The sequence below is a fragment of the Loxodonta africana genome, unplaced genomic scaffold (assembly GCF_030014295.1).
Source record: "Loxodonta africana isolate mLoxAfr1 unplaced genomic scaffold, mLoxAfr1.hap2 scaffold_41, whole genome shotgun sequence".
NCBI lineage: Eukaryota > Metazoa > Chordata > Mammalia > Proboscidea > Elephantidae > Loxodonta > Loxodonta africana.
The window spans coordinates 2,092,200-2,236,378 of NW_026975124.1; the positions used below are offsets into that span (position 1 = coordinate 2,092,200).

Genomic DNA, 144,179 nt, shown 5'->3' on the forward strand with positions numbered 1-144,179 from the left:
TGCCAACATAGTCTCAAGTGTCCACCTGATCCAAGAAGCTCACTCCTCACCAGCATTCCTCTCCAACCCATTGTCCAGTCCAATCCCTGTCTGAAGAGTTGGCTTTGGGAATGGTTCCTCTCCTGGGCCAACAGAATGTCTGGGGACCACGATCAGGGGGGTCCTTCCAGTCTCAGTCAGACCATTAAGTCTGGTTTTATGAGAATTTGGTGTCTGCATCCCACTGCTCTCCTGTTCCCTCAGGTGTTCTCTGTTGTGCTCCCTGTCAGGGCAGTCATCGGTTGTAGCCAGGCACTATCTAGTTCTTCTGGTCTCAGGATGATGTAGTATCTGGTTCATGTGGCCCTTTCTGTCTCTTGAGCTCGTAATTGCCTTGTGTCCTTAGTGTTCTTCATTCTCCTTTGATCCAGGTGGGTTGAGACCAATTGATGCATCTTAGATGGCTGCTTGCTAGCGTTTAAGACCCCAGATGCCACTCTTCAAAGTGGGAACCTGCACCACCTTTTTTCTCTCAAGAGATAAAAGGAAAGGGAAGCAAGCAGAGAGTTGGGGACTTTGTACCACCAAGAAAGCAGCACCAGGAGCAGAGTGTGTCCTTTGGATACTGGGTCCCTGTGCCTGAGAAGCTCTTTGACCAGGGGAGGATATGAGGACAAGGACCTTCCTCCAGAGCCGAGAGAGAAAGCCTTCCCCTTGACCTGACGCCCTGAACCTACTAGACTGCGAGAAAATAAATTTCTCTTTGTTAAAGCCATCCACTTGTGGTATTTCTGTTATGGCAGCACTAGATGACTAAGAATTGGCATGAAAAAATACTATTGTATTTGAGAGCCCTTTATATTATTACAAGAAATTTCACCATTACATTTTTGTCAATGAAAGAAAATGTACAACTGTTAGATTTAGAGAATAATTGCATTGTTAAAATAAGATTCCAAGGATCCTGATTTAATAAGGAAGAAAGGCTTTTCTGACAATAGGGTGGAAAACAGAAGGATATTGCTGCCTTTCACACCATCTACTGGTGCAAAATTTCTTGTTAGTGGTGATGATCATGAATTGAAAGAGAATATAATTAGAAAAACATTATCAGGAATTTTATGGTCATTTCAATTATAAAGTCTAATACAAAAAAATTATGTTGTCATTGAATCACACATATAAACATTGTTAAATTGGCAAATGTTTCGTTATATATATATTTTTTATTAACTTTTATTGAGCTTCAAGTGAACGTTTACAAATCAAGTCAAACTGTCACATATAAGTTTATATACACCTTACTCCGTACTCCCACTTCCTCTCCCCCTAATGAGTCAGCCCTTCCAGTCTCTCCTTTCGTGACAATTTTGACAGTTTCTGACCCTCTCTACCCTCCTATCTCCTCTCCAGACAGGAGATGCCAACACAGTCTCAAGTGTCCACCTGGTACAAATAGCTCACTCTTCATCAGCATCTCTCTCCTACCCACTGTCCAGTCCCTTTCATGTCTGATGAGTTGTCTTCGGGAATGGTTCCTGTCCTGGGGCAACAGAAGGTTTGGGGACCATGACTGCCGGGATTCCTCTAGTCTCAGTCAGACCATTGACTATGGTCTTTTTGTGAGAATTTGGGGTCTCCATCCCACTGATCTCCTGCTCCCTCAGGGTTTTTCTGTTGTGCTCCCTGTCAGGGCAGTCATCGGTTGTGGCCGGGCACCAACTAGTTCTTCTGGTCTCAGGATAATGCAGGTCTCTGGTTCATGTGGCCCTTTCTGTCTCTTGGGCTCTTAGTTGTCGTGTGACCTTGGTGTTCTTCATTCTCCTTTGATCCAGGTGGGTTGAGACCAATTGATGCATCTTAGATGGCCGCTTGTTAGCATTTAAGACCCCAGATGCCACATTTCAAAGTGGGATGCAGAATGTTTTCATAATAGAATTATTTTGCGAATTGACTTAGAAGTCCCCTTAAACCATGGTTCCCAAACCCCCGTGCTTGCTCCGCTGACCTTTGAAGCATTCAGTTTATCCAGGTAACTTCTTTGCTTTTGGTCCAGTCCAGTTGAGCTGACCTTCCATGTATTGAGTATTGTCCTTCCCTTCACATAAAGCAGCTCTTATCTACTAATTAATCAGTAAAAAACCCTCTCCCGCCCTCCCTCTCTCCACCCCTCGTAACCACAAAAGTATGTGTTCTTCTCAGTTTATACTATTTCTCAAGATCTTATAATAGTGGTCTTATACAACATTTGTCCTTTTGCCTCTGACTAATTTCACTCAGCATAATGCCTTCCAGGTTCCTCTATGTTATGAAATGTTTCACAGATTCTTCACTGTTCTTTATGGATGCATAGTATTCCATTGTGTGAATATACCACAATTTATTTATCCATTTATCCGTTGATGGACACCTTGGTTGCTTCCAACTTTTTGCTATTGTAAACAGAGCTGCAATAAACATGGGTGTGCATATATCTGTTTGTGTAAAGGCTCTTATTTCTCTAGGGTATATTCCGAGGAGTGAGATTTCTGGGTTGTATGGTAGTTCTTTTTCTGTTTAAGTGAAGGCCATATAGATTTCCAAAGTGGTTGTACCATTTTACATTCCCACCAGCAGTGTATAAGAGTTCCAATCTCTCCGCAGCCTCTACAACATTTATCATTTTGTGTTTTTTGGATTAATGCCAGCCTTGTTGGAGTGAGATGGAATCTCATCGTAGTTTTAATTTGCATTTCTCTAATGGCTAATGATCGAGAGTGTTTTCTCATGTATCTGTTAGCTGCCTGAATATCTTCTTTAGTGAAGTGTGTGTTCATATCCTTTGCCCACTTCTTGATTGGGTTGTTTGTCTTTTTGTGGTTGAGTTTTGACAGAATCATGTAGGTTTTAGAGATCAGGCGCTGGTCGGAGATGTCATAGCTGAAAATTCTTTCCCAGTCTGTAGGTGGTCTTTTTACTCGTTTGGTGAAGTCTTTAGATGAGCATAGGTGTTTGATTTTTAGGAGCTCCCAGTTATCTGGTTTCTCTTCGTCATTTTTGGTAATGTTTTGTATTCTGTTTATGCCTTGTATTAGGGCTCCTAAGGTTGTCCCTATTTTTTCTTCCATGATCTTTATCATTTTAGTCTTTATGTTTAGGTCTTTGATCCACTTGGAGTTAGCTTTTGTGCATGGTGTGAGGTATGGGTGCTGTTTCATTTTTTTTGCAAATGGATATCCAGTTATGCCAGCACCATTTGTTAAAAAGACTATCTTTTCCCTAATTAACTGACACCGAGCCTTTGTCAAATATCAGCTGCTCATATGTGGATGGGTTTATATCTGGGTTCTCAATTCTGTTCCATTGGTCTATGTGCCTGTTGTTGTACCAGTACCAGGCTGTTTTGACTACTGTGGCTGTATAATAGGTTCTGAAATCAGGTAGAGTGAGGCCTCCCACTTTCTTCTTCTTTTTCAGGAATGCTTTGCTTATCCGAGGCTTCTTTCCCTTCCATATGAAGTTGATGATTTGTTTGTCTATCACATTAAAAAATGTCATTGGAATTTGGATTGGAAGTGCATTGTATGTATAGATGGCTTTTGGTAGAATAGACATTTTTACTATGTTGTCTTCCTATCCATGAACAAGGTATATTTTTCCACTTATGTAGGTCCCTTTTAGTTTCTTGCACTAGTACTTTATATGTTTCTTTGTATAGGTCTTTTACATCTTTGGTAAGATTTATTCCTAAGTATTTTATCTTCTTGGGGGCTACTGTGAATGGTATTGATTTGGTTATTTCCTCTCCGATGTTCTTTTTGTTGATGTAGAGGAATCCAAGTGATTTTTGTATGTTTGTCTTGTAACCTGAGACTCTGCCAAACTCTTCTATTAGTTTCAGTAGTTTTCTGGAGGATTCCTTAGGGTTTTCTGTGTATAAGATCATGGCATCTGCAAATAGAGATAATTTTACTTTCTCCTTGCCAATCCGGATGCCCTTTATTTCTTTTTCTACCCTAATTGCTCTGGCTAGGACCTCTAGCACAATGTTGAATAAGAGCGGTGATAAAGGGCATCCTTGTCTGGTTCCTGTTCTCAAGGGAAATGCTTTCAGGCTCTCTCCATTTCGAGTGATGTTGGCTGTTGGTTTTGTATAGATGCCCTTTATTATGTTGAAGAATTTTCCTTCAATTCCTATTTTGGTGAGAGTTTTTATCATAAATGAGTGTTGGACTTTGTCAAATGCCTTCTCTGCATCAATTGATAAGATCATGTGGTTTCTGTCTTTTGTTTTATTTATATGGTGGATTACATGAATGTTTTTTCTAATGTTAAACCAGCCCTGCATACCTGGTATAAATCCCACTTGGTCATGGTAGATTAATTTTTTTGATATGTTGTTGGATTCTATGGGCTAGAATTTTATTGAGGATTTTTGCATCTATGTTCATGAGGGATATAGGTCTGTAATTTTCTTTTTTGTGATGTCTTTACCTGGTTTTGGTATCAGGGAGATGGTGGCTTCATAGAATGAGTTAGGTAGTATTCCATCATTTTCTCTGCTTTGAAATACCTTTAGTAGTAGTGGTGTTAACTCTTCTCTGAAAGTATGGTAGAACTCTGCAGCAAAGCCATCTGGGTCAGGGCTTTTTTTTGTTGGGAGTTTTTTGATTACCGTTTCAGTCTCTTTTTTTGTTATGGGTCTATTTAGTTGTTCTACTTCTGATTGTGTTAGTTTAGGTAGGTAGTGTTTTTCAAGGAATTCATCCATTTCTTCTAGGTTTGCGAATTTGTTAGAGTACAATTTTTCATAATAATCTGATATGATTCTTTTAATTTCAGTTGGATCTGTTGTGATGTGGCCCATCTCATTTCTTTTTCAGGTTATTTGTTTCCTTTCCTATATTTCTTTAGTCAGTCTGGCCAATGGTTTATCAATTTTGTTAATTTTTTAAAGAACAAGCTTTTGGCTTTGTTAATTCTTTCGATTGTTTTTCTGTTCTCTAATTCATTTAGTTCAGCTGTAATTTTTATTATTCGTTTTCTTCTGGTGCCTGATGGATTCTTTTGTTGCTCACTTTCTATTTGTTCAAGTTGTAGGGACAGTTCTCTGATTTTCGCTTTTTTCTTCTTTTTGTATGTGTGCATTTATCGATATAAATTGACCTCTGAGCACTGCTTTTGCTGTGTCCCAGAGGTTTTGATAGGAAGTATTTTCATTCTTGTTGCATTCTATGAATTTCCTTATTCCCTCCTTGATGTCTTCTATAAGCCAGTCTTTTTTCAGGAGGGTATTGTTCAGTTTCCAAGTATTTGATTGCTTTTCCCTAATTTTTCTGTTATTGATTTCCACTTTTATGGACTTGTGGTCTGAGAAGATGCCGTAATATTTCAATGTTTTGGATTCTGCAAAGGTTTGTTTTATGACCTAATATGTGGTCTATTCTAGAGAATGTTCCATGTGTGCTAGAAAAAAAAGTATATTTTGCAGCAGTTGGGTGGAGAGTTCTGTATAAGTCAATGAGGTCAAGTTGGTTGATTGTTGTAATTAGGTCTTCTGTGTCTCTATTGAGCTTCTTACTGGATGTCCTGTCCTTTTCCGAAAGTGGTGTGTTGAAGTCTCCTACTATATTTGTGGACGTGTCCACCTCACTTTTCAGTTGAGTTAAAATTTGATTTATGTATTTTGCAGCCCTGTCATAGGGTGCATAAATTATATGGTTATATCTTCCTGATCAATTGTCCCTTTAATCATTATGTAGTGTCCTTCTTTATCTTTTGTGGTGGATTTAACTTTAAAGTCTATTTTGTCAGAAATTAATATTGCTACTCCTCTTCTTTTTTGCTTATTGTTTGCTTGATATATTTTTTTTCCATTCTTTGAGTTTTAGTTTGTTTGTGCCTCTAAGTCTAAGGTGTGTCTCTTGTAGGCAGCATATAGACGGATCATGTTTCTTTATCCAGTCTGAGACTCTCTGTCTCTTTATTGGTGCATTTAGTCTATTTACATTCAGCGTAATTGTAGATAAGTAAGTGTTTAGTGTTGTCATTTTGATGCCTTTTTATGTGTGTTGTTGACAATTTTATTTTTCCACTTACTTTTTTGTGCTGAGACGTTTTTCTTTGTAAATTGTGTGTTCCTCATTTTCATAGTATTTGACTTTATGTTTGCTGCGTCATTACTTTTTTCTTGGTTTTTATTTTGAGTTATGGAGTTGTTATACCTCTTTGTGGTTGCCTTAATATTTACCCCTATTTTTCTAAGTAAAAACCTAACTTGTATTGTTCTATATCGCCTTGTTTTCCTCTCCATATGGCAATTCTATGCCACCTGTATTTAGTCCCTCTTTTTGATTATTGTGATCTTTTACATATTGACTTCAATGATTCCGTGTTTTGAGCATTTTTTTTAATTAATCTTAATTTGTTTTTGTGATTTCCCTATTGAGTTGATATCAGGATGTTCTGTTCTGTGACCTTGTGTTGTGTTGGTATCTGATATTATTGGTTTTCTGACCAATTTCCTTTAGTATTTCTTGTAGCTTTCATTTGGTTTTTGCAAATTCTCTAAGCTTGTGTTTATCTGTAAATACCTTAATTTCGCCTTCATATTTCAGAGAGAGTTTTGCTGGATATATGATCCTTGGCTGGCAGTTTTTCTCCTTCAGTGCTCTGTATATGTCATCCCATTCCCTTCTTGCCTGCATGGTTTCTGCTGAGTAGTCTGAACTTATTCTTCTTCATTCTCCCTTGTAGGAGACCTTTCTTTTCCCCCTGGCTGCTTTTAAAATTTTCTCTTTATCTTTGGTTTTGGCAAGTTTGATGATAATATGTCTTGGTGTTTTTCTTTTTGGATCAATCTTAAATGGGGTTCAATGAGCATCTTGGATAGATATCCTTTCATCTTTCATGATGTCAGGGAAGTTTTCTGTCAGCAGATCTTCAACTATTTTCTCTGTGTTTTCTGTCCTTCCTCCCTGTTCTGGGACTCCAATCACATGCAAGTTATCCTTCTTGATAGAGTCCCACATGATTCTTAGGGTTTCTTCATTTTTTTTAATTCTTTTATCCGATTTTTTTCCAGCTATGTTGGTGTTAATTCCCTGGTCCTCCAGATTTCCCACTCTGCATTCTAATTGCTCAAGTCTGCTCCTCTGACTTCCTATTGCGTTGTCTAATTCTGTAATTTTATTGTTAATCTTTTGGATTTCTGCATGCTGTCTCTCTATGGATTCTTGCAGCTTATTAATTTTTCCACTATGTTCTTGAATAATCTTTTTGAGTTCTTCAACTGTTTTATCAGTGTGTTCCTTGGCTTTTTCTGCGTTTTGCCTTATTTCATTTCTGAGGTCATCCCTGATGTCTTCAAGCATTCTGTAAATTAGTTTTTTATATTCTGTATCTGATAATTCCAGGAGTGTATCTTCATTTGGGAAAGTTTTTGATTGTTTTGTTTTGGGGGGGTGTAGAAGCTGTCATGGTCTGTGTCTTTATGTGGTTTGATATTGACTGCTGTCTCCGAGCCATCACTAAGATATTGTAGTGATTTATGCTATATTTGCTCATTGAGTCTTGTTTTGTTTTCTTTCTATATATGTGGATGGGCTACTAGATTGTGCTGTCTTGATTATTGTAGCCCTTGACTTACTTATGATCTATTACGAGCTGTTTTGGGCTGTTACCAGATATATAAGTCTGAGTCCATTCACTATTCTTGAGTAGAATCTGATTTTGGGTCATCAAGTGTGTAATGCACCCTAACTCCTATCCAGCTTGAGAAGTAGTGGTGATAGTTGTGTGCACCAGATTCTATTAGCAGCTGGGGTTCACTCTTCAGGGGGGGCAGGATGCTGACAGGCTTCCCCCAAGTGTCAGTGAGGTAGGTGTGTCTCTATTCCTAAAGCACCTTGGTGGGAGGGCTCAGCAGCTGTACCTTAGGCCCCCAATGCAAGTACCTCTACAGATTGGTAAGTGTCACCCTCCTTAGACCCCTAAGGCAGGAGGCTAGGTGGTCGGGGGAGAGCTCCAGCCCTCAGTTCCCTGTTGTGGGTCATTTAGGGCTCCGTTGAATACGCAAAGATATCAGACCTGGAAAACTTGTTTTTCCAGTAAATCCACTAAAAGAAAAAATGCAATCAGATCCCTATCAGAAATGTCTTTGCATTATAATAGCCACCTTGTTCCCTGTAGGGATGAAAGCCTGAGATATGGATCACATATGCTTGGCTGGAGCTGGTTCTGTGTTTTTAGTTCAATTAGGGAAGAATTATTGGTCCCTGGGTTTTTTGTGATTGCTTCTCTCAGGCCGGAAGAATGGGTTAGGAAAAGACCGAAAAAAAAAAAAAAGGGAAAAGAAAAGCTGCAGAGCAGTTCTCCCTCTGGCTCAGGAAATTCCAATGTTAATGAAGCCGCCCGGGAAGGGGAGGGGAGGTTTCAGAAAAACAGGAGTAGCACCCCGGAATATAGACAAAGTTACTTATCTTGCTTGGGTTGACTATTTTATCTGAGATTCCAGAGAGGCGTGTCGCCTATGCGTGCTGGCTGGGTTGAGATTGCCCCCAAGGGTCAGGCCCGCAGAAGCTGCAGTAAGATCCTCAGCTGCCAGTCCAAAGCCCAGCGTCAAGGTTCCCCAGCTGGGACACTGCACTCCCAGCTCCAAAACCCAGTCGCTGCCTCCCGGGGACTTCTCCTCCCAGCAGCCGCTTTGCCGCACTGCCCGCGATGACCGGCTGGGCCCCCTCCCGAGGTCAGTTCAGGGGGGTAGGGCTGCGTGCTGTGTTTGCGCCGTGACAGGATACCGTGCTCAGCTCCCCTGTGCCCAGTCCAAAGCCCGGCACCTAGGTTCCCTGGCTGGGACGCTGCACTCCTGGCTCCAAAACCAGTCGCTGCCTCCCGGGGACTTCTCCTCCTGCCAGCCGCGTCACCGCGCCCCCCGCATGGACCGGCTGGGCCCCCTCCTGGGATCAGTTCAGGGGGGTAGGGCTGCGCCCCGTGTTTGCACCTTCACAGGATGTCCTGCTCAGCTCCCCTGCGCCCAGTCCTAAGCCCAGAGCCAAGGTTACCTGACTGGGACGCTGGCTCCAGGCTCTGAAAACAGTCTCTGCTTCCCCATAGTTGTTCGTTCTCCATCTCTGTCACTCAGGTCAACCCTTTAAATCTGTGTTTGTTGTCCAGGGTTCTTAGATTGACATGTATGTGATCGATTCACTTGTTTTTCCGAGTCTTTGTTGCAAGAGGGATCCGAGGTAGCGTCTACCTAGTCAGCCATCTTGGCCCCCCGCTCTGTTTTGAGCATTTTTTCAATCTTGATTTATTTTTGTGATTTCCCTGTCTTGGTTAACATCTGATTGCTCTGCCCATTGTTCTAGTCTCGGGTTGATATCTGATATTATTGCATTTCTAACCAAAGGACTCCCTTTATTATTTCTTGTAGTTTTGGTTTGGTTTTCATGAATTTCCTAAACTTCTTTTTATCTGGAAATTCACAATTTCACCTTCATATTTGAGAGACATTTTTGCTGGATATATGAGTCTTGGCTGGCAGTTTTTTTCCTTCAATTTTTTTAATATAAGTCATCCTATTGCCTTCTTGCCCACATGGTTTCTGCCAAGTGGTCCAAGCTTATTCTTATTGACTCTGCTTTTCATTTATCCCTAGCTGCTCTTAAAATTCTCTTTTTATGTTTGATTTTGGCGAGTTTGATTACAATATGTCTTGGTGACTTTCTTTTAACATCTACCGTCCGTGGAGGTCAATGAGCATCTGGAATAGATATCTTCTCATCTTTCATGATATCAGGGAAATTTTCTGCCAACAATCCTTCCACAATTCTTTCTACATTTTCTGTAATCGTTCCCTGTTCTGGAACTCCAATCACTTGTAGGTTATTTCTCTTGATAGAGTCTCACATGATTCTTAAAGTTTCTTCATTTTTTTTTAAATTCTTTTATCTGATTTTTCTTCGAATATATTGGTGCCAAGTTCTTTGTCTTCAACTTCACAAATTCTGTCTTCCACTTGCTCAATTCTTCTTCTCTGACTTTCTATTGTGTTGTCTAATTCTGTACTTTTATTGTTGTTAATCTTCTGAATTTCTGATTGCTGTCTGTCTATGGATTTTTCCAGCTTATTAAATTTTTCATTACGTTCCTGAATGACCTTTTTAATTTCTTCAACTGCTTTATCTGTGTGTTCCTTGGCTTGTTCTGCATATTACCTGATTTCTTGAAGGGTTTTGTATATTAATCTTTTGAATTCTGCCTCCAGTAATTCCAGGAAGGCACGTTCATCTAGAAGATCCCTTGATTCTTTGTTTTGAGAGCTTGTTGAGGTGATCGCGGTCTGTTTCTTTATGTGGCTTCAAATTGACTGTTGTCTCTGAAACTTCTGTAAGTTATTGTATGAATTTATTTTATGTTTGCTTACCATATCGTAGCTTCTTGCTTAGTTTTCTTTTGATATGCCCAAGTGGGTTGCTTGGCTGAGCTAACTTGATTATTTTCACCTTTGGAGATCTGACTTCCTGTCCCTAGATAGCTAGAGCTCTTATCAGGGATAGCAGGGGTTAGTGTCTGAACAAACAGGGGGCTGTGAATCATCCCCTTAGTGTCTCTGAGGAAAGCCTGTCCCTGTTCCCTAGAGCATACAGATGGGTGGATTCTGCAGACAGGCCATGGGCACCCAATGCTTTTGTTTTTAAGGACAGGGAGGTAGCACTTATCTTTGGACCCCTGTCACAGGTGGCTGGGTGACCTGAGTGGAGCTGCCAGTCCTTAGGCCTCTGATGTGGGTAGATGAAGACCCTGTTTAATAAGCAAATTGGTGTCAAACATCAAACACCCCCCTCCACCGCACAGCTGAAATAGCTGTAGTCTGTCAACAAGGGCCTATTCTCCTGAAATAGGCCCACACAGGTCCACATAGAGGGGAAAGGTACTCAAAGTCCATGGGCCATCTGTGCTTGGACAGGAGCCGCTTTTGTCCTGAGCTCCTCAGTTAGTGAAGCTGGCAAATTATCCTTTCCCCCAACTGAGAATTTATTCCTTCTCCAGGGCATGGAGGATGGGTCTAGGAGCTCAATAGGGCCTATCTCAGGGCCAGGGTAGTCAACAGCCGCTGAAGCCAACTTTGGGTCAGGGAGGGCAATAAAATATATGTAAGTACTTAGCTTTTGCTGAGAGCGACATTCTTCTCTGGTTCAGGAGGTGTGAGTAGTCTGTGTGGCTGGCTGCTTCTCCCTGAGAAAACTGAGGTCGAAAGCTAGTATCAACCTGCTGCAGCCGCTCCCAGGAATGGTGCTTAAGTGCTCCCGGTGCTTCAGATCTGGTAACTCAGCTCCGCTCCTGAACCACCTCTTCCTCCCCCTGCTCCTCAGTTCATTTTCTAAACTTGCCTTTGATGTTCAGAGTTCCTAGCTTGTCATAAATATAATCATTTCACTTGTTTTTTTGGTCTTTGTTGTAAGAGGGCTCACCAGAAGCTTCTGTCTATTCCGTCATGTTGGCCCCACATCCTCTCAGTAGGGAATTCTTACTGTACTTCTTCCAAGAAGATTTGTTTCTCCTTCTGGCAGTCCATGGTATATTAAATATTCTTCACCAAAACCATAATTCAAAGGCATCAATTGTTTTTTGGACTTCCTTATTCATTGTCCAGCTTTAGCATGCACATGGATTAGGCACACCTTAGTCCTAAAAGTGACGTTTTTGCTTTTTAACACTTTAAGGAGGTCTTTTGCAGCAGATTTGCTTAAAGTAATGCGTCATTTGATTTCTTGAATACTGCTTCCATGGACTTTGATTGTGGCTCCAATTAAAATGAAATCCTGGACAACTATAATATTTTCTCCATCTATCGTGATGTTGCTTATTGGTCCAGTTTGAGGATTTCTGTTTTCTTTATGTTGAGGTGTAATCCATATTGATGGCTGTGGCCTTTGATGTTCATCACTAAGTGCTTCAAGTCCTCTTCACTTTCAGAAAGTAAGGTCTTATCATCTGCATATCACAGGTCGTTAATATGTCTTCCTCTAACCCTGATACCAAGTTTTTTCACATAGTCTGGCTTTCAGATTACTTCGTCAGCAAACAGACTGAATCAGTATGGTGAAAGGATACAAACCAGATGCACACCTTCCCTTACTTTAAACCATGCAGTATCCACTTTTCTTTTGAAACAACTATCTCTTGATCTATGTCCAGGTTTTCACAAGCACAATTAAGTGTTCTAAATTCCCATTCTTTGCTATGCTATCCATCATTGGTTATGATCCACACAGTCGAATGTCTTTGCATAGTCAATAAAACACAAGTAAACATCTTTCTGGTATTCAGTGCTTTCAGTCAGATTCCATCTTACATCAGAAATAATATCCCTCATCCCATGTCCTTTTCTGAATCCTGCTTGAAATTCTGACAGTTCTGTGTTGATACACTGCTGCAGCCACTTTTGAATAATCTTCAGGAAAATTTTGCTTACGTGTGATATTAATGATATTGTTAAAAAAATTCCACATTTGGTTAGATCAACTTTCTTAGGAATGGGCATAAATAGGGATCTCTTCCAGTCTATTGGCCAGGTAGCTGTCTTTGAAATTTCTTGGCATAGAAGTGAGCACTTCCAGAGTTGCATCTGTTTGCAAAAACATCTCAACTGATACTCTGTCAAATTCCTGATACCTTGTTTTTTGCCATTCCTTTCAACGTAGCATGGACTTCTTCCTTCAGTACCATTGATTCTTGATCATATGCTACCTCCTGAAATGCTGATCATCAGCCAATTATTTTTGATGTAATGACTCTGTGTATTCGTTCCATCTTCTTTTGATGTTTCCTGAGTTGCTCTATATGATGTCCACAGAATCCTTCAATATTGCAACTCACAGCTTGAATGTTTTCTTCAGTTCTTTCAGCTTGAAAAATACTGAGCGTGTTCTTCCCTTTTGGCTTTCTAACTCCACGTCTTTGCACATTTCTTTATAATATTTTACTTTGTCTTTTCAAGCTGCCCTTTGAAATCCTCTGCTCAGCTCTTTTACTTCTCAATTTCTTCTATTGGCTTTAGCTACTGGAAGTTCAAGAGCAAGTTTCAAAGTCTCTTTTTGACATCTGTTTTGGTCTCTTCTTTCTTTCCTGACTATATGATACGTATAAACCAAAACCCATTACTATCAAGTTGATTCTGACTCATAGTGATCCTATAAGACAGTGTAGAACTGCCCCATAGGGTTTCCAAGGAGCACCTGGTGGATTCAAACTGCTGACATTTTGATTAGCAGCCATAGCTTTTAACCTTTACACCACCAGGTTTCCTATAATACATATAACGAAACAAAAAACCAAACACAGTGCCGTCGAGTCGATTCCGACTCATAGTGACCCTGTAGAACTGCCCCTATCGAGTTTTCAAGGAGCGCCTGGCTGATTCAAACTGCTGACCCTTTGGTTAGCAGCTGTAGCACTTAACCACTACACCACCAGAGTTTCCTCAATACATATAGAACTCCTCAAATCAACATAACAGTATAAAAATGAGCAAAATATATGTCCAGTAGAAGATAAGAAGGCACTAATATATTCATGGAAAGTTATCTAATTTTGCTAAAATTTAAATTAAAATGGCAGTCGGAATTCATCATTTTTCCAAATGTTTTAGCAGATATCAGAAGATTTGAAAATACTTAGTGATGGCAACGGTCGAAGGGAAAGAAACCGTTCTCAATGATCATTGGAAATATGGATTGTCAGGCTTTGTGGTGATATATTTTGGAGTTGTTTTCAATATTTATATTTGTGCTAGGTACAATCCAAGTTAGGAATTTGTAAAATGGGAATAAATGATTTTACATACTTTTCTTTGTTACATTTTAAAAGAGCACTCTTTGAAGCAAAATAAAAAAAAATGGAAAGAATTCCAATGACTGTAAATACCCATCAATCAGGCATTAGAACATGTCTGGTTTGAAAAAGTGAGGAAAACTTGTATTTCTAACCTAGAAAAATATCTATCAAATATAGCTAGGCAAGAGTGCATTAATTTTCATTTGTATTTTCAACACTTTTTTATTTCATTAATACAAAAGTAGGGAATTTTTACTTCTACTTAATTCATTCTGAATAAAATAAATATTTTAAATATTTTTTACAATCAGAAATAAAAATAACATTTAAAAATTTTAAGAGTTTTTAACCATAATGTAAATCAATGTAAATTTTCCATCACATTAATGTCCATATCTGCATAGTTAGGAACCATCGATTTTCTATTTCTTTATTTTATCTATTTTCAGACTGAAAGCAACTATAGACTTTTCCACAAATTGAAATAAAAATTTTTATTTATCGTGAGTAATCTACTCTTCTTGAATCTCTTTTTATTTTACAATATTTTACAAAAAGAAGCACACATATGTATGAACAGTTTGGTGGTAAAACAGGCAGGTACAACCTAAGATAAAGTTAAAAAAACAATAAACAAAACAAAACAAATTTTTTTCCAGCATGTCTGTCTGTGTCACTATATTATTTTCACGAGTATAGTTTTTCCAGGTCATATGTGCAATATTCTTATGTTAAAAGTAGGAATGAGGGCACATAGTTGGAAAATAGTCACAATTCATTCCGTTACACTAGATATTGTGGCCCTGTGATTATATGGACTGCTCTCTAAATCAATACAAAGTGCTATACAAAGTTTTCCCTAATTAGTTCCTTGTTTCCTCCACTTAGGGCAGAAGGAAGTCATCAACCGAGAATGCTAGGTTTTGTTCTGTGATGATTTGCCATACAAATATAAACAACATATCCAGCAACAGTCTGCTGTAATTGACTGCTCAGTGATGTGTACCACGTGTAGACCTGATCTCCCACTCTGGTGAATACACCTCTTGGTTTGTGAATTACAGAAATTTTAAGTACTTTTTTTATTGTGTATGTGCAAAACTTTGGGACAAATAAAAATATTTTATTTTCTGTTTTTCATTTCTACTTACATCCAAGTATTTCTTACACCCGAATGAATGAACTTTAAAAAAAAATTCTATTTATTTTGTTTTTGTTGAGAATATATACAAAAAATCATAAATGAATTCAACAGTTTCTACATATACAATTCAGTGACACTGATTAGATTCTTTAGTTTGCCAAATCCATTCTCGTCCTCCTTTTTTAGCTAATGCTCCCTCATTAATATAATCTCACTGCCGCCTAAGGTTCCTATCTAATCTTTTGAGATGCTTTTGTCAGTTCGATTCCATATAGAACATTATTAAAATAGGATAATGCTCAAGGCAGATCTTTTATACTATGTAAGCTAAACTATTTTTCAGTTTTAAGAAGACTTCATGGGCTATTTTGGTTTAAGATTTAAAGATTATCTCAGAGTAATAGTTTCAGGTGTTCATCCACACTCCGTGTTTCTAGAAAGTCAACAGTCCATGAAAAGCTGAAATTCTGTTTTGCATTTTCACCTTTTGATCAGAAATTGTCTGTGGGATCTTTCTTTTTTTTTTTAATTGTCTTTAAGTGAAAGTTTACAGTTCAAGTTAATTTTTCATAAAAAAAAAATTTTATACACACATTGTTATGTGACCCTAGTTGCTCTCCCTATAATGTGACAGCACACTCCTCCTTTCCACCCCAGGTTTCCCATGTCCATTCAACCAGATCCTGTCCCTTTTTGCCTTCTCATCTCACCTCTGGACAAGAGCTGCCCATTTAGTCTCATGTATCTACTTGAGCTAAGAAGTACTTTCTTCACGAGTATCGTTTTATGTCTTATACTCCAGTCTAACCTTTGTCTGAAGAGTTGGCTTCAGGACGGGGTTCAGTTCTGGGCTAACAGAGATTATTGGGCCATGCCTTCTAGGGTCCCTCCAGTCTCAGTCAGACCATTAAGTCTGGTCTTTTTACTAGAATTTGAGTTCTGAGCCCCAATTTTCTCCTGCACTCTCATGGACTCTTGTGTTCCCCTTTAGGGTGGTCATTGGTGGTAGCTAGGCACCATCTTGTTCTTCTGATCTCAGGCTGATGGAGTCTCTGGTTTATGTGGTCCTTTCTGTCTCTTGGGCTAATATTTTCCTTGTGTCTTTGGTGTTCTTCCCTCGCCTTTGCTTCAGGTGGGTTGGGACAAATTCATGTATCTTAGATGGCCACTTGATAACTCTTAAGACCCCAGACGCTAGTCACCAAAGTGGGATGTATAATATGTTCTTAATACACTTTGTTATGCCAGTTGACCTAGATTTCCCCTGAAACCATGGTCCCCAGACCGCCGCCCCTGCTACTCTGTCCCTCAAAGTGTTTGGTTGTATTCAGGAAACTCCTTAGCTTTTGTTTAGTCCAGATGTCCTGACATCGCCTGTATCGTATGTTGTTCTTCCCTTCACCTAAGATAATTCTTATCTAATACCTAGTTAGTGTGTTTAAACCTTGTCTTGAGTTCTTATAGTAATGGTTTCATACGATATTTGTCCTTTTGTGATTGACTAATTTCACTCAGCATAATGCCTTCCAGATTCATCCATGTTATGAGATGTTTCACAGATTCATCATTGTTCTTTATCATTGTGTAGTATTCCATTGTGTGAATTTACCATAATTTGTTTATCCATTCGTCTGTTGATGGGCACCTAGGCTGTTTCCATCTTTTTGCTATTGTGATCAGTGCTGCAATGAACATGGGTGTGCATGTGTCTATTCAAGTGAGGGCTCTTATTTCTCTAGGATATATTCCAAGGAGTGGGGTTGCTCGATCATATGATAGTTCTATATCTAGCTTTAAGGAAGTGCCAAATCGATTTCCAAAGTAGTTGTACCATTTTACATTCCCACCAGCAGTGTATAAGTGTTCCAGTCTCTCCACAACCTCTCCAACATTTATTATATTGTGTTTTTTGAATTAATGCTAGCCTTCTTGGGGTGAAATGCTGTCTCATTGTAGTTTTGATTTGCATGTCTCTAATGGCTAAAGATCGTGAGCATTTTCTGTTTATCTGTTAGCCGTCTGAATGTCTTCTTTGGTGAAGTGCTTGTTCATATCCTTTGCCCATTTTTTAATTGGGTTATTTGTCTTTTAGTTGTTGAGGTTTTTCAATATCTTGTAGATTCTAGAGGTTAGACACTGATGGGATTTGTCATAGCCAAAACCTTTTTCACAGTCTCCAGGTTGTCTTTTTATTCTTTTGATGAAGACTTTTGATGAACATATATGTTTGATTTTTAGGAGCTCCAATTATCTAGTTTGTCTTCTGGTTTTTATGCATTGTTAGTAAAGTTTTTTATTCAGTTTATGCCATATATTAGTTCCTCTATAGTTGTTCCTACTTTTTCTTCCATGATCTTTATCATTTTAGATTTTATATTTAGGTCTCTGATCTATTTTGAGTTCATTTTTGTGCATAGCGCGAGTTATGGGCCTTGTTTCAATTTTTTTGCAAATGGATATCCAGTTAGCCAGCACAATTTGTTAAAGAGACTGTCTTTTCCCCAATTAATGGACTTTGGGCCTTTGTCAAATATCAGCTGCTCCTAGGTGGATGAATTTATGTCTGGATTCTCAATTCTGTTCCCTTGGTCATTGTATTTCTTGTTGTACCAGTATCAGGCTGTTTTGACCACTGTGGAAGTATCATAAGTTCTAAAATCAGGTGTTGGGAGGCCTCCCACTTTGTTCTTTCCTTCAGTAATGCTTTACTTATACAGTGTCTTTTCTCTTTCCATATGAAGTTGGTGATTTCCTTGTTCATATCATGAAAAAATGCCATTGGAATTTGGATCGAGGATGCATTGTACCTGTAGATAGCTTTGGATAGAACTGACATTTTTACAAAGTTGAGTCTTCTTATCCATGAGAAAGGTATGTTTTTCCGCTTATGTATGTCTCTTTTGGTTTCTTACAGTAGTGTCTTGTAGATTTCTTTGTATAGGTCTTTTAAGTCTGCTTAGATTTATTGCTAAGTATTTTATCTTCTTGTGGGCTATCGTAAATGATATTGATTTGGTGACTTCATTTTGGAAGCTCTCTCTGTTGGCGTAGAGGAAGCCAACTAATTTTTGTATGTTTACCTTGTATTCTGATACTTTGCTGAAATGTTCTATCAGTTCCAGTAGTTTTCTTGTGGGTTCTTTGGGTTTTCCTGTGTATAAGTTCATATCATCTCTAATAGAGAGATTTTACTTCTTCCTTACCAGTTTTGACTCCCTTTATTTCTTTTTCTAGCCTAATGGCTCTGGCTAGGACCTTCAGCATGATGTTGAGTATGAGTGGTGATAAAGGGCATCCTTGTCTGGTTCCTGTTCTCAAGGGGAATGCTTCAGACTCTCTCCATTTAGGATGATGTTGGCTGTTGACTTTATATAAATGCCCTTTATTATGCTGAGGAATTTCCCTTCCATTGCTATTTTACTGAGAGTTTTTATCATGAATGCATGTCGAACTTTGTCAAATACCTTTTCGGCATCAATTAATAATATCGTGTGGTTCTTGTCTTTTGTTCTATTTATGTGATGGATTTCGTTGATTGTTTTTCTAATGTTAAACCATCCCTGCATACCTGATATGAATCCCATTTGGTCATGGTAATTTTTTGATGTGTTTTTGAATTCCATTGGCCAGAATTTTCTTAAAGATTTTTGCATCTATGTTCATGAAGGATATTGACCTGTAATTTTCTTTTTGTGGTGTCTTTACTGGTTTTGGTACCAGGGTTTTGCTGGCTTCATAGAACGATTTTGGGAGTATCCCATTGTTTTAGGTTAAAGGCCACCAGCCTCACATTAATCCCCTTTAAAGCCAGGGCCAAGATGGCAGAGTAATCAAACACTTCCTGTGGTCCCTCCTAAAATAAAGAACCAAAAAAATAAGTTAATCAATTATATATGACAATCTAGGAGCTGCCAGACCTGACCTGGTGAGAACTGGCATCTGCAGGCTGGGTAGGCTGGTGTGCATCGTGAGGCAAGCAATGGTGCTCAGGACACCTTTTCCACACTTGGAGTGACCAAGTGACAGAGGGTCCACTCAACCCTCCAAAACCAGAGAAAAGAGGCACTCAATTGGCAAACCTGCCACACAGATTTAAAAAAAAAAAAAAAAAAAAAACTATGGGAAGAATGTACCTCCCATTTATTTTCCCCTTCTCGCTATACACCTGGTCCAGGCTGGCTTTCGCAATTGCCATGTCCCCTGGGCCAGAAGTAGAACCCATCATGTTCCCTGGGCCAGAAGTAGAACCCATCATGTGCCTTGAACCATTCTCCTAGCTTTGAAGAGGGAACAAATTAACAAAGAAGAAAAAATAATCTGCAAGCTCCCCTAAGCCAGGAACACAGGGCATTCACAGCTTCTTTGCCTAGGCACAGGCATAAGGGGTCTACAGGCTTTGAATACCTTTCACCCCTGAATAAACCTGTGTGGGCCCATTTCAGCAGTGTAAGCCCTCATTAACACAGTAAACGAAACCAAAACCAAACCCAGTGCTGTCGAGTCGATTCCAACTCATAGCAACCCTATAGGACAGAGTAGAACTGCCCCGTGGAGTTTCCAAGGAGCTCCTGGTGGATTTGAACTGCCGACCTCTTGGTTAGCAGCCATAGCACTTAACCACTATGCCACCAGTAGGGTATATACCTGAAGGCTAATTTCAACAGTACCAGCTATAAGGTGGAGTGGCGGGTTCATGACATTTGACACTGCTCTGTCCATTAAGCAGGGTCCTCACCTACCCACATCAGAGGCCTGAGGACTGGTTGCTGCACCCATTCCACTAAGCCACAAGCAACAGGGGCCCAAGAATAGGTGGTGCCTTCCAGTCCTTACAGCAAACAACATTTGGTGCCATAGTACAGCTGCAAAATCCACCCATCTATCCCTCTAGGGAACTTTCCTCTCAGATACTTAAGGGCAGCCATCAGCCCCCTACATTGCTCATCGCATGACCTTCTACTGCAGCCAGAGACCTGTGCCTACTCCAATCACCCTGCCTGTCTAGGGCTGTAGGTGAGAGCCTGCACTACACACTTGGTGATTAATTACCTGGACATCTGAGCTTCACCCATACAAGAAAAGTAAATGGACTCCTGGGCTCACATACCCAGTAACAGCTCTAACTGCCTGGTGACAGGACATGAGAGCTTCAAAGGCACCAATAATCAAACCAGCAAACACAAGAATCCTATTTGTGCATATCAAAACAAAAAACAAAACAAGAAGCTGGAACACGGTAAGCAAACATAAATAAATATAATAACTTGATGGCTTGGAGACAACAGTCAATATCAAATCACATAAAGCAGCAGACCATGATGGCTTCAGCAAGTGCACAAAACAAACAAGAAATCTGGAGGAAGATGATTTCTTCAGACATAGAATTCAAAGGATTAATACACAGAGCTCTTCAACAGATCAGGGAGGAGATCAGGCAAAATGCAGAACAAGCCAAGGAACACACAGATAAATCAATAGAGGAACTTAAGGAGGTTATTCAACAGCATAATTACTAATTTAACAGGCTGCAAGAAGCCATAGAGAGACAGCAAACAGAAATTTAAAAGATTAACAATAAAATTTCAGAACTAAACAACTCAATAGAAAGTCATAGGAGTGGAACTGAGGAAACGGAAGTCAGATTAGTGAGATTAAAGATAAAGCACTTGATACCAACATACTTGAGGAAAAATCAGATAAAAGAATTACAAAAAATGAAGAAACCCTAAGAACTACATGGAACTCTATCAAGAGGAATAACCAACGACTAACTGCAGTACCAGAAGAAGGGTGGGAACAAAAAATACAGGGAGAATTGTCAAATATTTGTTGACTTAAAACTTCCTTGATATCGTGAAAGATGAGAAAATATTTATCCAAAGAGCTTATGTAACCCCACACAAGATAGAGCCCAAAAGAAAGTCACCAAGACATATTATAATCAAACTTGCCCAAAACAAAGATAAACTGAGAATTTTAAGAGGGTCTAGGGATAAACAAAAAGTCACTTGCAAAGGAGAGTCAATAAGACTAAGCTCAGACTACTCAGCAGAAACCATGCAGACAAGAAAGCAATGGGATGACATATATAAAGCCTTGAAGGGAAAAAAAAAAATCCAGCCAAGAATTGTATATCCAGAAAAACTGTTTCTCAGCTATGATGGTAAAATTAGGGCATTTGTAGATAAACAGAAGTTTAGGGAATTTGTAAAAATCAAACCAAAATTAAAAGAAATACAATGGGGAGTCCTCCTGTTAGAAAATCAATAATGTCAGATAACAACTGAAGACTAGAATATAGGAAAGAACAACCACATATCAACACATATAGGGAAATCACAAATAAATCAAAGCTGAATATAGGAAAACAGAGACATCATTAAGTAAAAGATGACAACATTAAAACAAAACGAGGGACTAAATAATGTAGTCATAGATCTTTTGTATGGAGAGGAAGTCAAGGCAATATAAAGAAATAAAAGATTGGTTTAAAATTAGAAAAATAGGAGTAAATATTAAGATAACCACAAAGGAATATAACAATCCTACATATCAAGATTAAAAAAAATCTTATCAAAATAAAAAAAGGGCAGGACCAAGACAGCAGAATGGTTAGAGGCTTCCTGTGCTTCCTCTTACAACAAAGACCCAAAAAAACAAGTGAATCGATTATATATGACAATCTAGGAGCCATGAACATCAAATGCAAAGTTGAGAAATTGGACTAGGTGGCAGGGGGAAGGAGAGATGGTTAAAAAGCAGTGAGGAGTTGCCAGACATGAATTGGCAGGAACTGGCAGCCCACAGGTAGGATCCCCTGATGCCAGCTCAGTGAGGAAGGCAGTGGCATTTGGGACATGCTTTACTCATCAGACCAAGTGGTGGAGAGTTCACTCACACCTCCAGAATCAGTGAAAAGCGGTGCTCAATCAGCAAAAGATAAGTAGATGCGTCTAGCCTACTGTGCAGATAAAACAAACAAACAAAAAAACCTTTGGGAAAAATTTTCTCCCACTTACCTGTCCCCTTCCCACTCTGCACTGGGTCCAAGCCAGCTTCAGAGATTGCCACATCCCCTGGGCTGGAAGTAGGACCTATCATACACTCTGATCCATTTCCAGGCATTGGAGAGAAAACAATTTAACAAACAGGGAAAAAAATAATTTTCTGGCTCTCCTAACACAGGAAATCAGGGTAGAAACAGCTACTTTGCCTAGGCACAGGCATAAGGTTCCACAGACTTTGACTACCTTTCACCCCTCCATAGACCTGTGTGGGCCCATTTCAACAACATAGGCCCTCTTTAGCACGATATAACAGGGTATATACCTGAAGTCTAACTTCAACTGTTTTAGCTATAGGGTGGAGAGGCAGGTTCATGACATTTGTCACCGCTCTTCCCATTAAGCTGGGTCCTCAACTACCAACTTCAAGGGCCTGGGGACTGGTTTCTCCACCCACTCCACCAAGCCACCCATGACAGGGATTCAAGAATAAGTGGTGACTCCCAGTCCTTACAGACTACAGCATTAGGTGCTGATAGTAAAGCTGCAAAACCCAACCACCTATGTGCTCTGCAGAACGGGAACATGCTTTCATCACAAACACTCAGAGGCAGCTATGACCACCTGCCTTGCTCAGCGTGTGACCCCCTACTGCATCCAGATACCTGTGCCTACATGAATCACCCTTTCCCATCTAGTACTGTAGGTGAGAACCTGCACCAACACTTGGTGACTGACCATCTGAACACCTGACCTGTAACCATACAAGAAAAGTAAATGGATTCCTGGGCTCACATACTTTGTAAGAGCTCTAACCACCTGGTGACAGGATGTTAGAGCTTCAAAAGGACCAATAATCAAGCTACCTTACATGAGGAGCCTATCTGACCATAACAAAACAAAAAAGAATCTAGGACAAAATAAGCAAACATAAAATAAATACATACAATAAGTTATTGATGACTCAGAGACAACAGTCAATATCAAATCACATAAAGAGGCAGATCATGATGGCCTCAGCAAGCTCCCAAATCAAAGAATCAAGAAACCTTCCTGATCAAGATAACTCCTTGTAATTACCAGAGGTAGAATACAAAAGGTTAATATACAGAACTCTTCAAGATATCAGGGAGGAGATCAGGCAAAATGCAGAACAAGCCACGAAGCACAAGACAAACAATACAGTAACTTAAGAAGATTAGAGAAGAGCATAATGACAAATTTAATAGGCTGCAAGAATCCGTACAGAGAGAGCAAACAGAAATCCAGAAGATTGAAATTAAAATTTCAGAATTAGACAACTCATTAGAAAGTCATAGAAGCAGAACTGAGGCAATGGAAGTTAGAATTAGTGAGACTGAAGATAAAGCACTTGACACCAACTTACTTGAGAAAAATCAGACAAAAAAATAAAAAAAAGAAGAAACCCTAAGAATTGTGTGGGACTGTAACAAAAGGAATAACCTACCAATAACTGGTGTACCAGAATGGGGGGAGGGGAGGGGAGGGATAACAGGAAATACAGAGAGAATTGTTGAAGACTTGTTGCCAGAAAACTTCTCTGATATCATGAAAGATGAGAAGATATCTGTCCAAGATGCTCATCCAACCCCACACAAGGTAGATCCCAAAAGAAAGTCACCAAGAATATTATAATCAAACTTGCCAAAGCCAAAGATAAAGAGAGAATTTTAAGAGCAGCTAGGGATAAACAAAAAGTCACCTACAAAGGAGAGTCAATAAGACTCAGCTCGAACTACTTGGCAGAAACCATGCAGGCAAGAAGACAACGGGATGACATATACAGAGCCTTGAAGGAAAAAAAAAATGCCATCCAAGAATTATATATACAGCAAAACTGTTTCTCATATATGGTGGTGAAATTAGGACATTTCCAAATAAACAAAAGTTTAGGGAATTTGTAAAAACTGAACCAAAATTACAAGGAATACTAAAGGGAGTCCTGTGGTTAGAAAATCAGTAACATCAGACAACAACCAAAGACTAGAACACAGGACAGCAACCAGATATCAATGCAGATAAGGAAATCACAAAAATAAATCAAATCTAAAACACTCAAAATAGGGAAACAGGAACATCATTAGGTAAAAGGTAACATTAAAACCAAAAAAAAAGAAGAGAATAAAAATGTAGTCCTAGATCTTTCATACGGAGAAGAATTCCAGGCAATATGAAGAAATAAAAGGTTAAACTTAGAAAAATAGGGGTAAATATTAAGGTAACCACAAAGGAAACTAACAATCCTAAACATCAGAATAAAAAAAAACAAGTAAAAGAGACTCAGCAAATACAAATCAACAAGAATGAAAAAGAGGAAAAGAAAATATATAAAGAAAAAGGACTCATCACCACAGAAAATTAAGTAGAAAAAAGAAACTGTCAACAACATGCACGCAAAAAAAGACACCAACATGACAGCACTAAACTCATACCTATCAATGATTATCCTTAATGTAAATGGACTAAATGCACCAATAAAGAGACAGAGAGTGGCAGAATGGATTTAAAAAAAACCCAAAATCCATCTATATGCTGTCTACAAGAGACACACCTTAGACTTAAAGAAACAAACAAGCTAAATATCAAAAGATGGAAAAAATATATATACCAAGGAAACAACAATCAAAAAAGAGCAGGAGCGACAATTTTTAATTTCTGACAAAATAGACTTTAAAGTAAAATCCACAACAAAGCTTACAGAAGGACTCTATATAATGATTAAAAGGTCAATACACCAGGAGGACATAACCATAATAAATATTTACACACCCAAGTACAGGGCTCCAAAATACATAAAACAACTACGGTCACATAACAATGTGTGTATAAGTTTCTGTATGAGAAACTGACTTGAACTGTAAGCTTTCAGTTAAAGCACAATAAAAAATACTCACACCTATCAAAAATTATGCTGAATATAAATGGACTAAATGCATCAATAAAGAGACAGAAAGTGGTAGAATGGATTAAAAAAAAAACACAATCCATCTATATGCTGCCTACAAGAGACACACCTTAGGATTAAAGACACAAACTAAAACTCAAAGGAAGAAAAAAATACATACATATATGTATCAAGCAAACAACAATCAAAAAAGAGCAGGAATGGAGATATTAATCTCTGACAAAATAGACTTTAAAGTAAAATCACCACAAAGGATAAGAAAGGACACTATATAATGATTAAAGGGTCAATACACCAGGAGAACATAACCACAGTAAATATTTATGCACCCTATGATAGGGCTCCAAAATATATAAAGGAAACTCTAACACATTGAAAAGAGAAATAGAGAGCTCCACAGTAATAGTAGGAGACTTCAACACACCACTGTCGATGAAGGACGGAACATTCAGACAGAAGCTCAATAAAGACATGAAAGATTTAAATGCCACAATCAACCAACTTAATCTCATAGACATATACAGAACGCTCCACACAATAGCAGCCAAGTATACTTTCTTCTCCAATGCACATGGAACATTCTCCAGAATAGACCACATATTAGGTCATATAAGCTGTAACAGAATACAAAACATTAAAATATTACAAAGCAACTTTCTGACCATAAAGCCATAAAAGTAGAAATCGATAACAGAAAAAGCAAGGAAAAAAAAAAATCAAACACATGGAAACTGAACAACACCTTGCTCAAAAATACCAGTTTATAGAAGAAATAGTGTGGAAAAAGAAATGCGCAGAATCCAATGAGAATGAAAACACATCTTACCAGAACAATTGGGACACAACAAAAACAGTGCCCCGATGTCCATTTATAGCAATAAATGCACACATCCAAAAAGAAAAGTCCAAAATCAAAGAATTAACTCAAGAACTCTAGCAAATAGAAAGAGAGCAGTAAAAGAAGCCCTCAGTCACAAGAAAGTAAATGATAAAAATTGGAGCAGAATTAAATGAAATAGAGAATAGAAAAACAATAGAAAGAGTTAACAAAACTAAAAGCTGGTTCTTTGAAACGATCAACAAAATTGATAAACCAATGACCAAATTGACAAAAAAACTCACGAGGAACTGTATAACCAGTAAAAGAAATGAGATGGGCTATATCACAACAGACCCAACTGAAATTAAAAGAATCATAACAGAATACTATGAAAAATTGTACTTCAACAATTTTGAAAACCTAGAGGAAATGGAGAAATTTCTAGAAACATACTACCTACTAAACTAACAGAAACAGAGGTAGAACAACTAAATAAACCTATAACAAAAGAAGAGGTTGAAAAGGTAATTAAAAACTCCCAAGAAAAAAAAAAGCCCTCTCCCTGACAGTTTCACTAGAAAATTCTACCAAACTGTCTGAGAAGTAACACCACTACTACTAAAGATATTTCAGAGCATACAACAGAATGAAATACTCCAAAACTCACCCAGCATAACCCTGATAATGATACCAGGTAAAGACATCACAAAAAATTAAATTACAGACCAATATCTCTCATGAACTTAGACACAAAATCCTCTACAAAATTCTGGCCAATAGAGTTCAACAACATATCAAAAAAGAATAATTCATAATGACCAAGTGGGATTCATACCAGTTATGCAGGGATGGTTTAACATTAGAAAAACAATCAATGTAATCTATCACATAAATAAAACTAAAGACAAGAACAGTGTGACCTTTAGTAAGATGCAGAAAAGGCATTTGACAAAGTCTAACACCCATTCATGATAAGACCTCTCAGCAATATGGAAACAGAAGTGAAATTCTTCCCCATAATAAAGGGCATTTATATAAAGTCAACAGCCACCATCACCTTAAATGGAGAGAGCCTGAAAGCATTCCCCTTGAGAATGGGACCCAAACAGGATGCCCTTTATCACCACTCTTATTCAACATTGTGCTGGAGGCCCTAGCAATTAGGCTAGAAAAAGAAATAAAGGGCATCCACATTGGTAAGAAAGAGATAAAAGTGTCTGCATTTCAGATGATGTGCTCTTATACACAGAAAACCCCCAAAGAATCCACCAGAAAACTACTGGAACTAATAGAAGATTTCAGCAAAGTATCAATACAAGATAAACATACAAAAATCAGTTGGATTCCTAAACTCCAACAAAGAGAACTTCAAAGAGGAAATCACCAAATCAGTTGTCATTTACAATAGTCTCCGAGAAGATAAAATACTTAGGAATATATCTAACCACAGATGTAAAACACCTATACAAAGAAAACTACAAGACACTATTGCAAGATATCAAAAGAAGACATTCTGACAGCTAACAGATACATGAGGAAATGATCATGATCATTAGCTATTAGAGAAATGCAAATCAAAACTACAATGAGATACCATCTCACCACAACAAGGCTAGCATTAATCCAGAAAACACACACACAAAAAAACAAATGTTGGAGAGGTTTCTGAGAGACTGAGATACTTATACACCGCTGGTGGGAATGTAAAATTGTACAACTACTTTGGAAATCAATTGGGCACTTCCTTAAAAAGCTAGAAATTGAACTATCATATGATACAGCCATCCCACTCCTTGGAATATATCCTAGAGAAATAAGAGCTCTCACATGAATAGATATATGCACACCTATATGTACTGCGAAAACGCTGGTGCCATAGGAAACCCTGGTGGCATAGTGGCTAAGTGCTATGGCTCCTAACCAAAAGGTCGGCAGTTTGAACCCACCAGGTGCTCCTTGGAAACTCTACGGGGCAGTTCTACTCTGTGCTATAGGGTCGCTATGAGTCGGAATAGACTCAACGGCAGTGGTGGGTATATGCATTGCACGGCGAAAAGATTGAAGTTGTCAAGGGCTTCATTTTACTTGGATTCACAAGCAACACCCATGGAAGCAGCAGTCAAGAAATCAAAAGACACATTGCATTGGACAAATCTGCTGCAAAGAACCTCTTTAAAGTGTTGAAGAGCAAAGGTGTCACTTTGAAGACTAAAGGTGTGCCTGGCCCAAGCCATGATATTTTCAATGGCATCATATGCATGTGAAAGCTGGACAATGAATAAGGAAGACTGAATAAGAGTTGACGCCTTTGAATTGTGGTGTTGGTGAAGAATATTGAATATACCATGGACTGCCAGAAGAACTAACCAATCTGTCTTGAAAGAAGTACAAACAAAATGCTCCTTAGAAGTAAGGATGGCGAGACTCCGTCTTACACACTTTGGACATGTTGTCAGGGGGGATCAGTCTCTAGAGAAGGACATCATGCTTGGTAAAATACAGGGTCAGCAGAAAAGAAGAAGACCCTCAACGAGATGGGTTGACACAGTGGCTGCAACAATGGGCTCAAGCGTGACAATGATTGTAAGGATGGCGCAGGACCGGGCAGTGTTTTGTTCTGTTGTACGTAATAAGGATGCTATGAGTCGGAACCGACTCAAGTGCACCTAACAACAACAGCAACAACATGTTCATTGCAGCACTGTTCACAATAGCAAGAAGATGGAAACAACCTAGGTGCCCATCAACAGTCAAATGCATAAACAAATTATAGAATATAATACAATGTGTGTATAAATTTTTGTATGAGAAACTAACTTGAACTGTAACTTCCACTTAAAGCACACACACACACACACACACACACACACACACACACAAATGTCTAATTTACACTGCAAGTTCTGGCCTCATTACATCTACCCATTTCATACTACTCACCAATTTACTCCTTGAACTTTTGTGACTATGCTGGGTGTGTTCCCATCTCAGGGAATTCTCACTCATTCTTTGCTTTTCCAAGAACACTCATCCCCAGATATCTACTTGAATCTTTTCCTTGGATCCTTTTAGTTTTTGACAAATGTCTCATTCTTTGTTCTTCTTTCTCTGTTTTCCCTATTCCAGTTTTCCACTTAGTTTTTCTTCACAGCAATTAATACTTTTTGGTATACTGTCAAATTTACACAAAGAAATGTAAATTCATGACAGCAGAGATTTATGTCAGCTTTATCTTGTTTCATCCCATTTCACCAGTGCCTATGACAGTGTCACATACACAGTTAAAGCATTAAAACCTTCGTTTAATGAATGAATAAATAAGTGGATGTATGCACTTTCCTCTACATTATAGTTTGTTCGTCACATATATTTTCCTGATACTATGTATTATATGGTAAATTATATTTCATGTTCATTTTATTTCAGAATAAAGTGTTGAAAATATTTGTTATGACATAGGAGCATTGTGTTGACAGGGATTAATTCTGTTGCTTTAGAAGACAAATAAAGCTGATAATTCCAAACATTCTCTAGCTTCACACTGCAAATACATCCAGTTCCAATAACCGTGCTTTAACTATTTCTCAAAAGAGGGGAAATCAAGACATTCTTCCATTTATTTATTTTGTAAACATTTATTGGAGCTTATACAGTAGGCTAGTCAAGGCTTGCTGTTGAGTCTCAAACTATAAAAGGTTCCTAAAGTCATATTTTCTATACAAATATCCATTATCCCAGCAGTCTTCTCATGGCCCTTATGACCTCCTTGTTCCTAAGATTGTAGATAAATGGGTTCAGAAGAGTTGTGATAATGCTGTAAAATATTGCCACCACCTTTTCCTCCTTAGGGTAATGCAAGGAGTGTGGTCTTGTATAGGTGGAGAGAGCAGGCCCATAGGAAGCCAAAAGGGCCAAAAATGATAGTATCAGAATGATAAGACTGCTAAATAGGACAGTATACTCATACTGGGAGGTGTCCTGGTGCACCAAAGATATTAGAGATGGAACTTCACAGAAAAAGTGGTTAATGAGCCAAGATCTACATAACGGAAGTTGAAATACATGCAATGTATGTGTTTAAGAATTCCTAAAACTACTGGCCTACATACACATGACCATGAACAAACAGATCATCTTGCTCATAAGAACAGGATAATGTAGGGGATGACAGATGGCTATGTTTCGATCATAAGGCATAAAACCAAGAAGAGCTTCAGTTCCACTGAGAGTCAAAACTACAAAGGTTTGAATCTCACAACCTAAAAAAGTAATGGATTTACTATTTGACAGAAAATTTGCTGCCATCTTGGGTACCGTGGTGGAGATGTACATCAAGCCAATGAAGGAGAGCTGGCTGAAGAGGAAGGACATGGGAGCGTGGAGTCAGGTGTCCAGTCGGATGAGGTGGATCAGTATGATGTTCCCTATCAAAGTCACTGAGAAGAGGCCTGCAATGGCAACAAAGAGGACAGTGTTCATTTGGCCATATGGGAAAATACCAAGAAGTATAAACTCTGCTCCTAAATTTTGATTTTCTGTCTTCATGGCTTACATCAAAATAAAGCAGACAATATCTAAAAATTCCATGTAATAACAGTGACTATCCTTCCAGAGAAAATAAAATGATTACTAAATATGGTAGAATTTGCTTGTGTTACCTTAGGAGGCTATTTCTTTCCCTATTTTTATACACAGACTCTGTGTCTGTTGAGCAATGGCCATTTTGGAAATAAAAAAAAAGGTTTATTTATTTCTTCATTTTTTACTGGTTACAGAATAAATTTTTTTTTATGGGAATAAAACATTTAGATGATTTGTCAAAGTAAGCTATTTCTCCCCTAGTAAACATCTTCGAGATGATAGGCTGGAGATATGTTCATTGTTACAAAAAAAGAATCTTTCACTCAATTCATTTATATAAATAATTTAGCATGGCAGTGATGGCCAAATGTGGTATAATATTCTTACAATTTCGGTTTTGAAATTATATTGGATATAAATTATCATAAAAGTTATATTAACATTTGTATGTCAGGAATATTATAGCTCTTAAAATGAATTGGTGGTTATTTTTATAATACCTGTAAGTGTAGATGGGAATACATAACCCAGGCAAAAACAAAAAATATGCCAGACCTTACGGAGAGCTGGAGAATGAATCATTAAAACGTATGTTAACAATTATTAATCTAAGTTTAACTTAAGGAGCAAGTCAAGAAGGGCATTTTGAATTTGATTTGGTCCTTTTATATTAATAGGGGAAATTTACATTTCAACTATACTTGGAAAAAAAGGCAGTTAGTAAAAGTTTATCACTTGCTCCTCAATCAAGATATGGAATCAAAAGACTACTGAACGCCTTGTTAAAATTTGAAAATTTTAGATAATTCTTAATACAAAAATATTGCAGAACAAATTTGAAGAATTGAAAATATTTTCAATAACAGGTAGCCAACTTTAATATAAAATGTGACAAATAAGAAAATTAACTGACAGTAACAACTGTTTATTATATGCATGCAAATACTAACACAATTCTGGAATATATGATCCAACGATCTATCATAAATTTACATTTATTGTTAACCTGAATATCCTCGGTGCAAGATGCAGTCACTGAAGCTAAGCCTCACATCAGCAAACCAAAACCTAACAAAGTGTACATTCTGTCAATGCCTGACCTTCCCAGAAGCCAAAATGTCATCTAACCAATTAGGACTTGCCTGTTGAGCTTAACCTGGTTCAAAATGTTCCATTAATCCCATCCCCATCACCAGAACTGTTAAAAAATAAAATTTCTACAAGATTAAATTTGTATATGAATTTTAAGCTGTATTTGCTCTTCATTAACTGGAAAGGTCTTGTCTGAAACTGCCTATTCAAGTGCTGCAAATAAGGTTTATGAGTTCATATGTGAGTTTAATCTAGGAAAAAAATTATTTTTTACACTATCTATAGTCAGCCAAGTTGGTATAAACTAAGGCACATTTGACTGTAAATAATCTATATCTCTAAGTTATATAAGAAAGATAATATACACATTTTACATATTCCAAAAAGTATTTGATGCTATCGAACATGCATTCTTCCTTATAGGCCTTACTCAAAAAACAAAACAGCAAACACAATGATATAAAATAAAGATGGATGCTTGTTTAACTCAAAAAAAATTTATTCTAACATCATTATTATTTTGTTTACAACGTTCTCACCTATAAATAGGATATAACAAATAAAATAACAATAACACAAAAAAGAAAAAGTAGTTTATCTATGGGAAAGCTTTATTGCTTTTGCAATTCTGATAAAAAAAAATATTTAACTCACTAAATGTATTAAAAAAATTGATTCTATAAATTATAATTTACAAAATTAGTGACATTCCAATACATTAGGATAATATTTTAATATTCTTAATATTTTTCACTTTACTAATAATAATATTGTTGTTGTTAGGAGCCTTTGAGTCAATTTTGACTCATAACGACCCTATGTACAACAGAACAAAACACTGCTTGGTCCTGTGCCATCCTTACAACCATTGCTAAGTTTGAGCCCATTGTTAAAGCCAATGAGTCAGTCCATCTTGTTGAGGGTCATCCTCCTCTTTGCTGACCCTCTACTAATAACAGTATTCCATGATAATAAAATATTATTTAAATATGATTATACTAAAAACTGGCTTATGCTTTAAAAATATCAAATACAACCACCAAGAGAGCATGTAACTAAAAGGACAAAATAAATATCATTACAAACTCCTTCTTTGTAAAACAATTCAAGCAAATGCAATCTAAATTTCAAAGTTATATATTTCAGATCATGCTGCATTTTTTAAATAAAATCCTGAAAGAAAACGATCAAGTTAAAAATAAAAATAATAAAAATATGTTGATAAGAGAACAAAGAGGAGGAAATACAACATATAAGATTTTATAGACATAAAAGTAATAAAAGAGTGTGATAATTGGGCAACATAGAGAAATAAGACATTAAGAATATGATAGCTGTAGAAGTTATAAGGAACTTTGATGACAGCGTAGAGATTAAAGTGTTGGGCTGCTAACCAAAATGTTGGAGGTGGCTCGAACTCACCTACAGCTCTACAGGAGAAAGATGTAGCATTCTGCTCCTGTAAAGACTCACAACGTTGGAAATCCTATTGGGCAGTTCTACCCTGTCCTGTAGGGTCACTGTCAGTTTTGATTGACTCCATGGCAGTGGGTTAATAGAAGTTACAAAATATAATAAATTATTATATGATGATACATCATCAATGAAGTATATACACTACCCATTGCTATCAAGTTAATTTCAATTCATACTGACCCCCTGAGGACTGAGTAGAACTGCCCCAGAGGCTTTCCAATGCTGTAATCTGTATGAAAGGGGCCCTGGTTTGCAGTCATTAAGCATTTTGGTGCTACCAGAAAGTTTGGTGGCTCAAACCTACAGAGCACTTCATAGGAGAATGTTGTGGCAGTTTGCTCCCTTAAAGATTTATAGGCTTAAAACCCTATGGGGCAGTTCTACTCTGTCCTACATTTACACTATGATTTGGAATCTACTCAATGGCAGTGGGTTAATCTTTATAGAAGCAGACTGCCACATCTTTCTCCCTGGAAGCACGTGATAGGTTCCAACTCCCCACCTTTGGGTTAGCAATCCGGCATTTAACCACTGTGCAATGAGGCCTTCTTCAATAAAATACACAGGGAAGTCTGGTCTTTTTTTGTGAATTTGATCATTTGTTCTACATTTTCTCCCACTCTATCACTACCCTCTATTGCAATCCCAGTCAGAACAGAACTCTGCAGACTATGGCCCTGGACACACTTCTAACTAAGAAAAGAAGCCACTCCAGAAGTTCACCTTTTAGCCAAAGATTAGACAGGCCTATAAAACAAACAGTAACACATGTAACGAATGCGCTTCTTCATTCAATCAAGTAAATGACACCAAATGGGCTTCACCTGCCCCAAAACAAAGAGGAGAAGCCAGGGACAGACAGGAAAACTAGAAGAATGGAACCTGAGAAAGTGGGGTGAAAAGGGAAAGGGGGGAGTGCTGACACAATGCTGGATTGCAACCAATGCCACAAAACAATTTGTGTATACATTTTTGAATGAGAAACTACATATATATATATAAAAAAGAAAAATGTTTTTTAAAATGGGAACATTAGCAACAATTCTCAAACTATTGAAATACTCATTTCATCTTGTGTGGATCATTTACATTTTATAATTTTGATAACAAAAAATCTAATGCAACAAATTATAAATCTGAACAGGAACCTGAAGGAAATTCTTAGAGCAAGTTAAGAAAAAAATTTAATATCACAAATAAAAAATAATTTGCCAAACAGTAATAATAATGATAAAAAGAGTTTACTAAAAGGGAAAATGTACAAATAGGTGATGTATCCAAAATGAAAGAGAAGAGAGGTGGGGCCAAGGTGGAATAGCCAGATGCTTCTGGAGATCCCTCTCAGAACAAAGACCCAAAAATCAAGTGAAATGATTATATTTATGACAAGCTAGGAGCACTGAACATCAAAGGTGAAGTTAGAAAATTGACTAAGTGGCAGGGGGAGAGTGAGACTTTCAGAAGTGGAGAGGAGTTGCCACTCCTGAATCACTGGGATCCCTTAGGCACCATTCCCAGAAGCGGATGTGATGGGCTGGTGGTAGCATTGGGCTGCAGTTTCCTCAGGAAGAAACAGTCAGCAGCACAGCCTACTCACAACCTCCGGAGCCAGAGAAGAACGGTGATCAAGGCAAAAGCTAAGTAGTTGCCTATGTTTTACCTGGCCCCTGCCCCCAAGCTGGCTTCAGTAGCTGTAGATTTCTCTGGGTCTAAGATAGGCCCATTTGAGTGCCCTGAGCCATGCTCCTGGATTTGGAGAAGGAATAATTCACAACAGGGGGAAAAGATAATTTGCCAGCTCCACTAACACAGGGAGTTCAGAACAGAAGTGGCTCCTGTCCAGGCATAAAAGGTGCGCAGACATTTCACTTCTGCACGGACCCATGTGGGCCTGCTTCAGGAGAATAGGCCCTTGTTGACAGACTACAATTGTTTCTGCCGTGTGGCGGAGAAGTGGGTGTTTGATGTTTGACATAGCTTTGCCTATTAAACAGGATCCTTGCCTACTCACATCAGGGGCCTAAGGACTGGTGGCTCCTCCCAGGTCACCCAGCCACCCGTGACAGGGGTCCAAGGGCCTCCCAGTAATTACTAGCAAAACCATTGGGTGCTCATGGTCTGTCTGCAGAACCCACCCACCTGCATGCTCTAGGGAACAAGGGTGAGTTTTCCTCAGAGACACTCGGGGGATGTTTTTCAGCCCTCTGCTCATTCAGAGCGTGGCCTCCTGCTGCAATCAGATACCAGTACCTGCACCAAACACCCCTGCCCCTCTAAGACTGTAGTGCAGAGCTTGTACCACACACTTGATGACCAGCTACCTGGACACCTGAGCTGAATCCACACAGGAAAAGTGAATGAACTCATGAGCTCATATACCTGATAACAGCTCTAGCCATCTGGTAACAGGATGTCAGAGCCCCAAAGGCAAAAATAGTCAACCTAGTTCACTCAAGCAACCCACATGGGCATATTAAAAAAAAGTGAGAAACTAGGATACAGTAAGAAAACATAAAATAAACTAATACAATAACTTATAGATGGCTCGGAGACAACAGTCAATATCAAACCACATAAAGAATCAGGCCATGATTGCTAGAACAAACTCTCAAAACAGAGAATCAAAGGATCTTCTGGATGAAGGTGCCTTCCTGGAATTACCAGATGCAGAATTAAAAAGATTAGTATACAGAACTCTTCAAGACATAAGGAAGGAGATCAGGCAATACGCAGAACAAGCCAAGAAGCACACACATAAAACAGTTGAAGAAATTAAAAAGGTTCTTCAAGAACATAATGAAAAATTTAATAAGCAGCAAGAATCCATAGAGAGACACCAATCAGAAACACAGAAGATTAACAAAAAAATTACAGAATTAGACAACTCAATAGAAAGTCAGAGGAGCAGAATGGAGCAAGTGGAAGGCAGAATTGGGGACCTAGAAGGTAAAGCACTTGGCATCAATACATTTCAAGAAAAATAAGATAACAAATTTTTTTAAAAATGAATAAGCCTTAAGAATCATGTGTGATTCTATCAATAACCTGTGAGTAATCAGAGTACCAGAACAGAGAGGGATAACTGAAAAACGAGAGAGAACTGTTGAAGATTTGTAGGCAGAAAACTTCCCTGATATCATGAAAGATGAGAAGGTGTTAATCCAAGATACTCACAGAACTCCACATAAAGTAGATTATAAAAGAAATTCACCAAAACATATTATAATCAAACTTGCCAAAACCAAAGATAAAGAGAGAATTATAAGAGCAGCTAGGGATAGATGAAAACCACCTACAAAGGAGACAAAGGAGAGTCAATAAGAATAAGCTCAGACAACTCAGCAGAAACCATGCAGGCAAGAAGGAAATGGGATGACTTATACATACAACTGAAGGAAAAAAACTGCCAGCCAAGAAACATATATCCATCAAAAGTGTCCCTCAAAAATGAAGGTGAAATTAGGACATTTCCAGATAAACAGAAGTTTAGGGATTTCATAAAAACCAAACTAAAACTACAAGAAATGCTAAAGGGGGTTCTTTGGTTAGAAAATCAATAGTATCAGGTATCAACCCAAGACTAGAACATGTTAACCTAGACAGGAAAATCACATGAATAAATCAAGATTTAAAAAAAGGCTCAAAACAGGGAAATAGTGATTTCATTATGGAAAAAAGACCACATTAAAATAATAAAGAGGGACTAAGAAATTTAATCATACATCTCTCATATGGAGAGGAAGGGAAGGCGATGTAAAGAAATAAAAGTTAGGTTTAAATTTAGAAAAATAGGGGTAAATATTAAGGTAACCACAAAGGAGACTAACCTACTTATCAAAGTAAAATACAAGAAAAAAAAATAGAAACTCAGGAGGAAAAAAAAAAATTCAATAACAACAAATAAGTGGAAAAGACAACATATAAACTACTCAGCACAAAAAATTAAGTGGGAAAAAGAAACCGTCAACAACACACAAAAGAAGACATCAAAATGATAGCACTATATTCATACCTATCCATAATTACGCTGAATGTTAATGGAATAAATGCACCAATAAAGAGACAGGGAGTGGCAGAATGGATTAAAAAAACACGATCCATCTATATGCTGCCTACAAGAGACACACTTTAGGCTTAGAGACACAAACCAACTAAGACTCAAAGGACGGAAAAAAATATATCAAGCAAATAATCAAAAAAGAGGAGTGGTGGCAATATTAATTGCAGACAAAATAAACTTTAAAGTTAAATCCACCATAAACAATAAGGTAGGACACTGTATATTGATTAAAGGGACAATATACCAAGAGGATATAACCATAGTAAATATTTATGCACCCAATTACAGGTCTGCAAGATACATGAAAAACTCTAACAGCGTTGAAAAGTTAGATAGACAGCTCCACAATTATAGTAGGAGAACTCAACACTCCACCTTCAGTGTAGGACAGGACATCTAGAAAGAAGCTCGATAAAGACATGGAAGATCTAAATGCCAAAATCAACCAACTCGACCTTATAGACATATACAGAACACTCCACTCAACAGCACCCAAGTATACCTTCTTTTCTAGCGCACATGGAACATTCTCTAGAATAGACCACATATTAGGTCATAAAGCAAGCCTTAGCAGAATGCAAAATAGCAAAACATTACAAAGCATCTTCTCTGACCATAAGGCCATAAAAGTAGAAACCAACAACAGAAAAAGCAGAGAAAATAAATCACACACCTGGAAACTGAACAATACACTGTTCAAAAAAGACTGGGTTCTAGAAGACATCAAGGATGGAAAAAAGAAATTCATAGAATCCAATGAGAATGAAAACACTTCCTATCAAAACCTTTGAGACACGGCGAAAGCAGTGGTCAGAAGTCAATTTATACCAATAAATGCACGCATACAAAAAGAAGAAAGGGTCAAAATCAAAGAATTACCACTACAACTTAAACAAATAGAAATAGAGCAACAAAAGTAACGCTCAGGCACCAGAAGAAAGCAAATAATAAAAATTAGAGCAGAATTTAATGAAATAGAAAACAGAAAAACAATTCAAAGACTTAACAAGACCAAAAGTTGGTTCTTTGAAAAAATTAACAAAATTGATAAACCACTGGCCAAACTGCCAAAAGAAAAACAGGAGAGGAAGCAAATAACCAGAATAAGAAATGAGATGGGCAATATTAGGACAGACCCAACTGAAATTAAAAGAATCATATCAGATTACTATGAAAAATTGTACCCTAACAAATTTGAAAACCTAGAAGAAATGGGTGAATTCCTAGAAACACAATACCTACCTAAACTAACACAAACAGAGGTAGAACAACTAAATAAACCCGTAACAAAAGAAGAGATTGAAAAGGTAATGGAAAACTCCCAACAAAAATAAGCCCTGGCCCGGACGGCTTTACCTCAGAGTTCTGCCAAACTTTCAGAGAAGAATTAATACCACTACTACTAAAGATATTTCAGAGCACAGAAAAGGACAAAATACTCCCAAACTCATTTTATGAAGCCAGCATATGCCTGATACCAAAACTGGGTAAAGACTCTACAAAAAAGAAAATTACAGACCTATATCCCTTATGAGCTTACATGCAAAAATCCTCAACAAAATTCTAGCCAATAGAATTCAACAACATATCAAAAAAAAAATTCAGGAGGCAGAGCCAAGATGGTGGAATAGACAGACGATTCTGGCGAGCCCTATTTACAACAAAGACCAAAAAACCCAAGTAAAACGAGTATAATTATGACAAGGTAGGAGCCCTGATATCAAAGACAAGCTTATAAAATGACCTTGAGGGGCAGGGGGAGGAAGAGACGGTTCAGTAGCGTAGAGGAGTTACCAGACCTGAATTGCAGCCACACCTCAGGCACCGTTCCTGGGAGCAGCGGAGGCTGGATAGTACTAGTGTTTGGCTGCAGTTTCCTCAGGGAGAAGCAGTCAGCCACATAGCATACTCATACCTCTGGAATCAGAGAAGAATGGTGCTCTCAGCAAAAGCTAAGCCCTTGCGTTTATTTTACCGCGCCCCACTGCTCCCGAGTCGGCTTCAGTAGCTGATTTCCCTGGGCCTGAAATAGGCCCTTTTGTGTGCCTAGAGCCTTCCTCCCAGCCTTGGAGAAGGAATAGGTTTGCAATTGGGGGGAAGACAATTTGCCAGCTCCACTAACCAGGGGAGCTCAGGACAGAAGCAGCTCCTGTCCAGGCATTAACCGTCCAAGGACTTTGAGTACCATTCCCCTATGCATGAACCTGTGTGGGGCTAATTCAGGAGAATAAGCCCTTATTGGCAGACTCCAACCCCTTCAGCTGTGCTGTGGAGACATGGGTATTTGATGTTTGACATTGCTTTGCCTATTAAACAGGGTCGTTACTTACCCACATCAGGGGCCTAAGGCCTGGTAGCTCCACTCAGGTCACCCAGCCACCCACAACAGGGGTCCAAGGATAACTGGTACCTCCCAGTCCTTACAACCAAAAACTTTGGGTCTCCATGGTCCATCTGCAGAACCCACTCACATGTACACACTAGGGAACAGGAAACTGCTTTTCTCAGAGGCACGTGGGGGACAAGTCTCAGCCCTGGCCTTATTCAGAGTGGGACTCTCTGCTGCAACCAGATACCGGTACATACACCAATCACCCCTGCCCCTCTAAGACTGTACAATAGAGCCTGAACCACACAATTGATGATCAGCTACCTGGACATCTGAGCTGAATTCAAACTAGAAAACTGAATGGACTCCTAGACTGATATACCTAATAACAGCTCTAGCCGTCTGGGGACAGGATGTCAGAGCTCCAAAGGTGAAAATAATCAAGCTTGCTCACTCAAACAACCTATTTGGGCATATCAAAACAAAACAAATCAAGAAGCTATGACAAAGTAAGTAAACATACAATAAACTAATACAATAACTTATAGATGGCTCAGAGACAACAGTCAATATGAAGTAAAGAAACAGAGCATGATCGTCTCCACAAGTTCTCAAAACAAATATTCCAGGGATCTTCCAGATGAAAGTGCATTCGTGGAATTACCAGAGGCAGAGTACAAAAGATTAATACACAGAACCTTCAAGACATCAGGAAAGAAATGAGGCAATATAGAACAAGCCAAGGAACACACAGATAAAACAACAGAAGAAATAAAAAAGATTATTCAGGAACACAATGAAAAATTTAATAAGCTAGAAAGGTCCAAAGACAGAGAGCAATCAGAAATTCAGAAGATTAACAATAAAATTACAGAAATAGACAATGCAATAGAAAGTCAGAGGAGCAGAATTGAGCAAGTGGAAGCCAGAATTTCTGAACTTGAAGATAAAGCACTTGGCACTAATATATTTGAAGAAAAAACAGTTAAAAAAATTTTAAAACACAAAGACCTTAAGAATCACGTGGGACTCTACCAAAAGAAATAACATAAGAGTGATTGGAGTACCAGAATACGGAGGGATAAAAGAAAATACAGCCAGAATTGTTGAAGATGTGTTCGCAGAAAACTTCCCTGAAATTGTGAAAGATGAGAAGATATCTATCCAAGATATTCACAGAACTCCAAGTAAGGTAGATTTTAAAAGAAAGTCACCAAGAAATATTATATTCAAACTTGCCAAAACCAAAGATAAAGAATTTTAAGAGCAGCTAACAAAAAACAAAAAGTCACTTAAAAAGGAGAGCCAATAAGAATAAGCTCGGACTACTCAGCACAAAACCATGCAGGCAAGAAGGCAATGGGATGACTTATATAAAAAATTGAAGGAAAAAAATTGCCAACCAAGATCATGTATCTGGCAAAACTGTCTCTCAAATATGAAGGTGAAATTAGGACATTTCCAGATTAACAGAAATTTAGGGAATATGTAAAAAAACAAACTAAAACTACAAGAAATACTAAAGGTAGTTCTTTGGTTAGAAAATCAATAACATCAGATATCAACCCAAGACTAGAACACTGGGCAGAGCAATCAGAAGTCAACCCAGGCAGGGAAATCAAAAAAATAAATCAAGATTAAAAAAAAATGCTCAGAACAGGGTAACAGCGATGTTAATATGTAAAAGAAGACAATATCAGAACAATAAAGCCAACCCAGTGCCCTCCAGTCGATTCGGACTCATAGCGACCCTATAGGACAGAGTAGAACTGCCCCATAGAGTTTCCAAGGACAGGAACTAAGAAATGTAGTTATAGATCCTCCATATGTAGATGAAGACAAGGCGATACAAAGAAAAAAAAAACCTTGGTTTAAATTTAGAAAAACAGGGGTAAATAATAAGGGAACCGCAAAGGAGACAAACTTTCCTACATATCAAAGTAAAATACAGGGAAAAAATAGAGACTCAGTAGAAACAAAATCAATAACAACAAATATGAAGAAATGACAACGTATAAAGATAATCTACTCAGCATGTAAAATTAAGTATGAAAAAGAAACTGTCAACAACACACAAAAAAAGACATCAAAATGATAGCACTAAATTCATACCTATCCATAATTCTCTGAATGTAAAAGGACTAAATGCACCAATAAAGAGGCAGATAGTGGCAGAATGGATTAAAAAACATGATCCGTCTATATGCTGCCTACAAGAGACATACCTTAGACTTAGCGACATAAACAAACTAAACCTCAAAGGATAGAAAAAATATATCAAGCAAAAAACAATCAAAAAAGAGCAGAGGTAGCAATATTAATTTCTGTCAAAATAGATTTTAAAATTGAACCCGTCATACAGGATAAGGAGGGACACTATATAATAATTAAAGGGACAATACACCAAGAAGATATAACCATATTAAATATTTATGCACCCAATGACAGGGTTGCAAGATATTTATAACAAACTAACAGCATTGAAAAGTGAGATGGGCAGCTCCATAACAATAGTAGGAGACTTCAACACACACCTTTCAGTGAAGGACTGAATGTCAAGAAAGAAGCGCAATAAAGACATGGAAGATCTAAATGGCACGATCTGACCTCATAGACATATAAAGAGCACTCCATCAAACAGCAGCCAAGTATACTTTCTTTTCCAACACACATGGAACATTCTGTAGAATAGAAAGCAAGCCTTAGCAGAATCCAAAACAACGAAATATTACAAAGTATCTTCTCTGACCATAAGGCCATAAAAGTAAAAATCAATAACAGAAAAAGCAGGGAAAAGAAATCAAACACTTGAAAACTGAAAAATACCCTGCTCCAAAAGACTAGATTATAGAAGACATTAAGGATGGAATAAAGAAATTCATAGAATCCAATGAGAATAAAAACACTTCCTATCAGAACTTTTGGGACACAAAGAATGTGGTGATCAGAGGTCAATTTATATCAATAAATGCACACATATGAAAAGAAGAAAGGGCCAAAATCAAAGAATTATCCCTACAACTTGAACAACTAGAAAGAGCAACAAAAGAAACCCTCAGGCACCAGAAGAAAACAAAAAATAAAAATTAGAGCAGAACTGAATGAAATTGAAAACAGAAAAAACTATTCAAAGAATTAACCAGACCAAAAGCTAGTTCTTTGAAAAAATCCACAAAATTGAAAAACTATTGGCCAAACTGAAAAAAAGAAAAACAGAAGAGGAAGGAAATAACACAAATATGAAATGACATGGGCAATATTACAACAGACCCAACTAAAATTAAAAGAATCATACCAGATTACTGTGAAAAATTGTCCTCTAACAAATTTTAAAACCTAGAAGAAATGGATGAATTCCTAGAAACACACTACCTATCTAAACTAACAAAACAGAGGTAGAACAACTAAGTAGACCCATAAGAAGAGATTGAAAAGGTAATCAAAAAACTCCCAAGAAAAAAAAGCCCTAGCCCAATGGCTTCACTGAAGAGTTCTACTACACTTTCAGAGAAGAGTTAACACCACTACTACTAAACGTATTTCAGAGCATGGAAAAGGATAGAATATCCTGAAACTCATTCTATGAAGCCAGCATATCCTTGATGGCAAAACCATGTAAAGATCCCACAAAAAAAGAAAATTACAGGCCTATATCCCTCATGAACTTAGATGCAAAAATCCTCAACAAAATTCTAGACAATAGAATTCAACAACATATCAAAAAATTAATTCCCCATGACCAAGTGGTATTCATAGCAGGTATGCAGGGATGGTTCAACATTAGAAAAACAATTAACATGATCCATCATATGAATAAAACAAAAGACAAGAATCACATGATTTTATCAATTGATGCAGAAAAGGCATTTGACAAAATTCAACACCCATTCATGATAAAAACTCTCAGCAAAATAGGAATAGAAGGAAAATTCCTCAACATAATAAAGGATATTTACATAGAACATCATCCTAAATGGAGAGAGCCTGAGAGCATTCCCCTTGAGATTGGGAACCAGACAAGGATGCCCTTTATCACCACTCTTATTCAACAATGTGCTGGAGGTCCTAGCCAGAGCAATTAGGCTAAATAAAGAAATAAAGGGCATCATAAGGTTGACAAGGAAGAAGTAAAATTACCTCTATTTGCAGACATGATCTTATACACAGAAAACCCTACGGAATCCTTAAGAAAACTACTGAAACTAATAGAAGAGTTCAGCAGAGTATCAGGATACAAGATAAACGTACAAAATCAGTTAGAATCCTCTATACTGACAAAAAGAACATGGAAGGGGAAATCACCAAATCAATACCATTTACAGTAGCCCCCAAGAAGGTAAAATACTTAGGAATAAAAATTACCAAAGATGTAAAAAGACATACAAAGAAAACTACAAAACACTTCTGCAAGAAACCAAAAGAGACCTACATAAGTGGAAAAATGTATGTTGCTCTTGGATAGGAAGACTTCACATGATAAAAATATCTATTCTGCAAAAAGCGGTCTATAGATTTCATGCAATTCTGATCCAAATTCCAATGACATTCTTTAATGAGATGGAGAAACAAATCACCGACTTCATACGGAAGGGAAGAAGTCCCAGGATAAGTAAAGCATTACAGAAAAAGAAGAACAAAATGAGAGGCCTCGCTCTATCTGATTTTAGAACCTATTATACTGCCACAATAGTCAAAACAGCCTGGTACTGGTACAACAACAGGTACAGAGACCAGTGGAACAGAATTGAGAATCCAGACATAAATCCATTCACATATGAGCAGCTGATATTTGACAAATGCCCAAAATTGGTTAAATGGTGGAAAAGGCAGTCTCATTAACAAATGGTGCTGGCATAACTGGATATCCATCTTCAAAAAAATGAAACAAGACCCATACCTCACACCATGCACAAAAACGATCTCAAAATCGATCAAAGACCTAAACATAAAATCTAAAATGATAAAGATCATGGAAGAAAAAATAGGGAGAATGCTAGGAGGCCTAATACATGGTATAAACTGTATACAAAGCATTACTAACAATGCAGAGGAAAAACTAGATAAATGGAAGCTCCTAAAAATCAAACACCTATGGTCATCCAAAGACTTTACCAAAAGAGTAGAAAGATTACCTAAAGACTGTGAAAAAGTTTTTAGCTATGACTTTTCCGATCAGCATCTGATCTCTAAAATCTACATGATACTTCAAAAACTCAACTACAAGAAGAAAAATAACCCAATTAAAAGATGGGCAAAGGATATAAACACTTTACTAACAGATACATACTTACAGGTGGCTAACAGATACACAAGGAAATGCTCATGATCGTTAGCCATTAGAGAAATGCAAATTGAAACTACAGTGAGATTCCATCTCACTCCAACAAGGCTGGCATTAATCCAAAAAACACAAAATAATAAATGTTGGAAAGGTTGTGAAGAGACTGGAACATTATACACTGTTAGTGGGAATGTAAAATGGTACAACCACTTGGGAAATCGATTTGGCACTTCCTTAAAAAGCTGGAAATAGAACTGCCATAAAAAAAAAAAAAATCCGGCAATTCCACTCCTTGAAATATATTCTACAGATATGAGCCTTTACACTAACAGATATATGCATGCCTATGTTCATTGCATAGTATATTTTCTGACCATAAAGCCATAAAAGTAGAAATCGATAACTGAAAAAGCATGGAAAAAAATCAAACACATGGAAACAACAATACATTGCTCAAAAACTACTGGGTTATAAATGTAATTAAGAATGGAATAAAGAAATTCATAGAATGAAATGAGAATGAAAACACTTCCTATCAGAACTTTCGAGACACAGCAAAAGCAGTGCTCAGAGGCCAATTTATAGCAATAAATGCACACATCCAAAAAGAAGAAAGGGCCAAAATTAAAGAATTATCCCTACAATTCAAAGAAATAGAGAGCAGTAGAAGGAGCCCTCAGGCACCAGAAGACAATGAAAAAGCTTAATATCACCAGTCAGAACAAGGCCAAGGGCCAACCACAGAACAGATAATCAATTGCTCCTATGTAAGTTCAAGTTGAAATTGAAGAAAATTAGAATAAGTCCATGAGAGCCAAAGTAAGACCTTGAGTACATCCCACCTGAATTTAGAGACCTAAGATTTGATGCACTAAACACTAATGACCTAAGACCAGACGAGTTATGGAATGACATCAAGGACATTACACATGATGAAAGCAAGAGGTCATTAAAAAGAAAGAAAAGACCAAAATGGATGTCAGCAGAGCCTCTGAAAATTGCTTTTGAAAGTGGAATAGCTAAAGACAATAGAAGAAATGATGAAATAAAAGAGCTGAACAGAAGGTTTCAAAGGGCAGCTCAAGAAGACAAAGTATTAAAATGACATGTACAAAGATCTGGTGATAGAAACCAAAAGGGAAGAACACACTCAGCATGTCTCAAGCTGAAAGAACTGAAGAAAAAATTCAAGCCTCGAGTTGCAATATTGAAGGATTCTACAGGGAAAATATTAAACAATGCAGGAAGCATCAAAAGAAGATGGAAGGAATACAAAGTCACCATACCAGAAAGAATTAGTCCATGGTCAACCATTTCAGCAAGTAGCATATGATCAGGAACCCATTGTGCAGACGTAACATGGTCAAGCTGTACTGAAAAAAAAAAAAAGTACTGAAGGCATGGGCAAAAAACAAGACTTCAGGAATTGATAAAATACCGATTAAGATGTTTGGACAAATGGATGAAAAGCTGGAAGTGACCACTCTTCAATGCAAAGAAATATGGAAGACAGCTACCTGGTCAAATGACTGGAAGAGATCCATATTTATGCCTATTTGCTAGAAAGGTGATCCAGCAGGATGAGAAAATTATTGTGCAATTTCCTTATTATCTCATGGATGTAATATTTTGCTGAAGATAATTCAAAAGCAGCTGCAGCAGTATATTGACAGGGAACTGCCAGAAATTCAAGCCAGATTCAGAAGAGGGCTTGGAACCAGTGATATCATGGCTGGTGTCAGATGGATCCTGGCTGAAAGCAGAGAATATCATAAACGTGTGTACCTGTGCTTTATTGACTATGCAAAGGCATTTGACTGTGTGGATCATAACAAATTATGGATAACATTGCAAAGAATGTTTTGCATTCTGTTAAGGCTAGCTTTATGACCTAACATGTGGTCCACTCTGGAGAATGTTCCACGTGCATTGGAAAAGAAAGTATACTTGGCTGCTGTTGGGTGGAGTGTTCTGTATATGTCTGTGTGGTTGATTAATTGTGACATTTGGATCTTCTGTATCTTTATTCATCTTCTTTCTGGACTTTCTATCCTTCACCGAAAGTGGTGTGTTGAAGTCTCCTACCACTATGGTGGAGCTATTTCTCTTTTCGATGCCATTAGAGTTTGTTGCTTATTGGTCCAGTTGTGAGGATCTTTGTTTCCTTTATGGTGAGAAGTAGTCCATACTGAAGGCTGTGGTCTTTGATCTTCATCAGTAAGGTCTACAAGTCCTCTTCAAGTTCAACAAACAAGGTTGTGTCATCTGCATGTCGCAGGTTGTTAATGAGTCTTCCCCCAATCCTGATGCTCCATTCTTCTTAATATCGTCCACCTTCTCAGGTAATTTGCTCAGCATAGAAATTGAATAAGTGTGGTGAAAGGATACAACCTTGATACACATCTTTCTTGATTTTAAAACACTCAGTATCCCTTTGTTCTGTTCGAATGACTGCCTCTTGATCTATGTACAAGTTCCTCATGGGCGCAATTAAGTATTCTATTATTGTGGAGCTGTCTCTTTGTTCAACGCTGTTAGAATTTGTTTTATGTATTTTGGAGCCCTGTTGTTGGGTGCATAAATATTTATTATGGTTACATCCTCCTGGTATATTGACCATTTAATCATTATATAGTGTCTTTCCTTGTCCTTTGTCATGAATTTTACTTCAAAGTCTATTTTTCAGAAATTAATATGGCCACCTATGCTCTTTTTTGATTGTTGTTTGCTTGGTTTTCTTTTTTTTTTTGTCCATCCTTTAGTTTGTGTCTTTCAGACTAAGGTGTGTCTCTTAAGGCAGAATATAGACTGATCATGTTTTTTCAATCCATTCTGCCACTGTCTCTTTTTTGGTGCCTTTAGTCCATCTACTTTCAGTGTAATTATTGACAGGTAATGATAGTGCTGTCATTTTGATGCTTTTGTGTGTGTTTATGTATGTTGTTGATAGTTTCTTTTTTCCACATAATTTTCTGTGCTGAGTTGTTTTTCTTTATATATTGTCTTTTCCTCTTTTTCATTGTTGTTGCTATTGTATTTGCTGAGTCTTTATGCTTTTCTTGTTATTTATTTTGATGTGTAGGATTGCTAGTTTCCTTATGGTACCTTAATATTTACCCCTATTTTTCTAAGTGTAAACCAATCTTTTATTTCTTTGTATTGCCTTCACTTCTTCTCCATATTGAGAGATCTTTGAATACATTTTTTAGTCCCTATTTTTGTTTTAATGTTGTCATCTTTTACATTATGGTGTCTCTGTTTCTCTGTTTTGAGCGTTTTAACTTTGATTTATTTTTGAGATTTCCCTATCTGGGTTGATATCTGGTTGCCCTGTCCTGTGTTCTAGCCTTGGGATGTTATCTGATGTTATTGATTTTCTACCAGGAGGCCTCCCTTTGGTATTTCTTGTAATTTTGGTTTGGTTTCTGCAAATTCCCTAAAATTCTGTTTATCTGGAAATGTCCTAATTTCACCTTCATATTTGAGAGACACTATTGTTGGATATATAATTCTTGGCTGGCATTTTTTTTTTCCTTTCAGGCTTTCAATATGTCATCCCATTGTCTTCTTGCCTGCATGGTTTCTGCAGAGTAGTTAGTCTTATTGACTCTCCTTTGTAGGTGACTTTTTATTTATCCATAGCTGTTCTTAAAATTCTCTTTTTATCTTTGGTTTTGGCAAGTTTGATTGTAATTTGCCTTGGTGATTTTCTTTTGGTATCTACCTTGTGTGAGGTTTGATGAACATCTTGGGTAGATATCTTCTCATCTTTCACAATATCAAGGAAGTTTTCTGCCAACAAATCTTCAACAATTCTCTCTGTTATTATCTTTTATCCCTTCCTGTTCTGGTACTCCAATCACTTGTAGGTTATTTCTCTTGATAGAGTCCCACATGATTCTTGGGGTTTCTTCATTTTTAAAAATTCTTTTGTCTGATTTTTCTTCAAATATATTGGTGCCAAGTGCTTTATCTTCGGTCTCACCAGTTCTGCCTCCCACTGGCTCAATTTTGCTCCTCTGGCTTTCTATTGTCTACTTCTGTAATTTTATTGTTAAGCTTCAGAATTTCTGATTGCTGTCTCCTTATGGAGTCCTGCAGCTCATTGAATTTTTCATTATGTTCTTGAATAACCTTTTTAATTTCTTCAACTGCTTTATCTGTGTGTTCCTTGGCTTGTTTTGTGTATTGCCTGATCTCCTTCCTAATCTTTTCCTGATGTCTTGAAGAGTTCTGTATATTAATATTTTGTATTCCACATCTGGCAATTCCAGGAAGCCACCTTCAACCAGAAGATCCCCTGATTCATTGTTTTGAGAGCTTGTTGAAGTGATCATGGTCTGCTTCTTTATGTGATTTGATATTGACTGTTGTCTCTGAGACATTTATGTTATTGCATTAGATTATTTTATGTTTGCTTACTGTATCTTAGCTTCTAGCTTTTTGTTTTGATATGCCCAGATAGATTGCTTGAGTAAGCTAGATCGATTATTTTTGCCTTTGAAGCTTTAACGTCCTGTCACCAGGTGGCTAGAGCTGTTATCAGGTAAATCAGCCTAGGAGTCCATTCACTTTTCTTGTATGGATTCAGTTCAGGTGTCCAGGTAGTTGGTCATAAAATGTGTGGTATGGGCTCTGTCCTACAGTCTCAGGGGGCAGGGGCTACTGGTGTAGGTACCGGTACCTGGTTGCAGCAGGGGGTCACACTCTGAACAAGTCAGGGGGCTGACAACTGTCCCCGAGTGTCTGTGAAGAAAGTGCATCTCTGCTCCCTAGAGTGTACAGGTGGGCAGGTTCTGCAGACAGACCATGAGCACCAAATGCTTTTGGTTGTAAGGACTGGGAGGTACCAGTTATCCTTGGACCCCTGTCACCGGTGCCTGGGTGACCTGAGTGGAGCCATGAGTCCTTAGGCCCCTGATGTGGGTAGTTGAGGACCCTGTTTAATATGCAAAGCGGTGTCAAACATCAGACACCCACCTCTTTACCGCACAGCTGAAACAGTTGCAGTCTGCCAACAAGGGTCTGTTCTCCTGAAATAGACCCACACAGGTCCATGCATGGGGGAAAGGTATTCAAAGTACACAGACTATTTATATCTAGACAGGAGCCACTTCTGTCCTAAGCTTCCCAGGTTAGTGGAACTGGCAGATTATCTTTTTCCTCAGTTGTGAATTTATTCCTTCTCCAAGGCTGGGAGAATGGCTCATAACACTCAGCAGAGCCTATCTCAGGCCCAGGGATATCAGCAGCCACTGAAGCTGGCTTGGGGACTGCGAGCAGGATTAAATATTTGCAAATACATAGCTTTTGCTGAGAGCACTCACACCTCTGGTTCTGGAGGTGTGAGTAAACTGTGTAGCTGGCTGTTTCTCCCTGAGGAAACTGTGGCTGAAGGCTACCATCCAGCCAAACGCAGCCGCTCCCAGGAGTGGTGCCTGAGGGATCCTGGGGTTTCAGATCCAGCAACTCCTCTCCACTTCTGAACTGTCGTCTGCCTGCCACTCAGTCTGTTTTCTAACTTTGCCTTTGATGTTCAGGGCTCTTAGCTTGTCATAAATATAATTGTTTCACTTGTTTTTTCAGGTCTTTGTTGTAAGAGGGATCACTGGAAGCATCTGACTACTCTGCCATCTTGGCCCTGCTCAGTTATTCCTCTTGATAGAGTCCCACATGATTTTTAGGGATTCATTTTTTTTTAATTCTGTTATCTGATTTTTTCTCTAATATGTTGGTGTCAAGTGCTTTATATTCAGTCTCACTAATTATGACTTTCACTGACTCAGTTCCTCTCCTCTGTCTATTGAGTCATCTAATTCTGAAATTTTATTTTTAATATACTGGATTTCTGTTTTCTGTCTCTGTATGGATTCTTGCAGCCTATTAAATTTGTCATTATGCTCTTGTCTAATCTTCTTAAGATCCTCTAATGCTTTGACTATGTGCTGCTTGACTTGTTCTGCATTATGCCTGATCTCCTTACTGGTCTGTTGAAGAGTTTTTGTATATTAACCTTATTTATTAATTTATATTTATTGTGCTTTATGTGAAAGTTTACAAATCAAGTCAGTCTCTCATACAAGAACTTACACGCACCTTGCTATGTAATCCTAGCAGCTCCCTCCTCCTAATGAGACAGGGTACACCTCCTCTCACCCTGTATTCCTCATGCCCATTCAACCAACTCCTGTCTCCTTCTGCCTTCTCATCTTGCCTCCATACAGCAGCTGCCCACATAGTCTCGTGCGTCTACTTGAGCCAGGAAGCTCACTCCTAAATAGTATCATTTTGTGTCTTATACTCCTGCCCAATCCCTGCCTGAAAGGTTGCCTTCCAGAATGGTTCCAGTCTTGTGCTAACAGAGGGTCAGGGCCCATGACCTTTGGGGTCCCTCTAGTCTCATTCAGACAATTCTAAGCTTTTTTTTTTTTTTCACAAGAATTTGAGATCTGCATTCCACTGTACTCCTGCTCCCTCTGGAAGTCTCTGTTTTGTTCACTGTCAGGGTACTCGTTGGTGGTAGCCAGGCACCATCTAGTTCTTCTGGTCACAGGCTGTGATATAGTCTCTGGTTTAAGTGGCCCTTTCCATCTCTTGGTCTCGTATTTACCTAGTGTCTTTGGTGTTCTTCATTCTTCCTTGTTCCGGGTAGGTTGAGACCAATCGATGCATCTTAGATGGCCGCTTGCTAGGTTTAAGACCAGTCAACAAAGTGGGATGCAGAACGTCTTCTTAATACATTTTGTTATGCCATTTGACCTAGATGTTGCCTGAAACTATGGTTCCCAGACCCCTGTCCCTGCTACTCTGGCCTTTGAAGAGTTTGTTTGTATTCAGGAAACTTCTTTGCTTTGGTTTAGTCCAGTTGTGCTTACTTGCCCTGTATTGTGTGTTGTCTTTCACTTCACCTAAAATAGCTCTCATTTACTATCTAATTAGTGAATACCCATCTCCATCCCTCCCCACCCTCTTTCGCATCAAAGAATATTTTCTTCTGTGTTTAAACTTTTTCTTGAGTTCTTATCCTAGTGGCCACATACAATATTTGTTGTTTTGTAACAGACTAATTTCACTCAGCATAATGCCTCCCAGATTCCTTCATGTTATGAGATGTTTCATGGATTCATCATTGTTCTTTATCCTTGTATGTTATTCCATTATGTGAATATACCATAATTTATTTATCCATCCATCTGTTGATGGGTACCTTGGTTGCTTCCATCTTTTTGCTATTGTAAACAGAGCTGCAATAAACATGGGTGTGCATATATCTGTTCATGTGAAGGTTCTTATTCCTCTAGGATATATTCCAAGGAGTAGGATTGCTATGGTACCTCTATTTTTAGCTTTTTATGTAAGCACCAAATTGATTTCCAAAGTGATTATACCACTTTACATTCAGGCCAGCAGTACATAAGTGTTCCAGTCTCTCTACAACCACGCCAACATTTATTATTTTGTGTTTTTTGGATTAATGATGGCCTTATTGGGGTGAGGTGGTATCACATTGTAGTTTTGATTTGCTGTTTTTTTTTTTTTTTTTTTAATGGCTCATGATCGTGAACATTTCCTCATGTATCTGTTAGCCACCCGAAAGTCTCCTTTGGTGAAGTGTCTGTTCATATCCTTTGCCCATCTTTTAATTGGGTTATTTGTCTTTGTGTTCCTGAGTTTTTACAGTATCATGTAGATTTTAGAGATCAGACACTGATCAGGTTTTAAATGGCCAAAATTTTTTCCCAGTCTGTCCATAATTTTTTTTACTCTTTTTGTGAAGTCTTTGGATGAGCAAAAGTGTTTGATTTTTAGGAGCTTCCAGCTATCTATTTTCTCTTCTGGTGTCTTCATTGTTAGTAATCTTTTATATACTGTTTATGCCATGTATTAGGGCTCCTAGTTTTGCCACTAGTTTTTCTTCCATGATCTTTATCATTTTAGATTTTATATTTAGGTCTTTGATCCATTTTCAGTTAGTTTTGAGCATGGTATGAGGTATGGGTCTTGTTTCATTTTTGTTCAGATGGATAACCAGTTATGCCAGTATCATTTGTTAAAGAGACTGTCTTTTCCCCATTAATGAACCATGGGGCTTTGTCAAGTATTAGCTGCTCATATGTGGATGAATTTATATCAGAATTCTCAGTTCTGTTCCTTGGTCTCTGTATCTGTTTTTGTACCAATACCAAGCTATTTTGCTTACTGTGGCGGTATAATAGGTATAAAATCAGGTAGTGTGTGGCCTCCCACTTTGTTCTCCTTTTTCAGTAATGCTTTACTTATTTGGGGCCTCTTTCCCTTCCATATGAAGTTGGTGATTTGTTTCTCCAGCTCATTTAAAAATGTCCTGGGGAGGGGAGGGGGCCAAGATGGTGGACTAGGTAGATGCTACCTCGGATCCCTCTTGCAACAAAGACTCGGAAAAACAAGTGACTCGATCACATACATAACAATCTACTAACCCTGAACAACAAACACAGATTTAGAGACAGAGAATGAACAAATACGGGGAAGCAGCAACTGTTTTCAGAGCCTGGAGCCAGCGTCCCAGTCAGGTAACCTTGGCACCGGGCTTAGGTCTGGGCCCAGGGGAGCTGAACTCAAAAATCTTGTGACGGCGCATACAAGGGGCGCAGCCCTACCCCCCTGAACTGACCCGGGAGGGGGCCCAGCCGGTCTGCGGGGGTGGCGTGGCGACGCGGCCGGTGGAAGAAGTCCCTGGGAGGCAGTGACTGGTTTTGGAGCTGGGAGTGCAGTGTCCCAGCTGGGGAAACTTGGAGCCGGGCTTTTGAATGGGCTATCATGGCACAAGCACGGGGCGCAGCCCTACTCCCCTAAATTAACCCCGAGAGGGGGCCCAGCTGGTCCCTGGAGGCGGCGCGGTGACGCGGCTGGCGGGACAAGAAGTTCCTGGGAGGCAGCGATTGATTTTGGAGCCGGGAGAGCAGCGTCCCAGCAGGAGAACCTTGATGCTGGGCTTTGGACTGGCAGCAGAGGATCTGACTGGGGCTTCAGCGGGACAGACCCCCAGGGGCAATCTCCACACAACTAGCACACATAGGCGACACGCTCCTCAGGAATCTCAGATAAAATAGTCATTCCAAGCAAGACAAGCAACTTTGGCTACATTCCGAGGTGCTAATCTCCTATTTCTCTGAACCCTCCCCCGACCTTCCCAGGCAGCTTCATTAACATTGGAATTTCCTGAGCCAGAGGGAGAACGGCTCCAGCTCCGCGGTGGCTTTGCTTCCCTCCCCCCCTTTTTTTTTGGTCTTTTGCTAACCCATTCTTCTGGCCTGAGAGAAGGAACCACAAAAAACCCAGGGACCAAAAATCCATCCCTAATTGGACTAAAATCACAGAACCAGCTACAGCCAAGCATATATGATCCAAATCTCGGACTTGCATCCTTACAGGGAACAAGGTGGCGGTTATAATCCAAAGGCACTTCTGATAGGGATCTGACTGCATTTTTTTTTAGCGGATTTCGGGAAAAACAATTTTCCCAGATCTGATATCTCTGCTTACTCAACAGAGCCCTAACTGACCCACAACAGGAAACTGAGGGTTGAAGCTCCCCCCAGACCACCTAACCTCTTGCCCTAGGGGTCTAAGGAGGGTGACACCTACCAATCAGTAGAGGTACTTGCATTGGGGGCCTAAGGTACAACTGCGGTGCTCTCCCACCAAGGTGCTATAGGAATAGAGACACACCTAACTCACTGACACATGGGGAAAGCCTGTCAGCATCCTGCCCCCCTTGGACGGTGAACCCCAGCTGCTAATAGAATCTGGTGCACACAACTATCACCACTACTTCTCGAGGTGGATAGGCGTTAGAGTGCATCACACACTTGATGACCCAAAATCAGATTCTACGCAAGAATAGTGAATAGACTCAGGCATGTATACCTGGCAACAGCCCAAACCAACTGGTAATAGGTCATAAGTAAGTCAAGGGCTACAACAAAAAAGACAGTACAATCCAGTAGCCCATCCACGTATATTGAAAGAAAACAAAACAAGATAACACTTAGTGAGCAATTATAGAATAAACCACTATATCTCAGTGATGGCTCGGAGACAGAAGTTGATATCAAACCACATAAAGAAGCAGATTCTACAACCCCCCAAACAAAAGAATCAAAATCTTTCCCAAATGAAGATAAAATCCTGGAATTATGAAATACAGAAGATAAAAAACTAATTTACAGAATGCTTCAAGACATCACAAATGAAATAAGACAAACTGCAGAAAAAGCCAAGGAACACACTGGTAAAACAGTTGAAGAACTCAAAAAGATTATTCAAGAACATAGTGGAAAAATTAGTAAGTTGCAAGAATCCATAGAGAGACAGCATGTAGAAATCCAAAAGATTAACAATAAAATTACAGAATTAGACAATGCAATAGGAAGTCAGAGGAGCAGACTCGAGCAATTAGAATGCAGACTAGGAAATCTGGAGGACCAGGGAATTCACACCAACATAGCTGAAAAAAAATCAGATAAAAGAATTAAAAAAATGAAGAAACCCTAAGAATCATGTGGGACTCTATCAAGAAGGATAACTTGCATGTGACTGGAGTCCCAGAACAGGCAGGAAGGACAGAAAACACAGAGAAAATAGTTGAAGATCTGCTGACAGGAAACTTCCCTGACATCATGAAAGACGAAAGGATATCTATCCAAGATGCTCATCGAACCCCATTTAAGATTAATCCAAAAAGAAAAACACCAAGACAAATTATCATCAAACTTGCCAAAACCAAAGATAAACAGAAAATTTTAAAAGCAGACAGGGAGAAAAGAAAGGTCTCCTTCAAGGGAGAATCAATAAGAATAAGTTCAGACTACTCAGAAGAAACCATGCAGGCAAGAAGGCAATGGGATGACATATACAGAGCACTGAAGGAGAAAAACTGCCAGCCAAGCATCATAAATACAGCAAAACTCTCTCTGAAATATGAAGGCAAATTTAAAATATTTACAGATAAACACAAGCTTAGCGATTTTGCAAAAACCAAACCAAAGCTACAAGAAATGCTAAAGGATATTGTTTGGTCAGAAAACCAATAATATCAGATACTGGCACAACACAAGGTCACAAAACAGAACATCCTGATATCAACTCAAATAGGGAAATCACAAAAACAAATTAAGATTGATTTAAAAAAAAAAGCTCATAACAGGGAAGCACTGAAGTCAATTTGTAAAAGATCACAATAATCAAAAAGAGGGACTAAATACAGGTGGCATAGAATTGCCATATGGAGAGTGACACAAGGTGATATAGAACAACACAAGTTAGGTTTTTACTTAGAAAAATAGGGGTAAATATTAAGGTAACCACAAAGAGGTATAACAACTCCATAACTCGAGATAAAAGCCAAGAAAAACGTAACGACTCAACAAACAAAGTCAAACACTACGAAAATGAGGATGTCACAATTTACTAAGAAAAACATCTCAGCACAAAAAAGCAAGTGGAAAAATGAAATTGTCAACAACACACATAAAAAGGCATCAAAATGACAACACTAAACACTTATTTATCTATAATTATGCTGAATGTAAATGGACTAAATGCACCAATAAAGAGACAGAGAGTCTCGGACTGGATAAAGAAACACGATCCATCTATAGGCTGCCTAAAAGAGACACACCTTAGACTTAGAGACACAATCAAACTAAAACTCAAAGGATGGAAAAAAATCTATCAAGGAAACAACAAGCAAAAAAGAAGAAGAGTAGCAATATTAATTTCTGACAAAATAGACTTTAGACTTAAATCCACCACAAAGGATAAAAAAGGACACTACATAATGATAAAAGGGACAATTGATCAGGAAGATATAACCATATTAAATATTTATGCACCCAATGACAGGGCTGCAAGACACATGAGTCAAATTTTAACAGAACTGAAAAGCGAGATAGACACCTCCACGATTAGAGTAGGAGACTTCAACACACCACTCTTGGAGACGAACAGGACATCCAGTAAGAAGCTCAATAGAGACACGGAAGACCTAATTACAACAATCAACCAACTTGACCTCATTGACTTATACAGAACTCTCCACCCAACTGCTGCAAAATATACTTTTTTTTCTAGCGCACATGCAACATTCTCTAGAATAGACCACATATTAGGTCATAAAACAAACCTTTGCAGAATCCAAAACATCGAAATATTACAAAGCATTTTCTCAGACCACAAGGCAATAAAACTAGAAATCAATAACAGAAAAACTAGGGAAAAGAAATCAAATACTTGGAAACTGAACAATACCCCCCTGAAAAAAGACTGGGTTATAGAAGACATTAAGGAGGGAATAAGGAAATTCATAGAATGCAATGAGAATGAGAATACTTCCTATGAAAACTTCCGGGACACAGCAAAAGCAGTGCTCAGAGGTCAATTTATATTGATAAATGCACACATACAAAAAGAAGAAAGAGCCAAAATCAGAGAACAGTCCCTACAACTTGAACAAATAGAAAGTGAGCAACAAAAGAATCCATCAGGCACCAGAAGAAAACAAGTAATAAAAATCAGAGCTGAACTAAATGAATTAGAGAACAGAAAAACAATTGAAAGAATTAACAAAGCCAAAAGCTGGTTCTTTGAAAAAATTAACAAAATTGATAAACCATTGGCTAGACTGACTAAAGAAATACAGGAAAGGAAACAAACAACCCGAATAAGAAACGAGAAGGGCCACATCACAACAGACACAACTGAAATTAAAAGAATCATATCAGATTATTATGAAAAATTGTACTCTAACAAATTTGCAAACCTAGAAGAAATGGATGAATTCCTGGAAAAACACTACCTACCTAAACTAACACATTCAGAAGTAGAACAACTAAATAGACCCATAACAAAAAAAGAGATTGAAACGGTAATCAAAAAACTCCCAAGAAAAAAAAGCCCTGACCCGGACGGCTTCATTGCAGAGTTCTACCAAACTTTCAGAGAAGAGTTAACACCACTACTACTAAAGGTATTTCAAAGCATAGAAAATGACGGAATACTACCCAACTCATTCTATGAAGCCACCATCTCCCTGATACCCAAAGCAGGTAAAGACATTACAAAAAAAAGAAAATTACAGACCTATATCCCTCATGAACATAGATGCAAAAATCCTCAACAAAATTCTAGCCAATAGAATTCAACAACATATCAAAAAAAATAATTCACCACGATCAAGTGGGATTTATACCAGGTATTTTTTTTATGCAAGGCTGGTTTAATATCAGAAAAACCATTAATGTAATCCACCACATAAATAAAACAAAAGACAAAAACCACATGATCTTATCAATTGAGGCAGAAAAGGCATTTGACAAAGTCCAACACCCATTTATGATAAAAACTCTCACCAAAATAGGAATTGAAGGAAAATTCCACAACATAACAAAGGGCATCTATGCAAAGCCAACAGCCAACATCATTCTAAATGGAGGGAGCCTGAAAGCATTTCCCTTGAGAACGGGAACCAGACAAGGATGCCCTTTATCACTGCTCTTTTTCAACATTGTGCTAGAGGTCCTAGCCAGAGCAATTAGGCTAGACAAAGAAATAAAAGGCATCCGGATTGGCAAGGAGGAAGTAAAATTATCTCTATTTGCAGATGACATGATCTTATACACAGAAAACCCTAAGGAATCCTCCAGAAAACTACTGAAACTAATAGAAGAGTTTGGCAGAGTCTCAGGTTATAAGATAAATATCGAAAAATCACTTGGATTCCTCTACATCAACAAAAAGAACATCGAAGAGGAAAAAACAAAATCAATACCATTCACAGTAGCCCCCAAGAAGAGAAAATACTTAGGAATAAATCTTACCAAGGATGTAAAAGACCTATACAAAGAAAACTACAAAGCTCTACTACAAGAAATTCAAAAGGACGTACTTAAGTGGAAAAACATACCTTGCTCATGGATAAGAAGAGTTAACATAGTAAAAATGTCTGTTCTACCAAAAGCCATCTATACATACAATGCACTTCCGATCCAAATTCCAATGTCATTTTTTAAGGTGATAAACAAATCACCAACTTCATATGGAAGGGAAAGAAGCCTCGGATAAGCAAAGCATTACTGAAAAAGAAGAAAGTGGGAGGCCTCACTCTACCTGATTTCAGAACCTATTATACAGCCACAGTAGTCAAAACAGCCTGGTATCGGTACAACAACAGGCACATAGACCAGTGGAACAGAATTGAGAACCCAGATATAAATCCATCCACATATGAGCAGCTGATATTTGACAAAGGCCCAGTGTCAGTTAATTGGGGAAAAGATAGTCTTTTTAACAAATGGTGCTGGCATAACTGGATATCCATTTGCAAAAAAATGAAACAGGACCCATACCTCACACCATGCACAAAAACTAACTCCAAGTGGATCAAAGACTAAAATAATAAAGATCACGGAAGAAAAAATAGGGACAACCTTAGGAGCCCTAATACAAGGCATAAACAGAATATAAAACATTACTAAAAATGACAAAGAGAAACCAGATAACTGGGAGCTCCTAAAAATCAAACACCTATGCTCATCTAAAGACTTCACCAAAAGAGGAAAAAGACCACCTACAGACTGGGAAAGAATTTTCAGCTATGACATCTCCAACCAGCGCCTGATCTCTAAAATCTATATGATTCTGTCAAAACTCAACCACAAAAAGACAAACAACCCAATCAAGAAGTGGGCAAAGGATAGGAACACACACTTCACTAAAGAAGATATTCAGGCAGCTAACAGATACATGAGAAAATGCTCTCGATCATTAGCCATTAGAGAAATGCAAATTAAAACAACGATGAGATTCCATCTCACTCCAACAAGGCTGGCATTAATCCAAAAAACACAAAATGATAAATGTTGGAGAGACTGCGGAGAGATTGGAACTCTTATACACTGCTGGTGGGAATGTAAAATGGTACAACCACTTTGGAAATCTATCTGGCATTATCTTCAACAGTTAGAAATAGAACTACCATACAACCCAGAAATCCCACTCCTCGGAATATAGCCTAGAGAAACAAGAGCCTTCACACAAACAGATATATGCACACCCATGTTTATTGCAGCTCTGTTTACAAAAGCAAAAAGCTGGAAGCAACCAAGGTGTCCATCAACGGATGAATGGGTAAATAAATTGTGGTATATTCACACAATGGAATACTACGCATCGATAAAGAACAGTGACGAATCTGTGAAACATTTCATAACATGGAGGAACCTGGAAGGCATTATGCTGAGCGAAATTAGTCAGAGGGAAAAGGACAAATATTGTATAAGTCCACTATTATAAGATCTTGAGAAATAGTATAAACTGAGAAGAACACATACTTTTGTGATTACGAGGAGGGGAGGGAGGGAGGGAGGGAGGGAGAGGGTTTTTTACGGATTAATTAGTAGATAAGAACTGCTTTAGGTGAAGGAAAGGACAACACTCAATACATGGAAGATCAGCTTATTTGGCCTGAACCAAAAGCAAAGAAGTTTCCCGGATAAACCGAATGCTTCAAAGGTCAGCGGAACAAGGGCGGGGGTTTGGGAACCATGGTTTAAGGGGACTTCTAAGTCAATTGGCAAAAGAATTCTATTATGAAAACATTCTGCATCCCACTTTGACGTGTGGCGTCTGGGGTCTTAAATGCTAACAAGCGACCATCTAAGATGCATCAATTGGTCTCAACCCACCTGGATCAAAGGAGAATGAAGAACACCAAGGTCACACGACAACTAAGAGCCCAAGAGACAGAAAGGGCCACATGAACCAGAGTCCTACATCATCCTGAGACCAGAAGAACTAGTTGGTGCCCGGCCACAATCGATGACTGCCCTGACAGGGAGCACAACAGAGAACCCCTGAGGGAGCAGGAGATCAGTGGGATGCAGACCCCAAATTCTCATAAAAAGACCATACTTAATGGTCTGACTGAGACTAGAGGAATCCCGGCGGCCATGGTCCCCCAACCTTCTGTTGGCACAGGACAGGAACCATCCCCGAAGACAACTCATCAGACATGAAAGGGACTGGTCAGTGGGGGGAGAGAGATGCTGATGAAGAGTGAGCTAATTAAATCAGGTGGACACTTGAGAGTGTGTTGGCAACTCTTGTCCGGAGGGGGGATGGGAGGATAGAGAGAGAGGGAAGCTGGCAAAATTGTCACGAAACGAGAGACTGAGAGGGCTGACTTAATAGGGGGAGACCAAGTGGGAGAAGGCAGTAAGATGTATGTAAACTTACATGTGACAGACTGATTGGATTTGTAAATGTTCACTTGAAGCTTAATAAAAGTTAAAAAAAATAATGTCCTTGGAATTTGGATCGGAATTGCATTGTATATATAGATGGGTTTTGGTAGAATAGACATTTTTACTATGTTAAGTCTTCCTATCCATGAGCAAGGTATGTTTTTGCACTTAAGTACGTCCCTTTTAGTTTCTTGCACTAGTACTTTGTATGTTTCTTTGTGTAGGTCTTTTACATCTTTGGTAAGATTTATTCCTAAGTATTTTATCTTTTGGGAGGCTACTGAGAATGATATTGATTTGGTGATTTCCTCTTTGATATTCCTTTTGTTGATGTAGAGGAATCCAAGTGATTTTTGTATGTTTATCTTGCAACCTAAGATTCTGCCAAACTCTTCTATTGGTTTCAGTAGTTTTCTGGAGGATTCCTTAGGGTTTTCTGTGTATAAGATCATGTCATATGCAAATAGAGATAATTTTACTTCCTCCTTGCCAATCCGGATGCCCATTATTTCTTTGTCTAGCCTAATTGCTCTGGCTAGGACCTCTAGCACAATGTTGAAAAAGAGCAGTGATAAAGGGCATCCTTGTTTGGTTCCCGTTCTCAAGGGAAATGCTTTCAGGCTCTCTCCATTTAGAATGATGTTGGCTGTTGGCTTTGTATAAATGCCCTTTATTATATTGAAGAATTTTCCTTCAATTCCTATTTTGCTGAGAGTTTTTGTCATGAATGGGTGTTGGACTTTGTCAACTGCCTTTTCTGCATCTATTGATAAGATCATGTGGTTTTTGTCTTTTGTTTTATTTATATGGTGGATTACATGAATGGTTTTTCTAATTTTGAACCAACCTTGCATACCCGGTATAAATCCCACTTGGTCGTGGTGGATTATTTTTTTGATATGTTGTTGAATTCTATTGGCTAGAATTTTTGTTGAGGATTTTTGCATCTATGTTCATGAGGGATATAGGTCTGTAATTTTCTTTTTTTGTGGTGTCTAACCTGGTTTTGGTATCAGGGATATGCTGGCTTCATAGAATGAGTTAGGTAGTATTCCAAGATTTTCTATGCTTTGAAATACCTTTAGTAGTGGTGGTGTTAACTCTTCTCTGAAAGTTTGGTAGAACTCTGCAGTGAAGCCGTCCGGGCCAGGGCTTTTTTTTTCTTTGGGAGTTTTTTGATTACCTTTTCAATCTCTTTTTTGTTATGGGTCTATTTAATTGTTCTACTTCTGATTTTGTGTTAGTTTAGGTAGGTAGTGTTTTTCTAGGAATTCATCCATTTCTTCTAGGTTTTCAAATTTGTTAGAGTACAATTTTTTGTAATACTCTGATACGATTCTTTTAATTTCAGTTGGGTCTGTTGTGATATGGCCTATCTCATTTCTTCTGGTTATTTGTTTCCTTTCCTGTATTTTTTTAGTCAGTCTGGCCAATGGTTTATCAATTTTGTTAATTTTTTCAAAGAACCAGCCTTTGGCATTTTTAATTCTTTCAATTGTTTTTCTGTTCTCTAATTCATTTAGTTCAGCTCTAATTTTTATTATTTGTTTTCTTCTGGTGCCTGATGGGTTCTTTTGTTGCTCACTTTCTATTTGTTCAAGTTGTAGGGACAGTTCTCTGATTTTGGCTCTTTCTTCTTTTTGTATGTGTGCATTTATCGATATAAATTGACCTCTGAGCACTGCTTTTGCTGTGTCCCAGAGGTTTTGATAGGAAGTATTTTCATTCTCGTTGCATTCTATGAATTTCTTTTTTCCCTCCTTAATGTCTTCTATAACCCAGTGTTTTTTGAGCAGGGTATTGTTCAGTTTCCAAGTATTTGATTTCTTTTCCCTGATTTTTCTGTTATAGATTTCCACTTTTATGGCCTTGTGGTCTGAGAAGATGCTCTGTAATATTTCGATGTTTTGGATTCTGCAAAGGTTTGTTTAATGACCTAATATGTGATCTATTCTACAGAATGTTCCATGTGCACTAGAAAAAAAAGTGTACTTTGAAGCTGTTGGGTGGAGTGTTCCGTATAAGTCTATGAGGTCATCTTCATTGATTGTAGCAATTAGGTCTTCCGTGTCTCTATTAAGCATCTCACTGGAAGTCCTATCCTTCTCCGAAAGAGGTGTGTTGAAGTCTTCTACTATAATTGTGGAGATGTCTATCTCACTTTTCAGTTCTGTTAAAGTTTGTTTTATGTATCTTGCAGCCCTGTCATTGGGTGCATAAATATTTAATATGGTTATATCTTCCTGGTCAATTGTCCCTTTAATCATTATGTAGTGTCCTTCTTTATCCTTTGTGGTGCATTTAACTTTAGAGTGTATTTTGTCAGAAATTAACATTGCCACTTCTGCTCTTTTTTGATTGTTGTTTGATATATTTTTTTCCATCCTGTGAGTTTTAGTTTGTGTCTCTAAGTCTAAGGTGTGTCTCTTAGGCAGCATATAGATGGATCGTGTTTCTTTATCCAGTCTGAGACTCTCTGTCTCTTTATGGGTGCATTTAGTCCATTTCCATTCAGAGTAATTATAGATAAGTATGAGTTTAGTGTTGTCGTTTTGATGCCTTTTTGTGTGTGTTGTTGACAATTTCATTTTTCCCCTTACTTTTTTGTGCTGAAACATTTTTCTTTGTAAATTGTGTGTTCCTCATTTTCATAGTAGTTGACTTTATGTTTGCTGAGTCTTTATGTTTTTCTTGGTTTTTATTTTGAATTATGGAATTGTTAGTACTCTTTGTAGGTATGTGATATTATTGATTTTCTGACCAAACAATTTCCTTTAGTAATTCTTGCAGCTTCGGTTTGGTTTTTGCAAATTCTCTAAGCTTGTATTTATCTGTAAATGTCTTAATTTTGCCTTCATATTTCAGAGAGAGTTTTGCTGGATATATGATCCTTGGCTGGCAGTTTTTCTCCTTCAGTGCTCTCTATATGTCATCTCATTGCTTTCTTGCCTGCATGGTTTCTGCTGAGTAGTCTGAACTTATTCTTATTGATTCTGCTTTGTAGGAGACTTTTCTTTTATATCTGGCTGCTTTTAAATTTTCTCTTTATCTTTAGTTTTGGCAAGTTTGATGATAATATGCCTTGGTGATTTTCTTTTTGGATCAATCTTATATGGGATTCGATGAGCATCTGGATAGATATACTTTCATCTTTCATGATGCCAGGGAAGTTTTCTGCCAACAGATCTTTAACTATTCTCTCTGTATTTTCTGTTATCCCTCCCTGTTCTGGAATTCCCATTATACACAAGTTTTTCTTCTTTATAGAGTCCTACATGATTCTTAGGTTTTCTTCATTTTTTAAATTCTCTTATCTGATTTTTCTTCAACTATATTGGTGTCAATTCCCTTATTGTCAAGCTCCCCCACTCTGTATTCCAATTGCTCGATTCTGCTCTGCTGACTTCCTATCGAGTTGTCTAATTCTGTAATTTTACAGTTAATCTTTTGGATTTCTGAATGCTGTCTCTCTATGGACTCTTGCAGCTTATTAATTTTTCCACTATGTTCTTGAATAATCTTTTTGAGTTCTTCAACTGCTTTATCAGTGTGTTCCTTGGCTTTTTCTGTAGATTGACTTATTTCATTTTTGATGTCACCCCTGATGTCTTGAAGCATTCTGTAAATTAGTTTTTTATATTCTGCATCTGGCAATTCCAGGATTCTATCTTCATTTGGGAAAGATTTTGATTCTTTAGTTTGGGGAGTTGTAGAAGCAATCGTGGTCTGCTTCTTTATGTGGTTTGATATTGACTGCTGTCTCCAAGCCATCTATAAGATATTGTAATGATTTATTTAATATTTACTCACCGAGTCTTATCTTGTTGTGTTTTCTTTCAATATATGTAGATGGGCTACTAGATTGTGCTGTCTTGATTATTGTAGCCTTTGAATCACTTATGTCCTATTACCAGGTGGTTTGGGCTGTTACCAGATATATAAGCTTAAGAGTCCATTCACTCTTCTTGAGTAGAATCTGATTTTCGGTCACCAAGTGTGTGGTGTAGACTGTCACCTATTCACTTAGAGGAGTAGTGGTGATAGTTGTGTGCACCAGATTCTAGTAGCAGCAGGGGTTCACACTCCAGGCGGGGCAGGATGCTGACAGGCTTCCCCCAAGTGCCAGTGAGGTAAGTGTGTCTCTATTCCTAAGCACTTTGGTGGGTGGGCTCTGCAGCTGTACCTTAGGCACTCAATGCATGTACCTCTACAGATTGGCCAGTTTCGGTATCCTCAAACCCCTTTGGCAGGTGTTTAGGTGGTTTGGGTGGAGCTTCAGCCCTCAGTTACCCTTTGTTGGTCAGTGAGGGCTCTTTTTAATAGGTAGAGATATCAGACTTGGGAAACTTGTCTTTCCAGTAATCTGCTAAAACAATTATAGTCAGATCCCTATCAGAATTGCCTTTGCATTATAATAGCTACTTTGTTCCCGGTAGGGATGAAAGCCCAAGACTGTGGATCTCATATGCTTGGCTGGAGCTGGTTCTGTATTTTTAGTCCAATTTGGGGAAGTCATGGAAGGATTTTTGTTCCCTTGGTTTTTATTAGCTGCTTCTCTCAGGCCAGGAAAATGGGTTAGGGAAAAAAAAACCCACAGAGCACTTCACTCCCTGGCCCAGGAAATTCCAATGTTAATGAAGCCAAGTGGGGCAGGGAGGGGAGGGATCAGATAGATAGGAGAGAGTAACACCCAGCAATATAGACAAAGTTATTTATCTTGCTTGGTGATGACTGTTTTATCTGAGATTCCCAAGGGGCGTGTAGACTGTGTGTGCTGGCTACTTTAAGGAATGTATAGAACATCAAATGAAATAAAATGATTTAAAAGACATTTATTTTCCACATTGATTACTTCCAAATTTATACCTGTAACCAAATAACTTCCAGAAATAGATGACTTTATGTCCAATTTCTATCTTCAACTTTCAGGTAATTTTTTTTCTTTTTCTTTTTTTAACATTTTGCCCTGTGTTTCATACATTAATGATGTTGTATTTTTTTTTATTGTCATTAAAAAATTTTTCAGCACTTGATGTTATCTATAAGTTTCAAAAGAATTTCTAATCTGCTTTCATTTAACTGGCATCTACATCTACACAGTTAACAATTTTTAAAAATAAATATTTACTTGAAAGATGAATTATATAAAGTTCAAAAAAAGATTTATAAGGGGCGGGGCCAAGATTGCAGGGTAGTCAGAGGCTTACTGTGGTCCCTCTTACAACAAAGACCAAAAAAAACAAGTGAATTGATTATATATGACAATTCAGGAGCCCTGAACATTAAAGGCAAAGTTGAGGAATCAGACTGAGCAGCAAGGGGAGGGAGAGATGGTTTAGAAGCAGTGAGGAGTTGCCAGAACTTACCCAGCAGGAACTGGCACCCTGCAGGCCAGATCCCCTGTCATGAGAGAAGTGAGACAAGCAGTGGCATTTCGGGCATGTTTTCCACATTGGAAGAGGCAGAGAAGTGGAAAGTCCACTCACACTTCCAGAATCAGTGAAAAGCTGTGCTCTTGGCAAAAGATAAGTACATTCCTCCAATCTGCCCCATGGACAAAAACACAGCTTGGGGGGGGGAAGCTCTATCTTTCCATGCTGCCTTCCCACTCTGCACCAGGTCCCAAGCCAGCTTCAGTGATAGCCACTTTCCCTGGGGTGGAAGTAGGACCTGTAGTGTGTTCTGAGCCACTCTCCCAGCCTTGGAGAAAGAATAAATTAACAAACAAGGAAAAGATCATCTGCCACCTCCACTAAGCTGGGAACTCAGGGCAGGCACAGCTCCTTTGCCTAAGCACAGGAATAAGGGGTCCACAGATATTTTAATGCCTTTCACCCCCACGTAGACCTGTGTGGACTCTTTTCAACAGTGTACACCCTCATTTGCACAGTACAACAGGGTGTGTACCTAAAATCTAACTTCATCTGTTTGAGCTATATGGTGTAGAGGCAGGTTTGTGATGTTTGACACCACTCTACGTGTTAAGCAGGGTCCCCACCTACCCACATCAGGGGCCTGGGGAATGGTGGCTCCACCCATGCCACCTAGCCACCCAAGACAAGGGTCCAAGGGTAAGTGGCGTCTCCCAGTCCTTACAGCCAACAGCATTGAATGTCCATAGTCTAGTTGCAAAACCCACCCACCTACATGCTATAGGGAACAGGGACATGATTTTCTCACAGACACTCAGGGTCACTTGTCAGCCCCCTGCCTTGCTCAGCATGTAACCCTTACTGCAACAAGATACCTGTGCCTACACCAATCTCCTCTGCTTGTCTAAGACTGTAGGTAAGAGCCTGCACCACATACTTGGTGACTGACTATCTGGACACATGAGCTGAATCTATACAGGAAAAGTAAAGGGACTCCTGGCCTCATATACCTAATAACAGCTCCAACCACCTGATAACAGAACATTAGAGCTTCACAAGCACTGATAATCAAATTAGATCACTCAGACAGCCTATTTGGGCATATCAGAACAAAACAAGAAGCTAGGACACAGTAAGCAGACATAAAATAAATACAATAACTTATTGCTGGCTCAGCAACAAGTCATATCAAATCACATAAAGACAAACAAATGATGGTTTCAACAAGCTCCCAAAACAAAGATCAAGAAATCTTCCAGATGAAGATAATTTCCCGGAATTACCGAGGTAGGACACAAAAAATTAATATACTGGAGGTGGGACCAAGATGGCAGAGTAGTGAGATGTTTCTGGTGTTCTCTTTTACAACAAAGACCTGAAAAAACAAGTGAATCAATTACATATATGACAAGCTAGGAGCCCTGAACATAAAAGGCAAAGTTAAGAAATCAGACTGAGCTACAGACAAGGAAGTCATGGTTCAGAAGCAGTGAGGAGTTGCTGGACCTGACTCGACAGGCACTGGTGCCCCTCAGGCCTAATCCCCTTGCATGACCATGGCAGGGCTGGTGGTAGCATTTGGGACACGTTTTTCACAGGGAGAGAGAGCAAGTGGCACAGAGTCTACTCATGCCTCCAGAATCAGCAAAGAACAGAGCTCTTGCCAAGAGATAAGTACTTGCAAATAATTTACCATGTGGACCAAAAAGTACCCTTTTGAAAGAACTATCTCCCATATATCTGATCTCTTCTCCCTCTTCCCCATCCCCTGAGCTGGCTTCAGTGGCAGTCGATTTCCCTGGGCCTGAGATGTGTCCTCCGGTATGCCTTGAGCCATTCTCCTGGCCTTGGAGAAGGAAGAAACTAAGAAATGGGGAAAAAATAACCTGCTAACTCCTCTAAGCTGGGAACTCAGGACAGAAGCAGCTCTTGTTCAGGCACAAGTGGCCCATAGATTTTGAATGCCTTTCACCCCTGCATGGACCTATGTGGGCCCATTTCAGCACCTTAGGCCCTTGTTGGGACAATGCAACAGTGTATGTGCCTGATGTCTGACTTCAAGTTTTAGCTCTGTGGAGGAGAGTTAGGTTTTTTATACTGGACACAGCTGTGCCTATTAAGCAGGGTCCTAACCTACCCAAACCAGGGGCCTGAGGATTGGTGTCTCCACCAATGCAACATAACCGTCCAGGACAAGGGTTCCATGGTAAGTGGTGCCTCCCAGTCTTTACAACCAAAAACACTGGGTGTCTATCATCTGGCTGCAGAGCCCACCCACTTGTGCACTCTAGGGAACAGGGATGCACTTTCCTTAAGACACACGGGGGATGGTTGTCAGCTCCCTGCCTTCCTCAAAGTGTGAACCCCTACTGCAACCAGATACCTATGCCTACACCAATCACCCCTGCTCCTTTAAGACTGTAGGTGAGAGCCTACACCACACACTTGGTGACCGACTACATGAGCTGAATCCATACAAGAAAAGGGAATGGAATCTTAGGCTCATGTACCTGGTAACAGCTCTAGCCATCTGGTGACAGGACACTAGAGCTTAAAGGGTGCCAATAATCAAGCTAGTTTACTCGAGCAGCCTATTTAGGTGTATCAAAACAAAACAAAGCAAGAAACGAGGACACGGTAAGAAAACATAAAATAATACAATAACATAGATGGCTCGGAGATGAGTCAATAAAATAAAGAAGCAGGCCATGATCACATCAAAAGTTCCCAAAACAAAGATTTAAGGAATCTTCCAGATGAAGATGTATTCCTGGAATTATCTGAGGTAGAACACAAAAGATTAATATACAGAACACTTAAAGAAATCAGGAAGGAAATCAGGTAAAATGCAAAACAAGCCAAGGAACACACAGATAAAGCAGTCTAGGAAATTAAGGAAGTTATTCAAGAGGATAATGAAAAATTTAATAGGCTAGAAGAATTCATAGAGAGAAAACGATCAGAAAATCCTAAGATTAAAAATAAAATTTTAGAATTAGACAACTCAATAGAAAGTCAGAGGAGATGAACTGAGGAACTGGAAGTAAAAATTAGTGAGATTGAAGTTAAAACACTTGGCACCAACATATTCAAAGAAAAATCAGATAAAAGCATTAAAAAAAAATGAAGAAACCCTAAGAATCATTTTGGATCCTATCAAGAGAAATAACCTACAAAAGATTGGCGTACTGGAACATGGAGGATGAACAGAAAATACAGAGAGAATAGTTGAAGATTTGCTGACAGAAAACTTCTCTGATATCATGAAAGATGAGAAGATATCTATCCAAGATGCTCATCAACCCTAATAGGAGGAGACTTCAACACACCACTTTTGGTGAAGGGCTGATCATCCAGAAAGAAGATCAATAAAGATATGGAGGATCAAAATGCCACAATCAACCAACTTGACCTCATAGACATATACAGGACACTCCACCCAACAGCAACCAAGTATAACTTCTTTTCCAATGCACATGAAACATTCTCCAGAATAGACCACATATTATGTCATAAAACAATCCTTAACAGAATCTGAGACATCAAAATTTTACAAGGCATCTTCTCTGACTATAAAGGAATAAATGTAGAAATTCATAACTGAAAAAACAGGGAAAAGAAATAAAGCACATGGAAACTGAACAACACCTTGCTCAAATACTACTGGGCTATAGAAGAAATTAAGGATGGAATACAGAGCTTCATAGAATCCAAAGAGAATGAAAACACTTCTTACCAGAACCTTTGGGATACAGCTAAAGCAGTGCTCAGAGGTCAATTTATAGCAATAAATGCACTTATCCAAACAGGAAAAAGGACCAAAATCAAAGAATTACCCCTACAACTTGAACAAATAGAAAGAGAGGAACAAAAGAAACCCTCCGACACCAGCAAATTACAAAGAAAGCAAATAATAAAAAATTAGAAGAGAATTAAATTAAATTGAGAACAAAAAAGCAACTGAAAAAGTTAATAATACCAAAAGCTGGTTCTTTGAAAAACATAACAAAATCGATAAACCATTGGCCAAACTGACAAAACAGAAGAGTGAGCAAATAACTTGAATAAGAAATGAGATGGGTGATATCACAACATATCCAACTGAAATTAAAAGAATCATATTAAGTTACTATGAAAAACTGTACTCTAACAAACTTGAAAACCTGGAAGAAATGGACAAATTTCTAGGAATACACTACCTACCTAAACTAACACAAGCAGAGGTAGAACCACTAAATAAACCCATAACAAAAGAAGAGATTGAAAAGGTAATTAAAAGTCTCCCAACAAAAAAGGCCCTGGCCTGACGGCTACACTGAAAAATTTTACCAAACTTTCAGAGAAACATTAACACTACTATTACTGAAGGTATTTCAGAGCATAGAAAAGGATGGAATAGTTCCAAACTCATTCTATGAAGCCAGTATATCCCTGATACAAAAATGAGGTAAAGACACCACAAAACAAGAAAATTACAGATCAATATCCCTTATGAACTTAGATGCAAACACCCTCAATAAAATTCTAGCCAGTAGATGTCAACAACATATTAAAAAATTAATTCACCATGACCAAGTGAGATTTATACCAGGTATGCAGGGATGGTTCAACATTAGAAAAACAGTCAATGTAATCCATCATATAAACAAAAGACAACAACCACATGATCTTATCGATTGATGGAGAAAAGGCATTTGACAAAGTCCAAAACCCATGACAAAAACTCTCAGCAAACTAAGAATAGAAAGAAAATTCCTGAGCATAGTAAAGGGCATTTATACAAAATCAACAGCCAACATCATTCTAAATGGAGAGAGTCACAAAGCATTTTGAGAACGGGAACCAGACAAGGGTGCCCTTTATGACCACTCTTATTCAACGTTGTGCTGGAGGTCCTAGCCAGAGCAATTAGGCTAGATAAAGATATAAATGGTATCCAGGTTGGTAAGGAAGAAGTAAAAGTATCGCTATTTGCAGATGACATGATTTTATACACAGAAAACCCTAATGAATTCTCAGAAAACCTACTGAAACTAATAAAAGAGTTCAACAGAGTATCAGCATACAACATAAACATACAAAAATCAGTTGGGCTCCTCTACACCGACAAAGAGAACGTCAAAAAAGTAATCACCAAATCAATATCATTTACAATAGCCCCCAAGAAGATAAAGTACTTAGGAATAAATCTAACCAGGGATGTAAAAGAGCTATACAAAGAGAACTAAAAGACACTACTGCAAAAAACCAAAAGAGACCTACAAGAGTGGAAAAATGTATATTGCTGACAGATAGGAAGATTAACATTGTAAAAATGTCTATTCTATCCAAAGCATTCTATAGATACAATCAATCCTGATCCAAATACCAATGACATTTTTTTAAAAAATGTACTTTAGATGAAGGTTTACAGAACAAATTAGTTTCTCATTAAACAGTACACACATTGTTGTATGACATTGGTTAACAACCACACGACATGTCAAGACTTTCCCTTCTCAACTCTGGGTTCCCTATTACCAGCTTTCATGTTCCCTCCTGCCTTCCAGTCCCTGCCTCCAGGTTGGTGCACCTCTTTAGTCTTGTTTTGTTCCATGGGCCTGTTCAGTCTTCGGCTAAAGGGTGAACTTCAGGAGTGGACTCATTACTGAGCTGAAAGCGTATCTGGGGGCCATAGTCTCAGGGTTTCTCAAGTCTCTGTCAGGCCAGAAATCCTGGTCTTTCTTTTTGAGTTAGAATTTTGTTCTACCTTTTCCTCCAGCTCTGTCCAGGACCCTCCACTGTGATCCCTGTCAGAACACTCAGTGGTGGTAGCAAGGCACGATCTAGTTTTACTTGACTCAGTCTGGTGGAGGCTGTGGTAGATGTGGTCCGTTAGTCCTTTGGCCTAATCTGTCCCTTGTATCTTTAGTTGTCTTCATTCTTCTTTGCTCCAGAAGGGGTAAGACCAGTGGAGTATCTTAGATGGCCACTCAAACACTTCTAAAACCCCAGATACTACTCACCAAAGTAGAATGTAGAACATGTTCTTTATAAACTATGTTATGCCAATTGAGCTAGATGTTCCCTGAAATCCTTGTCACCATGGTCCTCAGCCCACCAATTTGGTCCCTTGGGGAGTTTGGATGTATCTGTGAAGCTACCATAAACTTTCCTTGCACAGGCTGTTCTGGCTTCCCCAGTACTGTCCCATGACTTTTTTTTTTTTATGAACTTTTATTGAGCTTCAAGTGAACGTTTACAAATCAAGTAAGACTGTCACATAAAAGTTTATACACACCTTACTCCATACTCCCACCTGCTCTCCCCCTAATGAGTCAGCCCTTCCAGTCTCTCCTTTCGTGACAATTTTGCCACCTTCCAAGTCTCTCTATCCCATCCCCCCTCCAGACAGGAGATGCCCACACAGTCTCAATTGTCCACCTGATATAATTAGCTCACTCTTCATCAGCGTCTCTCTCCTACCCACTGTCCAGTCCCTTTCATGTCTGATGAGTTGTCTTCGGGGATGGTTCCTGTCCTGTGCCAACAGAAGGTTTGGGGATCATGACCGCCGGGATTCCTCTAGTCTCAGTCAGACCATTAAGTTTGGTCTTTTTATGAGAATTTGGGGTCTGCATCCCACTGATCTCCTGCTCCCTCAGGGGTTCTCTGTTGTGCTCCCTGTCAGGGCAGTCATCGATTGTGGCTGGGCACCAACTAGTTCTTCTGGTCTCAGGATGATGTAGGACTCTGGTTCATGTGGCCCTTTCTGTCTCTTGGGCTCTTAGTTGTCGTGTGACCTTGGTGTTCTTCATTCTCCTTTGATCCAGGTGGGTTGAGACCAATTGATGCATCTTAGATGGTCGCTTGTTAGCATTTAAGACCCCAGACGCCACACTTCAAAGTGGGATGCAGAATGTTTTCATAATAGAATTCTTTTGCCAATTGACTTAGAAGTCCCCTTAAACCATGGTTCCCAAACCCCCGCCCTTGTTCCGCTGACCTTTGAAGCATTCAGTTTATCCCGGAAACTTCTTTGCTTTTGGTCCAGACCAAATAAGCTGATCTTCCATGTATTGAGTGTTGTCCTTTCCTTCACCTAAAGCAGTTCTTATCTACTAATTAATCCGTAAAAAACCCTCTCCCTCCCTCCCTCCCTCCCCCCCTCGTAATCACAAAAGTATGTGTTCTTCTCAGTTTATACTATTTCTCAACATCTTATAATAGTGGTCTTATACAATATTTGTCCTTTTCCCTCTGACTAATTTCGCTCAACATAATGCCTTCCAGGTTCCTCCATGTTATGAAATGTTTCACAGATTCGTCACTGTTCTTTATCGATGCGTAGTATTCCATTGTGTGAATATATCACAATTTATTTACCCATTCATCCGTTGATGGGCACCTTGGTTGCTTCCAGCTTTTTGCTTTTGTAAACAGAGCTGCAATAAACATGGGTGTGCATATGTCTGTTTGTGTGAAGGCTCTTATTTCTCTAGGGTATATTCCGAGGAGTGGGGTTTCTGGATTGTATGGTATTTTTGTGGTTGAGTTTTGACAGAATCATATAGATTTCAGAGATCAGGTGCTGGTCGGAGATGTCATAGCTGAAAATTCTTTCCCAGTCTGTAGGTGGTCTTTTCACTCTTTTGGTGAAGTCTTTAGATGAGCATAAGTGTTTGATTTTTAGGAGCTCCCAGTTATCGGGTTTCTCTTCGTCATTTTTGGTAATGTTTTGTATTCTGTTTATGCCTTGTATTAGGGCTCCTAAGGTTGTCCCTATTTTTTCTTCCATGATCTTTATCGTTTTAGTCTTTATGTTTAGGTCTTTGATCCACTTGGAGTTAGTTTTTGTGCATGGTGTGAAGTATGGGTCCTGTTTCATTTTTTTGCAAATGGATATCCAGTTATGCCAGCTCCTTTTGTTAAAAAGACTATCTTTTCCCCAATTAACTGACACTGGGCCTTTGTCAAATATCAACTGCTCATATATGAATGGATTAATACCTGGGTTCTCAATTCTGTTCCATTGGTCTATGTGCCTGTTGTTGTACCAGTACCAGGCTGTTTTGACTACTGTGGCTGAATAATAGGTTCTAAAATTAGGTGGAGTGAGGCCTCCCACTCTTCTTCTTTTTCAGTAATGCTTTACTTATCTGGGGCTTTTTTCCCTTCCATATGAAGTTGGTGATTTGTTTCTACATCACATTAAAAAATGTCCTTGGGGAGGCGGGGCCAAGATGGCGGACTAGGTGGACGCTACCGCGGATCCCTCTTGCAACAAAGACTCGGAAAAAACAAGTGAATCAACCACATACATACCAATCTATGAACTCTGAACAACAAATACAGATTTAGAGACGGAGAATGAACAAATACAGGGAAGCAGCGATTGTTTTCAGAGCCTGGAGCCAGCGTACCAGTCAGAGGATTTTCTGGAAAAACTAGTTTCCCAGTAATGGCTCAAAGACAGCAGTCCATATCAAACCACATAAAGAAGCAGACCATGGCAGCTTCTACAACCCCCCCCAAACAAAAGTATCAAAATCTTTCCCAAATGAAGATACAATCCTGGAATTATCAGATACAGAATATAAAAAACTAATTTACAGAATGCTTCAAGACATCACAAACAAAATAAGGCAAACTGCAGAAAAAGCCAAGGAACACACTGATAAAACTGTTGAAGAACTCAAAAAGATTATCCAAGAACATAGTGGAAAAATTAATCAGTTGCAAGAATCCATAGAGAGACAACATGTAGAAATCCAAAAGATTAACAATAAAATTACAGAATTAGACAATGCAATAGGGAGTCAGAGGAGCACACTCGAGCAATTAGAATGCAGACTGGGACATCTGGAGGACCAGGGAATCAACATCAACATAGCTGAAAAAAAATCAGAGAAAAGAATTAAAAAAAATGAAGAAACCCTAAGAATCATGTGGGACTCTATCAAGAAGGATAACTTGTGAGTGATTGGAGTCCCAGAACAGGGAGGGGGGACAGAAAACACAGAGAAAATAGTTGAAGATCTGCTGACAGAAAACTTCCCTGACATCATGAAAGATGAAAGGATATCTATCCAAGATGCTCATCGAACCCCATTTAAGATTGATCAAAAAAGAAAAACACCAAGACATATTCTCATCAAACTTGCCAAAACCAAAGATAAACAGGAAATTTTAAAAGCAGCCAGGGAGAAAAGAAAGGTTTCCTTCAAGGGAGAATCAATAAGAATAAGTTCAGACTACTCAGCAGAAACCACGCAGGCAAGAAGACAATGGGACGACATATACAGAGCACTGAAGGAGAAGAACTACCAGCCAAGGATCATATATACAGCAAAACTCTCTCTGAAATATGAAGGTGAAATTAAGATATTTACAGATAAACACAAGTTTAGAGAATTTGCAAAAACCAAACCAAAGCTACAAGAAATGCTAAAGGAGATTGGTCAGAAAACCAATAATATCAGGTACCAGCACAATACAAGGTCACAAAACAGAACGTCCTGATATCAACTCAAATAGGGAAATCACACAAAAAAAAATTAAGGTTAATTAAAAAAAAACAAATAAGTAAATAAAATAGTACACATAACAGGGAATCATGGAAGTCAATAGGTAAAAGATCAAAATATTCAAAAAGAGGGACTAAATACAGGAGGCATTGAACTGCCAGATGGAAGGTGATACAAGATGATATAGAATGATACAACTTAGATTTTTACTTAGAATAATAGGGGTAAATAATAAGGTAACCACAAAAAAGAATATCAACTCCATAACTCAAGATAAAAGCCAAGAAAAACGTAACGACTCAACTAACATAAAGTCAAGCACTATGAAAATGAGGATGTCACAATTTACTGAGAAAAACATCTCAGCACAAAAAAGTATGTGGAAAAATGAAATGGCCAACAACACACATGAAAAGGCATCAAAAAGACAGCACTAAAAACTTATTTATCTATAATTATGCTGAATGTAAATGAACTAAATGCACCAATAAGGAGACAGAGAGTCACGAACTGGATAAAGAAACACGATCCATCTACATGCTGCCTACAAGAGACACACCGTAGACTTAGAGACACAAATAAACTAAAACTCAAAGGATGGAAAAAAGTATATCAAGCAAACAATAAGCAAAAAAAAGAGGAGTAGCAATATTAATTTCTGACAAAATAGACTTTAGACTTAAATCCACCACAAAGGATAAAGAAGGACACTATATAATGATAAAAGGGACAATTGATCAGGAAGACATAACCATATTAAATATTTACGCACCCAATGACAGGGCTGCAAGATACATAAATCAAATTTTAACAGAATTGAAAAGCGAGATAGATACCTCCACAATTATAGTAGGAGACTTCAACACACCACTTTCGGAGAAGGACAGGACATCCAGTAAGAAGCTCAACAGAGACACGGAAGATCTAATTACAAGAATCAACCAACTTGACCTCATTGACTTATACAGAACTCTCCACCCAACTGCTGCAAAATATACTTTTTTTTCTAGCGCACATGGAACATTCTCTAGAATAGACCACATATTAGGTCATAAAACAAACCTTTGCAGAGTCCAAAACATCGAAATATTACAAAGCATCTTCTCAGACCACAAGGCAATAAAACTAGAGATCAATAACAGAAAAACGAGGGAAAAGAAATCAAATACTTGGAAAATGAACAATACCCTCCTGAAAAAAGACTGGGTTATAGAAGACATCAAGGAGGGAATAAGGAAATTCATAGAAAGCAACGAGAATGAAAATACTTCCTATCAAAACCTCTGGGACACAGCAAAAGCAGTGCTCAGAGGCCAATTTATATCAATAAATGTACACATACAAAAAGAAGAAAGAGCCAAAATCAGAGAACTGTCCCTACAACTTGAACAAATAGAAAGTGAGCAACAAAAGAATCCATCAGGCACCAGAAGAAAACAAATAATAAAAATTAGAGCTGAACTAAATGAATTAGAGAACAGAAAAACAATCGAAAGAATTAACAAAGCCAAAAGCTGGTTCTTTGAAAAAATTAACAAAATTGATAAACCATTGGCTAGACTGACTAAAGAAATACAGGAAAGGAAACAAACAACCCGAATAAGAAATGAGAAGTACCACATCACAACAGAACCAAATGAAATTAAAAGAATCATTTCAGATTATTATGAAAAATTGTACTCTAACAAATTTGAAAACCTAGAAGAAATGGATGAATTCCTGGAAAAACACTACCTACCTAAACTAACACATTCAGAAGTAGAACAACTAAATAGACCCATAACAAAAAAACAGATTGAAACGGTAATCAAAAAACTCCCAACAAAAAAAGCCCTGGTCCGGACGGCTTCACTGCAGAGTTCTACCAAACTTTCAGAGAAGAGTTAACACCACTACTACTAAAGGTATTCCAAAGCATAGAAAATGACGGAATACTACCCAACTCATTCTATGAAGCCACCATCTCCCTGATACCAAAACCAGGTAAAGACATTACAGAAAAAGAAAATTATAGACCTATATCCCTCATGAACATTGATGCAAAAATCCTCAACAAAATTCTAGCCAATGGAATCCAACAACACATCAAAAAAATAATTCACCCTGATCAAGTGGGATTTATACCAGGTATGCAAGGCTGGTTTAATATCAGAAAAACCATTAATGTAATCCATCACATAAATAAAACAAAAGACAAAAACCACATGATCTTATCAATTGATGCAGAAAAGGCATTTGACAAAGTCCAACACCCATTCATGATAAAAACTCTTACCAAAATAGGAATTGAAGGAAAATTCCTCAACATAATAAAGGGCATCTATGCAAAGCCAACAGCCAATATCACTCTAAATGGAGAGAACCTGAAAGCATTTCCCTTGAGAACAGGAACCAGACAAGGATGCCCTTTATCACCGCTCTTATTCTACATCGTGTTGGAAGTCCTAGCCAGGGCAATTAGGCTAGACAAAGAAATAAAAGGCATCCGGATTGGCAAGGAAGAAGTAAAGTTATCACTATTTGCAGATGACATGATTATATACACAGAAAACCCTAAGGAATCCTCCAGAAAACTACTGAAACTAACAGAAGAGTTTGGCAGAGTCTCAGGTTATAAAATAAACATACAAAAATCACTTGGATTCCTCTACATCAACAAAAAGAACACCGAAGAGGAAATAACCAAATCAATACCATTCACAGTAGCCCCCAAGAACATAAGATACTTAGGAATAAATCTTACCAAGGATGTAAAAGACCTATACAAAGAAAACTACAAAGCTCTACTACAAGAAATTAAAAAGGACATACTTAAGTGGAAAAACATACCTTGCTCATGGATAGGAAGACTTAACATAGTAAAAATGTCTATTCTACCAAAAGCCATCTATACATTTAACGCACTTCCGATCCAAATTCCAATGTCATATTTTAAGGGGATAGAGAAACAAATCACCAATTTCATATGGAAGGGAAAGAAGCCCCGGATAAGCAAAGCACTACTGAAAAAGAAGAAAAAAGTGGGAGGCCTCACCTTACCTGACTTCAGAACCTATTATACAGCCACAGTAGTCAAAACAGCCTGGTATTGGTACAACAACAGACACATAGACCAATGGAACAGAATTGAGAACCCAGACATAGATCCATCCACGTATGAGCAGCTGATATTTGACAAAGGACCAGTGTCAATTAACTGGGGAAAAGATAGCCTTTTTAACAAATGGTGCTGGCATAACTGGATATCCATTTGCAAAAAAATGAAACAGGACCCATACCTCACACCATGCACAAAAACTAACTCCAAGTGGATCAAAGACCTAAACATAAAGACTAAAACGATAAAGATCATGGAAGAAAAAATAGGGACAACCTTAGGAGCCCTAATACAAGGTATAAACAGAATACAAAACATTACCAAAAATGATGAAGAGAAACCCGATTACTGGGAGCTCCTAAAAATCAAACACCTATGCTCATCTAAAGACTTCTCCAAAAGAGTAAAAAGACCACCTACAGACTGGGAAAGAATTTTCAGCTATGACATCTCTGACCAGCGCCTGATCTCTAAAATCTACATGATTCTGTCAAAACTCAACCACAAAAAGACAAACAACCCAATCAAGAAGTGGGCAAAGGATATGAACACACATTTCACTAAAGAAGATATTCAGGCAGCCAACAGATGCATGGGAAAATGCTCTCGATCATTAGCCATTAGAGAAATGCAAATTAAAACTACGATGAGATTCCATCTCACACCAGCAAGGCTGGCATTAATCCAAAAAACACAAAATAATAAATGTTGGAGAGGCTGCGGAGAGATTGGAACTCTCATACACTGCTGGTGGGAATGTAAAATGGTACAACCACTTTGGAAGTCTATCTGGCGTTATCTTAAACAGTTAGAAATAGAACTACCATACAACCCAGAAATCCCACTCCTAGGAATATACCCTAGAGATACAAGAGCCTTCATACAAACAGATATATGCACACCCATGTTTATTGCAGCTCTGTTTACAATAGCAAAAAGTTGGAAGCAACCAAGATGTCCATCAACGGATGAATGGGTAAATAAATTGTGGTATATTCACACAATGGAATACTACGCATCGATAAAGAACAGTGACGAATCTCTGAAACATTTCATAACATGGAGGAACCTGGAAGGCATTATGCTGAGCGAAATGAGTCAGAGGCAAAAGGACAAATATTGTATAAGACCACTATTATAAGATCTTGAGAAATAGTAAACCTGAGAAGAACACATAATTTTGTGGTTACGAGGGGGGGAGGGAGGGAGGGTGGGAGAGGGTTTTTTATTGATTAGTCAGTAGATAAGAACTGCTTTAGGTGAAGGGAAAGACAACACTCAATACATGGAAGGTCAGCTCAATTGGACTGGACCAAAAGCAAAGAAGTTTCTGGGATAAAATGAATGCTTCAAAGGTCAGCGGAGCAAGTGCGGGGGTCTGGGGAACATGGTTTGCGGGGACTTCTAAGTCAATTGGCAAAATAATTCTATTATGAAATCATTCTGCATCCCACTTTGAAATGTGGCGTCTGGGGTCTTAAATGCTAACAAGCGGCCATCTAAGATGCAGCAATTGGTCTCAACCCACCTGGAGCAAAGGAAAATGAAAAACACCAAGGCCACACGACAACTAAGAGCCCCAGAGACAGAAAGGGCCACATGAACCAGAGACCTACATCATCCTGAGACCAGAAGAACTAGTTGGTGCCCGGCCACAATCGATGACTTCCCTGACAGGGAGCACAGCAGAGGACCCCTGAGGGAGCAGGAGATCAGTGGGATACAGACCCCAAATTCTCATAAAAAGACCAAACTTAATGGTCTGACTGAGACTGGAGGAATCCCGGCGGCCATGCTCCCCAGACCTTCAGTTGACACAGGACAGGAACCATCCCCGAAGACAAGTCATCAGAAATGAAAGGGACTGGTCAGCGGGTGGGAGAGAGACGCTGATGAAGAGTGAGCTAATGATATCAGGTGGACACTTGAGATTGTGTTGGCAACTTTTGTCTGGAGGGGGGATGGGAGGATAGAGAGAGAGGGAAGCCGGCAAAATTGTCAAGAAAGGAGAGACTGAAAGGGCTGACTGAAGAGGGGGAGAACAAGTGGGAGTAGGGAGTGAGATGTATGTAAACTTATATGTGACAGACTGATTGGATTTGTAAATGTTCACTTGAAGCTTAATAAAAGTTATTAAAAAAAAAAAAGTGACATAATTTTATATCCAGGCAAAATGAAATGCCAATAACTAAGTGGAGTGCAAAAATGGAAGCCTGCAGAAGATAAAATGATTTGTGAATCCCTAAAGACAATTCCAAAATTCCTTTTTAGAATGTAATAAATCAGCAGAGACTTCTTCCATTAAAGGTACGTGCTTAATGGGTGGGAATCATCCTACTAGTACCACTAGTGCTGAAATTAACGATGGCAATACAAATATAACAGAATTTGTTCCAAATTCTGCATCCATTTCTTGCTGTAGTAAAAAAAAAAAAAAAATTAGTAATGATCTAGAAAGTGAAACTAAGAATATTAAATTGTCAGATCTGCAGACCCCATAAATAACAGAAATGCAGATCCTGCCTTGTGGAATAATTTTCTTCCAACGAAGCAAATTACTGGATCAAAAGAGGCCCAAGTGATTGTCAACATCACAGTTGTCCACTTGTAAATTTGTGTTGAAAATTCCTGGACGGTAAACAAAGTTCTGTAGCCAGAATTTTTTCTAGAGTGCAAAGTTAATGATGAAAATTATAAGAGGGGGTGGCTACTGCAGTCTCCATCAGTCAGCTCCCTGTATTGTTTTGTTTTGTTTGCAAACCTACTAACCAAACAAACAAACCCGTCATCTGCATTTAATTCTTGAATTGTTACAGATGAATTTAGCAATTGGTGCAAATTGAATAGGATCGGTAAACATGAAAATAGTTCAATTCACAAAGATTATGTTATCATATTTAAACCAAACACACTGTTCTGGCTTAATTTATGAACTGGAATCACAAATTAATGAACATCAGTATTGAAAAGCCATTTTGTAATGTGTCGTTGTTGTCATAACAATCACTGAATGGGGACTATCTTCGTGAAAAATAAATGAAGTCTTTGGGTCCCCACGAAATGGAAAATTGTAAAGTTGACTTCAACTTGTTGCTCATTTGATCTATTTTTAGCAGGTCACATCTCAAAACACGGTAACACAGGAAAGGGCAATCCATCCCATAATTCTAAAATAATGTGTAAAAAATTTATAATCTTGATAAGTGATGAAGTTCAATCAACTACTGTCAGTGAAATAAGTATAGCTCGATATTTTATTTTGTCTGTGGATTCCACTTCTGAGCCTTCTCATACAGGCCAGCTAAGTATTGTTTAAAGATCCATATTTCCAACAGATAGAAAACCTGCGTGGTGATTTATCACATTTACTAGCTTAAAAAATCTAAAAAATCATACTGGTAAAGACATTGCAAAGCAAGTGTTTCACTAATTATGTGAAGTTTGCAAAATTGATTTTTCTAACTGCAGAGACAAATCCTATGACAATGCTGCCATTACGTCATTGCATTATAAAGGCACACAACAGAAAATTCTGGAATGAAATTAATATGCCATTTTCATACCAAGGTGCTGCACATTCACTTAATTTTGTAGGATGTATCACAATAGATTTTTTTTGTCCAAAAGCAATTGATGTTTTTTCTAATATTCAGTTACTTTACAAATTTTTTGCCACCTCTACTCACTGATGAGCTGTTCTTAAAACACATTCAGGCAATGATTGAGCATTAAAATGTCTAATACACATTGGGAAGCACATGCTATAGCAACAAGTACAATTCTAGGCGCCACACAGAATATTGCTGAAGACCAGATACAGAAAGGAAACACCAAAACAGAAGCTAAAATCATCGCTGCCTTAGTCATCTAGTGCTGCCACAACAGATACCATAAGTGGATGGCTTTAACAAAGAGAAATTTATTTTCTCACAGTCTAGTAGGTTACAAGTCCAAATTCAGGACGTCAGCTCCAGGGGAAGGTTTTCTCTCTCTGTTGATTCTGGAAGAAGGTCCTTGTCCTCCATCTTCCCATGGTCAAGGAGCTTCTCAGGCGCAGGGACCCCGGGTCCAAAGGATATGCTCTGCTCTTGGGAGGATGAGGTCCCCAACTCTCTATCCTTTCATCTCCTGAGAGATAAAAGGTGGTGCAGGCCACACTCTAGGGAAACTCCCTGTATCTCGGATCAGGGAGGTGTTAAAATCCCACCCTAATCCTCTCAACATAAAATTACCATCACAAAATGGAGGACAACCTCACATGGCCTATCCAAGTTGATACACACATTTTGGGGGGACATAATTCAATCCATGACATTCTACCCTTTGGCCCCCCCAAAATCACATTCTTGAAAATGGAAAACATATTCATCCCATCAGAAACCAAAACCAAACCCACTGCCGTCCAGTCGATTCTGACTCATAGCGACCCTATAAGACAGAGTAGAACTTCCCCATAGAGTTTCCAAGGAGCGCCTGGCAGATTCGAACTGCCGACCTTTTGGTTCGCAGCCATAGCACTTAACCACTACGCCACCAGGGTTTCCTCATCCCATCATAGCATAGAAAAAGTCTTAAATCAAGTCCAAGTCCAAAATTCAAAAATCCCACTTCATCTGTGAAATCTAGGACACAAGTTAACTGCTTCCAAAGGTACAATGGCATAAAAGGCACAAGCTAGACATTTCCATTACAAACTGAAGAAACTTGAGGGAAAGAAGGCATAACATGCACCAAGTGAGTCAGGAGAACACATCCCGTTAGCCCTCAAAGACATTGCAAACCAAGTGTTTCACTAATTAGGCGATGTTTGCAAAATTGATTTTTCTAAGTGCAGAGACCAATCTTATGACAATGCTGGGAAAATGTCACTGCATTGTAAAGGCATACAACAGAAAATTCTGGAATGTAATGAATATGCCATTTTCATACCAAGGTGCTGCATATTCACTTAATTTTGTAGGATGTATTACAATAGATTTTTGTCAAAAAAAAAAAGATTTTTTTCTTCTATTTAGATATTTTACAAATTTTTTGCCATCTCTATTCACCAATGAGCTGTTCATAGGCAATGATCAGCATTAAAATGTCTTTCTAATACGCACTGAGAAGCACATGCTAGAGCAACGAGCTCAATCCTGGACTCACACACTCATATTCTAGGTGCCATAGAGAATATTGCTGAAGACCAGTCACAAAAAGGAGATACCAGAACAGAAGCTTAAAACGTCACCAACAAAATGGAAACACAGCCCATGTATTTATGTTTGTTATGTATAATAATATATTCCATCATTTTCATCTCACGAGTCAATTCTCCAAGATTCAGAAGTAAATTTATAGACATGCATAGATCTCTACCAGCTATTAACAAGATATTTACTTAAGAGAATATTTTGAAAACACAATAAAACAAATACTGCCAAATACTGATTATCAAGCAGTTTATTGTTGCAGAAGCATTAAAAGAAACAAGTAAATGACAGAAATGCTCCAGAAGTACAGAGGGCCAGAGATCAATTTCACATAACCACCATCATTGACACACTTGAATCTTCCATGAAATGAAGGATGATGATGTATGAAGTTCTTTCTGATATTTTTTTCCTTCTTAACATGAATATAAATGATGAAGAATTCCTGAAGGTACCTAACAAATTAGCACAGGCTTATCCTGATGAGGAAACCCTGGTGGCACAGTGGGTAAGTGCTACGACTGCTAACCAAGAGGACAGCAGTTCAAATCCACCAGGCGCTCCTTGGAAACTCTATCGGGCAGTTCTACTCTGTCCTATAGGGTCGGGATGAGTCAGAATCGACTCGACGGCGGTGGGTTTGGTTTTTATCCTGATGACTTAAGACAAACCTTTATGGAGAAGTGCTACAATTTCATTCTTACGTTAGAATTAAGTTTAGAGATTCAAAACAAATTTTACTCATGTAGGCGTGTAAACCAAAAAACCAAACCCACTACTGGTGAATTGATTTCAACACATAGCAACGCTATAGGACAGAGTAGAATTGCCCCCATAGGGTTTCCATGGAGCAGCTAATGTATTCGAACTGCCAAGCTTTTGGTTAGCAGCTGAGTTCTTAACCACTGCACCACCAGTGCTCCAAATATACTCTGGCCCAGTAGTTCAAATGCAACAGCCGCTCCTTGAAACCCCTATGAGGCAGTTCTACTCTGACCTGTAGGGTCATTATGCATCAGAATCAACTCCAACCCAACGGGTTTGTTCTGCCTACTGCCTCATCCCTATTTCATTTTCTCAGAGATAAGTTTCTCTGATAGGGTCAGATTCAGGAATGTGATGAAAAATGTCTCTTGTAGGGGGTGGGGCCAAGATGGCAGAGTAGTCAGATGCTTTGTGTAGCCCCTCTTATAACAAAGACCCAGAAAAGTAAATCGATTATATATGACAATCTAGGAGCCCTGAACATCAAAGGTGAAGTTACAGAATTGGACTTAGTGGCACGGCGAGGGGGATATGGTTCAGAAGCAGTGAGACGCTGACAGACCTGACCCGGCAGAAACCAGCACCCTGCAGGCTGGATTGGATGGCATGTGTGGTGAGGCAAGCAGTGATGCTCGGGACATGTTTTTCACATCAGAAGAGATCGAGTGGTGGAAAGTCTACACGAGCTTCGAGAACCAGTGAAAAGCAGTGCTAAGTTGGCAAAAGATAAGTACATGTATTTAAAATGCCACACAAATCAAAAATCATCCGCTTTGGGAAGAACATCTCTCTCATTTACCTGCTTCCTCCCTCTCTGTTTTTAGTCTTGGACCAGCTTCAGCTATTTCTGGGTGCCCTGGGCCAGAAGTAGGAACTATCACATGCCCTGGAGCAGGAACAAACAACAAAAAATAATCTGCCAGCTTCCCTAAGCCAGGAACTCAGGGAAGGCACAGACATAAGGGGTCCAAGGACTTTGAATGCCTTTCACCCTTGCATAGATCTGTGTAGGCCCATTTCAACAGCATAGGCCCTCATTAGCACACTACGACAGGGTACATACCTGAAGCCTATTTTCAACTGTATCAGTTATAAAGTGGAGTGGCAGATTCGTGATATTTGACAACGTTCTGCCAATTAAGCAGAGTCCTCACCTACCCACATCAGTGACTTGAGGGTTGGTGGCTCCACCCATGCCACCTAGCCACGCAATTCAGGAGTCCAAGAATAAGTGGTGAATCCCAGTCCTTACAACCAACGGCATTGGTTGCCCACGGTCTGGCTGCAAAACCCACCCACCTATGTGCTCTAGGGAACAGGGACATGCTTTCCTCCCAGACATTCAGGGGCAGTCATTCCCCCCACAGTAGCCAGACACCTGTACCTACACCAATCAACCCTGTCAATGTAGGACTGTAGGTGAGAGCCTACACCACATGTCAAACTAGCTCACCCAAGCAGCCTATTTGAGCATATCAAAATAAAACAAGAAGCTAGGACACAGTACACCGAAAAAAACAAAAACAAACCCAGTGCCATCAAGTAGATTCCGACTCAGTAAGCAAACATAAAATAAATGAATATGATAACTTACTGATGGCTCAGAGACAAGTGTAAATATCAAATAACATAAAGAGGCAGACCATGATGGATTCAGGAAGCTCCCAAAACAACAAATCAAGAAATCTTCCAAATGAAGAGAAATTCCAGGAATTGCTGGAGATAGAATTTAAAAGATTAATATACCGAGCTCCTCAAGAGATCCAGGAGGAGATCAGGCAAAACGAAGAACAAGCCAAGGAACACACAGATAAAACAATAGAGGAACATAAGAAGGTTATACAAGAGTATGATGACAAATGTAACAGGCTGCAAGAATCCATAGAAAGATAGCAAGCAAATCCAAAAGAGTAACAATAAAATTTCAGAATTAGACAACTCAATAGAAAATGAGAGAAGCAGAATTGAGGCACTGGAAGTCAGAATTAGTGAGACTGAAGATAAAGCACTTGACACCAACTTATTTGAGGAAAAATCAGATAAAATATTTTTTTTTTAAATTGAAGAAACTCTAAGAATTATGCGGGACTCTATCAAGAGTGATTGGAACACCAGAATCGGGGCAGGGGGTGGAGGGATAACAGAAAACACAGTGAGAATTGTTGAAGACTTCTTGTCTAAAAACTTCACTGATCTTGTGAAAGATAAGACGGTATCTATCCAAGATGCTTACTGAACCCCACACAAGGTAGATGCCAAGATAAAGTCACCAGGACATATTATAATCTTGCTTGCCAAAACCAAATATAAAGAGAGAATTTTAAGAGTAGCTAGGGATAAACAAAAAGTCACCTATAAAGAAGGGTCAGTAAGACTAAGTTCAGACTACTCAGCAGAAACCATGCAGGCAAGAAGGACATATACGAAGCCCTGAAGGAAAAAAAAGAAATTGCCTGCCAAGAATTATATATCCAGCAAAACTGTCTCTCAAATATGATGGTGAAATTAGGACATTTCCAGATAAGCAATTTTAGGGAATTTTTAAAAACCTAACCAATATGACAAGAAATAATAAAGGGAGTTCTCCAGTTAGAAAATCAATAACATCAGCTAACAACCCAAGGCTAGAACATGGGACAGAACAACCAGATACCAACCCACGTAGGGACGTCACAAATAAATGAAAGCTAAAACACTGAAAATATAGAAACAGAGACATCGATCTATAAAAGATGACAACATTAAGACAAAAAAGAGGGACTAAATAATGTAGTCATAGATCTTTCATATGGAGAGGAAGTCAAGACGATACAAAGAAATAAAAGATTGGTTTAAATTTAGAAAAACAGGTAAATGTTAAGGTAACCCAAAGGAAACTAACAATCCTACACATTAAAATTAAAAAAAAACAAGGAAAACATAAATTTTCGGCAAATACAAAAGCAACAAGGAAAAGATGAAAGACTAAAAAGAAAAACGATTCAGCACAGAGAAAAATAAATTAGCAGTAAATACAAAGGCAACAAAAATGAAGAAGATGGAAAGAAAATGCACAAAGAACAACAACTCAAGAAAATTAAGTGGAATAAGGAAAATGTCAACAAGACATACACAAAAAAAGACGAAAATGACAGCACTAAACTCATAACTATGAATAATTATGATAAATGTAAATGGTTTAATTGCACCAATAAGGAGAGAGAGAGTAGCAGAATGGATTAAAAAACATGATCTGTCTGTATGCAGACTGCAAGAGACACACCATACACTCAGGGACATAAACAAACTAAATCTCAAAAAATGGGAAAAAAAAAAAAATATATATATATATCAAGCAGACAACAATAAAAAATAAGAGTGGCAATATTAATCTCTGATAAAACAGGCTTTAAAGTAAAATACACCACAAAGGAAAAGGAAATACACTATATAATTATTAAAGGGTCAATAATTTTTTTTATACCAGGAGGACAAAATCATAATAAATATTTATATACCCAATGACAGGGCTCCAAAATACATAAAACAAACTCAAACAGCATTGAAAAGAGAAATAGCTCCACAATAATAGTAGGAGACTTCAACATATCACTTCTGATGACAGACAGGATATCCATAAAGAAGCTCAATAAAGACACGGAAGATCTAAATACCACAATCAGCCAACTGATCTCATAGACTTAAACACAACACTCCACCCAACGGTAGTCAAGTAAACTTTCTTTTCTAACACTCATGGAGCATTCTTGAGAATAGACCACGTATTAGGCCACAAAACAAGCATTAACAGAATCCAAAACATCAAAATATTACACAGCATGTTTCCTGACCATAAAGCCATAAAAGTCAAAACGCTGTAGTTATCATACATTTTAATTTCTTACATATTTTAAACCCAATAAAGTCTATTCTTATTATGTCATGCAGTCAGTAATCCTCTATTTTTACCCATTTCATTAACTTTCATTCCTTCTTGCATCTTAAGCCTTTGACCTTATTTTCTTCCTGCTTTTTTGAAGAATACCTTTGGAATTTTCTTTAATGTGGGCATGCTGATGTTAACTTATCTAGGTTTTGTTTGTCTGAAAAAAAAAGGTCTTTGCTCATTCATGAAGGATGTTCTTCCTCAGCACAGAGTTCTGCCTTGCCACGTATTTTCTCTCTATAATTTAAATATACCATCTTATTGTCTTAGGGTTTTCACTATTTCTGTACAGAAGTCATCAGCCAGTTTTTTTGTTTGTCCTTTAAAGATAATCTCTTCCATTCTTTAAGTAGTGTTAAATTATTTGTTTTTTGTGGGTTTTTTTGTCTTTAGCTTCAGCAGTCCTAGTATGATGTACCTAGATACGAATTTCTTTGTATTTACCCTACATGGGTCTTATTAGGAAACCCTGGTGGCGTAGCGGTTAAGTGTTATGGCTGCTAAGCAAAAGGTCAGCAGTTCGAATCCACGAGGTGCTCCTTGGAAACTCTACGGGGCAGTTCTACTCTGTCCTATAGGGTCGCTTTGAGTCAGAATTGACTCGACGGCAGTGGCTTTGTTCTTTTTTTTTTTTTTTTTTGGTTTGGGTTTTGTAAGTCTTCTAGGATCTGTGACTTGGTATCTTTAATCATTTGAAGAAAATTCTCAGCCATTATCTCAGTTTTTCTGCCTCATTCTTTTTCTTCCTTCTTAAAGTATCTTATGCTAGATATTCTCATCGTATTCTCTGTACCTTATTCCTTTTTATGTTATATATATTTTTCCTTTTGTCTATGCCTCTATTTTATTCCAACATATCTTCCAGTTCACTGAATCTCTCTTCAGCATTTTTAATCTGCTGTTATATACATGCATTAAGATTTTAACTTCAGGTATAGTTTTCAATTGACTAAGTTGATACTTTTCTTAGTTTCTAGTTTTTTGCCAAATTTCTAAGTCTTGCCTTTATTTCTTTGAACATAATAGAGTTATTTCAGTGTCTTTGTCTGATAGCTCCAATATCTAGTTTTTCTGTGAATCTCATTCTGTTATTTGTTGTTTCTACAGGTTTCACTTTTTTTTTTTTTAAATTGTTGATTATATTAGAGAGGCGAGGCCAAGATGGCAGAGTAGTGAGACGCTGCCAGCGATCCCTCTTAGAAAAAAGACCCGAAAAAACAAGTGAAGCGATTATATTTATGACAAGCTAGGAGCCCCGAACATCAAAGGCAAAGTTAGAAAACGGACTCAGCGGCAGGGGGAAGGAGAGACTATTCAGAAGTGGAGAGGAGTTACTGGACCTGAATAGCCAGGAACCCTCAGGCACCGTTCCCTGGAGCGACTGCAGTGGGGCTGGCAGTAGCGTTCCAGAGACGCTTCGCTCACGGAAAGACAGCTAGTTGCACAGACCACTCACACCTCCAGAACAAGAAAAGAATGACACTCTCGGCAAAAGCTAATTACTTGTGTTTATTTTACCACGCCTCCAACCCCCAAGCCGGTTTCAGTGGCTGTCAACTTCCCTGGGCCTGAGATAGGCCCTGGTACACTCTGAGCCATTCTTCCGTCCTTGAAAAAGGTGTAAGTTCACAACTGGGGGAAAGATAATCTGCCATCTCAATTAAGCTGGGGAGCTCAGGACAGAAGCAGCTCTTGTTCAGGCACAAACAGCCCATGGGTTTGAATACCTTTCACCCCAGCATGGACCTGTGTGGGCCCATTTCAGGAGAATAGGCCCTTGTTGCCAGACTGCAACTCTTTCAGCTGGACGGTGGAAAGATGGGTGTTTGATGTTTGACACTGCTTTGCCTATTAAACAGGGTCTTCACCTACCCACATCAGGGGCCTAAGGACTGGTGGCTCCACCCACAATACCTAGCCACCTGTGACAGGGCTCCAAGGGTAAGTAGTACCGCCCAGAACTTACAACCCAAAGCATTGGGTACCCATCGCCCTTCTGCAGAACCCACCCGTGTGCTCTACAGAACAGGGATGCACTTTCCTCACAGACACTCAGAGGTCAGCTGTCGGACCCCGGCCTTGATCAGAGCCTGACCCCCTACTGCAGCCAGATACTTCTGCCTACACCAATAACCCCTGCCCCTTTAAGACTGTAGGACAGAGCCCGTACCACATACTTTATGACCAACTACCTGGGCACCTGAGTTGAATCCATACAAGAAAAGTAAATGAACTCCTAGGCTCATATGCCTGGTAACAGTGCTAGCCATCTGGTGATAGTACATTAGAGCTTCGAAGGTGAAAATAATCAACCTAGTGCACTCAAGCAGCTTATTTGGGTATAACAAAACTAAACAAAGCAAGAAGCTAGGATACAAAAAGCAAGCATAAAATAAACTAATACAATAACTTATAGATGGCTCAGATAAGTCGATATCAAATCACATAAAGAGGCAGACACGGGGGCAGGACCAAGATGGCTCACTAGGTAGAAGCTTCTGCTTATCCCTCTTGAAACAAACACTCGAAAAACAAGTGAATCAATTACATAAAGGACAATCTACAAACCCTGACCATCAAACACAGAACTAAGGAGTTGACCTGAGTGACGGGGAGTGAAAAGCCACACTGCAGCAGGGACCGCTTCCAGAGCCAGTGTCTCATGCCACCGCCTAGAGCCCTCATGGTTCCCTGGTGCCAGAGTGGTGGGGCTGATTGTAGCTTACTGAGACAGGGAAGCACGGATGTAGGCCTAACCCTCAGGACCAACCTCGGAGGGGACCCAGACAGCACACGCAGGCTCCACACAGACGCGGCTGACAGGGAAATGAAAAACCATGGGGAAGCAGCGACTGGTTTTGGAGCCTGGAGTGCAGGGTCCCAGAAAAGAAACCTTGGTGCTGGGCTTTGGAATAAGTTTGGGGGAGCTGATTGCATCTTCCTGAGACGGTGTGATCATGGATGCAGCCCTAACCCTCTGAGACAGTCTCAGCAGGGATACAGCCAGCACACACAAGCTGCACAATGCTCTGGAATCTCAGAAAAAACAGTCCTCACCAAACAACATAAGTAACTTTCTATATTTTGCTAGGCTACTCTCTTCTATATATCTGATTCCACCCCTCATTGCCCCAGCCAGCTTCATTAACATTGGAATTCCCTGTGCCAGCGAGTGAAGTGCACTGCTGGATTTTTTTTCTTCTTTCTTTTCTAACCCATTCTCCTGGCCTGAGAAAAGCAGCATTTAACCATCAAAGAAAAAAATCCTTCCCTGACTTCCCTAAACTGCAATTAACAATACAGAATCAGCTCCATCCAGGCATTAAGAGACCCATAGTCTTTGGCTTTCACCCTACAGGTAACTAGGTGGCTATTATAATGCAAAGGCAATTCTGATAGAGATCTGACCATAATTGTTTTAGCTCAGCAGTGGAAAGGCAAGTTTTGGAGGTCAGATACCTCTCTACCTATTAAACAGAGCCCTCACTGATCCACACCAGCGAAAAGAGGGCTGAGACTCCACCCACACCACCTAGCCACCTGCTAGAGGGGTCTGAGAATAGTGACGCCTACCCAAGCATTGGGTGCCTAAGATACAGCTGCAAAGCCCACCCACCAGAGCACTCTAGAGAATAGAGCCACACCTACCTCACTGACACTTGAAGGAAGACTGTCAGCATCCTGCCCTCCTCGAAATGTGACCCCCTGCCACTAATAGAAACTGGTGCATAGAACCATCACCACTACTCCTCTAAGATAATAGGTGAGAGCCTACACCACACACTAGGTAACCAGCTATGAGGACACCTGAGCTGATTCTATTCGAGAATAGTGAATGGACTCATACGCTTATACACCTGGTAACAGCTCAGGGAAGCTGGTAACAGGATGTAAGTGATTCAAAAGCTACAGCAATCATGATACCACAATCTAGTAGCCCATCTGGGTGTACTGCAACAAAACAAAACAAGAAGATAAGACTCAGTGAGCAAATATAAAATATTACAATATCTTATAAATGGCTCAGAGACAGCAGTCGACATCAAATCACATGAAGAAGCAGACCATGATTCCTTCTACAACCCCCCAAATCAAAGAATCAAAATCATTCCCAGATGTAGATACATTCCTAGAATTGCCAAATGTAGAATATAAAAAAATTATATACAGAATGCTTCAAGACATCAGGGATGACCTCACAAGTGAAATAAGGCAATCTACAGAAAAAGCCAAGGAACACACGGATAAAGCAGTTGAAGAAATCCAAAAGATTATTCAAGAACATAGTGAAAAAATTAATAAGCTGTAAGAATCCATAGCGACACAGCATTCAGAAATCCAAAAGAGTAACAATAAAGTCACAGAATCAGACAATTCAATAGGAAGTCAGAGTGGGGGAGCTGGAGGATAAGACAATTGACACAAATATAGTTGAAGAAAAGTCAGATAAAAGAATTTAAAACTATGAAGAAACCCTAAGAATCATGGGAGACTCTATCGAGAATAATTTGCATGTGATTGGAGTTCCAGAACAGGGAGGGATAACAGAAAATACAGAGAGAATAGTGGAAGATGTGTTGGCACAAAAATTCCCTGGCCTCATGAAAGATGAAAAGATATCTACCCAAGATGCTCATCGAACCTCATACAAGATAGATACCAAACGAAAATCACCAAGACATATCATCAAATCTGCCAAAATCAAAGATAAAGAGAAAATTTTAAAAGCACCCAAGGATAAACGAAAAGTTACCTACAAAGGAGAATCAATAACTTTGCACTACTCGGCAGAAACCATGCAGGCAAGAAGGCAATAGGATGACATATATAGAGCACTGAAAGAGGAAAAACTGTCAGCCAAGAATCATATATCCAGCAAAACTCTAAAACATGAAGGTGAAATTAAGATATTTACAGATAAACACAAGCTTAGAGAATCTGAAAAAATGAACCAAAACTGCAAGAAGTACTAAAGGAAATTCTTTGGTCAGAAAATCAATAACATCAGATACCAACACAACACAAGGTCACAGAACAAAACATCCTGATATCAACTCAGATAGGGAAATCACAAAAACAAAGTAAGATTAATTAAAAAAAAAATTACTCAAAATAGGGAATCACTGATGTCATTATGTAAAAGATTACAATAGTCAAAAAAGAGGGACTAAATACAGGAGGCATATATCTTACATATGGAGAGGAAACCAAGGCGATATAGGGAGAAAGAAGTTAGATTTTTACTTAGTCAAACTGGGGTAAATATTAAGGTAACCAAAATGAGGTCTAAGAATTCCATACTTCAAAATAAAAACCAAGGTAAACATAAGGACTCACCAAAATAAATTCAACTACTATAAAAAGGAGGAACACACATTCTACAAAGAAAAACTCAGCACAAAAAAGTAAATGGAAAAATGAAATTGTCAAAAACAGGCATCAAAATGACAGCACTAAACTCATACTTATCTAATTACACTTAATGTAAATGGACTAAATTCACCAATAAAGAGACAGAAAGTTGCAAACTGGATTAAAAAACACGATCAGACTGTATGCTGCATAAAAGAGACACACCTTAGACTTGGAGACACAAATAAACTAAAACTGAAAGGATGGATAAAAATATATCAAGCAAATAACAATCAAAAAGGAGCAGGAGAGGCAATATTAATTTCCGACAAAATAGACTTTAAAGTTAAATCCACCACAAAGGATAAAGAAGGACACTACATATGATTAAAGGGCAATTTACAAGGAAGATATAACCATATTAAATATTTATGCACCCAATGACAGGGCCACAACATTCATAAAACAAATGTTAACAGAATTAAAAAGTGAGACAGACACCTCCACAATTATGGTAGGAGACTTCAACACAACCCTCTCGGTAAAGGGTAGGAAATGTAGTAAGAAGCTCAATAGAGACACGGAAGATCTAATTGCTACAATTAAACAACTTCACTTCATAGACTTATACAGAACACTCCACCCAACAGCTGCAAACTGTAATTTCTTTTCTAGTGCACATGAAACATTCTCTAGAACAGATCACATATTAGGTCATAAAACAAGCCTTTACAGAATGCAAAACACTGAAATATTACAAAACATCTTCTCTGAACAAAAGACCATAAAAGTAAAAATCAATAACAGAAAAACCAGGCAAAAGAAATCAAATGTTTGGAAACTGCACAATACCCTGCTCAAAAAAGACTGGGTTATGGAAGACCTTAAGGAGGGAATAAAGAAATTCACAGAATTCAACGAGACTGAAAACACTTCCTATGAAAACCTTTGGGACATGGTGAAAGCAGTGCTCAGAGGTCAATTTATATCAATAAAGGCACACATATTAAAGAAGAGCCAAAATGAAAGAACTGTCCCTACAACTTGAACAAACAGAAAGAGAGCAACAAAAGGAACTGTCAGGCACCAGAAGAAAGCAAAAAATGAAAACTACAGCAAAATTAAATGAATTAGAGAACAGAAAAATAATTGAAAGAGTTAACAAGGCCAAAAACTGCTTCTTTGAAAAAATTAACAAAATTGATAAACCACTGGCCAGACTGACTAAAGAAATACAGGAAAAGAAACCAATAACCCAAATAAGAAATGGGATGGGCCATATCACAACAGATCCAACTGAAATTAAAACAATCATATCAGATTACTACAAAAAATCGTTCTCTAGCAAATTTGAAAATCTAGAAAAAATGGATGAATTCCTAGAAAAACACTACCTACCTAAACTAACACAAACTGAAGTAGAACAACTAAATAGACCCATAACAAAAAAAGAGATTGAAAAGGTAATGAAAACACTCCCCAAAAATAAAGTTCTGGCCCTGACGGCTTCACTGCAAAGTTCTACCAAACTTTCAGGGAAGACTTACCACTACTACTGAAGGTATTTCAAAGCATAGAAAAGGACAGAATACTACCTAACTCCTCCTACGAAGCCAGCATAACCCTGATACCAAAACCAGCTACAGATAACACACAAAAAGAAAATTACAGACCTATATCCCTCAAGAACATAGATGCAAAAATCCTCAAGAAAATTCTAGCCCATAGAATTCAACAACATATCAAAAAAAGAATCCATCATCACCAAGTAGGATTTATACCAGGTATGCAAGGTTGGTTCAATATTAGAAAAACAATTAATGTTATCCACCACATAAAAAAAAGACAAGAACCACATAATTTTATCAATTGATGCAGAAAAGGCATTTCACAAAGTCCAACACCCACTCATGATAAAAACTCTCAGCAAAATAGGAATAGAAGGAAAACTCCTCAACATAATAAAGGGTATTGATACAAAGCCAATACCCAGCATCATCCTAAATGCAGAGAGCCTGAAAGCATTTCCCTTGAGAACGGGAAACAGACAAGGATCCCCTTTATCACCACTCTTATTCAACATTGTGCTAGAGGTCCTAGCCAGAGCAACTGGGCTAGACAAAGAAATAAAGGGCATCCAGACTGGTAAGGAAGAAGTAAAATTATCTCTATTTTCCAACGACATTATCTTATACACAGAAAACCCTAAGGAATCCTCAAGAAAACTATTAAAACTAATAGAAGGATTCAGCAGAGTTTCAGGTTACAGTATAAACGTACAAAATCGGTTGGATTCCTCTACACCAACAAAAAGAACATTGAAGAGGAAATCACCAAATGAATACTATTCAGAGCAGCCCCCAAGAAGATAAAATACTTAGGAATAAACCTTACCGAAAATGTAAAAGAGCTATACCAAGAAAACTACAAGGTACTACTGCAAAAAAAAAAAAAGGGACCTAAGTAATTGGAAAAACATACCTTGCTCATGGATAGGAAGACAACATTGTAAAATTGTCCGTTCTACTAAAAGCCATCTATAGACACAATGTACTTCCGATCCAAATTCCAATGTCATTTTTTAAAAAGATGGAGAAACAAATCACCCACTTCATATGGAAGGGAAAGAAGTCGCGGATAAGTAAAGCATTACTAAAAAAGAACAAAGTGGGAGGACTCACTCTGCCTGATATTAGAACCAATTATACCGCCACAGGAGTCAAAACAGCCTGATACTGGTACAAAAATACACACGTAGACCAATGCAACAGAATTGAGAATCCAGATATAAATCCATCCACATATGAGCAGCTGATATTTGACAAAGGCCCAGTGTCAGTTAATTGGGGAGAAGACAGTCTTTTTAACAAAAGGTGCTGGCGTAACTGTATATCCATCTGCAAAAAATGAAACAGGACCCCTACCACACACCATGCACAAAAACTAACTCCAAATGAATCAAAGACCTAAACATAAAATCTAAAACGATAAAGATTATGGAAGAAAAAATAGGGACAACACTAGGAGACCTAATACATGGCATAAACAGAATACAAAACATTACTAAAAATGACGAAGAGAAACCAGATAACTGGGAGCTCCTAAAAATCAAACACCTATGCTCATCTAAAGACTTCACCAAAAGAGTAAAAAGACCACCTACAGACTAGGAAAAAGTTTTCAGATAAGACATCTCCACCTGGTGCCTGACCTCTAAAATCTACATAACTCTGCTAAAACTCAACCACAAAAAGATAACAACCCAATTAAAAAATGGGCAAAGGATATGAACAGGCACTTCACTAAAGAAGACATTCAGGCAGCTAACAGATACATGAGAAACTGCTCTCGAAGATTAGCCATTAGAGACATGCAAATCAAAACTACAATAAGATTCCATGTCACTCCAACAAGGCTGGCATTAATCCAAAACACACAAAATAATAAATGTTGGAGAGGCTGGGGAGAGACTGGAACACTTATACACTGCTGGTGGGAATGTAAAATGGTATACAACCACTTTGGAAATCAATTTGGCGCTTCCTGAAAACCTAGAAATAGAACTACCATACAACCCAGCAATTCCACTCCTCGGAATACATTCTAGAGAAATAAGAGCCTTTAAACAAATAGATATATGCACATCTGTGTTTACTGCAGCACTGTTTACAAGAGCAAAAAGATGGAACCAACCAAGGTGCCCATCAATGGATGAATGGATAAATAAATTATGGTATATAAACACAATGGAATACTACACATCGATAAAGAACAGTGACGAATCTGTGAAATACTTCATAACATGGAGAAACCTGGAAGGCATTATGCTGAGTGAAATTAGTTGCAAAAGGTCAAATAGTGTACAAGACCACTATTATAAGATCTTGAGAAATAGTTTAAACTGAGAAGAACATATTCCTTTGTTTTTACAAGAAGGGGGAGGGAGGGAGGGTATGAGAGGGGTATTTACTAAAGAGATCGACAAGAACTACTTTGGGTGAATGGAAGGAGAACACTCAACACAGTGGAGGTCAGCACAACTGGACTAAACCAAAGCAGTTTCCTGAATAAACTGAATGCTTCGAAGGTCAGCAAAGCAGGGGCAGAGGTTTGGGGACCATGGTTTCAGGGGACATCTAAGTCAACTGACATAATAAAATCTATTAAGTAAACATTCTGCATCCCACTTTGAAGAGTGGCATCTGGGATCTTAAATGCTAGCAAGCAGCCATCTCAGATGCATCAATGATTCTCAACCCATCCGGATCAAGGGAGAATGCAGAACACCAAGAACATAAGATAATAACGAGCCCAAGAGACAGAAAGGACTACATGAACTAGAGACTACATCATCCTGAGACCAGAAGAACTAGATAGCGCCGGGCCACAACCAATGACTGCCCTGACAGGGAACGTAACAGAGATCCCTTGAGGGAGCAGGAGAACAGTGGGATGCAGACCCCAAATTCTCATAAAAAGACCAGACTTAATGGTCTGACTGAGACTGGAAGGACCCCAGTGATCATGGGCCCTACACCTTCCGTTTACCCACTACAGGAACCCTCCCCAAAGCCAGTTCATCAGACATGGATTGGACTAGACAATGGGTTGGAGAGGGATGCTGGTGAGGCATGAGCTACTTGGTTTGGGTGGACACTTGAGACAATGTTGGCGTCTCCTGCCTGGAAGGGAGGTGGGTGGGTAGAGGGGCTTAGAAACTGGCAAAATGCTCACGAAAAGAAAGAGTGGAAGGAGGCAGTGGGCTGTCCCATTGTGGGGAAAGTAATTGGGAATATGCAACAAGTTGTGTGTAAGTTTTTATGTGATAGACTGGCTTGATTTGTAAACTTTCACTTAAAACACAATAAAAAGTAAAAAAAAAAAAAGCTGACCCATGATTGCTTCAACAAGCTTTCAGAACAAAGACTCAAGGAATCTTCTGGATGAAGGTGCAATCCTGGAATTACCAGATGCAGAATACAAAAGATTAATATACAGAACTCTTAAAGACATTAGGAAGGAAATGAGGCAAAATGCAGAACAAGTCAAGGAACACAAAGATAAAGCAGCCGAAAAAATTAAAAAGATTACTCAAGAACGTAATTAAAAATTTAATAAGCTGCAAGAAACCATACAGAGACTGCAATCAGAAATTCAGAAGATAAACAATAAAATTACAGTATTAGAAAACTCGATAGAAACTAAGAGCACAATTGAAGAACTGGAAGGCAGAATTACTGAGATTGAAGATAAAACACTTGGGACCAATATATTTGAAGAGAAACCAGATAAAAGAATTTTAAAAAATGAAGAAATCCAAAAAATCATGTGGGACTTTATCAAGAGAAATAACTATGAGTGATTGCGGTACCAGAAGAGGGAGGGCTAACAGAAAATACAGAGGGAACTGTTGAAGATTTGTTGGCAGAAAACTTCCCTGATATCATGAAAGATGCTCATGGAATTCCACGTAAGGTAGATCTCAAAAGAAAGTGACCGAGACATATAATAATCAAACTTGCCAAAAACAAATACAAAGAGAATTTTAAGAGAGGCTAGGGATAAAGGAAGTCACCAACGAAGGAGAGTAAATAATAATAAACGTGGACTACTCAGCAGAAATCATGCAGGCAAGAAGGCAAAGGGATGACTTATATAAAATATTGAAGGAAAAAAATTGCCAGCCAGGAATCAAATCAGCCTGGCCCTCTGGCCTTCTGGCCCTCTGGCCTTAGCCCTCTAACTCTAGCCCCTAAGCCCTAAGCCCCAAGCCCCAAAGCCCCTAAGACACTAAGCCCTTAGGTTCTAACCACCAAGGCCCTAAACTCTAACCCTAACCCAAACACTAACCCCTATACTCTAAACCCTACAACCTAAACACCTACACCCCAAAACACTACACACTAAAATCATACACTCTAAACCCTATACTCTAAGCCGAAAACCCTAAACCCAAAACTCAAACCCCAAAGCCTAAACCGTAAACCTAACCGTAAAGCCTAAACGCTAACACCTAACCCTAAACCCTAACCACCCTAACTCTAACAGCCCTAACCCTAACTACTCTACCCCAACCCTCAAACCCTAACCCTCTAACACTAACCTGAAACCCTAATCTGAAACCCTAACCCTCTAACTCTAACCCTGTAACCCTAGACCTAAACCTAACCCCAACCCCCAAACTCAACCCCAAACCCTAAACCTCAAATCTCTAGCCCTAAACCTAAGAATGAGCCTAAGCCTAACCCTAACACTTAACCCTAAACCATAACACTTAAAACCCTAACATGCAAAACCCTAACAACTTTAGCCCTAACACATTTAACCCTAATACCCTAAATGCCAAAACCCTAAACACTAACACCCTTAACCCCAACCCCTAACCCCTAAACCCTAACTTAAACCCTAAACCATCTAACCATCTAACCCTCTAGCCCTAATATCCTAACCCTAAACCCTAAAACCTAAACCCTAACCCCAGCCCCCAGCCCTAACCCTCACTCTAAGCCTTAAACCCTAAACCCTAAGCCCTAAACCCTAGGTTCTAAACCCTAAGCCCTAAATATAACCTAAATCCTAAAACCCTAAAGTCTAAGCCCTAAGCCCTAAACCTAACCCTCTAACCCTAAACCCTAAAACCTTACCCCAAACCCATCCCAAACCCCTAAACCTGAACCCCTAAACCCTAGCCCTAACCCCTAACCCTAAACCTCTAAATCATACCCCTAATCCTCTAACCCTAAACCTCTAAACCTAACTCTCTAACCCTAACCACAACACCAATCCCAACCTCTGAACCCCGAAACCCTAACCCCCTAACCCTAAGCCTCTGAACTCTAAGCCTAAACCCTCTCACCCTAAACCCTAACCTTCACCCCCTCACACGCTCACCTTCTCACTCCCTCACTCTATAATCTTCTCAACCTCTAACCCCTCACCTTAACTCCCTCAATGTCTAACCCCCAACCCTCTAAACCCCAGGCCTCTAACACCTACCCTCTAACCCCAACCCTCTAACCCCAAACCACAAATCCCAAACAAACCCAACACCAACCCCAACCCTAAACCTAAACCCTAACAACTAAAACCTAACCCAAACCCTAACGACTAAACCCCAAAACCCTAAACCCCAAAATGCAACCCCTAACACCTAACCTGTAACTCCAAACTTTAACCTCAAACCCTAACCCTAAACCTAACACCTAACCCCAACCCAAAAACCCTAACCGAAAAACCCTAACTCTAAACTCTAACCCCCAAACCGCAAACCCTAACCCCAAACCCTAACCCTAACTCTAACAACTCTAACCCTAACATCCCTAACCCCAAACCCTAACCCTTTTTGTTAGCAGCCGTAGCACTTAACCACTAGCCACCAGGGTTTCCATGAGCAGTCACAGGAATAGACATATGCACACCCATGTTCACTGCAACATTATTCACAGTAGCAAAAAGACGGAAACAACCTCAGTGCTCATCCACAGAGGAACGGATAAACAAACTACGGGTACATACACACAGTGGAACACTACACGACAAAAAAGACCAATAATGAATCTCCGAAACATCTCATGCCATGGATGAACCTGGAGCACATCACACTGACTAAGTCAATCACAAAACGACATATACACTAAGAGACCACTATCATAAAAACCCATGAAAAATTTACACACAGAAACAATCCTTGATGTTCACCAGGGAGACAAAGAGGGTAGAGAAAAGCCAACTAAACAATAACCAAAAAAACCAAAACCCACCGCCGTCGAGTCGATTCCAGCTCACAGAGACTCTATAGGACAGATTAGAACTGCCCCATAGAGTTTCCAAGGAGTGCCTGGTGGATTCGAACTACAGACCTTTGGTTAGCACCGGTGGGTCTTAACCACTACACCATCAGGGTTTCCAACCAAACAACAGATACGTGGTAACTCTGGTGAAGGACGAGACGGTACACGAGACTGGGGAATCAACCTCAGCCTCACTCTAACCCTAACCATAACCTTAAACCACTTGTGCCCGAGCCTAGTAACCCCAGCCCTAACCCCAACCCCCAACCACCTAAAACCTATACCCCTAAACCTAACTCCCAAACCTCTAACCCCCAAACCTGGACCCCTAACACCAAACCCTAACCCCTAACCCTAATCCTCCAACCCTTCTGCATCTCTGGGCCTCTCGACTCTCCGTCTATTTTCTCCCTCCAAATCCTACTAACACTCAGTGGAATTTTGAAGTTTCAGCTGTGCTTTGCTTCTTGGTGTCTCCACCGGTCCCATCAAGGCATGGCATCATTTCTTTGCTCTGCTTCACTATTCAGTTCCAAAACCATGGCTTAGAGTAGCCTGACACTGAACTTCAGCGATTCGGCGCAAGGCCGCGAGAGGGCCTGCGCACCGCCGGTTCTGTTCTGCCCACCAGACACTCCGAGCATGGGAACCTCCTGGACCTAAGCCGGGACGGACCTGGGTACCGCTCCAGTGGCGATAGCAGCTTTTTTTCCCCAGGGACCCAACGCCCCAGGGCGCTCTCTCAATACTCCCATTAATGCTATGATTATCCTAACCCACTCCTTCTGCGCGACCTAGTGAGTCCTCGACCAGGCCTGGACTTCACGACCCGCACCCCCCTGCCGAGGTCACCTACAGGAACCTGTAGGGCCACGCTCTCCCCGCTCAAGCTCTGCCCCTCCACATCCTGATGCCCTGCAGGCCTCTACTAGGTCCCCGCCCAGGGGAGAGTTGTCGCCCCGCACGGGATGGGGGGACACGAGTGAACATTCGGAAACCACCCCCCAGGCACGAAGCCCACTGCCCCTATTGAGGCCATGTGAGCAGGGCTGCCCCGCCGACTGGAGCCTGCAGGGCATCACTCACGTTTGTCAGCTCACCGCCCTCTGGGGGCTCGGGTTCCCAGAGCAGCCAATCCCCCTGGGGCGGGGGACGGTCCGTCCACAGGGGCTGCAAGATCGGGTTGGTGCCCATGGCTGGAGCTCTTAAAACCCTTATAAACCCTCATAAACCGCCAGCTCCAGACCTTCAAAAGTCAGCCCGAAAGACACCTAATCTCCAACCTAAAAAAAAAACCACACCTGTTGCCATCGAGTCAATTCTGACTCATAGCGACCCTATAGGACAGAGTAGAACCGCCCCACAGAGTTTCCAAGGAGTGCCTGGTGCATTCAAACTGCCTTCCTTTTGGCTAGCAGCCTCAGCACTTAACCACTACGCCACCAGGGTAACCCACTGAACCCACTGCCACCAGGGTAGAGGCTCCAAATCCCGCCAGTGTGAGGAACCCTCATATCCCCTCAGCACCAGAGACCGCGTCCACAGCGACCCGTACACAGCCCCGCACAAACCTTTAAGTTAACAAACAACCTGGTTGCTCAGGACCCCTTCCTGCTACCCCCACCCCCGCCACCCAGAGGGGGAGCGGGACCCGGCATCCACACTGTTAACAGACACTGAGTCGTTGCTTCCACAAGGAATAGGATCCCTGCGCAGCTCCACAGATTCCCAGGACCCCTTCCTTTCCCGGTGGGGCCGGGGCCGTGCCGACACCCCAGCCCTGAGAGTAGACCAGCCGAGCGCGGGCGGGCGCGGGGTGCCTCAGCCTCCCAGGCACAGCGCCCAAAACAGTAAGGGGCAGCAGGGCCTTGGGCGGGGGATCCCTCTCTCCCCTGTCCCTGGCACCCTACGGAGTCTGGTGGGGGTGGGACGACGAATGGGGGCGAGTGCCCCGCTGTCAGTCTGGAATCTCACCCCCCCCGGGCGAACTCTGGGCCTTGGTTTCCCCCCTGGCACAGGGAGCAGGTGGGGGCGGGGGCGGGGCAGGCGCCCATCCCCCAGCTTGGCCCGCAAACCCGCCCCGGGCAGAGTAGGGACCCGGGCGCAGCCCTGGACACGGCCTTTCTCCCCAAGCCCTTCAAGCCCCCAGGCCCGAGGGCCCTCTGCAGCTGGATCCCCAGGCTGGACCCCCCCTCCCCCCGCAAATCCAGGGGATGCAAATTTCGCAGACCAGCTGCGTCTCCCGGGCCAGAGGCTCCCTCTCGCAGCCCCTAGAGTGGCTGCGTCCACCCGGCCCCGCACCGCGTCCGCCCCTGGGAATCTCTCGGGACGGGATACGCTGGAGGGGGCGATGCAAGCTGCTAACCCAACGTCCGGACTCCCCAACCTCTGGAGCCCACGGGATGCTGGGACTGGGAACCGCCCTCCTGGCGCCTTCCCTCCACACCTTCGAGGGGCCGGGCTTGTTCAGTCTGGGAGCGGGTCCCTCCACCCACCTGCCCCAGTTTCATACCTTTCAGAGAACGCAGCCCGGAAAGCAGCACGAACAGCACCCTCTCTAAGGCGCGCCATCCGGCCTGGGCCCCTCACCACCCGTCCCAGCGCTTCCGGGAGTAACTGGCTGGACGGCTTGCAACATGGCTGCCGGCCCCTCCCAGCGGCCCGGGTTGAGGGCGGGCGTGGGGGGGTTGGGCCTCCAGAGGGGAGGGTGGGGTCTAGAAGCAAGGACAACGCCAAGGTGTGCGGGGTGAGGAGACAGGAGACGTCAGGAGAGGGCCCTCTCCCGCGCAGAGTTAAGTATTGGAGGTGCAAAGGTTAAGTGCTTGGCTAACTGAAAGGTGGGCCGTTGGAACCCACCAGCTCAGGGGTTGAAAAGATCTGCAGATGGGCTCCCATAAAGATTCTAACCAAACAAAATCCCAAACCAGTTGCTGTTGAATCAATTCTGACTCAGAGTAGAACTGCCCCATAGGGTGTCTAAGACTATAAGTCTTTACAGAAGCAGACTGCCATGTCTTTCTGCAAAGAACCAACTGGTGGATTCGAACTGTCCACCCTTTGGTTAGCAGCTGAGCTCTTAACCACGGGTGCCACCAGGGCTGCGCCATAAAGACTGCAACCTAGGAAATCTTGTGAGGCAGTTCTAAGTTGTCATAAGGGTTGATATGAGTCAGAATCTCTTGATGGCACACAACCATGATTGTACTAAGAAAAATTCCTCCAGATATCTGTCTACATGACCCCTGAAGCACACATGCATGCACGCTATCAAAGCAGTGCGGCCAAAGACAGGAAATTGGAATAGAGACATTATAGAGTGGACAGTGAAAAGTGATTTCTGAGGGGCGTGCAGCTCAAGTGGAGGAGGTAGCATACAACTAAATGCCCTTCTACTTCTATTGTTCAATAGTCTTGAGAAAGAATGTGTCCCAGGAATTAACTGTAGCCCAGGATAACTTGAAGACAGCAAATACAGAGGACCAGTCAGGATGCTTCTGCAGTGGTCAGGGTGAGGAGTGATGGTGGTAGTGCAGGTGGGAACAGTGGTCAGGCTTGAGGTGTACTCTGGAGCTTGAGCTGCCAAGAATTGCTGGTGGATCAGATGTATGGGATGAGGGGAATGGAGAATCAAAGGTGACTTCTGGAATTCAGGCTACCACGAGAGCATGGTCACCAGAGCCATCCTCTACCACGTGGAAAACCATGGAGGAACAAACTTGAGAAAATGAGCAAAAGATTTTTTCTGGACATGTTAGATTTGGATGTCTGAGGTCATCCAAGTGTGAAGAACAGTTCCCAGCTGTGGATACCACTCTGAGGTAGAATAGTTTTCCAGGTTCTAAGAATTTGAAAGCCACTGGTGGTGCGATGATTATGCATTTGGGTGCTACCAAAAGGTCTGCAGTTTGAATCTACCAGTTGCTCCTTGGAAACCCTGTGGGGAAGCTCTACTCTGTCCTATAGGGTCCCTATGAGTCAGAATCCACTCGACAGTGACTTTTTTGTTTCGTTTTAATACTAAGCTCAGAAAAGTTGTGTGTCAGGGTTGTATTTTTTCACAATACTTATTCAAGCAGTTCAAATCTACCAGCCACTCCTTGGAAACCCTATGGGTCAATTCTACTCTGTCCTTTAGGGTCGCTATGAGATAGAATTGACCCAACAGCAAAGGACTTAGAACCTGGACTTAGAGGAGCCCTTTCTTTGTCAAAGCTGAAAGTTTTACTTCATACTTTTTAAAAACTGCCATGTCTCATGTTACGTGGCTACCCTTACAGGAGCATTTTTGGTGCTAACTTGACTTGTTCTTGGTGAAGGGCTCTGTATTCATTTTCCAGGGCTGCCATAGTAAATAACCAAAAACAGAGTGTCTTTAAAAAAACATATAATCCATACACTCCAAGAAGCTGGACTATATGAAGAAGAAGGGGCACCAGGATTGGAGGAAGACTCATTAACAGCCTAGACATGCAGATGACACAACCTTGCTTACCGAAAGTGAAGAGGACTTGAAGCACTTACTGATGAGGATCAAAGACTTCAGCCTTCAGTATGGATTACACTTCAACGTAAAGAAAACAAAAATCCTCACAACTGGAACAATAAAAAAATCACAATAAAGAGAGAAAATACTGAAGTCGTCAAGGATTTCATTTTACTTGGATCCACAATCAACACCCATGGAAGCAGACTTCAAGAAATCAAACGACATATTTTATTGGGCAAATCTGCTACAAAAGACCTCTTTAAAGTGTTAAAAATCGAAGATGTCACTTTCAGGACTAAGGTGTGCCTGAACCAAGCCATGGTATTTTCAATCACCTCATATGCAGCTAAAGCTGGACAATGAATAAGGAAGACAAAGGAACTGAAACTTGAATTATGTTGTTGGTGAAGAATAATGAATATGCCATGGACTGCTAGAAGAATGAACACACCTGTCTTGGAAGAAGTACAGCCAGAATGCTCCTTAGAAAGGTAGGTAGCAAGACTTGGTCTCACGTACTCTGGACATATTATCAGGAGGGATCAGTCCCTGGAAAAACACATCCTGCTTGGTAAAGTAGAGGATCAGTGAAAAAGACAAAGATCCTCAATGAGACAGATTGAGACGGTGGCTGCAACAGTGGGCTCAAACGGCAATGAGAAAGGCCCAGGCCTGGGCACTGTTCCGTTCTGTTGTACACAGGGTCGCTATGTGTTGGAACTGACCCATCAGCACCTAACAACAACATCATAAAATCACTGGATCTCCTGGGGATAGAATGTCATATTCACTGTAGAATAGATAGAGTTTGTTTGTTTACCATATTTACTAATGCTATGATTTACGTTTGATAACTTCCACAATCTGTTGGATCACTTTTCTTTGGAATGGACACAAACGTGCATCTCTTGCAGTCTGTTGGCCAGGTAGCTAGCTTCCAAATTTCTTTGCATGGTGGAGTGAGCATCTGCAGTGCTGCATCTGTTTGTTGAACCAACTCAGTGGGTATTCTGTCAGCTCCTGGAGCCTTGTCTTTCGCCAGTGCCTTCAGTGTAGCTTGGACTTCTTGCTTCACTACTACCAGTTCTTCATCATATGCCACCTCATGAAACGACTGAAAGTCGACCATTTCTTTTGGTACTGTGACTCTGTGTATTCTTTCCATCTTTTGTGTGTGTGTGCTTTAAGTGAAACTTTACAAATCAAGTCAATCTCTCATACAAAAATTAGTATACAGCTTGCTATGTACTCCTAGTTCCTCTCCCACTAATGAGACAGCACACTCCTCTCAGCCCTGAATTCCCCGTGTCCATTCAGCCACTTTCTGTCCCCCTCTGCCTTCTCACCTCCCCTCCAAACGGGAGCTGCCCACATAGTCTCATGTGTCCACTTGAGACCAGAAGGTCACTCCTCACCACTATCATTTTCTATGCTATAATCCAGTCCAATCCCTGTCTGAAGAGTTGGCTTTGGGAATGGTTCCAGTCTTGGGCCAACAGAAGGTCTGGGGACTGTGATCTCCAGGGTTCCTCTAGTCTCAGTCAGATCATTAAGTCTGATTTTTTTATGGGACTTTGAGGTCTGCATCTCACTGCTCTCGTGCTCCGTCAGGGATGCTCTGTTTCGTTCCCTGTTGGGGCAGTCTTCGGTTGTAGATGGGCACCATCTAGTTCTTCTGGTCTCAGGGTGATGTAATCTTGGATTTACGTGGCCATTTCTGTCTTCTGGACTCATAATTACCTTGTATCTTTGGTGTTCTTCATTCTCCTTTGCTCCAGGTGGGTTGAGACCAATGGATGCATCTTAGATGGCTGCTCGATAGTGTTTTTAAGACTGCAGATGCCACTCACCAAAGTGGGATGCAGAATGTTTTCTTAATAGATTTTATTATGTCAATTAACCTAGATGTCCCCTGAAAACATGGTCCCCCAACTGCTGCCCCTGCTACTCTGGCCTTCGGAGCATTTGGTTTATTCAGGAAACTGCTTTTGGTTTAGTCCAGTTACGCTGACCTCTCCTTTATTGTATGTTGTCTTTCCCTTCACCTAAAATAGTTCTTGTCTACTATCTAAATTTGCGAATATCCTTCTCCCTTCCTTTCTCCCCAACCTCATAACCATCAAAGAATATTTTCTTCTCTGTTTAAACTATTTCTTGAGTTCTTATAATAGTGGTCTCATACAATATTTGTCCTTTTGCAACTGACTAATTTCACTCAGCATAATGCCCTCCAGATTCCTCCAAGCTATGAAATATTTCACGGATTCATCATTGTTCTTGATCTGTGTGAAGTATTCCACCGTGTGAATGTACCACAATTTATTTATCCATTCATCTGTTGATGGGCACCTTGGTTACTTCCATCTTTCTGCTATTGTAAACAGTGCTGCAATGAACATGGTTGTGCATATATCTGTTCATATAAAGGCTCTTATTTCTCTAAGATATATTCCAAGGAGTGGGATTGCCATATCCTATTGTAGTTGTATTTCTAGCTTTTTAAGGAAGTGCCAGATTGATTTTCAAAGTGGCTGCACCATTTTAAATTCCCACCAGCAGTGAATAAGTGTTCCAGGCTCTCTACAACCTCTCCAACATTTATTATTTTGTGATTTGGGATTAATGGCAGCCTTGCTGGAGTGAGATGGTATCTCATTGTAGTTTTGATTTACATTTCTCTAATGGCTAATGATTGTGAGCATTTCCTCATGTATCTGTTACCTGCCTGAATGTCTTCTTCGTTGAAGTGCCTGTTCCTATCCTTTGCCCATTTTTAAAATGGATTATTTGTCTTTTTGTTATTGAGTTTTTGCAATATCATGTAGATTTTAGAGATCAGAGGCTCACTGGAAATGTTATAGCTAAAAACTATTTCCCAGTCTGTAGGTAATCAGTTTACTCTTCTGGTGAAGGCTTGGGATGAGCGTAAGTGTTTGATTTTTTAGGAGTTCTCTTTTCTCTAGCAATGTTTTTTGTACTGTTTATGCTATGTATTAGGGCTCCTAGTGTTGTCCCTGTTTTTTCTTCCATGATTTTTATCATTTTAGATTTCATATTTAGGTCCTTGATCCATTTTCAGTTAGTTTTTGTGCATGGTGTGAGGTATGGATCTTGTTTCATTTTTTTGTGGAGGGATATCCAGTTATGCCAGCACCATTTGTTAAAGAGGCTATCTTTCCCCCATTTAACTGACTTTGAGCCTTTATCAAATATCAGCTAATACGTGAATGGATTTATGTCTGGTTTCTCAATTCTCTTCCATTGGTCTATGTGTCTGCTGCTGTACCGGTACCAGGCTGTTTTGACTACTATGGTGGTATAATAAGTTCTAAAATTAGGTAACGTGATGCCTCCCACTTTGTTCTTCTTTTTCAGTAATGCTTTATTTATCTGGGGCCTCTTTCCCTTCCATATGAAGTTGGTGATTTGTTTCTCCATCACATTAAAAAATGCCCTTGGAATTTGGATTGGAATTGCAGCACATCTATAGATCGCTTTCAGTAGAAGAGATATTTTTACAATGTTCAGTGTTCCTGTCTGTGATCAAGGTATGCTTGTCCACTTACATAAGTCTCTTTTGGTTTCTTTTAGTAGTGTCTTGTAGTTTTCTTTCTTTAGGTCTTTTATGTCTCTGGTTACAATTATTCCTAGTATTTTATCTTCTTGGGGGCTACCGTAAATGGCATTGATTTGGTGATTTCCTCTTTGATGTTCTTTTTGTTGGTGTAGAGGAATCCAACTGATTTTTGTAGGTTTATCTTGTATCCTGATACTCTGCTGAACTCTTCTATTAGTTTCAGTAGTTTTCTTGAGGATTCTTTAGGGTTTTCTCTGTATAAGATCATGTCATCTGCAAATAGAGATACTTTTACTTCTTGTTTACCAATCTGGATGCCCTTTATTTCTTTATCTGGTGTAATTGCTCTGGCTAGGACCTCCAGCACACTGTTGAACAAGAGTCGTGATAAAGGGCATCCTTGTCTGGTTCCCGATCTCAAGGGAATGCTTTCAGACTCTCTCCATTAAGGGTGATGTTGGCTGTTGGCTTTATATAAATGCCCTTTATTGTGTTGAGGAATTTTCCTTCTATTCCTATTTTCTGAGAGTTTTTATCATGAATGGGTGTTGGACTTTGTCAAATGCCTTTTCTGCATCAATTGATAAGATCATGTGGTTCTCGTCCTTTGTTTTACCTATATGGTGGATTACTTCGATTGTTCTTCTAATGTTGAACCATCCCTGCATACCTAGTATGAATCCCACGTGGTCATGGTGAATTATTTTTTTGATATGTTATTGAATTCTATTGGGTAGAATTTTGTTGAGGATTTTTGCATCTAACGTCATGAGGAATATAGGTCTGTAATTTTTTGTGTTTGTGGTGTCTTTACCTGGTTTTGGTATCAGGGATATGCTGGCTTCACAGAATGAGTTTGGGAGTATTCCATCTTTTTCAATGCTCTAAAATACCTTTACTAGTAGTAATGTTAACTCTTCCCTGAAAGTTTGGTAGAACTCACCAGGGAAGCTGTCAGGGCCAGGGCTTTTTGTTGTTGTTGTTGTTGTTGTTGTTGGGAGATTTTTAATTTTTTTAATTACCTTTTTCAACCTCTCCTTCTGTTACAGGTTTATTTAATTGTTCTACCTCTGTTTCTGTTAGTTTAGGTAGGCAATGTGTTTCTAGAAATTTATCCATTTCTTCTAGGTTGTCAAAGCTGTTAGAGTATGATTTTTCATACTAATCTGATATGATTCTTTTAATTTCAGTTGGGTCTGTTGTGATGTTGGATTTGCTTCTTCTCCTGTTTTTCTTTTGTCCATTTGGCCAATGTTTTAGCAATTTTGTTAATTTTTTCAAAGAACCAGCTTTTGGTCTTGTTAACTCTTTTAATTTTTTTTTTCTGATCTCTATTTCATTTAATTCTGCTCTACTTTTTATTATTTAATTTCTTCTGATGCCTGAGGGTTTCTTTTGTTGCTCTATTTCTATTTGTTCAAGTTGTAGGGATAATTCTTTGATTTTGGCCCTTTCTTCTTTTTGGATGTGTGCATGTATTGCTATAAATTGACCTCTGGTCACTGCTTTACCTGTGTCTCAAAGGTTCTGGTAGGAAGTGTTTTCATTCTCATTGGATACTGTGAATTTCTTTATTCCATCCTTAATGTCTTCTATAACCCAGTCGTTTTTGAGCGAGGTATTGCTCAGTTTCTGAGTGTTTCTTTTCCCTGCTTTTTTTGTTTTGTTTTGTTTTCGATATCTACTTTTATAGCTTCATGGTCAGAGAAGATGCTTTGCAATATTTTGATGTTTTGGATTCTGTTAAGGTGTGCTTTATGGCCTAATATGTGGTCTCTCCCAGAGAATGTTCCATATGCATTGGAAAAGAAAGTATACTTGGCTGCTGTTAGGGTGGAGTGTTCTGTATATGTATGTGAAATCAAGTTGGTTGATTGTGGCATTTAGATCTTCAGTGTCTTTACTGAGCTTCTTTCTGAATGTTCTGTTCTTCACCAAAGTGGTATGTTGAAGTCACCTAATATTTTTTTAGAGCTGTCTATCTCACTTTACAATGCTGTTAGAGTTTGTTTTATGTATCTTGAAGCCTTGTCATTGGGTGTGTAAATATTTAATATGGTGATATCCTCCTGGTATATTGTCTGTTTAATCATTATATAGTGTCCTTCCTTATCCTTTTTGGTGAATTTAACTTTAAAGTCTATTTTGTCAGAAATTAATATTGTCACTCTTGCTCTTTTTTGATTGTTGTTTGCTTGATATATATTTTTTCCATCCTTTGAGTTTTAGTTTGTTTGTGTCTTTAAGGAGTGTCTCTTGTAGGCAGTATGCAGATGGATCGTGTTTTTTAATCCATTCTTTCACTCTCTGTCTCTATTGGTGCGTTTAGTCCATTTACATTCAGCATAATTATGGTAGTTATGAGTTTTGTGCCGTCATTTTCATATCTTTTTTTGTATGTTGTCGAGTTTCTTTTTTCTGCTTAATTTTTTGTACTGAGTAGTTTTTCTTTGTATATTGTCTTTTCCTCTTATTCATTGTTGATTTTTTTTTTTCTGAGTTATGTTTTTCTTGTATTTTATTTCGATGTGTAGCATTGTTAGTCTCCTTTTTGGTTACCTTAATATTTGCCATTATTTTTCTAAGCTTAAACCAAACTTTTATTTCTTTCTATCCCCTTGACTATCTCTCTGTATGAAAGATCTATGACTACATTTTTCAGTCCCTCTTTATTATTTTAGTATTGTCATCGTTTACATAATAACATCCCTGTTTCCCTGTTCTGAGCATTTTTTTATCTTGATTTATTTTTGTAATTTCCCTACCTGGGTTGATATCTGGTTGCTCTGTCCTGCATTCTAGTCTTGGGTTGATATCTGATATTGTTGATTTTCTAACCAGAAAACCCTCTTTAGTATTTCTTGTAGGTTTTTTTTTTTTTTTTACAAATTCCCTAATCTTCTGTTTATCTGGAAATGTCCTAATTTCACCTTCATATTTGAGAGACAGTTTTGCTGTGTATATGATTCTTGGCTGGCAATTTTTTTCCTTCATCACTTTATATAAGTCATCCCATTGCCTTCTTCCCTGCATGGTTTCTCTCAAGTAGGCTGAGCTTATTCTTATTGAGTCTCCTTTGTAGGTGACTTTTCATTTATTCCTAGCCGCTCTTAAAATTCTCTCTTTGTCTTTGGTTTTGGCAAGTTTGTTTATAATATGTCTGGGTGACTTTCTTTTGAGATCTACCTTATGTGGGGTTCAATGAGCATTTTGGATAGATATCTCCTGCTCATCTCTCATGGTACCAAGGAAGTTTCTGCCAACAAATCTTCAACAATTCTCTCTGTTTTTTCTGTTATCCCTCCCTAATCTGATACTTCAATCATAGGTTATTTCTCTTGATAGAGTCCCACATGATTCTTAGGATCTCTTCATGTTTTTTAAAAATAATTTTATCTGATTTTTCTTCAAATATATTGGTGCCACGTTATTTATCTTCAATCTCATCAATTCTGCTTTCCATTTCCTCAGTACTGTTCCTCTGTCTACTGAGTTGTCTAATTCTGTAATTTTATCGTTAATCTTCTGAATTCCTGATTGCTTTCTTTCTATGGATTGTTGCAGCCTATTAAATTTTTCTTTATGTTCTTGAGTAACCTTTTTAATTTCTTCAGCTACTTTATCTGTGTGTTCTTTGGCTTGTTCTGCATTTTGCCTGATCTCCCTGATCTCTTGAAAGTTCTGTATATTAACCTTTTATATTCTACATCTGGTAATTCCAGGAAAACACCTTCATCTGGACGATTCCTTGATTCTTTGTATTGAGAGATTGTTGAAGTGATCATGGTCTGCTTCTTCATGTGATTTGATATTGACTGCTGTCTCTGAGCCATCTATAAGTTATTTTATTTTATTTTTTACTTTTGCCTACTGTATCCTAGCTTTTTGCTTTGTTTTGTTTTGATATGCCCAAATAGGCTGCTTGAGTGAGCTCGCTTGATCATTTGCAACTTTCAAGATTTAACATCCTGTCACCAGATGGCTAGAGCTCTTACCAGGTATATGAGCCTAGGAGTCCATTCACTTTTCTTGTATAATTCAGCTCAGGTGTCTAGGTAGCTGGTCATCAATTGTAGGTCATCAAGTCCTATAGTCTAGATGGGGAGGGGTTATTGTTGTAGACACAGGTATCTGGTTGCAGCAGGGGGTCACACTCTGAACAAAGGCAGGGGGCTGACAACCATCTCCCAAGTGTCTGTGAGGAAAGTGCACCCCTTTTTTCTATAGTGCACAGACAGGTGGGTTCTGCAGTCAGACCACAGGCACCCTATGCTTTTGTTTGTAAGGACTGGGAGGCACCTGTTATCCTTGGACCCCTGTCGTGGGTGTCTAGATGATGTGCGCGGAGCCACCAGTTCTCAGGCCCCCAGTGTAGGGAGGTTAAGGACCCTGTTTAATAGGCAGAGCAGTGTCAAACATGAAAAACGCACCTCTCCACCACAAGGTGACACAGTTGAAGTTGGATACCCAGCACATACACCATTGCAGTAAGAAGGACCTAATCTCCCGAAATGGGCCTACACAGGTCCATGCAGGGGTGAGAGGTATTCAAAGTCCGTGGACCATTTGTGCCTGGAAAGGAGCTTCTTCTGTCCTGAGCTTCCCAGCTTAGTGGAGCTGGCAGATTATCTTTTCCCCCAATTGTTAATATATTCCTTCTCCAAGGTCGGGAGAACGGCTCAGGCTGCACAGCAACACCTATCTCAGGTGCAGGGAAATCTACAGCTACTGAAGCCGTCTTGGGGGCTGAGCGCACAGTAAAATGAATGCAAGTACTTAGCTTTTGCCAACAGCACTGCTCTTCTCTGGTTCCGGAGTTGTGAGTAGACTGTGTGACTTGCTGTCTCCCCCTGAGGAAACTGCATCCTGAATGCTACTGCCAGCCCTGCCACTGTCCCTCCAGGGGACTGTGTCCAAGGGGTGCCATTTCTCACCAAGTCAGGTCCGGCAACTGCTCACCACTTCTGAACCGTGTCTCCCTCCCCCTGCCACTCAGTCTGATTTCCTAACTTTGCCTTTGATGTTCAGGGCCCTTATCTTGTCATGTATAAAATTGTTCCACTTGTTTTTTCAGGTCTTTTTTTTTTTTTTTTTTTGGTTTTTGTTGTAAGAGGAATCACTGGAAGTGTCTGACTACTGTGCAATCTTGACTCCACCTCTCTCTATCTTCTTTTGATGCTCTCTGCATCATTTAATATTTTCCCTGTAAAATCCTTCAATATTGCAACAAAAGGCTTGAATTTTTTCTTCAGTTCTTTCAGTTTGAGAAATGCCGAGCATGTGCTTCCCTTTTGATTTTCTAACTCCTGGTCTTTGCACATTTCATGACAATATTTTACTTTGTCTTCTTGAGGTGCCCTTTGAAATCTTCTGTTCATCTCTTTTACTTCATCATTTTCTTTTTGCTTTAGCTACTGTACATTCAAGAGCAAATTTCAGAGTCTTTTCTGACATCCATTTTGGTCTTCTTTTTTTCTTTACTGTCTTTTTAATGACCTCTTGCTTTCTTTTTTTTTCTGACAGATATACATATATATTTTATTTTATATCTTTATTGTCATACTTTAGATGAAGGTTTACAGAACAAACTAGGTTCCCATTAAACAATTAGTACACATATTGTTTTGTGACACTAATTACCAACCCCACAATATGTCAACACTCTCCCCTTCTTGACCCTGGGTTCCCTATGACCAGCTTTTCTGTCCCCTCCTGCCTTCTAGCCCTTGCCCCTGGGCTGGTGTGCCCCTTTAGTTTTGCTTTATGGGTCTGTCTAATCTTTGTCTGAAGGGTGAACCTCAGGAGTGACTTCATTACTGAGCTAAAAGTGTGTCCAGGGGACATACTCAGCATTTCTCCAGTCTCTGTCAGGCGAGTAATCTGGTCTTTGTTGTGAGTTAGAATTTTGTTCTACATTTTTTCTCCAGCTCTCAGACCCTCTATTGTGATCCCTGTCAGAGCAATGACCTCTTACTTTCTTCAAGTATGATGTCCTTGATGTCATTCCACAACTCATCTGGCCTTCAATCATTAGCCTTCAATTCATCAAATCTATTTTTGAGATAGTCTCTAAATTCAGGTGAGATATAATCAAGGTTGTACTTTGGCTCTCGTAGACTTGCATATGAGAAACTGATGGTCTGTTCCACAGTCAGCCCCTGGTCTTGTTCTGACTGATGATATTGAGCTTTTCCATTGTCTCTTTCCACAGATGTAGACATTTGATTCCTGTATATTCCATCTGGGGAAGCCCATGTGTATACTCACCATTTAAGTTGTTGAAAAAAGGTATTCGCAATGAAGAAGTCATTGGTCTTGCAAAATTCTATCATGCTGTCTCCAAAGCCAGATTTTCCAACTACTGTTCCTTCTTCTTTGTTTCCAACTTTCACATTGCAATCATCAGTAATTATCAGTGCATCTTGATTGCATGTCTGATCAATTTCAGACTGCAGAAGTTGGTAAAAATCTTCAGTTTCTTCATCTTTGGCATTAGCAGTTGGTGCATAAATTTGAATAATAGTCGTATTAACTGCTTGTCATAGATTCAAATGTGTCCCTAAAAAATATCTGTCAACTTGGGTAGGCCATGATTCCCGGTATTGTATGATTGTCTACCATTTAGTCATCTAATGTGATTTCCCTATGTGGTGTAAATCCTATCACAATGATGTGATGAGATGGATTAGTCACAGTTATGTTGATGAGATCTATAAGATTAAAAAAAAGATTAGATAGTGTTTTAAGCTAATACCTTTTGAGGTATAAAAGAGATAAGCAAGCAGAGAGTTATGAGGACCTCATAACACCAAGAAAGCATCCCCAGTAGCAGAGCATGTCCTTCGGACCCAGGGTCCCTGCACCTGAGAAGCCCCTTGACCAGGAGAAGATTGATGATGGAGACCTTCCCACAGAGCTGACAGAGAAAGTTTCCTCTGGAGCTGACACCCTGAATTTTGAATTCTAGCCTACTAGACTGTGAGAAAATAAATTTCTCTTTGTTAAAGCCACCCATTTGTGGTATTTCTGTTATAGCATCACTATATGACTAAGACACTGGTCTTCCTTGTAGGCATATGGATATTATCCTATCACTGACAGCACTGTACTTCAGGATAGATCTTGAAATGTTCTTTTTGATGATGAACTCTGTTTGATTTGGCACAGTCGTCCATAAAAAAAAAAGTCCATATGATTGTCCAATTCAAAATGGTGAATATCAGTCCATTTCAGCTCACTAATGCCTAAGATATTGATGTTTATGTGTTGCATTTCATTTTTTAATGATTTCTAATTTTCCTAGATTCATACTTCATACATTCTATGTTTCTATTATTAATGGATGTTTGCAGCCGTTTCTTCTCATTTTGTGTCATGCCACATCAGCAAATGAAGGTCTCGAAAGCTTGATTCCATGCATGTCATTGAGGTCAACTCTACTTTGAGGAGTGTGTGCGGTTTTGTTCTTCTGTAACTTGTATCTTTTAAAATAAATCTTATAAAGCTTTTGTTTAATTAAATGGTTTTGAAAATTCATCTAAAATCATTGCTAAGCTTTCTGTTACAATTCATCAATTGCATTTAATTTCTATTAGGTTTTCTGCTTAGACTATTGTGTAACCTTCAATAATAATTTTTATATCAATTCACAACCATTATAATTTCTTTTTCTTTTTTGGGGGGGTGTTTAAATCTGAAATATAATTATGAATAGAAGCATTAATAGCAGATATTATTTTCTCGTTTCTTCTGTTAAATAAAGGTTTAAACTTAAAACTGTTGGATGATCTGTTTCATCTACAAAACTCCACCTTTTTTTTTAAGAAATAAACTATTAGTCTTATTTTGTTTATTTATTTTATATATATAGCTATATACATCTTTCTTTACTCTTTAGTTCTTTTTAAGATTTTTTATTGTATTCATGTACTGAAGTTTCACTACATTATATCTTGATTCAGATTTATTTTTACTTTGCCCTCTTGGGATATCTTTGCCTTCCCTAATCTAAGGATTGATATGTTTCATTGTTTTTAGTCACTAGTTCCCCAAATGTTTTTTCCTATATTTTTGAAGGGATAGAATTCCTCCACGTTTTGTGAATATATGTACATCATATTTACAATCACGTTTTCAAAATGATTTTGCCCATGAGGTAGCTAATATTTTCCTAAATTAAAGAAGTGGGGAAAACAGCACAATACAGAAATAATGAATGCCACATCAGATCAGTTATTTGATGCCATGTCTTATGACTGCCAATGGAACATATTGTTTTTTATCCATGTCTCCGTTTATGTGCTAGTATCCTGTCCTGTGAACTCATTTCAAGGGCTGTGTGCCTGACCCGGAAGCAGCTTTAAGCATTTTCCCCAGGTCTAAATAGAAGAGGATGTTTTTTCTTCTGTAAAAAGAAATCCAAATAGGGTTTTTTTTTTTGTCCCTTTTATTTTTATTTTATCCATTGAAAGAGAAATAAATATTTATTTGTAGTCTATTTACACAACTTTTTCACCTGTCTTTATTTTTAATTTTCCCCCATAATTTTGTGATATGGGTATTAGCATTTATTACATTATACACAAAAAGAAAGGAAAAGAATAAAAAATTCTGATGATAATTTCAGAGAAGAAACAAAAGTGGGAGAAACAAGCCTTAAATCTGGACCATGACCATACATGGAAGGTAAAACTTTTATTCACCACCTTCGCTGGGTGACACCTAAAATATTTCAGGATTTGTGTCAGGATTAAATTGTAGTTTATACTTCTCACAACCTCTTAAGGTTGATATCACCACTGACATTTTATAGATGATAAAATTGATATGAGGAGATTTTAAGTAGTTTTCCCTAAATGTCCAGCTTAATTATATATGTATATAAAACCTTTTAAAATACATACCCTGTAAACCAAACCCATTGCCATAGAGTTGATTCCAACTCACAGCTACCCTATATTATCTCTCAACTATTTGGAACTGGTGAATCTAAAGGGTGGTACACTTTTTAATGACATAGAACAGAAAGAGAGAGAGAAAGGAAAGAAGTAAAGGAAGGGAGGGAGGGAGGAAGAGAAAGAGAGAGGGAGGAAGGACGGAAGGAAGGTAGGAAGAAAGAAAAGAAAGTTATTAAAATAGAAATTCTCTGTATATAGTAGAGGATCAACAATATATATAAAAGAATTTTTATTCCCAGATGAAATTGTTTTAGTGTTAAAAATTTATTCATTTTAGCAAATTCTTGTGTTTATATTTCGTCATATGTCCTGACTCTAACATATTCTCATTCAACAGTGAGTTATTCTAAAAGAAATGAATGATAGAAGAAGACATATACACTATCACAGAAAAATGGCTTCTCAGAGCCTCCTAATGAACTCCAATTAAAGTATTGCTCCCAATTCAAAAGTATCTGTTCTTAGGAGATTTTGCTTACAAAGAAACACCCATGTTGTCTCCTTAGTAAGTCAGGGTGTACATATTATGTAAAGGAATATCCTCCAATGGCTTCCAAGTTTGAAATAAATTACATATCATCATGACATGTATTGCCTTGCATTGTTGTTGTTGTTAGTTCCCTCAAGTCAGTTCCAAGTCATAGTGGCACTATGTACAACAGAATGAAACACTGCCAGGTCCTGTGTCTTCTTAGGTCTTCCTTATTCATTGTCCAGCTTTCACGTGCATATGAGGCAATTGAAAACACCGTGGCTTGGATCAGGGACACTTTAGTCTTCAAGGTGACATCTTTGCTTTTTAATGCTTTAAAAATTTCTTTTGCAGCAGATTTTCCCAATGCAATGCATCATTTAATTTCTTGACTGATGTTTCCATGGGTGTTGATTGTGGATCCAAGTAAAATGAAATCCTTGACAATTTCAATCTTTTCTCCATTTGTCATGATGTTGCTTATTGCTCCACTGATGAGAATTTTTGTTTTCTTTATGTTGAGGTGTAATTCATACCTAAGTCTTTACAGTCTTTGGTCTTTCTCAGAAGTGCTTCAAGTCCTGTTCACGTTCAGCAAGCAAGGCTGTGCCATCCGCATATCATAGGATGTTAATGAGTCTTCTTCCAATCATGATGCTCTGTTCTTCATATAGTTCAGTTTGTTGGACTATGTGGACTGCATACAGATTGAATAATTATAGTGAAAGGATGATGCACACCTTTCCTGACTTTAAACCATGAAGTAGCCCATTGTTCTGTTTGAATGACTGCCTCTTGATCTATGCAGAGGTTCCCCATGAGCACAATTAAGTGTTCTGGAATTCCCATTTTTTGTGATGTTATCCATAATTTATTATGATTCACAGAGTCAAATTCCTTTGCATAGTCAATAGAACACAGGTAAACATCTTTCTGATATTCTCTGCTTTCAGCCAGGATCCATCTGACATCAACAATGACATACCTATTCCCACATCCTCTCAAATCCAGCTTGAATTTCTGACAGTTTCTGTCAATGCACTGCTGCAGCCACTGTTGAATGATCTTCAGCAAAAATTCACTTGCATGTGATACTGATGATAATTTCTACATTAGGTTGTTTTGGAATAGGCATACGTATGGATCTCTTCCAGTCAGTTGGCCAGGTAGCTGTATTCCAAATTTCTTGGCATAGACATATGAGCACTTCCAGTATTGCATTTGTTTGTTGAAACATCTCTATTAGTATTCCATCAATTCCTGGAGCCTTGTTTTTCTCTAATGCCTTCAGTACTGCTTGGACCTCTTCCTTCAATACCATTGCTTCCTGATCATATGCTGCCTCCTGAAATGGTTGAACATCTACCAATTCTTTTTGGTGTAGTGACTCAGTGTATTCCTTCCATCTTCTTTTGCTACATTCTGAGTTGTTCAATATTTTCTCTGTAGAATGCTTCACTATTGCAACTTGAGGCTTGAATTTTTTCTTTGGCTCTTTCAGCTTGAGAAATGCTGAGGGTATTCTTCCCTTTCGATTTCTAACTCCAGATCTTTGTATATGTCATTATAATACTTTGCTTTGTCTTCCATAGCTGCTCTTTGAAATCTTCTGTTTAACTCTTTTACTTCATCATTTCTTCTGTTCTTTTTAGCTACTATATGTTCAAGAGCACATTTCAGAGTCATAAATCTTATGACATCCATTTTGATCTTTTCTTTCTTCCCCTTTTCATGACCTCTTGTTTTCTTTGTATGTCTGATGTCCTTGATGTCACTCCACTACTCATCTGGTCTTTGGTCATTAGTGTTCAACATGTCAAATCTATTCTTGAGATGGTCTCTAAATTCAGGTGGGATATACTCAAGGTCATACTTTCGCTCTCATACACTTGTTCTGATTTTCTTCGGCTTCAACTGGAACTTGCATATGTGTAGTTGACTGTTCTGTAGTTGGTCCCGGCCATGTTCTGACTGATGGTATTGAGCTTTTCCATCATCTCTTTCCACACAGGTAGTCAGTTTGATTCCTGTATATTCCATCCAGTGAGGCCCACACTTATAAAAAAAAAAAAACAAAATACTTGCTGTTTATGTTGTGGAAAAAGTTATTTGCAATGAAGAAGTCGTTTGTCTTGCAAAATTCTATCATGTGATCTCTGGTATCATTTCTATCACCAAGGCCATATTTTCAACTACTGATCCTTCTTTGTTTCCAATTTCTCATTCCAATAACCAGTAGTTATCAATGCATCCTGATTGCACATTCCATTAATTTCAGACTGTAGAAGTTGGTAAAAATCTTCAATTTCTTCATCTTTGTCCATAGTGGTTGGTGTGTAAATTTGAATAGATTGTATTAACTGGTATTCCTTGTAGGTGTATGAATATTATTCTATCACTGGCAGTGTTGTACTCCTGGATAGATCTTGAAATGCTCTTTTCAGTGATTAGTGCACACCTATATTCATTGCAGCACTGTTTACAAAAGCAAAAAGATGGAAACAACCAAGATGCCCGTCAACAGATGAGTGGACAAACAGATTATGGTATATTCACATAATGGAATATTACACAGTGATAAAGAACAACGATGAATCCATGAAACATCTCATAACATGGAGGAATCTGGAAGGCTTTATACTGAGGGAAATTAGTCACAGACGGACAAATATTGTATTTGACCATTTTTATAAGAACTCAAGAAAAGATTTAAACACAGTAGAAAACACTCTTCGATGGATGCCAGTGTGGGAAGGGATGGAGAGGGTTTTCACTAATTAGATAGTAGATAGAATTATTTTAGGTGAAGGGAAGGACAACACACAATGCAGGGGAAGTCAGCACAACAGGACTTATCCAAAAGCTAAGAAGTTTCCAGGATACAACCAAACATTTTGAGGGACAGAGTAGCAGGGCGGAGGTCTGGGGACCATGGTTTCAGTGAACATCTAGGTCAATTGGCATAACAAAGCATATTAAGAAAACGTTGTGCATCTCACTTTGTTGAGTGGCGTCTGGGGTCTTAAAAGCTAGCAAACTGCCATGTGAGATGCATCAATTGCTCTCAACCCATCTGGAGCAAAGGAGAATGAAAAACACCGAAGACACAAGGAAAATATTAGCCCAAGAGAAAGAAAGGGCTACATAAAGCAGAGATTCCATCAGCCTGAGACCAGAAGAACCAGATGGTGCCTGGCTACCACCAATTACTGCACTGAAAGGGAACATGGCAGAGAATCCCTGATGAAGCAGAAGAAAAGTGGGATGCAGAACTCAAATTCCAGTAAAAAGACCAGACATAATGGTCTGAGATGGAGGTACCCCAGAGGTCATGACCCCCAGACTGTCTGTCAGCCAAAACTAAAACCCATTCTTGAAACCAACTCTTCAGACAAAGATTAGACTATAGGACATAAAATGATACTGGTGAGGAGTGTGATTCGTAGCTTAAGTAGACACATGAAACTATATGGACAGCTCCTACCTGGAGTCAAGGTGAGGAGGGAGAGGAGAACAGGAGCTGGTTGAATGGACACAGGGAACACAGGTGGAGAGAAGGAGTGTGCTGTCACATTGTAGTGAGAGCAGCTAGGGTCACATAATAATGTGTACATAAATTTTTGTATGAGAAACTGACTTGGATTGTAACTTTTCACTTAAAGCACAATAAAAAAAAGAAAAGAAAATCTAATATAGACTCATAAACAACTTTTATGACCTTCGGGAGATGATGCTTTTCTTCTAAATTTATATCCTAAGATTTGCTAAAGCAGTGCATCTGCTCCCGTTGAGGAGCTGTATTTCTTCCTTGGGTGTTCTGTGCACAATAATGCCAAAGCAAGCTTTCTCGAAGTCAGGTATCATTACCTGGATGTTCTGCTCAGAAATCCACGATGAATTATCATTGCCAATTACTAGCTACACAAAGTTATTTTAATTCACATATATATATATATATCTTCAGTTTCTCTGCTATGCATTCCTTTCTACCCACTCACCCAATTTCCAAAGTTCTAGTTAACCAGAACTTTTACTGGAGCATCTATATGACATGGTCATTGTAGCTGCCGTGACTCTGCTCAAGCTTTCTGCAAAGAAGAAGTGCATTCTGTCACTCTGGTTCCCTGATGCCTGGCTGACACAAAGTATTGCACAGTGGCACCTTCTCTTACTCATTTCTCTTTTTTTGAATTTTTTTTTTTGTATTTAAAACTCAAGTTATATGATGATTAAGTAATAGAAATGTTATAAATTTAAAAAGAAAAAGTATAGAGAGTATAAAGAGATTAAGAATGAGAGCATGAGATGAGACAGTGAAAGATTTCAGGCCCTTCCCACCTCCCTGTCACAGCTGGCAACCCCCAATAATCTTTGGTTTCTATGTACTTGCTTATTTCATATAAGTAAGATCATACAGTAGTTGTTCTTTTGTGACTAACTTTCTTCAATTAGCATGATGTTTTCAAAGCCTAGCAAGAATTTTCAAATTCCAACTATAGCTAACCTCAGTTTCTGCTATCATTCCCAGTTCTCCATCCTTTCTCCAACTAGTGTACCCCCTTTGTCTTTTCTGTTGCTGCCCCATTCTGCCTTTCAGTGGCTGAGCCCTGCTTTCTGCTCCCTCCTTGGTCTCTGTATCCCTCTAACACACTACTGGCAGGTTCCGTCTCTGGATCTTGTCTCTGGAGCTTTCCCTCCATCCAACACACATGACCTAGCTCTATCTCTTTCTGGATCCTGAAGTCTACAGTCCTTCCCACATATTCACAAACATACACAGACCTTTAGGTTGACATAGGCAACCCACCCAGACACAACCAGTCAAGGTGGTTGTGTGCTGTCTATCTGAGGTTTCTGGCACCAGGTTCTCAGATACGGACATCTCTTTCTGCCTCACGCTGAAGGAGTTTCTCTAATGAGGACAAGGGCTTCTATTCCGAGAAAAGCAATTTTAATCCCCTACTGTAGCTTGGTTAAGAAGGGTACAAGAAAGAGGTATACATGTAAGAGTCTTAACTAAATATACGCATTCTTCTCTTAAGTATAACTTCTCCGTAAAACAGCCTTTCAGTAAAAGAGGTTGAAAAGAGGTGAGCATTGCTCTCGTTTGAGTGCTTACACCCCAAATTTACTAAGAAAATCACCCTTATAGAAAACTTCTTTCAATGACGTCACACATTTATTATGAAGTTTCAGGGGAATGAGGTCATTTCTAAGTTCCAAAGGAACAAATTCATTGGAATTCAATAAATGTGGAATTAAAGAAAAACAACTTCTTAAAAAATGAACTACCATAAACAGTCCCACTTTACAATGGAGATTTTGTCTTCCACAGCAGTGCCCCCAAAAGGTGGTGGGTCTCTGGGGAAAAAGAAAGAAAGCATGGGGTCTGCAGAGGTGGAGGATGTGGTGATGGAGAGGCCTCCAGGGGTCCCTATGACCAAAGCTTTGGGGTCACAGGTGAGAATAAGGACCCTGAAAGCTCAACTAAATCTACTCTCTATTCTCAGAGGTGTCTATCCAAGAGGAAAATGCCCAAGAGTCAACAACATCCCAAACAAAAAGTCAAAGCTCCAGGCCCAGGAAGATTCCAAAACAATCTGAGAACCCTTCTCCTTTATCTTCCACCGAGCAGACCTCTCACTCCTCCAGCTACGGGGCTGCCCCAGGAAAGCGATGGGTCAGGTGCGCATATTTCACCCAGGTGCGCACAGTCAAGGGGGTGGCGGTCGCCTGGCAGACCAAAACCTCCTTTGCCCCCGTGGGCAAGATGCCCCAGGTCTTTGACGCCATCGGCTCTGCCACCAGACTGGCCAACACTGAGTCCCTGGTCAGCAACCTGGAGCCCTGGCAGGAGGGGCCCCAGACCTGTACCCAGGAGCCCACTGACCAAGGGGAGGAGCATGGGGAGAGCCCCCGCGCAGCCACCCCGGAGTGGCTGGTGACCCGTGAGCACGGCTTCCGCTGCGTGGCCTGCTGTCACGTGTTCGAGTCCCGGGAGGCCCTGGTTGCACACGCGGCGCATGGTTTGAGCCAGGGCTTCAGCTGCCAGGTCTTCGTTGAAGAGCTGCTGGAGAGGCGGCTGCCAAGCTCAGTCCAGTGCAGGCCCCAACGCTGACACCAGCTGGCCAGGCGTTGCCTGATGGCCGCCAAGAAGAGGGAGGTGAGGGAGAAGAGAGCGGTCTGCAGGCGCCTGGAGGAGCAGCTGGAGAAGCAGAGAGAAGAACTGAAGAGGCTGAGGCACCAGCTGGACAGGCTGCAGAGGCAGGCCAGGCCGCAGAAGGCACAACACCAAGGCCAGAGGAGGAAGCGACTAAAGACCTGCTAGCACCCTGGGACTAGGAGGAGCAGGGTCTTTGGGATGGAAACCTGGGCCCTTCAGGAGAGACCTCCATTCAGGTTCGTTTAACCCAGCTTCCCTGGAAGATCCTACCCTCCTTCCCCTGTGACCACCACCCTTCCACCCCAAGGGCACAAAGAGCTCCAGCCCTAAGGGGGATCTGGATGGAAGAAGCCCCACATAGCTGACCGCAGACACCAGGTCCCCTCAGAGGCTCCACTGGCCCAGGAGAGGACAGGACAGGCCTCATCTTGATGGTGAGATCTTGGGACCCTGAGGATGAGCACAGCATAAGTAGGGAAAGGGAAATGGGATTTCAGTGGGACTTGGGAGGCTAAGGGGGACCCTGTTGAGGTGTGATGGTGAAGGGGGTATCACTGAGTTCTTTGGAGAAGAAGGAATCAGAGAGATGGCAGGGTGTCAGGAAACCTGCCTGCAGGTGAGCAGTGGGCATAAAGCCCTAAACCAAGGACTCTGGGTCCCTTCCCAGCAGCATACAGGCAGAGAAAGAGGTAGGGCTTGGCAGGAGGAGTGGAGGGCCCGGTGAAGGAAAATGAATTCACCCCAGCCATGTCTTCTGGTCTCCTATGGTGAATTTGGGGTTATGATTAGGATGCACTGTTGTTGCCTCATTAGGGGAATGTAACTGGGAGGTGGTGTAGAAAAATCCCCCTGGGTGTTAACCATTTCTGGGTAAGAGTTGATCCAGCGCTTGCAGGGTATTTCTTGTAGAGTATGTCCTCGGGTAAGGGGTAGAGCTTTGGAACTTTTTCTTCTCCTTTAAATAAAGCTGTACATTCTGGTTTTTGACACGTCAATAAATCTTGTTAATTTTTTTTTTTTTTTCCTGTGGTCAAATCTGACCTGTCCCGAGGTCAAAGAACTGGAAGAAAAAGGCCGTCTGAGATGAAAGAAGCAAAAGAGAGGAGAGACTTCTGAACCTGGGGAGAACAGCGAGAACACATTTGACCAGAGGTATGGATGGGAAGAGGCAAATTCAGGCCCAGACTCAACAGTGGACAAAAAAGACCAAGTCTCAGTCACAACATCAAATCCCAGGTGTGGGGAAGCCCTGGACATGACAGGGATGCATCTATCTCTCTGGGAGATGAGACCACAGAGGGCAGAGGAAAGGAGGGCAGGGCCTCTAGGATGGGCACCTCCATCCACAGTCTGTCCTGTGTGTATGCCTCAGAGTGACAGAGACAGCTCCTGTGAGGGAGAGGGTCACAGGCAGAGAAGAGCCATGGTGTTCAGGCCAGGTAAATTCTGCAGTCTCCTAAGGATCCAAAACGAAAAATCAGAGATTCTTAGAGGTACCAGAGTGGGAGGGGTTGGCATTCCCAGGGTGGGGAGAGGCTGGCTGGGGAGGTAATGCTTTCTGAAGTCTTTTCATCAACATCTTTCTTCTTAAAAGCTACCTTCCCAGTTGATGTCCTCTATGCTCTCGGCTCAGACCTGAAAAGGGCCTCGAATGCACAAAGGCGGGTTATACAGTGGGTCAAGACTGGGAGGAGGTGGTACCAGCACATCCAGGAAAGAGAATTTTCTGGAGCGTCATGAGTTACCTAGTGAATCGCACATGGTGTCCAGCCTTCTACATTTAGCTGTAGACATGTGCTTGCAAACATTGTTGAGGGGTAACTCTACTGACTTCCCAAAATTATTTTTGGTCATTTCCAGTTATAGAGACCAGAAGAGCTCACTGGTTCCAAGAACAAGAAATCCACTGGATCTGATTATTACTGTCTGTGGTGTGCTCTCCTTCCAGTGATTAAAATCTTTTGTCTGTCATTATAGAAAATTTTCACCTATTTAAAATATCTAACGAAACACATTAAAATATACATGTATCTATGATGTTTATCAATTTCGAAAGTTCTGAAATTGTTTTTTTATTACATTTGCAAGATTACAGATTTGTATGACAAAAAAATTTATGTCAGGGTCCCACCCTCATATGTAATTTGCTCCCGCTCCCACAAGGTATCCAATGTTAATAGACACATGTGTGTCCTTCCCTACATTTCTCTGCAGGGACACATATACACAGTCACAGGTACACAAGTACATCTGCTGGGGTGTTTGCTTTTATGGAAACTTGGTCTCACTGTACCCACATTGCTCTCGCCCCTTCTTTCACTTGACATTCTACCTTGATTCTCTGTAAGTCATTAGATATGGCACTGACACTATATTTTTGGGTCTTTAACTTACATGAAAAATTTAAACACGTGGTATCAACTCAGTACACTTTATCTGGACTTATGCATGTTGTTGTTAGAAGCTATCAAGTCAGTTCTGACCCACAGTGACCCTAGGCACCACAGAACAAAACTCGGCCCGGTCATTGCAATCCCAATAATAGTTGCTATATTTGAGCACACTGTTGCAGCCACTGTATCAATCTCATTGAGGGTCTTCCTCTTTTTCTCTGGACCTCTGCTTTACCAAGCATGGTATCCTTTTCCAGGGACTGGTCCTTCTTGATAACATGTCCAAAGCCATCCTTACTTCTAAGGAATATTCTGGCCTTCTCTGTACAAGACAGATTTATTCATCCATATATAACACCACTAAAATGGAAACATTATCATCCATGCTTTTTAAGTCCACTTTTCCTGGATGTTCTAGCTCTCCTCCCCCTGTTCCTACCCACAAGTGAATCCAAGGTAATTCGGGTTAACAATGTGGTAAGTAGTCTCTCTTATCCTTGCTTAAACAAGCACACACAGACTTACATGTATCCTCATCTTCTCATTTATACACACACATAAACATCAACAGGTATTCAAGCATATTCAAAAAATTGATATTGTTTAACCCAGATGTGCTCATTTTATATACACTTCTCTGCACCTTGTTTCAGTAATACTTCCATGATACTTCATAGAGATTTCTCCCACTCAACTACTACAACTCTTTTTCATTCTAATGACTCCCTGTTTTATTGAGGATGTAGCTTTACCATAAGTTATCTATCATTCCACCATCAATGGACAAAGTTTCCTCATATTAATAATAACTATCCTTTCTATACTATAGGATTTGTTTCTGTGGAATAGACTCCACAGAGTGAGATTTCCAATTCAAAGAATATTAAAAGTACAGAGCCATGGCCATGTCTTTCCCCTAAAAAAAAATTCCCCTAGAGGCTGCCATAATGCACCTCTCCAGCCACGTCTCAGGGTATCCTTCTCCCCACAGCCCAGCCAGCCATAGGTGGTGCTGATTTTCAAATTGTGCCAGTTTCACTGGCAGTTTGATATTTTCTTAACTTGGACTATGTTTACTGGGCATGTGGATTTACTCTGAATGAACTGTTTGAATTCACTGCTCATTGTTCAAGTGATTAACTTTTATCCTTCTGTGTAAAATGGAAATTGTTATTAAGCCTTGTCATCTCCATTTCACATGATTTTCCAAATCTATCATTTGTGTATCACATTTTTGCAAGCTTTGTCCCCCAGAACGATCACTTGAGTCAGCACCATTTATTAAATAAATATAATTTTCTTGAAATGCTACCTTTGTAAGTTATTGTGACTTCTTAACAGATTTTCTGTTTCATTGGTCGACTTGTCAGTTTCTATGCTATATAATATCAATTTGTTCTGTTACCCGAAGAGGTAGACACCTGTTACTATCCTGCTTTTTCATGTTTTACTTTGGTAAAACCGCCCTCGTTTTGCAGCGATTAAGTGCCCAACTGCTAATCCAAAGAAAGTTTGGCAGGTGGAACCCACCAGGTGGCTCCAAGGGAGAAAGACCTGGTGTTCTGCTCCCGTAATGATTACAACCTAGAAAACCCTATGGGGCAGTCAGATGGGATCGCTTTGAGTCAAAAATCGCCTCCAAGTCTCGTAACAACAGGAATATTCTTTGTTATCTATTCTTTTATCTACTGTACTATTTGTAGCATATGATTCCTGTATACAGTTCAAAAACAACTATCTTAATATTCCGGCTAGAAATGCATTCCACTTATATATTAGTTTTAGGGACCTCCATTTAATTGACAAGACGTTCCATTTGAAAATATGGCATATTTTTGCATATATTCAGGTTTCATTTTATGTACTTTAATACATTGTTTTCCCTCATAGAGGTCCTTTACTGCTCTGGTTAAAACAATGTTTTGCTAAATATTTTACACTTTTGGACACAGTGTGATACAGTCAAGTAGTAGGGGAAAGAGAAGGGTCTGCCCTTCCCACCCTTGCCAATTTTAGACCCTTATTCTATACTGGAGAGAAACCATTGATTTTGATGCATTTGTCTTTTATGCAGGTATGTAATTATATCATCATTATTTTAAATATCTCTTTTAATACTTGTACTAGTTATTTAAATTTTCTAGTTTATTCCTTCACCTAAAAACTATGTTGAGTGATAGCAAAATTTTTGTCTAGTTCCAAATTTATCGGAATGGGTTTAATATTTTTCCATTTATCTCACACCTGATAAGTTTGGGGATAATTTGTTATGCACCAATAGATAACTAATACTCTGAGCTACTGACCTTTATGGTAATCTACACACAACTTGTTTCTGACAGTTAAGTACTTCCACCTGGCCTCTGTTCAGCTGGGATACCATGATTTACATTGCTACTAGGCTGCCCAGCCTCCACTAAAACCTGAGCCTATAGAGAATTGTTCTTGTTAGCTGTCATCAAGTCCTTTCTAACTCATGACCACCCCATGTGGGAATAGTAGAAGTGTTCAATAGGGTTTTCAAGGCTGTGATCCCTTAAAAGCAGATCGTCAGGACTGTCTTCTGAGGTGCCTTTGGGTAGGTTCAAACCACCAAACTTCCAGCTAGTATAGAACTCTTAACTGTTTGTGGCATCCGGGGACCCCCTGCAAAGGGTACGTATTGGTAAGCTCCATGTTGCTGGTGCTCCCCTCATCTCCGCATTCCTTATTCTTTTGATGAAATGGGTGTCCTTCAGGACCTCCAAGAAATGGTCTTATAGAGGACTAACTCAGACATGCTCACATATTGGAGGCTTTTATTTCTTCTTCCAACACCCGACACAGTAGGTCCGGCATTTCAATTTCATAGAATTTGGGCCATTGCCTTTTCTAAGCTTCCAAAAGCAATCCCACAGCATATTAAACCCATTTCCAGAACCCTTGCTACGGCAATAAATCCTTGTCAACAAACTCCCCTTGACTCAGCACCTTCAGCACTCGTCCCTCAGCACACCCCCGTCCTGCTCACACAAGGCAGCCAGGTCTTGCAGCTCCTGCAGTGTACACTCCCTCCCCCCCTTACCACAACCACCACTTCCCCCGGTGGCTATGCTGGTATCTGACAGCTAAGTATCTGGACAAATGCATGGGACTCTATCTGAGGATTCTGCAAGGGAAACTGTTGAAGGTGGATTGGGGGGGTGGGAAACCAGAACACAGAGTATGAACATTCCAGAGGTTGAAATTAAATGAGCCCAAATCCCAGAGCTGCACATCTGTTGTGGACAGAAACAGCTACGAGAGAAGCCCTCTCTCATATAAATGGGATAGAGGGTCCATAAAGGAGAGAGACGGGCAGGTGGGCAGGTGGACAGGTGGGCAGACACCTGAAACTCTGGCAGAGGAGAATCCTTCTCTCTGACCAGAGTATGGAAGGGCCAACGAGTGTAGAAGAATCTCCAATATATTTTTTTTCTCTCTCTGCTGTTAACTGGCACCTAGTCAATTCTACCTCAAAGGCTGAGACTTTTCAAAAGCAGATAGCCAGGCTTGTCTTTTGAGGTGCTTCTTGACAAGTTCAAACTGCCAGCCTTTTGGCTGGTTGTCCAGTGCTTTGGCCCCATAGGAAGAACCAGTCACTTATGTGAACGACAGAATGAAGAGATTAAAACCCCAGCATTCCTGCCAGTGGGCCAGGAAAGCACTCCTTCAGAACTCAGACAGCAGCAGAGAAATAAAGAGAGGAGACTGTGCAAGAAAGAGATTCTGCAGACTTGCCATGAACTCCTGGTTCACCCCCCAGATGCATCTGCATTGCCCTGACCCTAAGAAGCATTATCAAATCCTTTAAGAGGCGCCCTATGGGTTAGAACGCCATCAAGGTTCCAGACTGAGTGGCGTTCACATAGATTAGATCTGAATACAGCTGCAAAGCCTTCAAAAATTGAACTAACATTTGAACCATAGAATACAGAAGATGGGACAGAACTTGGAGCCTGAACATAACTGGGTCAATAGACTGCTAAAAACAAAAAAGAAAAAAATTCTCATAAAATTAAGCCAGACTTACAGTCTTGAAATCATAAGACACAGATTTCAAAATGCTATTCTAATCATTCTCCAAGAAATAACAGGGACACTTTTTTAAATAAATGGAAAGATAATAGGTGCTATTTGCAAAGGAAAATTTTACATGGTAAAAATACATGGTACAAATAAAATTCATTTGATAGTTTCAACAGCAGAATGGTGATGATGGAGAAAAAAATAGATGAGTTTAAAATATTTACTCTGAAAAGAGAGAAAAAATATGGAAAAAAAATGAACAGAGCCTCAAGAATTAGAGAAAAAGTCTGTTTATTTATTAGAACTCCAGAAGAAGTGGAGAAAATGTGTGCTGTAGGAAAACATATTTGATGAAATACTGGGTGAACACTTTCCAAGTTTGATGAAAGACGTGAATTTACAGATTCAGAAGGTCAGCAAACCCCAACAGGTTAATCCTAAAGAACTCTGTGTGAAAATATCATATTTTTATGCAAATATTGTGTTATGTGTTTTTTGCAAATCACACGCTCCCCTCCCCCCAAACCGGCATATTTGCAAGCATGCTGTGCTAGTTTTTTACACCAACATATAAAAAAAATAAATAAAATTAGGCACCATTTCTCATAAGAGTACCCGGAAAGAGGAAGGCTCAGTTGGCAAAAAATATCTATAATGTGTGCATTATTTACACAAAAATACAGTACATCATAATCAACTGCAGAATAACAAAGATCAAGAAAATACCCAGGAAGAAGCTAGAGAGAAAACAATAGATTTCACATGGGAAAAATAATTTCACTGACTCTTTCTTCATTATCAGAAAACCACAGAGGCTGAAATGTTGTGAAAAAACATTTTTTCAACACTGAAAGATCAGAAACATTACCCCAGATTTCTATATCCAATCATTACCTTCAGGAGTAAAGAAAAAATAGTGCCATTCTTAGCGAAGGAAAACTGAGAGAATTCATCGCCACCAGACTTCGCCCAAATGAGATGCTAATGGAAGTGCTTCAGGAGGTAGACTTGGAATTTCAGCCATATTTCAGGAAAGCAGAAAACATGGGAACTATGTGGGTAAATATACTGTGTTAATACTGTAGTCACTGCACAACATGGCGCTGGACATGACTCTTTGGAAAGTTTTTCCAGTCTCTTGGAAACGCTTGGGAACATACACTTGACAGAAAATCATTATTAGAGAATAGAATTAATTTTGACAATATCTGAAAGATGTCTGTAGTCAAGTCTTGTGAATAAAATGGAAACTAAATTTTGGGACCCAAAATCAGGTGTGGTAACAAAAAATGAGTCTCAATTCCGATGTGGCCATGAGCTGGCTCTGAAGGCCGGCCTTCCCCAGAGAGGCGTTTCAGGCACATTGGGAGCAATGGCTTGTTGTTCTTGTTGCTAGGTGCCATCAAGTGGATTTCTGAGTCATTGCTGCCCAGAGTGAAGGCAATACTGTCCCAACAGGGTTTCCTGAGTTGTAATCTTAATGGGAGAGGATTGCTAGATCTTTACTCCTTTGAGCGTTTGGGTGGGTTAACCATTGACCTTTCGGTTAGCAGTCAAGCACTTATACTTTGCACCAACAGGACTCCTTGGAATAATGGCAGCACCACAGAATTTGGTACAAACTTCCCCATGGGCCTTCCCTGAGAAGTAACCTCTTTGCTGAAGGACCAAGTTTAGTTTTCATACATAGTCACTCTGTACAAAGTCTCCATAAGAATTAGAGTGCCTCCTTGAATGGACAACATTTTACATGTCCTCCATGAAGAAAATGCCTCAAGGGCAAAGTTTAAGAGTAAACCAAGGCATTTCCCATAACTCCTTACCTGAGAGTGTCTTCGTGAGGATTTCCTAAACACACGGAAAAGAACATAGTAGACACTGCCTTCTTTTTACCTCTTCCCTCCTAAACAAACAGAAACCTTTGCTGAGATGTCAGGTGTCTAGCCCGAAACTACTCTTCTTATCCTGTATGTAAGTTCTGTAATGAGACCAGGACCCAGGCAGTATTTCCCATCTTTCAAAGTTTCGAGGTCCAGTGAAATCCTGTTACAAGTCATTAGATCAGCCCAGGAGCTGGAAGACTGAAATTCCTGGTCCTCTGACAAGTGGGAAGGGCAGAGTGGGATTGGGCAGAGCCTCCTTGACCATCACTTGCCCCAACAGGCTCTGGAGGCTGCTTTATGTTAGAAGTCAAAGGCCCTTCCAGCCCAGTCGCATAAGAGCAGGGGAAGGCTTTTTCCATTGAAAGAAGAAATGGGCTCAGGAGCAGCAGGTTTGAGGCCATTCAGCTTCTGTCAGCTTTGTGGCTTCAGACATCTTGGCCACTGGTCGCCTTCACAACTGGGTCTTTATACCTCTCCAGCTCTCTCTCCCTCCCAGTTTTCTCCCAGTACCATGGGCTGTGGCTTCTGCTAGTTTTAATGATTTCAATGTTTCAGTAGCTCCTCACCCCACTCACAGGAGGCAGGTTTGCAGGGTGTGAGGGACAAACGCATAGTGCTGCTTAGGTTTCCTTCAACAGAAACACTCCTGAGGTGACAAGCTGTCCTGACTGATCTTGAGACCAAGACAGACAGAAACTCAGTGAAAGGGTCATTGGCTTCTGCAAGTGTCAGCACTCTCAGAGACATGTCCCGGGGTCATGCCCAGTTGCAGGAAAAATGAAGTGGCTCTGAACCTCGGTGTGTTGACCGTCCAGTACACAGGACCCGGAAGCCTCAGGAGGATTCTCAGTCTTAGTCTAACCGAGCACTGGGGAAATCCTCACAGGGTGGGAGCAGTGATATTCCTGGGTATCTTTATTCTAAAAATCTCAGAGCAGTTGCTACAGTCTTGTGAGGTGGGAAAAGAGAAAGCTTGGGACCACAGGAGGGTGGCAAAAGAAGGAGGCTCCTATCACTCACTCCCTCTTGGATCTTGTTCAGTTTTTTTTGTTTTTTAATGCAACCTGGGCTCCAGGCAGGCACTTATTGCTAAAGTTGTATTTCTCTGTTTTAATTTATGATATCTAAGTCAAATCTGGAGTCTTGAGCTCATTTTGATAATTCGTCTTTAGTCTGTGCAGACAAGAGTCCACTCACACCCATGATGAAAGCAAAGGAAATAAATTCCCTAGCCTAGACCAGGGCGGGCTCTCTTGCTCCTCAAACTAAGAGTACCACACTTGGGGAGCTCTCCTAGGGCAGTGCAGGCGGCGAGTCCAGTCTGGGGCCCTGGGAAGGGGACAGGGTGGGTGCCAGGCAGTGTGGCCTCTGTGGCTTCACCTTCTCCTCCAGGCAGTGCATCTCGAAGGCCTCCACGTTTGGATCCTGACGCTAACCACAAGTTCTCACCCTTCTGTGTCCACTGTCTGGACCCAAGTCCCCATATGCCTCCTCTGCCCTCCTATCTCATCATATGCGCTGTCATCATGCTCCGGTATGTACCCTGGGTCTCGCCCTCTATGGCCTTAGGGTCCCTGAGTTCTGTTGGGACCTGCCAGTCTGGGCAGTCTGAGGTGTGGGTGGGGCTGGGTGGGCTGGGACTGTCACAAAAGGCTCCTGAAGCCAGCTCTTTCCTGCTCCCCACCAGCTTGTGGTAGGGCTGCCCAGGACCCCGCACCTCTCCCGGGTGCCCCTCTCTGAGCATCCCTGCTGCCCCCTCCCCTCTTGAGGCGCCTTCTCTTGATGCACAGATGCAACTGGGCACCTCACCGCACTGAACCCGGAGTAGGTTCTCAGCTAGATTAAAGACCTGAACCTGAAATGCACAACCTTAAAACCACTAGAACCAATAACTCATTGTCGTCTAATCCATTCCGACTCATAGGGACCATAAAGGACAGAGTAGAACTGCCCTATAGGGTTCCCAAGGAGCGCCCGGTGGACTTGAACTGCCAACCTTTTAGTTAGCAGCTGTAGCTTTTAACCACTACTCCACAAGGTCTCCTAAAACTGCTAGATAGGTGGGAAATGAAAAAAGGAAAAAAAAGTAAATAAAAAAATTTTAAGAAAAAGAACAATTACAGAATATGTAAAAGAAAAAAAATAACAAAACAAAAAAAAATCACATAATATGAGACTGTAACCTCACATTTTGGAGTCAAGGAGGCTGGGTTGTATCCTTCTTTGCAAATAAGTCTTAGATTAGGGAATTGGTACCAGGAGTAGATACACACTCTCACTTCAGGAAAATGGAAAATCTGGGATTAATTGACCTGGATGAGGTGGAAAACAGTGATAACCACATAATATTTAAAGATGAAATTCTAACAGCCTAAAACATGCAGTGGAAATTTTTCTAAGTAAAATAGCATCAGAAGAGGCCTTTAATCACTACACAAAATGGGTCAGTAGTTCAAGATCTCCCTACAAAGATGGAATCAACTCGATGGCCAACTGGTTGCACTTTTAGGCAGGTTCCAGAAAATATGCAAAAAACAGATCATTTCAATCTTGTACACAGTCAATAAAGAAGAGAAAACTATGAGATGCTTCCCAACTTGTTCCCTAAGGCCACTTTAATATTGATACCAAATTAGAAAAGGAAGGTACAAGGGGAGTTACAGGACAAGCACACTAAGCAATTGAGATGCAAAAACCTACCTAAAATGCTGGCAAAGAAATCCAGCAAGGTATAAAGCAGGTAATACGCCATGATCAAAGGGGTTTATTTAAAGGATGCAAGCTTGAGTGAATATTAAAGATTTAGTAATTCAATTCACCACATGTGTAGGTTAAGGAAGAAAAGACATAGGTTCACCTCAAGAGACGGTGAAAAGGCAGTGATAAAATCCAACCACACTGAGACATAAGAACTCTGAGCAAACACGGAACAGAAAAGGAGTTCCCGAATGTGGAAAACTACAACTAGCATGATAGTTCCTGGTGAAATATGGGACATTCTCTTTAATATTAATTAGCAATAAAATCAGGATGCTTTCTCTCATTATTGCTATTAAATATTTAACACTGGAGTACAAAAAGAAAAACGTATAACTCTTATTATTCATAGATTATAGGAATGTCTCCACAGAAAAATTTAAAAACCATAGAAAAAATTAGAATTAATATTAGTTAATCATAAATACAAAGTAAAAAATAAAGTGAATTTCTATGCAGCAGCATCAAGGCAACTCTGTCATAGCTCTCAGTGAAAGCAGAGGACACTGACAGGGAAACAGCGGGATCCAGGTGGGCTAGACCACGGAGGGGAGAGCACTATTTTACACTGGGCTGGATTTATAAGCACAGGTATGTGTGTTAGTTACCTAGTGCTGCCGTAAGAAAAAAAAAAAAAAAACACAGTTGGGTGGCTTTAGAGAATAAAAATTTATTCTCTCGCAGTTCAGGAGGCCACCTGCCTGAATTCAGGGCATGGCTCACGTCTACTTCAGCTTCTAAAAGCTTCCAGCCACCCTTTTTGTTCCTGGTCTTGTAGATGCATCTGCTCCGTTGTCTGTCTTCCTCTCCTACTGAGTGTGTCTGTGTCTATTCTGCTGTTTTTATAACTCAGAAGGGACTAGGTTTAGGACCCACCCTACACTGCTATGGCCTCATTAATATAATTTTAAAATCCCCTATATCCAAATCAGGTCACATTTACAGGTACGGTGGTTAGGATTTCAACATGCCTTTTGGGGTTATACAGTTCAGTCCATAATAGTGCCCTCACCAGATATTCTGGACTGAGAATACTAGCATGAGCAGTTGAGAGTAGTTCTATTTTTTTTTCGCATTAGTTGGTTGTAACTTGTCTCAATGGCCACTCATATGAACTTTGGAGCAGCTTATTATGAAGACCCTGGCCAACCTTTCGTAACCATGTCCATTGTGTGGAAAAACACACAGACTCCCATCACTGAAGCCTTGGGAAATTCATTTATAAGTGTGGAATGGAGTTGGGACCAGAATTGTTTCGTGGCCTTGATAACATGGCATAGCTGTTAGATATCCACATGGAGATGTCAGGTAATAATGCTAACAGCTAACACTTACTGAGTACATGCACTGGTGCCAGGATTCTTGTAAGGGCTTCTCCTTTCATAAGATATTTGTTCTGTATGATAGCCCTATGAGGAATGTATCATTATAACGCACATTTTATACATGAAGAGGCCGATAAAGAGATTTAAGCTGATATTTGAGTATAAGTCTGGACACAGGAGGAGTTGAAATGGCTGGAGGTGTAAATCTCACGACCTCAGCTACAGACGGATGGCTGTGGACACACTGAGGCATTCCAGACAGAGGGTGTCAATAGAGAGAGAGGACTAAACACCGAGCCGTAGGGCACCCTGACGCCTACAAGCTGGCCGGGTGAACCACAGCCAACAAAGCTCTCTGAAGGCCAGTGTGGTTCCTGGAAGGTGGTCTGTCCTTTCTCTAGGCCGAATTTCCCCACTGCCCCTCCCACCCGCACTGGCTTGTCCCCTTCCTAATGGCAGGGACAGTGAGTAACTTTCACCACTGCCCAAGATCCCAAGGTTACAATAACATTGGTATGGAAAGCAGAATGATGGAGTCAGGAAGCCTGGTGGTCACATGCAACCACTTGGAAACAGAAAAGAGCAAATAAAGAAGGGGAGAAGACTGTGAGCCAGAGGGGTAGGAGAAATGAATATTTCCTGAGTGCTAAATAAGGCTGGGCGTCTGCTAGTGGCATGTAGTTCCTCATTTAAACTTCAGAGGGACACAATGGGTGGAATAGACATTGCTATCCACTTTCATCATGCAAACGTTTTATTATCTTTGATTTTAACAGTAACTTCTTATAAAAACAAATGAGAAAATAGAGAAGAGTATAATAAAAGAATACATCTCATCAATTCAGTACTATCATTTTGCCTCAGCAGCTACACATTTTTGTTGTTGATGTAAATATAACACACAACCTTTGCCAAGTGAACGAGTTGTACAGGTGTACACACTATTGACAGGAATTACATTAATCGGCTGTGCAATCCTACCCTTAATCTGTGTGATTTTTCCATCACTGTAAACAGAAACTCAGTTTCCATATGCAATAAAAAAAAAAAATATGCAATAGCACCTCTTTATTCCCTCCCTCCTGCCCCTGGGAACCCCTATAAACTTTCGTCTCTATACATTTGCCTGTTTTTGTAAAAGGCATGCTTTTTAATTTGAAAGTTCATGACAAGCTACAAGGGAGAATTCATGTGGAAGCAGAAGTTATTTGCAATACATACATCCTACTACAAACTTGGTTCTAGAATATACAAAGGATGATTCATAAAAAAAAAAAAGAGAATTCAATAGAAAGACAATACTTGAACGCTCTATAAAAGATTTCTGTATGGCCAACATACATATGGAAAGGGACTACATCAGTTATCAGAGGAATTCTAATAAAAACTCACAATGTGATCCTAACCCTGCACACCAGAATGGCTAAAATAAAAAAAAAAAAATGGAAATACCAACTATTTGGTAGAACACGGAGCAACTGGAATTCTAATCTACTGCTAGTGAAAGTGTAATTTGGTACAACCACTTTAAAAGTGCTTTGGCCATATCTACTAAAGCTGTGAACATCCATATATTCTATGACCCAGCAATTCTACTTCTAGATACATACCCAGTAGAAATGGGTACATATGTTCACCGAAACACATAAGTCTAAGCATCTGCTAAGGAATGAACACCCTCCTTCTGAATGCCTAACTTTTGTTTTTAATTGTTCTTTAGATGAAGGTTTACAGAGCAAAGTAGCTTCTCATTAAACAGTTAGGACATATATTGTTTTAAGACATTGGTTACCAGCTCTAAGACATGTCAACACTCTCTCTTCTTGACCTTGGGTCCCCTATTACCAGCTTTCCTGTCCTCTCCTACCTTCTAGTCCTTGTTCCTGGGCTGGTATGCCCCAGGAGTCTCATTTTGATTTATGGGCCTGTCTAATCTTTGGTTAAGGGTGAACCTCAGGAGTGACTTCATTATTGAGCTAAAAGGATGTCTGGGGGTCATATTCTCAGGGTTTCTCCAGTCTCTGTCAAGCTAGAATTCTGGTTTTTTTTTTTTTTTTCAATTAGGATTTTGTTCTACATTTTTCTCCAGTTCTGTCCTGAATGCCTCACTTAAAAAGCACTATTCTCGTCTGTTCTAAGGTGATGGCCATATATAATGATAAGCTTATAAAGAAAAGTCTAGAGCTTTCTGTGAAATGCAGCAGCAAATCTCTAGAGGCTCATGTTCTTATAGCTTCTGTTCCCTCTGGAGCTTCTCCTTCTGTCTGTCCTCCTGCTGGGTGCACCACATGGAACCAGTTATAAAATTCAACTTCATCTTATAAATTCACAGGAGTCCTACTCACACAAAATTTTTATTGGTGAACAGGTGTGTAGAGGAGGTATAGAAGGGATTTCTATTGCAGCAAAGCAAAACCTTAAAATGAAATGGCTGGGAATGGCGGGCCTCCTTCTTTAAAAATGCTTTTCTACATGGAATATGGAAAATGCAGTTAAGATATGGCTTATGCAAAAAGGCAAAAAGGAGTGCTTGCAGCAATTTGGTAATCATTTAGATCACCTGTAAAAATATTTTCATCCTTTTTCTCATAGCTTGCAGGAAACAAAATTCCAAAAGGATCGCATATTTAAAAGTAAAATATGCCACCATACAAATTTCAGAAGAAACTATGAGAGATTTTGTTTTGCTTTTTGTTGGTAAAAGAGAAAGATTATCTAAAAATCCCAAAGCTGTGAAGGCTCAAACTGGTAAGATACAGATATAGATGTTTGGCATGTGAAAAACTATATGAAGAAAGCAAAAATACAGGCAAAAATCTGAAGAAAAATTCGTAAGCTAAGGATTTGAATAGACATTTCTCCAAAGAAGGTATAGAGATGGTCAATAATCACATGAAAAGAAGCTCAACCTCATTAGTCATTAGGGAAATGCGAATCAAAACCAAAACGCACTATTATTTCAAAACCACTGAGATGGCTCAAATCAACAGGATGGACAACACAAGTGGTGAGGATGTGGAGAAACTGGAACCCTCATACACTGCTGGTGGACATGTAACATGATCCAATCGCTTTGGAAAACAGTTAGGTGCTTGCTCAGAAAGGTAAACATAGAGTTAACATGCAACATAGCAATCCCACTCCTAGGTATGCATCCAGGACAACTAAAGCACGTTCACATAATAACTTACAAGAGAATTTTCATAGCAGAATTATTTCTATATAGCCAAAATGTGGAGAGAATCCCAAAGTCATGAATTGACAGATAAACTGTGGTATACTCGTAAAATGGAATATTACTCAGCCATTAAAAGGCATCAGGTACTAATACATGGCACAATATGGACAAACCTTGAGAACGTTATGCTAAGTGAAAGAAGCCAAACAGAAATGACCGCATGGTGCATCATTCCATTTACATGAAATACCCAGAACAGACAAACCAACACAGACAGGAAGTAGATTAGCAGTTGCTACGTCTTGGAGGAAAGGAGTAATGAGGATGACTACTAATATGTAGGGCGTTTATTTACAGGGTACTGAAAATATCCTGAAGCTAGACAGTGGTGATTGTTGCACAACTCTGTCCATATACTAGAAACCACAGAATTGTGCACATTATAAAAGGCAATGTTATGGCCGGTGAATTATATCTCAATAGAAATATTTGTGACTCCCAAAAGACTAACATTTCAATTAAATATACAGAACCTATAAATCAGTAGGTGAAAACAACCCAATTTTACCATATCTCTCTCCAGCCAAAGTGAAGGGGGTACATTCTATTAATACATCTTATTTTTTTATCTCTTCATTAACAAGTTCTGTTCTCATTATACAAAACTGGTCTCCATTTCTAATCACACATAACTAGTCTCCATTTCCTTACGTCTGTTTTCACTATTGTAACTACATAAACAGAGCACTTCCATGGTTTTTATAAAAACCCACCCACTCATTCAATCAGACATATCATTTTTGGAAGCTTTTTGCGTGCCAGGAACCAGGATACTCTGACCAACACAGCAGACAAGGTCCTGCCGGCATGGGCCTTCTATTTTTGTGGAGCACTCAGATGATAAACCAGCCAAACAGTATGTAATGTTACCTAACATCAGGAGGGAGACGTACAATTTTGGAGGTGTCCCAAGCTGTGTCTCTCTCATGAAGAGTTCCCTCTTTCCTCTGAACCCAGTGGAAAGTAAACACTTTGAAGGAACTGTGAGGTCAGTAAGTGTGAAAAAAGACATTTCATTTCAGTTTCATTTGGTTGGTTTTACCTGCTACGCTGTCAACATTTTTTTAAACACTATCCTGCAGCTGACATCAACCACCCCCCCAAAAAGCAAAAACAAAACCCGATGCCATGGAGTCGATTCCGACTCACAGCGACCCTGTAGGACACAGTAGGGTCTCCAAGGAGTTCCTCGTCTTAGGACACAAATAATGGACACAAATTTTAATTCCTGCTTATGAGAATCTGAAAGTTCACTGTGGATGTGTGAGGGATTCAGTAACACTTGCAAAGATTTCCATGTGGGTGTGGTGCTCAAGTGTGAGCATCGGGGGGAATGGACCCCATGTGCACTTTGCATCCTTCTGGAGATTATGACACAACAAACATTCCCTCCTCATCGTCCTGCATCTTGTAAGAGGACAGAGGGAATTGTTAGGCAGAACCATTTGAAAATGCATGGCAAGAAATTTTATTGAAACATTAAATTCAAAATAAAATCTTCCTATGTTTTTCAACCTTCCCTACCTCATTTCAAAGAGGTAATTGGACTCACAGAGTTAAAGCCCTGAAACTTCGAGACTCTGAAGAGTCTGTTGTAAGAGTCTCAGCTCATTGGAGTAATCACACCGAGTGAACTGGAAACCAAGGGAAGAGTGGGAGTCAGACAGCAGAGACCTACACATTGGGAAGGGGTGAGGCCTGCTTCTTGATAATGCCCTGGGCTAGGTGGCAGCACCTCAAAGGGTAATGCAGGCACACAAGTAGTCAAACCACGTTATGGTGTTCCCAGCCCTGCCAAGGTTCTCATGCTCCATCTGGGAATGGAAGCAGCAGAGACAATGATTCTAGAGAGATCACCCACATAGGCTGAGGTGATGGGTCTGTTAAAGATCTTCAAAACTTGGTCCTTCTTTTGACCCCGGGGTACCCAGAAAATAAACCAACACCAAATATACCCCTACAAAGAAGTAAGGTTAAAATTTTACCCCAATTTTGTAAGCCGAGAGCTCTGAGTTGGAATTCAGTTTATTTAAAGAAATATCAAGTTTTCTTGCACGCATGAATTTGTGCTGATTCACACTTACAATTCATATTATTCATTCATCCATGAAGTCAGCAAACATTTACACTATAACAGCTATATGTGAGACCCTATGGCAGTTGCTCTTGATGATGAAATGACTCAGAGAATTTCCCTCAATGCCTGGTGAGAGAAACAGCCAAGTTAACAGTTGTATCAGTCACGTATTGCTCTGTAACAAATGACCCCAAATTGTAGTGTCTTAAAACAACAACAATTTACCAGCTCACAATTTTTCAAGTTGTCAGTTTGGAGCTCTTCTGATCTGGGCCAGCCTCAGTGGCTCACAACACGGCTTCCTCCTGTGTCTACAATTTGCTTCCAGGTAGCTGGGAGCCAGTTCATAACACCAAGTCAGTGAAACCGCTAGATCCTCCCTCCATTGGTCTTCCATCATCTAGCAGGCTGGCCTGAGGATGTTCCCATGAGTTCTCAGGGTTTAAGAGCAACAAAAGGGAAGTCTCAATGTAAAGTCTTCCAACTCTCTCATTTTATCAGGTTTTCTACCATCCCAATGTCCAAAACAATAATGTCAGCCCCAACTGAGGGATGGAGAAAGACTCCTACTGCTAATGAAAGGCGCTCCAGAGTCTCATAGAAGGCATGGGCACAGACAGCGGATAAATGTGTAAACATTTCTTATATCAACCACAAAAAGTAAATGCAATTGTGTTTTATGCTGTGGTAAAGGGTTTTGCAGGTACAATGGAGTAGGGAGCAAGAAGTGAACAAATCTACCAGGGGGATATTTAGGGAAGTGATGTCTGAACCAAGTTGAGAATATGATTGGATAGTTAAGGGGTGACAAAAGGCCCGGGTCCAGGAAGCCCCATGTCTTCTCCAGAGAGAAGTTTGAGGAGACAGGCTGAAGCCACTGAGGCATTTGAAACATTTGTGACCAGATGCAGATCATCTTTTGTTCTACTGTTTTCCAACCACTCATCCCTATTTATAGTTTGGAGTCATACAAGAGTAGACCCTAGCAATTCCCTGTTGAAAATTTTATTTT

At 39.6% G+C, this 144,179-nt stretch overlaps 1 long non-coding RNA gene and 1 pseudogene across 1 annotated transcript; both read right to left on the bottom strand.

Annotated features, from left to right (window-relative positions):
* Positions 1–15,448: 15,448 nt before the first annotated feature.
* Positions 15,449–104,411, bottom strand: LOC135229581 (uncharacterized). Its single transcript, XR_010320269.1, has 2 exons — positions 104,305–104,411; positions 15,449–18,794 (listed from the first exon to the last, which is right to left on the bottom strand). It is a non-coding gene; the product is annotated as an uncharacterized LOC135229581 (long non-coding RNA).
* On the bottom strand, positions 19,112–30,567 carry LOC135229579 (olfactory receptor 2AK2-like; annotated as a pseudogene).
* Positions 104,412–144,179: the final 39,768 nt, after the last annotated feature.